Source organism: Dipodomys spectabilis, unplaced genomic scaffold, assembly GCF_019054845.1.
Source record: "Dipodomys spectabilis isolate Male_0828 unplaced genomic scaffold, ASM1905484v1 ptg000215l, whole genome shotgun sequence".
NCBI classification, from domain to species: Eukaryota; Metazoa; Chordata; class Mammalia; order Rodentia; family Heteromyidae; genus Dipodomys; species Dipodomys spectabilis.
This window is the reverse complement of record NW_024870892.1, coordinates 7604273-7748451: the sequence shown is the minus strand read 5'-3', so window position 1 is coordinate 7748451 and position 144179 is coordinate 7604273. Positions and strand designations below refer to the sequence as shown.

General features: G+C 47.6%; 1 protein-coding gene across 1 annotated transcript; it reads left to right on the top strand.

The window, feature by feature from the left end:
• The first annotated feature begins 45870 nt into the window (after positions 1-45870).
• On the top strand, positions 45871-115771 carry Tubgcp3 (tubulin gamma complex associated protein 3). The gene is made up of 22 exons (XM_042697190.1): positions 45871-46018; positions 55353-55460; positions 59581-59648; positions 64830-64907; positions 66894-67111; positions 69301-69473; positions 71605-71723; positions 72271-72396; positions 76839-76907; positions 77192-77324; positions 79547-79713; positions 85791-85901; positions 86209-86317; positions 89167-89356; positions 89677-89812; positions 90455-90523; positions 99891-100026; positions 105032-105120; positions 105221-105352; positions 108829-108969; positions 112772-112888; positions 114653-115771. Exons 1-22 carry the CDS (start codon positions 45943-45945, stop codon positions 114809-114811), a joined length of 2724 nt encoding a protein of 907 aa, XP_042553124.1. The 5' UTR covers positions 45871-45942; the 3' UTR covers positions 114812-115771.
• Positions 115772-144179: the final 28408 nt, after the last annotated feature.

The window sequence follows — 144179 nt, the reverse complement described above, 5'->3', positions numbered from 1 at the left end:
TTGGTCTGAGTGGTTTGGGCATGCTTTCAGGTGTATGGCCAAGGCCATTGTTGGTGTGCTGGGCCCCAGGGGATTCCTGCCAGGAATGAGGAAGACTTTGTTGCTTTGTGTGGGTTGAGGAAACAACACAAAAACCTGGAATGAGCCATCCTGAGTCCTTCCTGTTGGCAGAGTTCTCTAGAGAATTATTCCCACTAGTGTAGCTGTAGCTATTCAAATTGTAATTCAATTAGGCTAAGATTAAGTAAGACCCCAGCAAACAGAGCCTGCTCTGACATCCAGCTTTTCTGTGAGCTCAGGGTTGATTACGAATGGAGATAGCTGTGCGCACACCCCTCTTCCTCCAGTCCAGGAGTGCTCAGTTGGACAGGTGACAGGTCACTGCTCAGTGACAGTCTGGTTGGACAGTGACACAGGTAACTGCTGAGGGTGACACTGTGGTTGGACAGTGTCACAGGTCAGTGCTGAGGGTGACACTGTGGATGGACAGTGTCACTGGTCAGTGCTGAGGGTGACACTGTGGATGGACAGTGACACAGGACACTGCTGAGGGTGACACCATGGATGGACAGTGTCACAGGACACTGCTGAGGGTGACACTGTGGATGGACAGTGTCACAGGACACTGCTGAGGGTGACACTGTGGGTGGACAGTGACACAGGTCACTGCTGAAGGGTGACACTGTGGATGGACAGTGACACAGGACACTGCTGAGGGTGACACTGTGGATGGACAGTGACACAGGTCAGTGCTGAGGGTGACACTGTGGTTGGACAGTGACACAGGTCACTGCTGAGGGTGACACTGTGGATGGACAGTGACACAGGTCACTGCTGAGGGTGACACTGTGGATGGACAGTGACACAGGACACTGCTGAGGGTGACACTGTGGATGGACAATGACACAGGTCAGTGCTGAGGATGACACTGTGGATGGACAGTGTCACAGGACACTCCTGAGGGTAACACTGTGGATGGACAATGACACAGGTCAGTGCTGAGGATGACACTGTGGATGGACAGTGTCACAGGACACTCCTGAGGGTAACACTGTGGGTGGACAGTGACACAGGTCACTGCTGAGGGTGACACCATGGATGGACAGTGACACAGGTCACTGCTGAGGGTGACACTGTGGATGGACAGTGACACAGGTCAGTGCTGAGGGTGACACTGTGGATGGACAGTGACACAGGACACTGCTGAGGGTGACACCATGGATGGACAGTGACACAGGTCAGTGCTGAGGGTGACACTGTGGATGGACAGTGACACAGGTCAGTGCTGAGGGTGACACTGTGGATGGACAGTGACACAGGTCACTGCTGAGGGTGACACCATGGATGGACAGTGACACAGGACACTGCTGAGGGTGACACTGTGGATGGACAGTGACACAGGTAACTGCTGAGGGTGACACTGTGGATGGACAGTGTCACAGGACACTGCTGAGGGTGACACTGTGGATGGACAGTGACACAGGACACTGCTGAGGGTGACACTGTGGATGGACAATGACACAGGTCAGTGCTGAGGATGACACTGTGGATGGACAGTGACACAGGACACTGCTGAGGGTGACACTGTGGATGGACAGTGACACAGGTAACTGCTGAGGGTGACACTGTGGGTGGACAGTGACACAGGTCACTGCTGAAGGGTGACACTGTGGATGGACAGTGACACAGGTCAGTGCTGAGGGTGACACTGTGGATGGACAGTGTCACAGGACACTCCTGAGGGTAACACTGTGGATGGACAGTGACACAGGTAACTGCTGAGGGTGACACTGTGGGTGGACAGTGACACAGGTCACTGCTGAAGGGTGACACTGTGGATGGACAGTGACACAGGAGACTGCTGAGGGTGACACTGTGGATGGACAGTGACACAGGACACAGCTGAGGGTGACACTGTGGATGGACAGTGACACAGGACACTGCTGAGGGTGACACTGTGGATGGACAGTGACACAGGAGACTGCTGAGGATGACACTGTGGATGGACAGTGACACAGGACACTGCTGAGGGTGACACTGTGGTTGGACAGTGACACAGGTCAGTGCTGAGGGTGACACTGTGGATGGACAGTGACACAGGTCACTGCTGAGGGTGACACTGTGGTTGGACAGTGACACAGGACACTGCTGAGGGTGACACTGTGGATGGACAGTGACACAGGACACTGCTGAGGGTGACACTGTGGATGGACAGTGACACAGGACACTGCTGAGGGTGACACTGTGGATGGACAGTGACACAGGTCACTGCTGAGGGTGACACTGTGGATGGACAGTGACACAGGACACTGCTGAGGATGACACTGTGGATGGACAGTGACACAGGTCACTGCTGAGGGTGACACTGTGGATGGACAGTGACACAGGACACTGCTGAGGGTGACACTGTGGATGGACAGTGACACAGGTCACTGCTGAGGGTGACACTGTGGATGGACAGTGACACAGGACACTGCTGAGGGTGACACTGTGGATGGACAATGACACAGGTCAGTGCTGAGGATGACACTGTGGATGGACAGTGTCACAGGACACTCCTGAGGGTAACACTGTGGATGGACAGTGACACAGGTCACTGCTGAGGGTGACACTGTGGATGGACAGTGACACAGGTCAGTGCTGAGGGTGACACTGTGGATGGACAGTGACACAGGACACTGCTGAGGGTGACACTGTGGATGGACAGTGACACAGGACACTGCTGAGGGTGACACCATGGATGGACAGTGTCACAGGACACTGCTGAGGGTGACACTGTGGATGGACAGTGACACAGGACACTGCTGAGGGTGACACTGTGGGTGGACAGTGACACAGGACACTGCTGAGGGTGACACTGTGGATGGACAGTGACACAGGTCACTGCTGAGGGTGACACTGTGGATGGACAATGACACAGGTCAGTGCTGAGGATGACACTGTGGATGGACAGTGTCACAGGACACTCCTGAGGGTAACACTGTGGATGGACAGTGACACAGGTAACTGCTGAGGGTGACACTGTGGGTGGACAGTGACACAGGTCACTGCTGAAGGGTGACACTGTGGATGGACAGTGACATAGGAGACTGCTGAGGGTGACACTGTGGATGGACAGTGACACAGGACACTGCTGAGGGTGACACTGTGGATGGACAGTGACACAGGTCAGTGCTGAGGGTGACACTGTGGATGGACAGTGACACAGGTCAGTGCTGAGGGTGACACCATGGATGGACAGTGACACAGGGCACTGCTGAGGGTGACACCATGGATGGACAGTGACACAGGACACTGCTGAGGGTGACACCATGGATGGACAGTGACACAGGGCACTGCTGAGGGTGACACTGTGGATGGACAGTGACACAGGTCACTGCTGAGGGTGACACTGTGGATGGACAGTGTCACAGGACACTGCTGAGGGTGACACTGTGGATGGACAGTGACACAGGAGACTGCTGAGGGTGACACTGTGGATGGACAGTGACACAGGACACTGCTGAGGGTGACACTGTGGGTGGACAGTGACACAGGTCACTCCTGAGGGTGACACTGTGGGTGGACAGTGACACAGGTCAGTGCTGAGGGTGACACTGTGGATGGACAGTGACACAGGAGACTGCTGAGGGTGACACTGTGGATGGACAGTGACACAGGAGACTGCTGTGGGTGACACTGTGGATGGACAGTGACACAGGACACTGCTGAGGGTGACACTGTGGGTGGACAGTGACACAGGTCACTGCTGAGGATGACACTGTGGATGGACAGTGTCACAGGACACTCCTGAGGGTGACACTGTGGGTGGACAGTGACACAGGTCAGTGCTGAGGGTGACACTGTGGATGGACAGTGACACAGGTCACTCCTGAGGGTGACACTGTGGGTGGACAGTGACACAGGTCAGTGCTGAGGGTGACACTGTGGATGGACAGTGACACAGGAGACTGCTGAGGGTGACACTGTGGATGGACAGTGACACAGGAGACTGCTGAGGGTGACACTGTGGATGGACAGTGACACAGGTCAGTGCTGAGGGTGACACTGTGGATGGACAGTGACACAGGACACTGCTGAGGGTGACACTGTGGATGGACAGTGACATAGGTCAGTGCTGAGGGTGACACTGTGGATGGACAGTGTCACAGGACACTCCTGAGGGTAACACTGTGGATGGACAGTGTCACAGGACACTGCTGAGGGTGACACTGTGGATGGACAGTGAAACAGGACACTGCTGAGGGTGACACCATGGATGGACAGTGACACAGGTCACTGCTGAGGGTGACACTGTGGATGGACAGTGACACAGGTCACTGCTGAAGGGTGACACTGTGGATGGACAGTGACACAGGTCAGTGCTGAGGGTGACACTGTGGATGGACAGTGACACAGGAGACTGCTGAGGGTGACACTGTGGATGGACAGTGACACAGGACACTGCTGAGGGTGACACTGTGGATGGACAGTGACACAGGTCAGTGCTGAGGGTGACACCATGGATGGACAGTGACACAGGACACTGCTGAGGGTGACACTGTGGATGGACAGTGACACAGGACACTGCTGAGGGTGACACTGTGGTTGGACAGTGACACAGGACACTGCTGTGGGTGACACTGTGGATGGACAATGACACAGGTCAGTGCTGAGGATGACACTGTGGATGGACAGTGTCACAGGTCACTGCTGAGGGTGACACCATGGATGGACAGTGACACAGGAGACTGCAGAGGGTGACACTGTGGATGGACAGTGACACAGGACACTGCTGAGGGTGACACTGTGGATGGACAGTGACACAGGTCAGTGCTGAGGGTGACACCATGGATGGACAGTGACACAGGTCACTGCTGAGGGTGACACTGTGGATGGACAGTGACACAGGTCAGTGCTGAGGGTGACACTGTGGATGGACAGTGTCACAGGACACTGCTGAGGGTGACACTGTGGATGGACAGTGACACAGGTCACTGCTGAGGGTGACACTGTGGATGGACAGTGACACAGGTCACTGCTGAGGGTGACACTGTGGATGGACAGTGACACAGGACACTGCTGAGGGTGACACTGTGGGTGGACAGTGACACAGGTCACTGCTGAGGGTGACACTGTGGATGGACAGTGTCACAGGTCAGTGCTGAGGGTGACACTGTGGATGGACAGTGACACAGGTCAGTGCTGAGGGTGACACTGTGGATGGACAGTGACACAGGAGACTGCTGAGGGTGACACTGTGGGTGGACAGTGACACAGGTCACTGCTGAAGGGTGACACTGTGGATGGACAGTGACACAGGTCAGTGCTGAGGGTGACACTGTGGATGGACAGTGTCACAGGTCAGTGCTGAGGATGACACTGTGGATGGACAGTGTCACAGGTCAGTGCTGAGGGTGACACTGTGGATGGACAGTGACACAGGAGACTGCTGAGGGTGACACCATGGATGGACAGTGTCACAGGACACTGCTGAGGGTGACACTGTGGTTGGACAGTGACACAGGAGACTGCTGAGGGTGACACCATGGATGGACAGTGTCACAGGACACTGCTGAGGGTGACACTGTGGGTGGACAGTGACACAGGTCACTGCTGAAGGGTGACACTGTGGATGGACAGTGACACAGGTCAGTGCTGAGGGTGACACTGTGGATGGACAGTGTCACAGGTCAGTGCTGAGGATGACACTGTGGATGGACAGTGTCACAGGTCAGTGCTGAGGGTGACACTGTGGATGGACAGTGACACAGGAGACTGCTGAGGGTGACACCATGGATGGACAGTGACACAGGACACTGCTGAGGGTGACACTGTGGATGGACAGTGACACAGGACACTGCTGAGGGTAACACTGTGGGTGGACAGTGACACAGGTCAGTGCTGAGGGTGACACTGTGGATGGACAGTGACACAGGACACTGCTGACGGTGACACTGTGGATGGACAGTGACACAGGTCAGTGCTGAGGGTGACACTGTGGATGGACAGTGTCACAGGACACTCCTGAGGGTGACACTGTGGATGGACAGTGACACAGGTCACTGCTGAGGGTGACACTGTGGATGGACAGTGACACAGGACACTGCTGAGGGTGACACCATGGATGGACAGTGACACAGGTCACTGCTGAGGGTGACACTGTGGATGGACAGTGACACAGGTCACTGCTGAAGGGTGACACTGTGGATGGACAGTGACACAGGAGACTGCTGAGGGTGACACTGTGGATGGACAGTGACACAGGAGACTGCTGAGGGTGACACTGTGGATGGACAGTGACACAGGACACTGCTGAGGGTGACACCATGGATGGACAGTGACACAGGACACTGCTGAGGGTGACACTGTGGATGGACAGTGACACAGGACACTGCTGAGGGTGACACTGTGGTTGGACAGTGACACAGGACACTGCTGAGGGTGACACTGTGGATGGACAATGACACAGGTCAGTGCTGAGGATGACACTGTGGATGGACAGTGTCACAGGTCACTGCTGAGGGTGACACCATGGATGGACAGTGACACAGGAGACTGCTGAGGGTGACACTGTGGATGGACAGTGACACAGGACACTGCTGAGGGTGACACTGTGGATGGACAGTGACACAGGTCAGTGCTGAGGGTGACACCATGGATGGACAGTGACACAGGTCACTGCTGAGGGTGACACTGTGGATGGACAGTGACACAGGTCAGTGCTGAGGGTGACACTGTGGATGGACAGTGTCACAGGTCAGTGCTGAGGGTGACACTGTGGATGGACAGTGACACAGGTCACTGCTGAGGGTGACACTGTGGATGGACAGTGACACAGGTCACTGCTGAGGGTGACACTGTGGATGGACAGTGACACAGGTCAGTGCTGAGGGTGACACAGTGGATGGACAGTGTCACAGGACACTCCTGAGGGTAACACTGTGGATGGACAGTGACACAGGTAACTGCTGAGGGTGACACTGTGGGTGGACAGTGACACAGGTCACTGCTGAAGGGTGACACTGTGGATGGACAGTGACACAGGAGACTGCTGAGGGTGACACTGTGGATGGACAGTGACACAGGACACTGCTGAGGGTGACACTGTGGATGGACAGTGACACAGGACACTGCTGAGGGTGACACTGTGGATGGACAGTGACACAGGAGACTGCTGAGGATGACACTGTGGATGGACAGTGACACAGGACACTGCTGAGGGTGACACTGTGGTTGGACAGTGACACAGGTCAGTGCTGAGGGTGACACTGTGGATGGACAGTGACACAGGTCACTGCTGAGGGTGACACTGTGGTTGGACAGTGACACAGGACACTGCTGAGGGTGACACTGTGGATGGACAGTGACACAGGACACTGCTGAGGGTGACACTGTGGATGGACAGTGACACAGGACACTGCTGAGGGTGACACTGTGGATGGACAGTGACACAGGTCACTGCTGAGGGTGACACTGTGGATGGACAGTGACACAGGACACTGCTGAGGATGACACTGTGGATGGACAGTGACACAGGTCACTGCTGAGGGTGACACTGTGGATGGACAGTGACACAGGACACTGCTGAGGGTGACACTGTGGATGGACAGTGACACAGGTCACTGCTGAGGGTGACACTGTGGATGGACAGTGACACAGGACACTGCTGAGGATGACACTGTGGATGGACAATGACACAGGTCAGTGCTGAGGATGACACTGTGGATGGACAGTGTCACAGGACACTCCTGAGGGTAACACTGTGGATGGACAGTGACACAGGTCACTGCTGAGGGTGACACTGTGGATGGACAGTGACACAGGTCAGTGCTGAGGGTGACACTGTGGATGGACAGTGACACAGGACACTGCTGAGGGTGACACTGTGGATGGACAGTGACACAGGACACTGCTGAGGGTGACACCATGGATGGACAGTGTCACAGGACACTGCTGAGGGTGACACCGTGGATGGACAGTGACACAGGACACTGCTGAGGGTGACACTGTGGGTGGACAGTGACACAGGACACTGCTGAGGGTGACACTGTGGATGGACAGTGACACAGGTCACTGCTGAGGGTGACACTGTGGATGGACAATGACACAGGTCAGTGCTGAGGATGACACTGTGGATGGACAGTGTCACAGGACACTCCTGAGGGTAACACTGTGGATGGACAGTGACACAGGTAACTGCTGAGGGTGACACTGTGGGTGGACAGTGACACAGGTCACTGCTGAAGGGTGACACTGTGGATGGACAGTGACACAGGAGACTGCTGAGGGTGACACTGTGGATGGACAGTGACACAGGACACTGCTGAGGGTGACACTGTGGATGGACAGTGACACAGGTCAGTGCTGAGGGTGACACTGTGGATGGACAGTGACACAGGTCAGTGCTGAGGGTGACACCATGGATGGACAGTGACACAGGGCACTGCTGAGGGTGACACCATGGATGGACAGTGACACAGGACACTGCTGAGGGTGACACCATGGATGGACAGTGACACAGGACACTGCTGAGGGTGACACCATGGATGGACAGTGACACAGGGCACTGCTGAGGGTGACACTGTGGATGGACAGTGACACAGGTCACTGCTGAGGGTGACACTGTGGATGGACAGTGTCACAGGACACTGCTGAGGGTGACACTGTGGATGGACAGTGACACAGGAGACTGCTGAGGGTGACACTGTGGATGGACAGTGACACAGGACACTGCTGAGGGTGACACTGTGGGTGGACAGTGACACAGGTCACTCCTGAGGGTGACACTGTGGGTGGACAGTGACACAGGTCAGTGCTGAGGGTGACACTGTGGATGGACAGTGACACAGGAGACTGCTGAGGGTGACACTGTGGATGGACAGTGACACAGGAGACTGCTGTGGGTGACACTGTGGATGGACAGTGACACAGGACACTGCTGAGGGTGACACTGTGGGTGGACAGTGACACAGGTCACTGCTGAGGATGACACTGTGGATGGACAGTGTCACAGGACACTCCTGAGGGTGACACTGTGGGTGGACAGTGACACAGGTCAGTGCTGAGGGTGACACTGTGGATGGACAGTGACACAGGTCACTCCTGAGGGTGACACTGTGGGTGGACAGTGACACAGGTCAGTGGTGAGGGTGACACTGTGGATGGACAGTGACACAGGAGACTGCTGAGGGTGACACTGTGGATGGACAGTGACACAGGAGACTGCTGAGGGTGACACTGTGGATGGACAGTGACACAGGTCAGTGCTGAGGGTGACACTGTGGATGGACAGTGACACAGGACACTGCTGAGGGTGACACTGTGGATGGACAGTGACACAGGTCAGTGCTGAGGGTGACACTGTGGATGGACAGTGTCACAGGACACTCCTGAGGGTAACACTGTGGATGGACAGTGTCACAGGACACTGCTGAGGGTGACACTGTGGATGGACAGTGACACAGGACACTGCTGAGGGTGACACCATGGATGGACAGTGACACAGGTCACTGCTGAGGGTGACACTGTGGATGGACAGTGACACAGGTCACTGCTGAAGGGTGACACTGTGGATGGACAGTGACACAGGTCAGTGCTGAGGGTGACACTGTGGATGGACAGTGACACAGGAGACTGCTGAGGGTGACACTGTGGATGGACAGTGACACAGGACACTGCTGAGGGTGACACTGTGGATGGACAGTGACACAGGTCAGTGCTGAGGGAGACATCATGGATGGACAGTGACACAGGACACTGCTGAGGGTGACACTGTGGATGGACAGTGACACAGGACACTGCTGAGGGTGACACTGTGGATGGACAGTGACACAGGTCAGTGCTGAGGGTGACACCATGAATGGACAGTGACACAGGAGACTGCTGAGGGTGACACTGTGGATGGACAGTGACACAGGACACTGCTGAGGGTGACACTGTGGATGGACAGTGACACAGGTCAGTGCTGAGGGTGACACCATGGATGGACAGTGACACAGGACACTGCTGAGGGTGACACTGTGGATGGACAGTGACACAGGACACTGCTGAGGGTGACACTGTGGTTGGACAGTGACACAGGACACTGCTGAGGGTGACACTGTGGATGGACAATGACACAGGTCAGTGCTGAGGATGACACTGTGGATGGACAGTGTCACAGGTCACTGCTGAGGGTGACACCATGGATGGACAGTGACACAGGAGACTGCTGAGGGTGACACTGTGGATGGACAGTGACACAGGACACTGCTGAGGGTGACACTGTGGATGGACAGTGACACAGGTCAGTGCTGAGGGTGACACCATGGATGGACAGTGACACAGGTCACTGCTGAGGGTGACACTGTGGATGGACAGTGACACAGGTCAGTGCTGAGGGTGACACTGTGGATGGACAGTGTCACAGGACACTGCTGAGGGTGACACTGTGGATGGACAGTGACACAGGTCACTGCTGAGGGTGACACTGTGGATGGACAGTGACACAGGTCACTGCTGAGGGTGACACTGTGGATGGACAGTGACACAGGACACTGCTGAGGGTGACACTGTGGGTGGACAGTGACACAGGTCACTGCTGAGGGTGACACTGTGGATGGACAGTGTCACAGGTCAGTGCTGAGGGTGACACTGTGGATGGACAGTGACACAGGTCAGTGCTGAGGGTGACACTGTGGATGGACAGTGACACAGGAGACTGCTGAGGGTGACACTGTGGGTGGACAGTGACACAGGTCACTGCTGAAGGGTGACACTGTGGATGGACAGTGACACAGGTCAGTGCTGAGGGTGACACTGTGGATGGACAGTGTCACAGGTCAGTGCTGAGGATGACACTGTGGATGGACAGTGTCACAGGTCAGTGCTGAGGGTGACACTGTGGATGGACAGTGACACAGGAGACTGCTGAGGGTGACACCATGGATGGACAGTGTCACAGGACACTGCTGAGGGTGACACTGTGGTTGGACAGTGACACAGGAGACTGCTGAGGGTGACACCATGGATGGACAGTGTCACAGGACACTGCTGAGGGTGACACTGTGGGTGGACAGTGACACAGGTCACTGCTGAAGGGTGACACTGTGGATGGACAGTGACACAGGTCAGTGCTGAGGGTGACACTGTGGATGGACAGTGTCACAGGTCAGTGCTGAGGATGACACTGTGGATGGACAGTGTCACAGGTCAGTGCTGAGGGTGACACTGTGGATGGACAGTGACACAGGAGACTGCTGAGGGTGACACCATGGATGGACAGTGACACAGGACACTGCTGAGGGTGACACTGTGGATGGACAGTGACACAGGACACTGCTGAGGGTAACACTGTGGGTGGACAGTGACACAGGTCAGTGCTGAGGGTGACACTGTGGATGGACAGTGACACAGGACACTGCTGACGGTGACACTGTGGATGGACAGTGACACAGGTCAGTGCTGAGGGTGACACTGTGGATGGACAGTGTCACAGGACACTCCTGAGGGTGACACTGTGGATGGACAGTGACACAGGTCACTGCTGAGGGTGACACTGTGGATGGACAGTGACACAGGACACTGCTGAGGGTGACACCATGGATGGACAGTGACACAGGTCACTGCTGAGGGTGACACTGTGGATGGACAGTGACACAGGTCACTGCTGAAGGGTGACACTGTGGATGGACAGTGACACAGGAGACTGCTGAGGGTGACACTGTGGATGGACAGTGACACAGGAGACTGCTGAGGGTGACACTGTGGATGGACAGTGACACAGGACACTGCTGAGGGTGACACCGTGGATGGACAGTGACACAGGACACTGCTGAGGGTGACACTGTGGATGGACAGTGACACAGGACACTGCTGAGGGTGACACTGTGGTTGGACAGTGACACAGGACACTGCTGAGGGTGACACTGTGGATGGACAATGACACAGGTCAGTGCTGAGGATGACACTGTGGATGGACAGTGTCACAGCTCACTGCTGAGGGTGACACCATGGATGGACAGTGACACAGGAGACTGCTGAGGGTGACACTGTGGATGGACAGTGACACAGGACACTGCTGAGGGTGACACTGTGGATGGACAGTGACACAGGTCAGTGCTGAGGGTGACACCATGGATGGACAGTGACACAGGTCACTGCTGAGGGTGACACTGTGGATGGACAGTGACACAGGTCAGTGCTGAGGGTGACACTGTGGATGGACAGTGTCACAGGACACTGCTGAGGGTGACACTGTGGATGGACAGTGACACAGGTCACTGCTGAGGGTGACACTGTGGATGGACAGTGACACAGGTCACTGCTGAGGGTGACACTGTGGATGGACAGTGACACAGGACACTGCTGAGGGTGACACCGTGGGTGGACAGTGACACAGGTCACTGCTGAGGGTAACACTGTGGGTGGACAGTGACACAGGACACTGCTGAGGGTGACACTGTGGATGGACAGTGACACAGGAGACTGCTGAGGGTGACACTCTGGATGGACAGTGACACAGGTCAGTGCTGAGGGTGACACTGTGGATGGACAGTGACACAGGACACTGCTGAGGGTGACACTGTGGATGGACAATGACACAGGACACTGCTGAGGGTGACACTGTCGGTGGACAGTGACACAGGTCACTGCTGAGGGTGACACTGTGGATGGACAGTGACACAGGAGACTGCTGAGGGTGACACTGTGGATGGACAGTGACACAGGAGACTGCTGAGGGTGACACTGTGGATGGACAGTGACACAGGAGACTGCTGAGGGTGACACTGTGGATGGACAGTGACACAGGAGACTGCTGAGGGTGACACTGTGGATGGACAGTGACACAGGAGACTGCTGAGGGTGACACTGTGGATGGACAGTGTCACAGGAGACTGCTGAGGGTGACACTGTGGATGGACAGTGACACAGGTCAGTGCTGAGGGTGACACTGTGGATGGACAGTGACACAGGTCACTGCTGAGGGTAACACTGTGGGTGGACAGTGACACAGGTCACTGCTGAGGGTGACACTGTGGATGGACAGTGACACAGGACACTGCTGAGGGTGACACTGTGGATGGACAGTGACACAGGAGACTGCTGAGGGTGACACTGTGGATGGACAGTGACACAGGACACTGCTGAGCGTGACACTGTGGATGGACAGTGACACAGGACACTGCTGAGGGTGACACTGTGGTTGGACAGTGACACAGGTCAGTGCTGAGGGTGACACTGTGGATGGACAGTGACACAGGACACTGCTGAGGGTAACACTGTGGGTGGACAGTGACACAGGACACTGCTGAGGGTGACACTGTGGATGGACAGTGACACAGGTCACTGCTGAGGGTGACACTGTGGATGGACAGTGTCACAGGACACTGCTGAGGGTGACACTGTGGATGGACAGTGACACAGGTCACTGCTGAGGGTGACACTGTGGATGGACAGTGACACAGGTCACTGCTGAGGGTGACACTGTGGATGGACGGTGACACAGGTCACTGCTGAGAGTGACATCATGGATGGACAGTGACACAGAACATTGCTGAGGGTGACACTGTGGATGGATGGATGACATAGGTCACTGCTGAGGGTGACACTGTGGATGGATGGATGACATAGGTCACTGCTGAGGGTGACACCATGGATGGACGGTGACACAGGTCACTGCTGAGGGTGACGCTGTGGATGGACAGTGACACAGGACACTGCTGAGGGTGACGCTGTAGCTGGATGTGACACAGGTCACTGCTGAGGGTGGCGCCGTGGCTGGACGGTGACACAGGTCACTGCTGAGGTGACGCCGTGGCTGGACGGTGACACAGATCACTGCTGAGGGTGACGCCGTGGCTGGATGTGACACAGGTCACTGCTGAGGGTGACGCCGTGGCTGGACAGTGACACAGGTCACTGCTGAGGGTGACACTGTGGATGGACAGTGTCACAGGACACTGCTGAGGGTGACACTGTGGATGGACAGTGACACAGGTCACTGCTGAGGGTGACACTGTGGATGGACGGTGACACAGGTCACTGCTGAGAGTGACATCATGGATGGACAGTGACACAGAACATTGCTGAGGGTGACACTGTGGATGGATGGATGACATAGGTCACTGCTGAGGGTGACACTGTGGATGGATGGATGACATAGGTCACTGCTGAGGGTGACACCATGGATGGACGGTGACACAGGTCACTGCTGAGGGTGACGCTGTGGATGGACAGTGACACAGGACACTGCTGAGGGTGACGCTGTAGCTGGATGTGACACAGGTCACTGCTGAGGGTGGCGCCGTGGCTGGACGGTGACACAGGTCACTGCTGAGGTGACGCCGTGGCTGGACGGTGACACAGATCACTGCTGAGGGTGACGCCGTGGCTGGATGTGACACAGGTCACTGCTGAGGGTGACGCCGTGGCTGGACAGTGACACAGGTCACTGCTGAGGGTGACGCTGTAGCTGGATATGACATAGGTCACTTCTGCGGAGATGCAGCATGGACCAGGACCAGCGTTCTGAGTTTCACCGGATGTCTGTGTGAGTCACCATCCCGCATGCAAGCCGGAAGATCAGCATCTGTGTGTCCAGGCTTGGTACTGGGCTCTCTTCTGGTTTTGCCAAGGCCCTGGGCAGTTGATCAGACACTTACTGACCCCCTCTGTCATGCGCTGCTTTGACTTGTCTGACAGGGGGCTCTCAGCCCTTCTCTGGGCCAGCCCCTTGCTTAAGAGCTGTGTCCTTGCTTGTGTGAAGAGCCAGGAAGGCCAGGGCACTCTGCTTCTTCCCAGACAAAGCCTGGCTAGGACCCAGCCTGCCACACCAGAGGACATGTGGGCTGCCAGCTGCCCCTCTTCACTCTTTCTGGTGCTGAGGAATGAGCAGGAACATTCAAACATAAGGCGGGCCAATCAATTAATTATTAATCAGTCTAGCACAATCGATACAATATTGCTGGCATGCTTCCTTTCAGATATTTCTGGAGTTTGCTTTCAATATTTAATGAAATTCTAACCGAGAGGTCATTAGGAAAGGTGCGTTCCAGGGGAGCCTAGCTGTGGCTTGCTTTGTAGTCACACCTCCTAGAATCACACCGCCATGTAGAACTGGGGTTTGGCAGACTATAATTTTAAAAGGCCTACTCTGATAGGAAAGGTTACAAAGGAAAAGACATTTCAACTGTCCTTTTCTTTCTTTCCTTCCCTTTAAGGAAAAAATAACATAGTTAACTTCATTTGAAAATTATTGTTATTATTATTATTATTATTTTTTGTTAGTCATGGGGCTTGAACTCTGGGCCTGGGTGCTAAGCCTCAGCTCTTTAGCTCAAGGCTAGCGCTCTACCACTTGAGCCACAGTGCCACTTCTGGTTTTCTGGTGGTTATTTGTTCAAAGCCTGGGCTGGCTTTGAACTACAATCCTCAGGTCTCAGCCTTCTGAGTAGCTAGGATTACAAGCGTGAGCCACCAGTGCCCCTGCTGAAAATTATTTTTCAAGTAACTATTGACTGGAGTGTGATCTTTAGGGGGACTCTGTTAACCCTGGTAAGAAATGGAGTGCCATGTGCTCTGTAAGCCAGGAGACCAAAAGAAGGGAGAAAAATATATCCTTTTAAAAGTTACAAAGCTGGGCATCAGTGACTTATGCCTGTAATCCTAGCTCCTCAGGAGGCTGAAATCTAAGGCTCCTAGTTTGAAGTCAGTCTGGGCAGGAAAATCTATGAGCCTCTTATCTCCAATGAACTACCAAAAGCCAGAAGTGGAGCTGTGGATCAAGTGGTAAGGCAGCAGCTTTGAGCAAAAAAGTTCAGGGAGCTGGGCACTGGTGGCTCATGCCTTTAATCCTAGCTACTCAGAAGGCTGAGATCTGAGGATCCAGGTTCAAAGCCAGCCCGGGCAGAAAAGTCTATGAAACTCCTATTTTCAATTAACCATCAGAAAACCAGAAGTGGAGCTGTGGCTCAAGTGGTAGAGTGCTTGCCTTGAGCTGAAGAGCTGAGAGACAGCACCCAAGCCCAGAGTTCAAGACCCACGACCACCACCACAAACAACAAAAAGCTCAGGGACAGCGCCCCAGCCCTGAAGCCCCAGTACTGACACACAGAAGTACAGTTATTGGAATACTTGCCATGTGGCCATCCTCATGGGATGGGGTCAGTAGTCAGGCCAGGATGTCTTGTGTGAATTACACTCAAACAAGAAGCCCATGATGTCACATTTCTGCATGGTCTCTCTGGCTCCGTCCTTCAACCTGGGCTGCTTCAAAGTGTGCAGACTCAGCCGGCCAGGTCAGCTTTCCTCTTCCGTTCCCAGGTGTGACTTCTCCCAGTGCCCTCCTTCCTCCCCGAGGCCCACCTTGTGGAAACAGGGCCCTGCCTCAAAACCTCTTCAGGACATCACTTGTGACTTCCTCCTTAGAGTGGCCCCAGGGAGCCACCCACACCAACACCTGCAGACTTCTACTTAATCACTGAAGCCCCAAACCTTGAGGTGTCAGGGGAGGTTCCTTTCTGGTCCCCCAGCCTCTGGGGACTGCAGACTGGCCTTGGTGTTTGAGATGTGGAACATTCCTGCAGCCTCTGCCTCTCACGGCGTGGCCAAGTTCCCCATGTGAATGCAGTGACACCGTCCCCGGACACTCCTGCGTGATCCCATCCTACACTGCTGATGTCTAATTACTGAAGAAGGTTAGGTACCTGTCCTGCAGGGCCTGCCTAGGGGGTGCCAGCTGACCTTGTCCTGCAGGGCCTAGCCCGGGGGTGCTGGCTGACCTGTGCACCGACCAATCTTTCCAGTCTGAAGCTAGAAGTCCTGACTGGGTCCCCAGGGCAGGAAGTAGGGTCAGGGATAGAAATGCTAGGCAGCCCCAGAACAGCAAGGGAAGTGGTTGGGAAGAGCAGAAAGGATGCAGACAACCAGGAAGGAACTGGAATTTTCTCATTAGGAAACAAAAATACTTTCAAATTAAAAATAAAAACAGAAGCATGCTTCCATACCCAGCCCTGGAAATGACAGGCAATAGATGATTACAAGCAATGGCTTACCAGAAATATAGGGTAAAGAGAGACACAACAGGAGGCAATCGTATGACTCCTGAACGCAGGCTCTGTCTCTCCAAGCAAAAACTCTGTGAAATTAGAGACAGGGGAAAGGTTGAGAGAAGGCGCTAGACTGGAATATAAAGCCAGAGAAATATACAAGCAAAATAATCACATATGCCTATGGCTAGATTTAGGCACTGGCCACGGAGGTGTCACCTGAATTTGGATAGGACAGAGGAGGCACAAAGGTGTGGGGCACGCTTCCATTGTGCGAGAATCTTATCTTCCAGAGGCGTGCCGAGACAAGTTGAGTGGCTTACCACGATGACTCCATGGAAAGATCTAGCACACACACATGCACACACATATACATACACACATGTGTGTGCACATATGCACACATATACACATTCACATATATAGGCATACATACATACACACATTCACATATATTGCATACACATATACACATACATAATATTCACATACACACACACCACATATACAAAGCAAATAGTTAAGGTTAGGCAATTGGTTGTTTTTTTTTGTTTGTTTGTTTTTTAGTGAGACTATTTACAATGAAATACTGAAAACCAATATCCTGACAAATAAAACTAGCTGCCTCTGAGCCTTGTCCTGTGCCACCCACATCTGTGGGGGGCCTGCGAACAGCCCCAGGGGCCCTCAAATCTGTGGCCTGCCACTGGAAACACAGCCCAAGCCACTGAGCAACAGCATGCAGGCCTGTGGGATAGCGTCCGGCTGTCCCATCCACTAGTCACGTTCCCCTGGCAATCAGGGGGGAAAATGAAGTCTGTTAAATTCTCTGTTTCCAAGGAGAAGTGGGTGGGAGACGGCGGCTTACAAGACCTGCATACCCCAGCATGACAGCACACGGACCACAGCAGCACTGACCTCCGGCCCCCGCCCCCCTCTCCAGAGCCTCAGTGCTCACTGCACCAACGCTGGCCCAATCCACCCCAGTTCAAGGTGGGCTGGCAGCACAGCACGCTCTGCCAGCAGAGGCCGAGGGGCAGGCGAAGAGCAGGAGCTCGCCCAGGACCACACTGTGCGTGGGGCAGAGCTGTGGCGTGGCCTGCTGGTGGCTGTGTTCATCCTGCCTGTGGCAGGACACCGTCACTCAGCCATCTATCAAAGCAGCGGAGCCCATGTTGGGCATCTGGCATCTCCTCTGTGAAGTGGGACCCGGAGGCTTCCGTGCCAACAGTTGGTGTCTTGCTGCCACACGATCGTCCCTGGTGCTTCACAGCTGACTTCAGGCCAGGCCTTCCGGCCGGCCTGCCCTTCTCCCTCAGCTATCCACAGCTTCCTCCGTGAGTTCACTGCCTATCGAGCCGCACAGGAAATGTTTACCCTTGAATTGGAGCATCTCCTGGTTTCGTGTCTATTTTTAATACAGTGTATTCATATAGCGCTGTCCCTCGGTGAGGTCACGCGCCCTGCCGGCATCGTGACCCGTCTCACAGGCTGGTGACGGCTATGTGGGCCAGAGGTGGTAGGTGAGGTCAGCCACCAGCAGGGGCTCAAGGGGCCTCTGTACCACTGCTGCCGGGCAAAGGCCACACCCCTGTGGCCAGGCCTCTGCCTGGTGAACCCGGTGAAGCCCAGGAAGTGGCGTCAGACCTTTCACCCAGGGATGGCAGCTCGCTCTTCCGAGGATGCTTTCCCACAAGCAGATAGGAGCAGTGAGGGAAGTCGGGCACAGGGGTTCGAGGCTGACTGGTGGCTGCTGAGATTCCCGAGCCATACCTGCAGGCCCATATGGCAAAGGTGGCCCCTAGGGTGGGGCTGCTAGGGGGTCCTGTGGACTTTGAGGGATGCCACCTAGGGGAGTCCTTGAGGAGTGAGAAGAAGTGGAAGAGAGTTCCTTTTCTTTTTTTGGTTGTGAGACTGAAACCTGAACTTGGTTCCTGACTCTTTGCTCATGGACTGGCGCTCTGCCATCTGAGCCAAGCCTCCAAACCCTTCAAGGGGTTTGAGTTCTGGTCCTTCCTCAGCCTCTCTTCCTCTTCCTCCTGGCCATGAGGAGAGCAGTTTGCGCACCCCACGCTCTTCCTCTCAAGGTGCTGCTTTGCCACAGCCCCAAAGCTATAGACTACTCCATGCTGGCTGCAACCCCAACGCTGAGCCACAATGAGGCTTTTGTCTTCATCTGTCTGTTATGTCAGGTGACTCACCATGGTTACAGAGAGCCGAGGTGACGCCATGAGAGTCCCCCACAGGGTCCTGGGTTGAGTGGCTCTTGAAAATTCCACTTTTCCATGTTTAATATTTTATTTCCTATTAGCTAATTTTAAACCACACACATAATTCCATCCACAGCATCCTCAGCTCAGGGCAAATCTGCCTTTCAAGGAAATTAACTCAGAAGATCAGCCTACCCTCAGGCCCAGGGAAAGCCTGAATTTGTTTTCCTCTTCAGGGTATCGCGTGCAGATGGACCTTGCCTTGGGGATGCAGCAGATGCTGCCCTGCGGGCCCAGCCTGGCCTCTCAGAGCCCAGGCCTTATTTACCTATTCATTTCTTTATTGGTAGTGCTGGGGTTTGAACTCTTGGCTTCATGTTTGCTCTACCCTTCCATGCTTTCAATTTGACATGGGTTTGCATTCCAACACATTCCTGATGAATGTGAGTCCAGCTGTGTTTGACTCAGTAAACAGTACTGAACTTGCTGTAGTACTTTTAGACTTTCTCACTCAGTGAATTGCTATGATTCAAAGTCTGGGTATGGTGTCACACACTTGGAATCCCAGCTACTTGAGGGATAGAGGAAGGAAGATCATGGTTCAAGGCCAACAGGGGCAAAATTAGAGCCAGACTCTATCTAAAAACAATTGAGGGCTGGGAAGGTGGCTCAGTGGTAGAGCACTTGCCTTGCATGCCCGAGGCCCTGGGCTCGATTCCTCAGCACCACATAAGCAAAAAGAAAAAAGCCGGAAGTGGTGCTGTGGTTCAAGTGGTAGGGCGCTAGCCTTGAGATGAAGAGCTGAGGGACCCAGGCCCAGAGTTCAGGCCCCATGACTGGACCCAAAAAAAACAACAACAAAAAACCAAAAACAATTGAAAGCAAAAAGTCAGGCTCAGAAAAATAAATGTGGCATGTTTTGGCTCCAGTGGGGAGTTTAGACCTGATGATGATGATGATAATTGCAAAAGGGAACTGCCTAGTCGGGTGCTGTGGCTCACGCCTGTAATCCCAGCTACTCAGGAGGCTGAGATCTGAGGATCAGGATTCAGAGCCAGCCCAAGCAGGAAAGTCCTTGAGATTCTTATCTCCAATAAACCACCAGAAAAATGGAAGTGGTACTGTGGCTCCAGTGGTAGAGCGCTAGCCTTGAGCTAAAGAGCTGAGGCTCAGCGCCCAGGCCCAGAGTTTAAGCCCCATGACTGACCCCCCCCCCTCCAAAACAAAGGGAACTGTCTGAAGGAACAAGGAGGAAGGGGAGGGGGAGAAGGTGAGCGAGTGGATATAATTATGAAAATAACATTCTGAAACTTACTAAAAACTGAGAGTGGAGAAGGAAGGAGAGTTAAGAAAAAGTAACCTAGACAGGGTGAATTTGAGGACCATACATGCATATATGTAATGGTAGCAATGATATTCCTTAGTACGATTAATTTATGCTAATATACATTTTTAATATTTTTATTATCTTAAAATAGTTGCCCAAAGGAGTGGTGGTTCCTCAACGCAGTTTAAGAATACAGTGCGTCTTGATCAACATCACCCCTTTCAACATTCTCATCTAGCCCTCCCAGCCCACCCCCTCCCTCACCTTTTTAGTTTTGAAGGCTATGCATTGAATTTTTTTTTTTTTACTGTATTTTTATAGTCAGGTGCCAGTGGCTCACGCCTATAACTAGCTATTCAAGTGGCTGAGATATGAGGATTGCAGTTTGGAGCCAGCCCAGGCAGGAAACTCGATGAGACTTTTATCTCCAATTAACCACCAAAAAGCTGGAAGTGGAGCTATGGTCAGGGACAGGACCCATACCCTGAATTTAAGCCCCAGAAGCAGCACAAACACACACACACACACACACACACACACACACACACACACACACACACACACACACACTGCTATAAAGCATATGGAGCAAAGAGGGGGAAAAATATCAGGAGGACTGAAGGCCTGGTCCAAGTGGCAGCATAGGAGGCCCTGAGTTCAATCCCCAGTAGACCCTGCTCTCCTCCACATACACACAATGCTGTTCATGATTTGGGGTATGGCATTATTCTGACAACTATATCCCAGCTAGCCAAATAAAGTGTAAGAGCTGTGATGTGACTAAGGCTTGAATCTATTTACAAGCTGCCATCAACCTGCCACCAGTCTCCAGTCAAGATGAAGGACTTTATCAGCATGACAGAGCAGCCACTGTGGTCCCAGCATTAACGCCTTCAATCCCACGGCCCCATGGACAAGCCAGGCTGAGTGTGCACGGCAGCCCTGGGCTCTGAGCTTAGGGGACTCGGGTCTCTGGGCCGTGGGTTTGTCCGGCCTTGGCTCCGGAGCAGACACTGCTTCTGCCTTTCAAAGCTGTTGGCTATGCAGACTTCCAGGAAAGACAAGAGGCTCATGAGATGTGGAAATGTGAGAAGCCTGGGGAGAATTGTCTCCAAACACCCCCCCACAGATCATTCGAGGTTCTGTGGCTAATGGAATAGAAAGCAGACATGGGAAGCTTTATCAGTCTGCTTGGAGCTTAATGCAAATTAATTGATCTATTTTTCCACCTCTAGAGTTAGTGGAGTTAAGCTCTGACCCAGGGAAGGAAAGAGCGAGGCTTTGGTTCTGAGTCATGGGAAATGCACAGGGTCAGTGGACAACTTTCTCCATGCCATACATCTGATGGCTGCTGCCACCTCTGTGACCAGAGCACTGGGTAGCAGCTAATCTGATAGCGAAGTGGGTTATGCCTGAAGAAGTGATGCCATATTGTCCCCCAAAGAAAAAGGTCCCTGGCCTCAGAACTGTTGTTTACTCAGCAGGTTCTGGAAAAAAAAATCTCCCCAAAGCATCCCAGCTGCCCAGTATTCCAGGAAGCAAGTCTAAACTTACTGATCAAGCTCAGTTTCACATCTGTATAAGCTTTGCAAAGCAAAGAAAAAAATGTCGTTTGTGTCTTTAACAGACTAACTGGGAGCTGTCTTGGAGCTGCCCAATTTGGGAAGCATGACCTCTGAGCAGCCGTGGCCTGTGCAGGACAACAAAGACTCCTATCATTTGGCTTATTAATTGCGGCGTCCTTTAGTTTCTTGCTGATTGGAAACAACAGTACAATTTTTATGCGGTGCTGACTCAGGCACAGCAAGGAGCAGCCAAAGGGACTGACCGGATCTGGGAGAGGAGCCCCCGGGTAGGGCGGCTTTGTGCTTCCAACTCTCCCTCACCCTCTCCCTGAACATTCTCCCTTCCCCGCACCTCGCACTTCCCAGGCTGTCCAGGCGCCTCTTGCCAGAAGAGGGCTGGGTGTGGAGTGCACAAACCTCGCATGCCTGGGTCGCAGAGCCAATGCTCCATAGATTGAACCACAGCCCATGTCCCGTGTTCCTGAACCCTGCACAAGGAATCAAGGAGGTGGCCACATCTCAGGACTGACTCTGGGAGGCCTGGGGTTCCTCCAGCTGACCTCAAGGTGCTGGAGGAAAGCTGCCTTGCCTCTTCCTTTGATCCCGCTCCTCCTCCGGGCACCTCGCCTTTCCCTGCAGCATCTCAGCCAGTCCACAACAGACCCATGAGAGAAGGAGGGGTCTCTGCACTTCCTCCATGGATCCCTCCATCTCCCCATCTCCACCATCCCTGCCCCTCTGTCACTCAACGCTCACTCAGCTGAGCTCTAGCTGAGCCCCGTGGGTTTGCCGGGGGGCTCTTGCCTGTGAGTCCTGCTCCACGTCAGCTGTACCCTGCAGACCCAGAGCAGCCTGGGCTCCTGAGTTCTCCTTGGCTTCCTGGTACCCCGCTAAAGGAAGCTGAGGATGCTCACGGGGCAGGTGGATGGCAGCCGTTAACTTACCCTGGGCCACTTGGGCCGCACGTAGCTCTTGTGTGAGCATTAGAACTTAACCACCTCTGCTCACACACACACACACACACCAGGGCTGCTGGCAGCCTGCACATGGCATTTGCTGTGTGACAGGCAGCAACCTGGCTCCTCTGAGCCCCCAGAATCCTCATGGGCAACACAAGATGGAGTCACCTACGCAAGTCAGGGCTGGCATAGAAACTCAGTTGTGCTACCTGTAGGGGGCTCTGTCCCGCGGCTGGGACAGGATCATGTGGTCCACAACCATGATTACCTCACACTGGCCTTGCTGCTGGCCACTGGACTTGCTGACCGGCAGCTGGCTTTGCCGTCGTAAAATATGAAGGAAAACGCAGTTCTTCTCCTTTGCTCTGGCAACTTGGTTAATTGGCAAAAGGGATTGAAAGTACCTGAGCATGGGCTGGGCAGAAACAGTAAGGAGTACGGCAGAAGAGAAAAGCTGCTGGGGGAAGAGTGGAAAAGAACAGAAAAGAACCAGGACAGTCGTGCGTGCTAAATTCAGGGAAGATGAGCTCTGTCCATGAAAGACGCCGCTGTTACTCCTCAGAGAAACATTTGGAATCTCCACGTGTGACTAAGCGGTGCCACCCGGGTCCCAGTCTGGGGACATTGTGGCCTTCTGTCATCCAGTTCAGGCTTCCTGTGTCCAGTTGTAGTACCGCACTCCCACCATGCATACAGGGGCTCCTTTGAAGGCTTAAAATCCTGAAATAGTTGGGGTTACCCTTAAGTTCGGATAGCCAGGAGTGAATATCACCTGAGCACATGTCCGGGTATCTTTACCTGCAGACAACGCACAGTTCTTCCTTAATCTTTCAGGAGAGCTGAACCCCAGCCTCCCTCCATGAGGTCCCAGGTTGTCACAGGGCACAGAGAACACAGAGCGCAGTCTTGGCCAAGGCCAGCCCATGTCTCTCTTGGAGACTCAGGTCGGGTCTCCAAGCTGACAGGTGTGACCTGGGCCTTGTGTGGGGAGGGTTGGGGTTCCTGGGCTTTCCCTTCTCTCCTGCCCTGCCCTGTCCATCAAGGGCCGAGAAGAGGCAAAGGAGGTGCTGGTGAAGGCCGGAGATGAGGCCTTGGCCCATGGGCTGTGCCTGGCTGTTTCCGTGACAGAAACATCATACAGAGGTTCTAGAAAGCCTCAGGGAAGAGACGCAGGTGAGGGCCTGGGGCTCAGGGCCACCCTCTGACGGCGTCCACCCCAACACCCCTGTAGCTTTGTCACTGCGGCCCATGTCTCATCGGACCACGGCTACAGAGTCACAAATGTGTCTGTTGGGGTCATCAGCGCAAGCACTCCGCCAATGTCACCAAAGACAGAAGAGCTGAGGGCTGAGAAACAAGGGACCTGACATGACGCCGGAGCCTAGAATAGACCCTGTTCCCAGGGGAAAATACAAGACAGCGCACGTGGGGTCGGGGATAAAAGTGGAATGTGGACGCAGATGGGATGGAAATATAGTGCTGGTGTCAGATTTGCTGAAATGGATAGCGGTACTGTGGTCAGGGTGAAGGTGTGTTGAAATGCTTACAGGGAGACTGGATGTTCAGTGGGAGAAGGCAGTGCAGGGGCACAGAGCGTAGCTCGTTCTCAGATAGCGTGGGGGAGGTACACAGGAGACATCTTGTGTTGTGGACCAAAAGAATAGGCCAATGTTCACCGCAGGCAAACCTGGGGCAAAAGGGACTTGGAAATTCTCAGTGCTTGCCTCAAAAACTCTGCTACAAGGCTCCAGATTTTCCAAATAGTTTAGCCTCTGACCACATTGAGACATGTCGGTTGAACAATCTTCCTTGGAGATGTACCACACGTGGCATTTTCCCTTCATGTCTACCTCCCTCCCCCCCACGGCTATTTTTCTAATTTGTGAAAAGCTAGTTTGAGAGGTGAGATGTGGAGGGAAAATGAGTATTTTTGGCTGGCTCCTAACAGAACTTGCAGCTCCAGGCTGTGTGGGGTCGGAGCTCCTGTGCTTGAGACCTGATAGCTACTCTCCCTCCTGCCCCTTGCCCCCAGTGACAGACCAGCCATGGCATCTCTCCGGGTTTTGTGAACCATCATAGCAAGTTACCAGGCTTGATGAGGGGTCGAGGAGCCCCAGTTTATAGCCAAGTTGGACGGATATGGGGGTCACCTGGGGGCTTGTGATTGTATCTGAAAGGGGGCGTCTTGGTACAGGCAGCGTGATCTGCATTGGCACCTGGTGGTTAGCATCGTTTGAATCCCAGAGACTGGTGGGCATGGAGCTGCAACCCACATGGTTTCTCAAGTATTCTGAGCTGGAGAGGCCGGGAGCTCTGCTCAGAGGGTCAAGCAGGTGGGTTTCCCTCAGGCTTTTCCGAGTGACGTGGCTGAGGAACAGGTAGGCACATGTCAGAATCCACCTGCACATGTCATCATGGCCAGAAGCACAGTCAGATCTGCATCCCAGGGACACCTTGCCCACCCCCACTTGAGCTCCCTGCTCTTTCCAGCCGGTCTGCCTACAGCCTTCAGTCGCTGCCCCATCTTTCTGGGCAGCACCTTAGGACTTAGTGGAGGTGCTTGCCCTCCTGGCACGAGCAGGGTATGGGTGGTGCCTCTCGCTGGGGTCCCCGTTCCCTTCACAAGAGCGCGGATCCTGGGACCTCGCACCAGCCCCAGGCTCTACCTACTAACCGCTTCCCTCTGAGGACAGTTTTGAACATAGGATTTGGGGGCCACAAGTGTTTAGCCAGTCCTGGGGTTCCTTCTCTGCAGCAGGCACCGGAGTTTATGAGCGTGAACACAGACTGTGGCTGCACACCTCCCACAGGCCAGCAGGGGAGGGAGCCGCTCTGCTTGCTCAGTCTGGGGGCACAGGGCATCTGACACTCAGGATGTAAGTCCTTGGGGCTCCTTCCTTGCTCTCAGGCCTGGCCCTGGATATGGCCATCACAGCTCATGCTGCTTCCTGTGGCTCTGCTCAATGCCGCTGCCCCTGGAACTGGTGTCCAGTGCAGTGGCCTCCCGCAGCGGGCTGTGAGGCCCTCTGTGAACTGTCAGCCCCTCCTGACTTTCGCTGTGACCTTGATGTGAGCAGAGATGGTCAACCTCAGTCTGTTGTTTCCTTTTCTAGGGCTTCTAAAAGCCAGCTAACCACTTTCCTCTTATGCCATTTCCTCTCTATCCAACACCACAGTGGCCACAGATGCTAATGCGCCCTCCCACCCCACCCCTGCATCCCGGGGGAGCTGCAGAGCCAAGCACAGGGCTCAGCATCCTGTCACTGGGACTCAGACCAGGGTGTGTTCAGAGAGACTATGACCCAGATCAGGGTGTGCTTGGCGAGGGTGTTCTGCCATTCTGGGTGTTTCTGGACATCTCCAAAGAGGATTCGCTGTGAGGGCCAGACCTCTCCTGAATGTGATATCCACATGCAGTTCAGTGGGGGCTTAGACGGGCCACAAGGGGAACAGGAAGAGGACTCCCGGGCACGCATTGTCCCTCTGCTTCCTGGCCACCATGAGGTGGGCAGGTTTGCTCTGCTGCACACTCTTCTGAATGATGTTCAGCTTCATCCCAGGATCCTGGCACTCAAGATTCCTGGGTGTGGCTGTGTTCTGTCCGGGATCCCAGCACGTGGCTGAGTTGGCCCTGACCTGCTGGCATCAGAGATGCTCTCCCAGGACGCAGTGCTTTGGGTTCTGGTCACTTCTCTCTCTGTGCCCAGAGCAGGAGGCCCTGGGATGACCTTCCCTGACTTTCCACACCATCCTGAGTGGACGAGGAGGGAATTAGTGCCTTCATGTCATGTGTCACGCAGGGTGTTTGGAAATGTGAATGCAAGTATAGCCATCACTGGGGTTGGGCCCGGTCCACACTTCCTGGAGGCTGTCCTACATGGTGGGTTGTCCTCCAGGCTTGGTTTTGATGGGTCCAGGGAAAAGTGTGAAAACCAAGGGGTGGAGATGACCAAAGCTTGCTTTTAACATTCTCTTGTGCAGGAAGGCTTTTGTGGGCGTGTGCAAGTATGCTCAGTGTTTACTTGCTTTCTTGTTTCATTGTGGTCATCTCCTCCCTCAGCGGGGTAGCCGCCTCTGGCGTCCTATGGTTCTGCTCTGTCTGTCGACGGACCAGATACGAATTTTGCAATGTCACTGTCATTGTGGAAGAAAGTTCCTAGTAACTTTGTGTGCTGGGTCAGATGTCTTCCCTTGGAAATGAACCACCTCTGACTTGATTCCAACACCCCTGGGCCTGGGAGCAGCACTAGGAGAAAATGGTGCTGGGCCGGTGGCGGGGGCTTCCAAACTCTCTGGGCTGAGCGAGCACCCCTGGAGAGGTGGAGTGTGAAGGTGGATGGGCATGGTGGAGGCTTTGCCTGGGGTCCTGGACCCGAGCATGGCAGGCGCTCCTGTGAGCCCTGGCTGCCTGAACTCAGTCCTGACCAGAGCCCTGAGCCCACCCAGCAGCCGCACCCTGAGGTTCCCATGTCTGTCCTTCAGCATCCACCTTCAGCTCCCACATGGGGAGCCTGGCTGCTGCCCCACTCACCGCCCTGTGTCTGGGGACCATGCTGCTTCCTTCTGTGTCCACCTGAAGGCCTGGCTGGCTACAGTGCCATAGTCTTAGTGTCTGCCCACTGCAGCATGCATGAATTTCCCTCCTGGGAAAGGCATCTGTGTCCTTCAGCGGGGAGGCCACTGAGTCTGGGGCGAGGGTCCCCAGGCCACTGACTGCTGTGCCAGGCATCCTGGAGACAGTGGGGGAGGGCAGAGGCCAGCGTGGATGAGCTGCGGAAAAACCTCCCTGCTCAGTGCAGACCCCCATGGCTGCAGGGTGCTTCGCCTGTGTACCACAGTGTAAGGCAATGGTCCTCTTCGTCCACAGCTGTGTGCTATTGTGACTACATTGTGAGGGTTGAGGAGCAGGCTAGGGCTTGCTCCTCTCTGGAGCCCAAGCTCTGGGCTACAGAAGGCATGGATAAATGACACCCTTGAAGAAGGAGGAGGCAGGGGAGAAGAAGGAGGAGGAGGGGGTGTCTGGCAATGAAGTGGAAAGGATAGAGGATGGAGAGAAGGGTAGGTATGGAAGGAAAGATGGATGAATTGGGTGACAAGAACTGGGTAGGGAGGGATCAAAGACCAATGCCAGCTCTCTTGACTGAGGAGAGAAAGGACGAAGACACAGGGACGGGAAGGCATGGGGCTTGATCCAGATGAGCCAGCTTGAGGTTAAGAGGGGCATTCAGGTGAAGCATTCCAGCTCAGGCAGAGAAATCGAAACGCCATGTACCGCTGTGGTCAACAAAATTGCCACAGAATATTGCTGAGTCTCATCAGGAAGGATGCTGGAAACAGACAGAAAACAGCATCTGACCAATTTCGGCACCCGGAAATCTATACATTCCTTTGATTGCCAAGCTTGAGGAATAAATAATAAAGCTAGGGAAAGTCCAAAAGGCTATTAGTACTTTCAAGCCCGTAGAGAAATCTTCATGAAAGACTAATGGAGGAGAAACATCGCCAGTCTGAAAACAGGCAAAAGAAAAGCAGCATCTTGCTGGGCGCCTGTGGCTCACGCCTGTAATCCTAGCTACTCAGGAGGCTGGGATCCGAGGATCATGGTTGAAAGCCAGCCCAGAGAGGAAAGTCCGTGAGACTCTTATCTCCAATAAATTACACAGAAAACCAGAAGTGGCTCTGTGGCTCAAGTGGTAGAGTGCATGCCTTGAGCTGAAGAGCTCAGGGACAGCACCCAGGCCCAGAGTTCAAGCCCTACAACCAACAAGGAAAAAACCATAAGTAAAAGGAGCATCTTAGTCAAATATTAATGTTAGCAGATTCACATTCTGGTTCATTTACTTCTTCATGGACATAGCAGAAAGCTTGACTGAAGTCTGAAGTGAGGTTCAGTGTGAACGAATGCAGGGAACGAATGCATGTGACTCCATGTGAGCCATGACCCCATGTAAGCCTTGACCCCATGTGAGCTGTGACCCCATGTGAGCCATGACCCTGTGTGAGCCATGACCCTGTGTGTACCACCACACAGCATAAACAAAGTGCTCACTGCTTCTGTGAGTGGTGTGTTCTGGTCTGTTTATCCTCCCTGAACTCTAGAGAGGCAAAATTCAATTGGTGGTAGGTAGAACTTTTAAAACAGAACAATTATTTAATACACAGCAATTTAAGGAATTGAAATTTGTTAATCCACAAAGATAGATTACAATCAATATTTCAGGCATATGGCTGAATATTTAAAACTGTCTCACTATGAAATGAATGGGTTCTTGTGTAAAGAAACAAGCCCCAAGGCGGGGCTGGTGGCTCAAGCCTGGAATCCCAACCACTCAAGAGGCTGAGAGTCAAGGATCAACGTTCCAGGCAAGCCTGGATGGAAACATCTGTGAGGCTATTGTCTCCAATTAATCAGCAGAAAGCCAGAAGTGGGGGTGTGGCCCAAGTGGTAGAGGACTAGTCTTAAGTGAAAAAGCTGAGCAGTAGCACTCAGCCCTGAGTTCAAACCATACACATTCACATGAGAGAGAAAGAAAGAAAAAGAAATGTACTCTTATCTTGCCCATGTAATTGTAACCCCTCTGTACAGTATTTTCACAATAAAAATTAAAATTAAAATTAAAAAAAAGAATGAAAGAAAGAAAAAGAGAGAGGGAGGGAGGAGGGAAGAAGGGAGAGAGAAGGAAAAAAGGAAGGAAGGAGGGAAGGAAGGAAGGAAGAAAGGAAGGAAGGAAGTGTGAACTCTTGATGTTTGTAATAGATCTGATTGGACAGCCTATAGAAACATAACATCCTAATGACCAAGCGCCCCTATCAGAGGGTTGTTCTGGTTTATCCGAAACACTGACAATTTGTCTGCTCTGTGCTTCACCAACTCAGCTGCTTTATTTGACTGTGAGCACAATCATGAACATATTTCTTTTGTTTTCAACAAATTTATTTTTACCACTTATTCATTATTTAGATGTGCTAATCAATGTAGTAATGTACCACTAAAGGACAATGTTAAAAAAATATATAATGGCTTCCAAGAATAGTAGTGTAAGCAAAACACCATGGACATAAAGTATCTACTTGCAAAGTGAGTGTGGTAGGGACTCGGGTGCAGTGTTTCTAAGCTTGCTGTTCCTGTCCCTCTGATCAGAGGACGTTGATCTGCCCGAGACTGCGGAGAAGGTCTTGTGTTGTGAGCGCGTACACAGAGGGCTTTGGAGCCTGTGTCATCTCACATTAGGCTTTTTTGCTCCTTCTTCCCATCCCTTCGCACTTCTGGTGGACATTATGCTACCTCAGGCCCGCCTTCCAGGTGTTGCATCAAGCTCTTAGATAAACGAGGACTGGAGCACGCGGTTTTGGTGAGAATGTCTTCCAGCTGCAAAGCCATGTTTGGACTGTGCACTTGGTGCCTGCCCTGGAATCCGGTAATCTTCCCTCACCTGAGCTCAGAGCATGCCTAGCTGGGGAGGAGCACCTCGCTCCTCCACAGAGTATGCTGGCACCTCTCGGTCCTGTCAGGCTGGCGCCTTTCTCAGTCCTCTCGTGCTGGGCCTTAGCCAAGCCCTAGTCTGGGCACCACAGGGCTGTGGAGCTAGCCATGCATGTGAATAGCCGAATAAGGCTTCTCAGATGAGTGTGGCAAAGAGGCATGGCATGGTATGGGAGGACTACAGGGGAGTGCGGAGAATCTCTGCTGTTTACTTTTCAGCAATAAGGAATATGGAAGGAATCATTCGTGTATTATTGAAGACTCATTAGAATACAGTCAGGTTCCGGGTGCCAGTGGCTTATGCCTGCAATCCTAGCTACTCAGGGGCTGAGATGTGAGGATTACAGTTCAAAGCCAGCCCAGGTAGGAAAGCCTGTGAAATTCTTATCTCCAATTAAACCACAAGAAAACCAGAAGTGGTGCTGTGGCTCAAATGGTAGAGCACTCGCCTTGAGCTGAAGAGGTGAGGGATGGTGCCCAGGCCAGAGTTCAAGCCTTACGACCAACAACAACAAAATACAGTCAGGCTAGCAGATTATAGTCATTTAATTTATTAATCCAACTAATCTTATTCATAAGGTAATGAGCCTAATAATCATAAACCTTGAAGGTTTAAGGAATCCAGGGCTGACAGCACACAGAAAGACAGAAAGACACCCCAGTGTTCAGTCCAAACTTTCCATGTCCACGGTGCTAATCAGCATGGAAAGAACTATTTTGCTTATAGGAGAAACCACTAAGCTGGGTGACAGTGGCTTATCCCTGTAATCCTAGCTAATTAGGAGGCTAAGTTCTGGAGAATTGTAATTTGAGGCTAGCTTGGGCAGAAAAGTCCACTAGATTCCATCTCCAAAATTACTAGCAAAAAGCAGAGTTGAAAGAATGGCTTAAGGAGTAGCATGCCAACCTAGCTAAGCACAAGGCCCTGAGTTTAAGCTCTAATACCATAAAGAGAGAAAAAAATAAGTTGTCACAACCCTGTGACATCAAACTTCATGTTGAGAACACAGAAGCTCTGGAAGGTTAAGGAGGTTGGCCGGGGTAGGGCTGTGGATTTCAACAACCAACCATGTGTCCTCCAGGCTCCTGCTGTGCTCACACCACACGGCCAGGGAGCCCCAAGGCCTTTGCTCTGCAGATAGTGTACCACCTGGGAGATCAAAGCCTGAACAAGGGCTTGACCTAGGGAAAGCCACAGCTCCTACTGTGCAGAGACTGTTTCCTGAGTCCGGGAAGGGCTGGGTGTCTGAGCATGTCAGTCATGGGAGGGAGCCTGGGACAGGGGCTGAGGCCCACACAAGTCCTCCTGGGGCTCTGAGTTATACTCATCACTCTGTCCGAGGGAGCTCATTAATTAATGATGGGGTGATGCTTAGCTGTGGGTTTACACCTCTGCAGACATGGTGGCTGCCTGGTCTACTCCTGTCCTACCTCTGTTTCAGGGCCTGTGGAAAGGTCATGGTACCCCAGGTCTCGCTTCTCTGCCTTCATCTGGAGGCCTGACAAAGAGCCCATACATGACATGGGGCAGGCATGCCCTGTTAGGCCCAGCTGTAAAGCCTGGGCCTTCCTGCTCCAAGACAGACAAGTGGTGAGAATCCCACACAAGGCGCTGAGTCTGGCTTCGGACTCAGTTCCCGATGGGAACTCACACACCAGAGGAGCGCATGAGAGCAAAACCCAGCAAGGGAGGGTGTCTGGCGGAGAAGATTCTTCCAGATAGACTGCACGTATTCGGGAAATGCAAACGTTTGGCTGGGTTTTGCCACGATGCCTTTGTTTGCACACGTCATGGGAGCTGATTCTGGAAACAGAAAATACTTTTAAAGGTTCATTTATGAGCACACCACAATGCTTCCAGTCATTTATAGCACACCAGGATGCTTCAGGTCACTAGGATAGGAGTTGAAGCGCCACCACACCAGCACTCCAGGCAGGAGGAGGCTGAAGATGAGGAGACAACACCCCTCCCCAAGAGTGGCTGCTTAGAGCCAGGGAGAACAAATCAGATCTCTTGGGCCAGAGCTGCAAGGCATTAGGACAGGGCTTAGGCAGGGCGAACACAGGCTGGTCGCTCCACTGAGTATCCCAGAATTCCTGGGGCCTTCCCTGACGTCCCGGGGAACAGGGTCACTGCTTTTCATGAAGTTGTATGTTTGTTACAGTAAACAAATTCATGGAACTCCTCATGCTATAATTAGTTACACCAATGACTGACATTAGTTGGTAATCAATGGACACAATACCAGAGAAGAGAGTGGGGGGTTTCCAGGGCCCTCTGGCAGCCTGAGGGCCTTTGTCTCCCTCCCTCATGTGTGCACACAGCCTCCCTCAGGCTGGCAGACCCGGGTCACTGCAGGAATAGCCTGAGACCCAGGAGCCATCTTCGTCCCCACCGAAGCAGAGTTTAAGCATACTGGAGTCCTTTTCAATTTTGAGAAACACCAGCCTGCAAGTTACTGGTTTTGTGCCAATAAATGGATATATTACAGTCACTTACGTTATAGTTACAAGGCCAAAATTAGGGAGTAAAAGCATCTTTTCTTAGCCTTGCAAAGTGCTTAAGTATGCTCCTGTTTGGCTCTTCCTCTAAATATTTATAATTCCCCCAAAGTCTTTCCCCTAAGTGCCTTTTGAATCACGTTTGCTAAGCCTTCATTTATTTATTCATAGGAAACACTTATTGAATGGCAATATATTGATATCAAGATATAGGAATTAATCAAGCGTGGCCTCTGCCCTCAAGATGGTCACAGTCACGGCATAGATGACACGGCTGCCAATGGCCCTCTGGGGTGTGGGTGCTGCCTTGTAGCCCCATTGCCCCCCCTGCCCCCCCCCCAGGCTGGGGTGTGCCCACACCGTCCCTGTGCCTTCTTGGGGGTCTCTGGCTACCCAGGCCACCCAGCTAGGATGGTTCATCACCCCAGTTTTCACACTCCATTCAGCCAGAAGGAACAGATGCACATGAAAGCTGACTGATGGCCCAGGACAGAACCTGGGAGCCTGGTTCCCAGGGATGATGGACTGAAGGCGCCATTGATCAGCTAGATTTGTAACCAGGAAAGCCCAGGCCAAGAAGAGGGGTGGCCACATTGCTCCGGGCCTGGCTGGGGATCTGGGGCCAGGCATGGAGCAGCTGAGAGGCCAAGAGAGCAAGTCAGGAGAGACCGGCATGCGGACGTCCTGTGAGAGGTGCACTGTCCTGGTACCAACCATGCAGCGGCCTGGCGTTCAGAACCCCATTTTGCCTCTACTGTATGTGTGTGTGTGTGTGTGTGTGTGTGTGTGTGTGTGTGTGTGCGTGTGTGCACTCACACGTGTGCGCGTGCACATGTGTATGAGTGGCAACCCTGCCAGGAGACAGGAAAGCCTTGCGGCTCCAGTCTCTGTGCTCCATCACAGAAGGGCATTGTATAGCTAGAGGGCCAGCTGTGGCCAGGCACCCATGGCCCACACCTGTAATCCTAGTTATCCAAGAGGCTGAGATCTGCCGGATCAAAGTTTGAGGGCAGCCCAAGCAGGAAAGTTCCTCAGACTCCATCTCCAAAATAACAACCACAAAGTAGGCTGGAGGTGTGGCTCAAGTGGTAAAGCACCAATTGAGCAAGTACAAGGCCTGAGTTCACACTCTATTTACTAGCTCCCCCAAAGATGACTAGCTGTAACTTTAATTGCATTTTTACTCTGAAGAAGAGTAGCTAGATACACATATCTGCATATGTATGTTAATCGTGGCTTGCCCTCGCTTTCTTGGGTGGATGTCAAAGACCGTCTAACATATTTCAGGGTCGAGTGATGAACTTGTGAATCACTGCAAAGTGGTGCAGGAGGGTGGGGTCCTGGGGGGGGCAGGAAAGGGCAGGGGTACAGGCCCAGGCTGACCGCCGGGGATGCTACCCAGCACACGTGTGAAGTGCAGCACTAGATTCTCCTTGGCAGGAACTGGAGCTCTCTGGGAGAGCTGGGAAATGCAGGCTCAGGCGAGCAAGCGTAGTGAAGAAAGAGGCAGAGGTGGAAGCTCTAGCTCAGGTTGGGGCCAGTGGCAGGAGATGGGGGAGATTTTGTGTTGTCTCAGATGGCAACCCCGAAGCCAGGCACCGGTGGGTGGCTCATGATTGTGATCCTAACTTTTCAGGAGGTTGAGCTCTGTGGCCTGTGGTTTGAAGTCAGCCTGGATAGGAAAGAGACTCTTATCTCCAATTAAACAGCAAAAACCAACCAAAAAATCCAAAAGTAGAAGAGGGCTCAAGTAGTAGAGCACCAGCACCAGCTTTGAGTGAAGAAAAATACAAAGGAATGGACCCCAGGCCCTGAGCTTAACCCCAGTACCAGCATGAGGTAAATGAGTAAATGAATGAGTGAATGAAAAAGACAGCCCTTGAGCACATAGTAAACTCCTTGAGGGAAGTTTTAAAAAATGATCCCAGGTGCAGCCCAGATGTAGCAGTGATACTATCAAGATGCAGGCAGCCACGGAAGGGTGGGAGTCTCTGTGCCGGAGGGGGCCGCCACTCTCGTGGGATTGCCTTGGGCAGTGTATGGCATGCCGGGCACTTAGTAGGTACACACGGTGGTCCTTCCCCACCTCCTTTGTGCTCTTCTAGTGGGCTAAACAGGACGAGGGCTGCCTGCTTGCCACGCCCCGGCTCGAGCCTGGCAGGACCTTGTCCTTGATGCTCACGCTGGTGTCCTATGAGATCATCGCAAAAGAAAATCATTTTTCTTAACCATCGTTTTATTTATTTTGCCAAAATTGCACTTTTGAGTCTTTCCTGGCAGGGGTGCTGCAGCATCGTCCCCATTATCGCACCATCAACACTGGCGTTGAGATCTGACAGGAGACCGCTGTCCACCCCTCGAATATTGATTTAGTGGCAGAAGATTCTTTTCTCCTTGTCCCAACCAGACGCTAAAAGGAACTTGGGGTGGACACCAAGGACGGCCCTGGGCTGTCCCTCACCTAACCTGGAAGTGCCAACTTTTCCTTCCTTGGTTTTATGAGCTAAAGTGAATCTGAAGGTCATCCTAGCCTGTTTGTTATAGTTCCTGCAATATGATTGTCTGGGCCAGGAGTCCACAGCCCAGAGCCTCAGATCTGACAGTTCATAGAACCCTGCCAGCACCGGTCAGGTCAGCACAAGATGCTCTGTAAAAATAATTCCAGCTAGCAATGTGTTAGTAATGTCTTGCATTCTAGTGCTTCCTCTCTACCTGAAGTTCTGTTGCTTTCATTTTGTTTGTTTCTTTTGCTAATACTCAGGCTTGAACTCAGGACTTCCTGCTGTAGCTCAGCTTTTTTTTTTTTTTTTGGCTCAATTGGTACTCTACCACTTGAACCACAGCTCCACTTCTGGCTTTTTGCTGGTTAATGGGAGATAAGAGTCTCACAGATTTGTCTATCAAGGCTGGCTTTGAATCCTGATCCTAAGATCTCAGCCTCTTTGGCAGCTGGGATTCCAGGTCCCATCTTCTTCCTAGAGTTTCCCAGGGCTGTGAGTCCTATGTTTATCCTGTTCCTAATTAAAAAGGGGATATTTGTGTAAGTATTCTATGTATACATTCCCCTCAGGAATATATTTATGCTGAGTGCCAGGGGCTCACGTCTATAATCTTAGATATTCAGGAGGCTGAGATCTGAGGATCAAGGTTTGAAGCCAGCCTGGACAGAAAAGCCTATGAAACTGTATCTGTAAGTAACCAGTAAAAAAGCCAGAACTGAAGCTATGATTTAAGTGATAGAACTCAATACCCTGTGTTCAAGCCCTGGCACAAGCACACCACACACACACACACACACACACACACACACACAAATACACACACAAACATACACACACATTTAATAATATATTTAGACATTTGCTTCAGAGTTAAGTGCACCTACTTTCTTTAAATGAAATTAGCAAGTGGTGATATGCACAGAATGCAGTGTCTTATTTAGTAGTTTAATGGATGCTTATTCCCAGGAAGTCAGCTCCAATCCAGACAGACATCCTATCTCCTAGCAAGGACCCTCATGTCTGTGTTTTTGTTGGTTTTGGTTTTTGCTGGTCTTGGGGCTTGAACTCAGGGCCTGGGTTCTGTCCCTGAGCCTCTCTTTGCTCAAGGCTAGTGCTCTACCACTTAAGCCACAGTGCCACTTCCAGCTTTTTCTTAGTAGTTTATTGGAAGTAAGAGTCTTACAGACTTTCCTACCCAGGCTGGCTCTGAACCACAATCCTCAGACCTCAGCCTCCAGAGTGGCTAGGATTACAAGCGTGAGCCATTAGTGCCCAGCTCACATGTGCTTTTAGTCAACCTTCCCTCCCCCAGCCTGGGTACCATCCCTCTCCCTCTCCTGGTATCTACAGTTCTGACCCTCCCCCCTCCATTGATTGAATTTGGGTCATTTTAAGTTGGAGCAGAGGCCACTCCCACCACTGTGTGTGGCTTCTTTGGCTCAATAGAGGGGTTTTGAGACTTATACATTGTGTGTGTGTCTTGATAGTTTTAAATTGGTGAATAATGTGCTGGGAAGGTGGCTTTGTGGTAGAGCACTTGCCTTGCATGCATGAGGCCCTGGGTTCCATTCCTCAGCACCACCTAAGCAAAAAGAAAAAAAGCCGGAAGTGGAGCTGTGGCTCAAGTGGTAGAGCGCTAGCCTTGAGCTGAAGAGCTGAGGGACAGCACCCAGGCCCAGAGTTCAGGCCCCATGACCAATAAATAAATAAATAAATAAAAATAAATTGTTGAATAAACTCCATTATTTGAACGTATCAGCGTTTATCTGTTGTATTGATGGGTATTTTCATTGTGTTTAGCTACTGCAAGTAAACTGCTCTACCCTTGCAGTCTTCCTGTGCCTGTCTGTGAAGCATGAGGGCAGGTGCAGGGTGCGCTCTGTGTGCACTTGTGACACATTTCCCAGTGATGCACCCTTTGACCATCCTCACACAAGACAGCATTCCCACACTTCTCCACACGGAGCCACTCATGGTGTCTTGTCTTTAAAGTGCTGGCTGGTCCACTGCAAAGCTGTATCACATGTCAGCTTTAATTTGCACTGCCTCAAGTGTTGATGAATTAATTCGTTCTCTGAGGCTGTGTTCCTGGCCCCGCCCGTTCACCACAGCTTCCTTCCCAAGGATTCAGGGGTGCAGGGTCCCACCAGCTTTCTGAAACTGTACATATTGTCCCACCCTAACTTCTTAGTAGTGCCAAACCCGGTGGGCAGCGGGAGACTCACCTGCAGAATGACCTGACTCCCTGGGCTTGTACTCTAAAGCTAGTGGGTGGGCTTCAGAGTCCACATCTAAGGGTAGCAGTTTAGCCACAGTGGCCAGCAGAGGGCAGCACAGGCTGGAGCACAGCCTCGGGGAAGTATGCCTGGGTCCTGTTGGCTAGGGCTGTCGGTCAGGTGTCCAAAGGCAAGGGCTTGTGTTCAGGTAGAAGAGGGCAGCCCTCGCTCTACTCCAGCTTCTGCTGGAGAAAAGAGAAAAGCTGGGAAATCGCTAAATGAAATTCAGGCTTTCTCAAGTCTTTATCAGTAGCTGGGAGCGGGCTGGTCTCTGCACCAGTGACTAGGGCAAGATCTCCGACGATTTCCTGGTGGGTAGAGAAGAAGTTTCAGGGAGTTTGAATTTCCTTGCAGGCCAGTGGGCACTCAAGGAAGAGGACGGGGCTGCTTCTTATAGAACACGGAAGAAAACTGAAATAGCAGACTCATGACATGACACACGGCACTTGGCAAGGGTTTAAAAAAAAATCACCTCTGTCAACTTTTATCTTCTAATTTAATATAGTGTTAAACAGGTAGCATGAATGAGCTCATAGCACAATAGCACATTCTGATTTAAAGGCAGGTTTAGAATCCAAATCTTGTTGGTAAATTTAACTTCTCCATTGTAAAGCTATTTTTTTCCTATTCCTTTCCCTATTGTGGTCTTCAGGAAAAACAATCAAACAAACTCACAGCTGGGCAGGGAGCTGCAGTGGCAGGGTTAGCTGGTCACAGCTGGGCAGGGAGCTGCTGTGACAGTGTTAGTCAGTCACAGCTGGGCAGGGAGCTGCAGTGGCAGCATTAGCGGGTCACAGCTGGGCAGGGAGCTGTTGTGGCAGCTTTAGCCCGGCCAGCAGGAGCCTGGCAGGGCAAGGCTGCTGACAGTGGTGTGAGCTCAGCCAAGCTCTTAGTGTTTCTGGCCCGGCACAGGGGTCCACGGTCTGCACCACAGGGTTGAGGATGGGCTGGCTAGCCTGTGGCCTTTCTTTAGGGAATCTGTGTTCCATTAGCTGATAGAATAGAGCTTCATCCTCAGAGGAACCGTCCAGAAAGAACAGGGGTGAGCAAGCATTTACTCCAGCCCCATGACTTCACAAACAGGCCTCAGCCCAGGGTTTGCACACAAGACTGTTTCTAAAACGGCTTTCATATTTTTTATCTGAAATACTGAAAATCTTGAAAACAAACTGGACACCGACGAATATGAAGAAGGAAATTAATCACAGAATTAGTTGTATAGCCATATAACAGAATGTGATGCAGCCAATAGTATCAGGGCCTCAATCTATTTTATGACAAGAAAAAAGAGCTAAATGATGGGTAGGGAGGGAAGGTTAAAGCATCAATGTAGTACTGTTCCATGTGCACATGTGTGCAAGGAAGGGCTGGTGTGTGTCAGACTGTGGTGGTGTATGGCTCCCTGGGGTCACCTGTCCCTGAGTTTATCACCTTGGGAGCAAAACATTTTTTGGTGTGTGCTATTCCTGAGGCTTGAACTCAGAGCCTTGTGCTGTTCCTAAACTTTTTTACTCAAGGCTATCGCTCTACCATTTGAGCCACAGCTCCACTTCTGGCTTTTTTGCTGGTTAACTGGAAATAAGAGTCTCATGGACTTTTCTGCCTGGGCTGGCTTCTAACCATGATCTAACATCTGAGCCTCCTGAGAGGCTTAGATTACAGGCCTGGCATAATAATGTCAAACAATTTAATGAAAGCCCTAAGGTCCCTGTTTCTCAGGTAAGCGAGCAGCCAGAGGATGTCAGTGCATGCTCATGTGAGCAGCAGAGCCTGCTCTTGGATCCTCTGAATTGAACTGGATGCTTTTAAACTGTCAAATTTGTACTGGAGATGTAAGAATGCAGGTCTCACCTGAGGATTGCTGGCATGTGGATTTGCATTATAGAGGAGGTGTTAACATTAGCCTGGAATCTCATAGAGAACCACTTGTGCAGATTAAGTGCTGCTCTGCCAGATGCTAGGCAGGGGCATCATTTTGGTTCTGTGCCCTTATTACCAACATGCCCGTCTGTTCCTGCTGCATCTGGAAACCTCCATCCAGTCCACACGACTATGGGGAGCAAACCGCAGTGGCTATGCACTGGCCCTCCCGCTGTCTTGTGGGGCACATCAAACATAAAAGCATTAACAGGGAGAATGTGTTCTTTGTCTACTGTGCAGAGGTGAGCTGAAGCCTGCCACTGGCAGGTGATGTATACTACATATTTGTAGAAGTACATGGCTGACTCATCAAATCAATCATGTGGGGGCAATGTGGGGGGAGCGCTGGGGACCAGCCTGACCACACTGACCGTGGTGGCCTGAGCTGAGGGCTCTGTGTGGAAAAAGGGTCCTGCCTTTCATTATGAATGCAACTGAAGCATTCGTTCGAATAAAAGTGGAAATCATTCAGAAAGCTAATAAATTTCCTTTCAAATCCTTTCAGATTTCTCCTGGGATGCCTCTCCCCATTCCTGAAGTCACTGGAGAGTGTTATAAAAATGTATTATGTGATCAGAAAAGTCCGCAAATGAGAGGCGCTGTAGGTCACACTCAGGCTCTGGGTGTGAGCCCTGGGTCTTCTGGTATTTCCCTCACGGTGAAGCTGGAATTGTCATTCGTAACTCCAGCCTCTGAGAGCAGGGAGCATCAGTCTGGCCCTACAATGCTGCTTGAAGATCTGAGGTATCACTGGGAAGTGCGGGACTGGGGGGCTGGGTGTGGCCGCTGTCACAGCTGTGCTAAGATCAGAAGGATGTCCCAGGCGTGTAAGGGAAGGGCACTCAGGCTCCAAGCTCATGGGGGGTGGGGGGAGGGAATGGGAAGGAAAGGGGCCTGGGCTGTGGCCTGGGACCGGGGCTGTCACGACGTTGGACGGCCCAGGCCTGGCTCCCAGAGGCTTCGCAGACTTAAGTGGCCACAGGAATATCTTACCACGTACCGAACACTGAGAGAACACCAACAGTTTGTAAATTAACTAGAGTCAGTTGCACACAAACACATGGTTGAATAAGGAAATACCAAGAAGAGTGAGAGAACATGAGGGTGTTACTTTGAGTTTTGTGTCTTAACAAAGATTTTTCATCACCATTGTGAAAAACCATGTGTGTCTGTTTTTAAGTAGTGTTTAAGATGAAAGTCCTCTTAGAATCAAAGAAGAAATGGTCTAATTGAACAACATCCCATAAAACTTGTCTGCCTCACAACAGACACCTGCAGGAGTTCCAACACAGGAAAACACAAGCTTCTCATAAACAAGAGGAGAGGTGACTTCAGCAGGCAGCGAACGGTTTCTGTCCTAGCAGCATGTGGAATAGTCTTGTCAAACGGCAGCCTTTGAAAATCAATGCCAAGAAAATCCCCTATAAATTTACAAATTAAGATAATAGAACGTGGGTTGAAAGACTTTTCAACTCTGAAATTAGTATCCATCTCTTCCAACTGCTTAATAGCCGCATCCTAAAAGATATGAGTTATCTAACATCTAATTGAGGTTTTATAACCTGTTGGTCTGATTTCACAACAATCATTATAATGTTCTGAAAGAAAAGTTAATATAAATGTGTAGATCAATTGTAATTTGAAATAGAATTCACTAGTTTTAGCCAACCATTGGTGGGGTGTGTCTTAAAACCTCATTAATCAGAAAGCTTCAAGTTTAGGCAGTGTGACTATTTTTCCCTTTCTTGTAGCTGCATTTGGATACAACCTCTTAGTATTTCTGATGAAGCGGTCCTTTTGTAGGTGCCAGGATGTGTACACAAATGCAGAGCCTCTTTCTGAGGCCCTGGGCAATGTAAGCTTCTACTTTAGTACTGCTGTATCCCCAGCACTTGTTACTTGTAACCAATACCCTACACTCACGCTAGCGGCTGCATGCCAGGAGTATGGCACAGGTGTCTGGATTCTGTGCTGTCTGCCCCATTTGTCTGTAAGTCTAAACTGGTATGAAAAATAGCACTAATTATTAGCTTTTGTGGTTCTGGGGGATTGGTCCCAAGGCCTTGTGTATACAGATGAACACCTATTTCTTTTTCTTTCCTATTTATTTATTCATTTATTTTGGTGCTGGGACTGGATGTTGTCACTGAGCTTCTTTTGCTCAAGGCCTGTACTGACATTTGAGCCAGAGCTCCACTTCTAGCTTGAACCACAAACCTCAGATCTCAGCCTCTTGAGTAATTAGGATTACAGGCATGAGCCACCAACACCCAGCTACAATTACTTATTTCTTAAGCTCACAATGGTAGGGGAAGGTGAGAAGAATACAGGAACAAACCAGAAGTGTGCAAATGGTCAGGTCAGGAGTACTGTGAACAATAAAGTCGGAAGTGGTGGACTATTACCTGGTGTATAAGGACCTGAGTACATGCTGATATAAATAAGTTATTGCAAAAACAGGCAAGGAAAAAACAGGGAGGAAATAAGAGAGAAATGTCTCATATAATTTCTGTAGATATTTAGAGGAATGGAGTATAACTTCCTAGGCCATCAAGCATGGGCTGGGCAGTGTTGTTGTTGTTGTTGTTTTTCCTGAAGAGCACAGTAGGGAAAGGAATAGGAAAAAATAGCTTTACAATGGAGAAAACCTGCAGCAGTTGCTCAACCAGGAGATCAAAGTCAACCTGATCAACCTTGATGGTTGAAGTAATTCTGTGGAATTAGTGTCCATTTATATTTGATGCAATTTTTGAGATATTTTGGTTTACTATGTAACCATAGTATTTTTCTCGTCTCTCCTATGTTAAATTTGCAGTATGTAGTCTAGACTGGCCTCAAACTTGTGATCCCAAGTGCTGGATTTACGGTGTGTACTACCATGCCTGACAGTGTCTCTCCACTCATGTACGTTTCTTCTAATTTCTCTCATACAGTTGTAGTATTTAGTGTGCAAATCTTGCATATTTTAAGTCAGATGAACCCCTACTTCATGTTTTTTTTGAAATGAAAGTAAATCTTAATTTTTCTATTATTCATCAATTCTTTGTGATATTGGGAATTGAACTCAGGGCTTTGTGCACGTTGGGCAAGCACTGTACCACTTGAGCTATACTTTTAGCCCTTCTGTTTTTGTGATAAAGTCTTGATACCTTTTTCAGGGTGGCCTTGGAAATCACAGTCCTTTTGACTGTACCTCCCACTATTAGTTTATAGAAATATAATTGATTTTTGTTGATCTTATGTCCTTCAGTTCAGCCCTGTTAACTCTTTTCTTATTACTTCAGGAAGCTTTTTGACAGATTCCACGGGATTTTCTGTATACACCTGGCCAAACAAAATAGGTTTTGTTTCCTATCTTCCTTTCCATATGTGTTTTCCTTGTCCCGATTTCCTATCTATTTCTTCAATAATGAATATTCTTGGAGAGAAAGCATTGACTCTCTCTATGGTACAAAGTATTTAGTGAATGTTTTTGTATTTTGGTAGGTATCTTCATATTTATGAAAAGTTCCCTCTATTTCTAACTTGGAGGGTTTTGTTTGCTTTTTGGTGGATCTGTGGTTGAAAACTCAGAGCCTCTCATGTTTGCTTGGTTGGCTTGATACCATGGATCCATGCCTCTAGCCTTTTCACTGGAAATTTTTGGGGGTAGGGTCTCACTTTCCTACCAGGGGTTGCACACGAGCTATGATCTACCTACTTTAGACTACCTGTCATTGAGTCCAGCTTCCCTTTGCAGAGGGAATCTCAGTGGAATGTCCTGTCTAGGTTCACATTAATCCAGGGCCCTTCAATCTTAGCTTCCCAAGCAGCTGCAGGTTTAGTCTTTCAAACTGTTCTTCTGGGTTGGCCTCAACCTCTCGTCCTCCATATCTGAAGGATCGAGGTGGGTTATAGGCATGAGTCAGTGCTCAGCTGGAGGGTTCTTTTTTCTTTAATAAATGAAGAATGGAGTCTGGATTTCTGTCAAAGGGTCTGCATTGACTGAGATGATCTGACAGTTTTTTTTACTTTAATAACATTGGCTTTTGAATTTTGAGCAGCCTTCCATTGCTGGTGTGTTTGTCAGTTGAACATCTATAATAAATACAATAAACAGGGGTGTAAATGACAGAAATGACTTTCCTCCCAGTCGTGGATGCTAGAAATCCAAGCCAGCAGGTCTGGTTCATTTATGATACTTTCTTGATCATGTATTGCCTTTTTTTTTTTTTTGCCCATTGTTGGATTTGGTAGATTAAAACATTGTTTAGAATGTTGACATCTAGGTAAAGAGGGAGTTGATGTAGTTTTCTTTTTCTATGTCTTCCTCATATTTTGATTACAGTAGTTCTACTCTCATGGAATGAGCTATGAAGATATTAGCTTTCCCTCACTATGACAAAACACCCAAAATAACCTAAAAGGGAAATGATAATTTTGGTTCATCCTACCCCTTCCTTTTTTTTTTTTTTAAAATTGAATCCTTTGGAATTCTGTTACTTGTTTGCTGCAAGAATATCCAAGCTGGTTGCTCCTGGAAATCAGGGCATCTCTGGGGATACAGGAAGGGCAGCTGTGTGCTATGTTTAAGGTTTAAACTTAACCCAAATGCCTCTGACAAGCCTCAGGATCCTGCTTCTCAGCTGATGCTTTAAACATGTATCAGGACAGCACACTCAGCCTGCCTCACACCTCCCTGCTTGGCCAGTGTGCCAAGTTCAAGTCTTGTCCTTAGTTCTGAAGAGCAAGGCTGAGAGATCTTTCAGGGTTGTAGTGAGTTCCCTGGTAGGATGACTGAACCTGGAGCCGGACATGTCAAGGCCCATGGCTTCTGAATGCGCTTCAGTATACAACTTGTCAGCCACCCACACACTCAGCTGGCGCAGCTGCTGGTTCCCGACCGGCACTTGGGTCTCAGCAGTCGTGTATAACACGACACGCCACTCTGGGGCTCTCACGTGTTGAGGGTTACCGTCATGTGACGTGACGTGTCATCCGCGTGCAAGAGACCAGACAGTAAAGCAGAAGCAGCCAGGACCGAACACAGAACTGGTGACCTGAGTGATGGCAGTGGGACAGGCGGTCCCGAGGCCGAGCAGTGCACAGGTGGCTATCATCCAGGGACGGCAGAGAACCAGACCGAGTGGGCGGGAGTCACTGCGGGACCTTCTGACAGAGAGCCACCCACTGAGCCTGTACCGAGCAGGCTGGGCCACCAAGGCCGATCTCGGGCTCTGGGAGGAGGCTGGGTTTGCCCTGAAGTCCGGGCCGAACACAGGACGTCTCCGCTCCGCTTCGACCACTGGCTCCGCTGACCAGGCAGCAGCATGCTCTCCACAGAACCGGCCAGGGGAGGCCAGGAGCAGGCGATCCGGTCAGGGGCGGCCAGGGACGGGCGATCCGGTCAGGGGCGGCCAGGGGCGGGCGATCCGGTCAGGGGCGGCCAGGGGCGGGCGATCCGGTCAGGGGCGGCCAGGGGCGGGCGATCCGGTCAGGGGCGGCCAGGGGCGGGCGATCCGGTCAGGGGCGGCCAGGGGCGGGCGATCCGGTCAGGGGCGGCCAGGGGCGGGCGATCCGGTCAGGGGCGGCCAGGGGCGGGCGATCCGGTCAGGGGCAGGTGGCCCATCCGACAGCAACGGGCTCACGAGGGCACGCCCTCCGGGGCGGGACCCCGACCCCACGGCCCAGGCGCCTCACACTAGCCGCAGGCTCGCCCAGCCGCCCCTCGGGCCGTACCCGCGCCGAGGCACCGCGGGCCCCTACCCCGCAGGCCGCGGGTCCTGAGGGGCAGGGCGCGGCGGGGCCGGGCCGCCACGTTTCGCTCGCCACCTGCGCCGCCGCGGGGAAACCCGCATCACTGTCACGAGCCTTAAAGCGCCAGCACCACGTGGACTCGCCACTGCGTGGGACTCGAACCCGTGAGGCTGACAGACAGGGGGCCCGCCCTCCGGGGCCGCTGCAGAGCCAGGCTCGCAGCCTCTCACTTTCTTGGCGCGCCGGCGGAAGCCGGGGACCTGCGGCGGGACCGGGGAGACCGGATGCGGAGGGACCGGAGGCCGCGCTTGCGCACTGCGCCGGGCCGCGGCGGGGCGTGGGGCATTGTGGGAAGCGCGCGCTTCTGCCGCTTCCGCGAACATGGCGGCTCCGTAGCCGGGGCCGGGGAGCCGGGGGGCGCGGAGGAAGCCGTCGCGCGCAGCCCGGGGCGACGATGGCGACCCCCGACCAGAAGTCGCCCAACGTTCTTCTGCAGAATCTGTGCTGCCGCATCCTGGGCCGGAGCGAAGGTACGCACGTCCGGCGCCCGCTCCCGCGGCGCGCGGCTCTGAGGCGTCCGGGGCCCGTGCCTGGCCGGGGGCCGGGCGGGGGTCGGGCGCTCGGGGTCGGGCGGGGGCCAGGCGGGGATCGGGCGCTCGGGGCCGCGGGGTCGGAATCCCCCCCCGCCCTGCTGGCCACCTCCGGCCCCGCGCGGGGGCCGGGCGGCGCGGAGGGCGGGAAGCCGCGGCCCGGCGCCTGGCCTGGATAGCGGCGCGTGGCTGCAGGGCGCGGGCCCCGGCTCTCCAGAGGTCTTACACGGGGTTCTCCAGCCAAGGCTGCTGTTAGGCAGCACCGGCAGGCGGTGGTGTGCGCGGAGTCTCGGTTCTCCAGCCGCGATACTCGTTACTTAGCCCGGTGACGCCGGACGCTGGTTCTGACAGCGGGGACGCGCCGTGCGGGAGACCTCTGGTGTAATCGCATCGACTGGGCCACTTGCTGCCTAAGCGCCAAAACGTGGAAAAGCAAATCAGGCGATTTTGAAGGGAGCCTAAAAGCCAAATTTCATTTAAAGTGAAGAACGCATTTACGATACGTCTCTGATCTTCGCCGTGTGTGGCAGTTAATGCTTGTAACCTCTGGGTCTGTGTGATGACCGTAGGGCTAGAAGACCAGTGTTTGGTGCTGCTGCTGCTCCTGCTTGGATCTACACACAGCTCTGGCTACAGCCTTCGCTTTTTCTCTGTCAAGAAATCTTTGGCCAGGTGCTGGCAGTGCAGACATTCCGACCTTACAGGGGTCGGAATCAACAGGGGGCAGGGGTGGGATCAACAGGATCAAAGCAGGGCAAAAAGAGATGGAAGGAAGAGGCGGGGGGGACAGAAAGCGACTGAAGTGTTTAAGCATCTGACCTGAAGCCAGGGCTGTCCACCCCGCAGGAGACAATGCAGTGGCCCCGAGGTGGGTGTCAGCCAGATCTGCTTTCTTCCCTTGAAGCTCGCACACTGAATTACCTTTCTGGTCTCCTGTTCTCAAGTATGGGAGAACTCAGAGAACTAAGGTTGTTAGGATATTTTTATGTTGTTTATGATGTTTTTAACATTAGCTTTCCCTTCATACCAATTTTCGGTTCCAATTTTCTTCCTGCAGAGAAACCATTCGTTCATTCCCATGGTCATATTTAGAAAGTAGTTATTCATCATGAGCCAGAATATTTCTAAATTAAAAAAAATTTTCATCACCACTTCAAGCAAGTTGAAATTCTTGACTAAAATTCTGTCTCTTCCTTTCTCCCCATCTAGAATTGTGTCTGTGTTAAGTCTGTGGAGCTGTCAGCAGGGGGGATCCTCTGTGAGAAAAATACCTCAGAATGTTCATGAAAGATGATGTTCTCTTTGGTATATCTGATAACTACGATTGCCAAATAAAATTTATAATTTCAAAATATGATATTTACTGAAGAATTTGTATTTAGCCAGTCCTAGACTTGAACTGAGGGCCTGGGCACTGTCCCTGAGCCTCTCTCAAGGCTAGCACTCTACCATTTGAGCCACAGTATCACTTCTGGCTTTTTTTGAGTAGTTTATTGGAGATAAAAGTCTCACTGACTTTCCTGCCTGGGTTGGCTTTAAACTGCAATCCTTAGAGCTCAGCCTCTTGAGTAGCTAGGATTACAGGTGTGAACCACTGGCGCCCAGCTATCTTTACAATATTTTGGCATTTATAAAATTTCATAAAATATCCAAATTTCATTAGGTATTTTATCTGATAACTCCATAGACCCTTTGATCAATGACCTCACATCCTAATGACATTGTCAATAATTGGTTTGATTTATTGGTAGTATTGAGGTTTGAACTTGGCCTTGCATTTGCATTTGCTTTGCTGGTGCTCTCACACTTGAGCCATGCGACTAGCCCAACTTTTTGCTGCTTTATTTTAGAAATTGAGTTTCATGGACTTTTCTGCCTGGATTTGAACTGTGATTTTTTTTTTTTAATGGGTCAGTCGTGGGGCCTGAACTCTGGGCCTGGGCGCTGTCCCTCAGCTCCTCAGCTCAAGGCTAGAGCTCTACCACTTGAGCCACAGCACTACTTCTGGCTTTTTCTGCTTATGTGGTGCTGAGGAATCGAACCCAGCCCTCATGCATGCAAGGCAAGCACTCTACCACTGAGCCACCTTCCCAGCCCTGAACTGATCTTCTAGGTTTTATTCTCCAGAGTAGCTAGGATTAGAACCTTGAGTCATGAGTACTTGGCAGCCTTATTATCTTTTAATAATATGAAATTAAGACATAATAGTTTCTTGTTACTTTCAAATGAATTTCATCACAGAATCCAATTTTCACACACACACACACACACACACACACACACACACATTTTAAGTGCTGTGATCTAGACATACCACAACTGGGCATCAACCCAGATTGTTACAGGCCAGGATACGGTAAAGACACTTGCACATTCATGTTCATTGCTGCACTGTTTGCAAGCAATGGAAACAGCTCAGGTGCCCTACAATAGAGTAGATTTAAAAAATGTATACATATACACAATGGAATTTTACTCATCCATTAGAAAGATTAATAATAGGTCATTTGCAGGGAGATGGATGGACCTAAAACAAATCATGTTAAGTGAGGTAAGCCAAGCTCAGAGAGAGAAACAGCACATATTTCTCATATGAGGAAGCTAGATCTACAATGGGACATGAAAACCTGTACAGGACTCAAGGCAATCACACACAAATCATCGGACTCCTCTGAACAATAACTACTTGTCAAACAATTTCTGGAAATGGAAAAAATGTTTGTTTTGTTATTATAGTTTGGTTTTGCTTTTGGATTTTTTTCATTTTGCGGTGGGGGGGGGTGAAGAAAGGGAGGGAAGAAGGGTGAACAGATGCAGTCCTGGTATCCAGTATACACTGTGGAAAATGAACTGTGCAATGTGTGGGCAGGGACAGGAGGGGGAACCTGAGGGAAAGCTAAGGAAGGGGTGACATTGTCCAAAGAAATGTACTCATCACCTGACCTATGAAATGGTGGCCCCTCTGGGAGCACCTTAATAGTACAATAAAATTGTATTAAAAAAATGTACCTGGCTTCAGATGACCTTGAAAAGCAAAGTACTTACATACATAGAGGTACTTAACAATTTTATAAAGATAGTGTAATTTTACTTTCCACCTGTAACAGAGGTGCAAAGGGCTAGAGACAGGTAAGGGAAAGAGAGCTACTCCACTAGCTGACTTCAGCTTCACTTATTGTATGTAACAAATAGTTGAGACACCCAGTTTATAAAGAGAAGCTTTATTTTGGCTCCTAGCTCTGGAGGTCCCAGGCCATGATTGGTTAGGTCTGTTGCTTCAGGACTGAGAGAACACTACATGGTGGGGTGCATGGTGGAACAGAACTGTTCATCCTGTGGCCAGTAAGCAAGAGAAAGATCTAGATTACACTGTCTCCTTTAAGGGCCTTCCTTGAGTCACCTAAAGACTTCCCCCAGGTGCTGTCTCCTAAAAGTTCCACCTCCCTCCCACTACCCCTGCCCTGGGGCCAATCCTGTAACACATATCCTACTGAGTAATTCAAGACTCAAACTTTCCTACCACATTTTTCTCTGTGTAACACCTTTGAGTTTGCATGAAACACATCCTGCCTGCAAGTGATAAGAAATTATATCTCCATGTTTCTGCTCATCCAGGAACACATTTTGATTATATCTTTGGACACAGTCATTATTGCTGTCGTTGGGCACAACATGCTTGTTTTTGGCTTTTCTACTCTGTGAGAGGCAACATTTTTCTAACAGATAAGAAGTAAAGGGAATATTTGGCATTTCCACATAAGTGTTCAACATGTATTTTCAGGTATGACTAACATATACAGTGTACTGAGTTAGGTGGGGGTGATTCTAGACACAAGCAAGCCACTGGTACCACCTTCGTGGTTCTTTTAGTATTACAAATTATGCTGCTGTTGTTTTGGTGGTGACTTGATGAAGTTCTAGATCATAAGTGATCTTCCCTATTGGGAAGATAGAGTATACAGAACATTTACATGTACATTAAAATATATATTACACATATAGGCAGCCCTCTGAGATCCATGGATTATAGGTTTGCAGATTCACCCAGCCAAGGATTCCGTAATATGAAGATATTAAGTGATTTTTTTTTTTTTTTTTGGGTCACGTCGTGGGACCTGAACTCTGGGCCTGGGTGTTGTCCCTCAGCTCTTCAGCTCAAGGCTAGCACTCTACCACTTGAGCCACAGCTCCACTTCCGGCTTTTTTTCTTTTTGCTTATGTGGTGCTGAGAAATTGAACCCAGGGCCTCATGCATGCAAGGCAAGTGCTCCTCTACTACTGAGCTACCTTCCCAGCCCTCAGTGATTGTTTTTTTGACTAAGACTTTTTTCTTGTCATTATTCCCTAAACAATACATTAATTATAACAACTCTTTATAGGACATTTACAGTATATCAGAGATGATTTAAATTATGTAAGTTTACCCTATTCATTGCATTTTAAAGTAAAACAGTATTTTTTTTTTTTTTTTGGGTCAGTCGTGGGGCTTGAACTCTGGGCCTGGGTGCTGTCCCTCAGCTCTTCAGCTCAAGGCGAACGCTCTACCACTTGAGCTACAGCGCCACTTCTGGTTTTCTGGTGGTTTATTAGAGATAGGAGCCTCACAGTCTCTCCTGCTCAGGCTGGCTTTGAACTACGATCCTCAGATCTCAGCCTCCTGAGTAGCTAGGATTACAGCGTGAGCCACCAGCACCCGGCTTAAAACAGTATTTTTAAATGGTCATTTAGATACCTAAGATGGTAGCTATGGGTAGTTACAGAATACATGAACTCTTTGGTGTCCTCAGGTTTGCGGACCTGGGACCAAAGAGTTTGGGACCTACAATTCTGGAGTAAATGGTTCTACTTTGTGCTAGAGCATTGCATTTCAGCTTGTTCTGTGTATTTGGGATCTCCTGTGGGTCCACAAACAAGAACCTTGTAGCCCTGGTGGGCGGGGAAAGGAGCCTGGTGGCCCGCAGTGAGGAGGGTGGGTAGAAGAAATTTTGCTGAAGTAAATGTTAACACTTTCTCATTTGGAACTCTATAAATGTGGTATTTACTCAGAAAAACTACTGTGAGCCTCATCTTTAGAGGTTTCTTGTCCATATTTCCTGATGTTTCTGCCTTGGCTGGCTTTGAACTGTAGTGCTCAGATCTCAGCCTCCTGAGTAACTAGGATTACAGGCATGAGCCTCTGATAGGCGTAGCGTGTGTGTGTGCGTGCGTGCGTGTGTGTGTGTGTGTGTGTGTGTGTGTGTGTGTGTTTTAGGTTTTAGTATGATTTTAAGTTTAGAGAAAAACTGCAAGTGCACAGTTCCCATAATACCATTTCTCTTATTAGCATTGTACATTATTGTGGTACAGTATCAGAGTAACGACTCATTAATGATAGGTTGTTACTAATTACATGCCATGCTTTGTCTAGACTCCTTTGTCACTTACTGCCTATTTACTGTTCCAGGGTTCTGTCTTGAGTGATACATTACTTTTATTCCTTAAATCTCTTCTGGACTTCTTTTTTATGACTTTGAAAGTTTATTATATAGAACTTTGCATATTTGTGGGATATTTTTTCTCATGGTTAGATGTGTTTTGGGTGGAAAACCATGGAGGTGAACTGTCATGCCTGTCACACGGTACAGTACTACTGCATGGAGGTGAACTGTCATTTCTGTAACATCATACAGTACTGCTGCACTGAGGTGAACTGTCCTTCCTGTCACAACTTGCAGTACTGCTGCATGGAGGTGAACTGTCATTCCTGTCACACTGTACAGCACTGCTGCATGGAGGTGAACTGTCATATCTGTCACACTGTACAGTACTACTGTCACTGTTGATGTTGGCCTTGGCTGCTAACTCACCTGTGCTGGCAGGCTTCTCTGGTTGGCTAGTGGAGTTAGTCATTTCCCTTCAGTGGCCCCTCTTACTGAGGCAGTCCCATGGATGTCTGCGAGTCTACTTGAGGATGTGTTTGTTTCCTTATTCTACCAGTGCTTCTTATGTCTTGCAAATGTACTAAAGAACGTCCACATTGAAATTGTTGTCTTCTTAGCCGCTTATTTTTTAAAATCATTGAGTGATATCTTTCTTTATCCATGATAAGTTTTCTGAGTCTACACTTTCCTTTGGTATGAATAGAAACAGTTCACATTCATTTGAATAGTGTTTGCATCTTATTTACCATTTTTTAGGTGCTTTAAAGGGTCTGCTTTTCTCTCCCTTTTCTGCCTCCTCCCCCTCTGTTGAAGCTGGGATACTGATGGGTGTGTGGTTTTTAAATAGAGTGTCCTACTGGGGACGTGTGTAGGAGCAGGAGGGACAGGGCTCCCCAGAAAGTGCTAGGGGTGGAGAGTGAGGGTCACAGAATGGCTGGCTTTGGGACTAGGTCACCTGACTCTGGAATCTCTCTCCCTGTTTGCTATTGCCTGTCTGGAGAAAGGGCCTTTCCTTGGGTTTTTTCTTTGCCTATGTGTGGTTTGGATTTGGAGGGTTGTGCCACCCTGGTTGGAGTATATGGGAGGCAAAAAGCAAGCACACTATATAAAAACAAAAATAAAAACCCAAACCAGAAAAACCTTCCAGTTCCTGGATTCCTGAGTTGCACACTGTGTGTGGTTTTCTGTCTGATGGTCAGTCTCTTTTTAGCAATTTTAGTTTTCGTGTCTTCCCTATTCACCTGTGACAGTTTCTGTTGATTCTTCTTTAAAGTCAAGTCCATCTTTCCATCTTTCAAGGTTTTTTTAAATTTCTGTTTCACCAAGAGTTCTCCTTTTCTGTCCAGTCTTCTGGCTTTGGTTGTATCTTCCTTAATTATTTTCTGGCCTTTCTAGGAGTTTTGAGTTGTGTATAATGTGGGAAGACAGTATACTGAATTCAGCCTGCCCTCCTAGTTCACATTTCCATTTACGAATGAAGACTTGTTGGTAGCTGCTGCCGGATGTCTTCTCATGGCCCATCCGCTCCTTTGAATGGCAGGTGGAATAGGGCTTGTTCACAGTGGGTGGGCTCAGGCTGCCCCTGGAGGCTTCAGTTCAAGTTCACAGAAGGGCCTGGCAGGCCTGCTGACCACCCATGGTTGTCCCCAGCTGATTTCGTGCAGGGGAGAGAGCTGGATATGCTTTAATTCAGACTCCCTTCTGAGGTGGGACCTTCCATCTGAGTAAAGCGGGTGCTATAAACCAGGTAACTAGTTGGCCAGATTTTGTTTTTTAAGGAGCAATACTGAGGTTTGAACTCGGGGCCTCCTACTTCCTAGGCAGGTGTTCTACCACTTGAGCTATACCCTCAGATAACTAGTAAGAGAATTTGCCTGCCCTCTCTTCCTTTCCCTTTGCCAAGGTTTCTTTCACTCTAGAGACCTTTGTCCCCTCCCTACTCCTTTGTTGTTGTGAGGCTTGAACTCTGGGCTAGGGCACTGTCCCTGGGCTCTTCAGCTCAAGGCTACTGCTCTGCCACTCAAGCCACAGTGCCACTTCGGTTTTCTGGTGGTTTCTTGGAGATTAGAGTCTCACGGGCTTTCCTGCCAGGGTTGGCTTTGAACCGCAATCCTCAGATTTAGCCTCCTAAGTAGCTAGTATTACAGGTATGAGCCATTGCCCCCCTCCCCCCCCCCCCTTTTTTTTTTTAGCTGTTTTCCTAGATTCCTCTTGGAAATTATACCACTTCAGTTTTCTTCTTCCACCTTCTGCCTGGCCCTACCTTGCAACTTAACTGGACTGGCTCCATTTCCATCTTTTTACCTTTTGTTGTAGTACTTAAAGGGACTCTTTAAAAATTATTAGCCCATATTAATTGTACATGTTAATAAGATTTGCAGTGATATTTCCATACAATCATGCAAAATGCATTTATCATATTTATACCTTTGCATTCACTCTTACACCTTCGCACCTGCCCTTCATCCTTTCTAATTCTTCAACTTTAAATACAAGTTTTCTGCTCTTGAACACATTCTGCTATCATATTTTCACAATTCAGGAACTTCTTTGGATGTGTCTGTAGCATCCAGGTTTTATTCTGTTTATACATTATATTTCACCTCTACTAATTTTTGTTTTAAAAGTTCTTCTCTCATTTTTAGTTTCTTTCTTCTTGTTTTTGTTTCTCTTGCTGTGCTCAAATGTCTGGTGATATTTGTGCTTTGAAAGCTCTGTGCCAGGGCAGCCTTTCACAGATACTGTGCTTCCTTGTAGAGGAACTTATGCTGGCCATTGGCTTGGCTTGGCTGGACTTAGCTGATCTCCTATAGAGGGCTGGTGCTCCCTGAGGTCAGTATTTTACTTACTGTCTGATGAAGGGGTCAGTAATGGTCATCAAGCTGCACTCAGGTAGGGGCCTGTGGTTAGTTTTTCAGACTTGCATCCAGGCCTCTTCTGCCATGGCAGTATACCCTGGGAAGAGAGCACTTCTTTCCTCCTTCTCTGGGTGTCTGCAGAGAGCACTGTTTATTCCTGGCCTTTGATCCCCAACTACTCCTTTTCCTTCCTGTCCCTGTAGACTTGGAGCTTTCAGGTTTCACTATCCATCGGAGCAAGTTGCCACACATCTGTCTGCTTTCCAACCTCTAACTCTTTTGTGGAAGTCTTGCTGGCTTTACTTCTGCCTTTGGAGATGTTTGTCTTATTTGAAAAAATTGCTTTATTCTGCAATTTAATGCGCCCTCCCGCTCTGGAGCTTGAACTCAGGGCCTGGGCACTGTCTTTGAATCTCTCTGTGCCCAAGGCTGGCGCTCTACCATTTGAGCCACAGCGCCACTTCTGGCCTTTTCTGTGTATGTGGTACTGAGGAATCGAACTCAGGGCTTCTTGCATGCTAGGCAAGCACTCCACCACTAAGCCACATTCCCAACCCAGTTTAATGGTGTTTTTGAGGAGAGTAAAAGCAAACATGTGCATAAGTCATCATCTTTACCTAGCGATGAAGATGTAGACTCTCAGTTGTCCAAAGTCTCTGGTGTTTTGTTTTAACCTGGGAGCTCCTCAAAGGCTGTCTTGACTAGGCTTGCTTCTTATACCCTGTGCCTACTCTGACTTTTCCTGCTCCTTCTTCATTGATTATCAATCCAGTTTGTTTTCTGTCTTCTAGAATTTTTCCAGCTGGCTGGCCTGTTGCTGTCTGTCTCGTGTTTATTCATTTAGCCATTAGTTTGATCTCATAAGAGCTTTTCCATGCTGTTAGTTAAGACAGAATGGGGGGAAGTGGAAGGTAAACTCATGCGTCCAGTTGCTTAAGCTGTGAGTCCTGAAATGTGATCTGATTGGCTGTAATTTGCCCTTTGTTTGTCTTTCAGCTGATGTAGCGCAGCAGTTCCAGTTTGCTGTGCGTGTTATTGGCAGCAACTTTGCCCCAACTGTTGAAAGAGACGAGTTTCTAGTAGCTGAAAAAATCAAGAAAGAGCGTATGTATTTTTCTTCTGAAACTTGACACAACACGTATGAATATGCTTGTGCATGTATCAGTGTCTGTAGTTCTAAGACATTTTAATGTATGTATTATTAAAATGTACATACTTTAAGGTAAGTATTATTAAAAAATAAGGAGAACTCACTTCTGTTTTGGAATTAAAACTTTTTGGACACACTGGAGGATTTGATTTTAAATACTGTTACAACAATACAATTTGGTTTTAGTGTATGGGAGGAGGCAACATGGCTTGATGTAACTTTCTACTTCCCTGTGATTTGCAGGGTTTATTATTTTGTGCCTTTTGACCAGGTGACCTGAAACACCATCTGAGCAATGGACAACTCTGAATGAATCCATTTTTGCTTCTGTTCATTGTCACCCTCAGACTTGTGGTACTGTAGAACTGCAAGCATTCTGATTCTTAGGTGACTCTCCTAAGTGGTGGAGAGGAAGGCTGTCTACTTGTAGTGCTCATTTCGTCAGTGGTTGGCTGGATGGGATCTGTCTACTTATTAGCGCTCATTTTGTCAGTTTTTCAATGGATGGGATCTGTCCTTGCTGCTCACCTGCTGGCCGCAGTGTGAAAGCTCAGTTCTGAGTAGCAGGCAGCCTGCAGAAGAGGCTGTGCTTCTGGTTGGATGTTGGTTTATACTAGAGGCTGGTTCTCCACTCTTGACCGTTTCCTGGGCTGTGGGAACAGCTTGACTAGAAAGAGGCCTGGCCTGAAAATCAGCCTTTTTCCTTCAGAGGCCTAGCTATTAAACTGCCCAAGGAAGTAGATTTGGCCATGATTCCAGTGCTTTAGCAAATTGACAATCATACTTACATGTAGGAAGTTGTTTGCTTGACACAATCTCCCACCAGTTGTTTATTATAAACTACCTAGGGCCCGTGGTCTTTATTGATGGTATGTTTTGGAGCTGTGTCATGAACAGATGGCATGGCTGTTGATTGTGGAGGTTGTGCCCTAAACACAGTGGGGTCAGGCTGTACAGTCTTTGCCCATCTAGGGCTTGAGCAGGGACCCATCTGCTGCCTCAGAGTCTTTGTGTCACTCAGCAGGCATGGACCATGGCTCTTCCTGTCAGCTGTGTCCTTTTCTTGGTTTCTATTACTCATGTTTAGCCATGTTCTGAAAATACCGAAGAAAAAAATCCCAAAGGAAACAAATCATAAATTTTAAATTATGTGCCTGAGTACTGCCCTACTCTGTTGCACCAAGAACCTGAACCATCCCTCATCTGTGTGTCCAGTGCCTGCCTGCCCTTCCTGCTTGTCAGAGAACCAACCCCCATCTGCATATCCAGTGCCTGCCTGCCCTTCCTGCTTGTCAGAGAACCAACCCCCATCTGCATGTCCAGTGCCTGCCTGCCCTTCCTGTTTGTCAGATCAGCTATTTAGTAGGGCAGCACTTGTGTTCACATAGCCTTGTTTTCCTTATGATCACCTATCCAGGCTACCTTCAAATTTCATGATACTCCTCCTTCCAGCTCCCAGGTAGCTGAGATTACAGGTGTGCACTACCATGCCCAGCCACTTTATTTTTTCTAATAATAACCTGAAAGCATAAGAGTACTGATACTGGCAGTTCAGCTATGCCAAAGAGAAGCTGTAAAGTGCGTCCTTTAAATGAAAAGATACAGGATTTGATACCATCCTGTGCTTTTAAACATCTCTCCTGCCTAGAGATCTTGAACCTGTCCCCCATTAAAAATGGGACAGATAATATATTATAGAATACAGAGGAATATAAAGATGGAGTATTTAATAACTTTCTTTTAACCTATAAAGCTTACTTTTGTTCTGTGTCTGTCTGATTGGACTTAAGAGCGTGGTTCTTTTACTCTTGAACTCTAAAGTGATTTACATTTTAGGTTAATACCTAGAAACCCAACTGTTAATGTATTGTACAAGCAGAACATTCCCTTTGAGAACTTGCTTTTCATAGCCTGTGATGATTCTGCAAATACATGTAATAGTCAATAATAAAGTTTGTGTGAGCTTGGAGTTAAAGAATAGGAAGCTTCATTGTTGACATAGAGAAGGAAGTCATTTTAATACCACCTGTGGCTCCTGTGTTTATATTGTTGCTGTAGGGCACGTATTCTGTAGCTCTTTTAGTTGCCTCTAGCAATCACCCCTCACTCATTCCTGAGGTCTCCTTCTGTGGTGGTCATGTTGACCTGTCATATGTCATGAGATTTTAGGCATTTGAAGTTTGATTACAGTTGTTGGCATCTTGCACTAGTTGTGTTCCAACAGTTCACTCTGGAATAATACAAAAAAGCTAATTTTCCATTTTATATGGCTGCCTTCAAATATAAAATGACAATATCCTTTTATACCAAAACAAACAGCAAAAGCAAACATGGATTGGCAGTATTTCACATCTACTTGTTCCTTATTTTTTTCTCACTGGTGTGTGGGATGCACTATAACTCAAGGTTTTCCTTTCTGCTTAGCAGTTCAAGTCTGCAATCATCACTTACAAATAATCAGTGTTGCTTTTTTTTTTTTTAAACTTAACGACTGTAATATATTGGGGAAAATATTTATTCTGAAGGAAGAACACCACTGACTATCCAATGGTTTATTTATGTAGCACACCTTTCTGTTGTTTTAAATGTATACATGGCATTTCATTTTAACTGAATGCACTTCATTGGATGCACTTTGTATAACACATTTTTGAAGACAGCTTTTCCTTTCTATGAAAGAACAGTTCAGAGTAGAATTGCAAATCTGTGTGTAATTCATTTCAGCAGTGTTAGCTGGCAGGATCCATTCCTGCAAACCCTGTGTAGTCCAGGCTGGCCTGGAACTAGAACTTGGGACCCTCTTCCTTCAGGTTCCCTCCCAAGCGCTGAGATTACAGGCATACACCACCAGGCCTGTTCTGGGTTAACTAAACACAGCACCTTTCCTGGCAGCTACAGCTGTTTTCTCCATAGTGCTGGTCACTCCTGAACCCACGTCTGGTGTAGCTTCTCCTTTGTCATGGAGCAGAACATAGCATGAACTCATTTGCTTCCACTGCTTTCATGTAATTCGGAGTGTAACTAGATCTTCCGAAGACTCCTGTTAGTAAAATGAAAATCAGCTAATAAGCTGAAGCATTACTGTAGATTTTCATGAAAACATTAACTATCATAAATGTTAACACTACTTTTTGAACCTTGGAATCCAAAGGTTTTCTTATTTCCCATTTCTCTCCTAGGTTTAGCTATTATTAGTTAAATTGGTGATAGCCTTAAACTTGATTAGTAGCTGCCATTTCTATTATATAATCAGTTTTTACAAAATGCTTTGATTCCAGCCTGGTACTTTCCATATGTTACAAATATCAAAGAGCATAGAGGGGCTATCCAACCTCAGAGCTCCTTGACACATCTGGTCAGGTTCTTGGGACTCTGAAGTTTGGGATTCTGAGCCATATGATATTGTAGGTAAAACAGTATCATAAAAATGACTTTCAGGCCAGATGCTAGTGGCTCATGCCTATAATCTTATCTACTAAGGAGGCTGAGATCTGAGGATCATGGTTCAAAGCCAGCCTGGGAAGGAAAGTTTGTGAGACTCTTATCTCCAAAAAGCACCAGAAAACCAGAAGTGGTGCTGTGGCTCAAGTGGTAGAGTGCTAGCTTTGAGCTGAAGAGCTCAGGGACAGTGTTCAGGCCCAAAATTTAAGCCCCACGATTAAAAAAAAAAAGTTCAGTTTATAAGATTATGTCTTTGTTGCTTTGTATGTCCCATGGTATAACCCCTGCTTTCACTGTATTTGATGTTGGTACATGTGGAGGGGAAGGGAAAAAAAAATCGTTAAAACAGGGATACAGGAAGACGCATTGCAACAATAAGGTGTACAAGTCGTTATGTTGAAAAATGAACTTTACAACTTTGGTGGGGGGGATGGGGAAAGAGGGGGAGGATGTGAAGGGATGGGAAGGGGAAACAAAGGAGGAGGCTACAATGCTTGATAAGAAATGTACTCATTATCTTGCCCATGTAATTGTAACCCCCCTGTACGGTATTTTCACAATAAAATATGTTTATAAAAAAATGTTCAGTATATGTGATTAACACATTTGATTTTTATTTTCTAATTTTTTCAGTTATCCGACAAAGGAGAGAGGCAGATGCTGCATTATTTTCAGAGCTGCACAGAAAGCTTCATTCGCAGGTATGGGCAGGTATTCTGAAGTCAGTGCATGAGTGAAGAAGGTGTTCATAGTATGTGAGTGGAAAGGATATTCATGATGGTTTGCAAATACTTGAACCTATGTTGGTGCTATCACATTACATTATTTTCTTATCACTAATGGCTTTTGTAGGTAGTATTTCCTTTCAAACAGAATTAAGTTTTAGCAGGGGAAGAATTAGGGGCAGAGGATGAGAAGATATGTATGCATAGTTCACACTATGGCTTGGTTCATCATCACTTGAGTCTCTCTGGAGGAATTCAGAGATGTTGTTACCACTTTACCACTGGAACAGAATGGGGCTAAGTAATCTGGTGAGTGGTCTCCTGCATTTTGGCTGTTCTCTGTCAGATGATGAAATGACTGTACTTGTTTGAAGGGAAGGTTGCCTTCTGTGACAAGATGCTGATTGGTGAATCTTGTTTTTCCTGGAGTCGGAGGTAGTTGTAAAGTGACTGCAGCAGAGAACACCTCACATGAAAGAGCAGAGATACAAAGTGAGGGGCTGAACAGTTTTTAGTTAATTTATAGTCTCACCACAAGCATCTTTTTAAGGTGTTTCTTACACATCCAGTAATTTTGTTTTTGGAAAAGGTATTTATATATTTTAGCCTTTATAGCCCAAAGGTAAGAATGTGCACACAGAATCTGCTGCCTGGTGAAGTGAGGTAGCACATGCTGATTGATGGTGGGATAGATGGCTGGAGTCTGTGACATCTGGGGTGACTGTATGTGGAGGCCTGGGAGGGAGAGGGCGGGAAGGGAGGAGGGCCCCTACCCTGAAGCTCAGTGCTTCAAATTCCTTTTTATATTCTTCGGTTTTGTGTTCCAGTGGGATATTAATGAAGGAGGAAGAGGTACATATTTTATGATGATGTTTCTCTCCTTACTGTGTTTGGGAAATTGTAAAAATATTTTTAGATGTAACAGTGTTATTAAAAATTGGGTAATCTGGGTGCTGGTGGCTCACGCCTGTAATCCTAGCTACTCAGGAGGCTGAGATCTGAGAATCACGGTTTAAAGCCCGCCAGGCAAGGAAAGTCTGTGAGACTCTTATCTCCAATAAACCACTAGAAAACTGGAAGTGGCACTGTGGCTCAAGTGGTAGAGCGCTCGCCGTGAGCTGAAGAGCTGGGGGATAGCGCCCAAGCCCAGAGTTCAAGCCCCACAACTGACCAAAAAATTAAAAAAAAAAAAATTGGATAATGTTGAGGGAAGGGGGGGACATTGTCCAAAAAAGATATTCATTACCTGACTTATATAAATGTATAAATGTAACTTCTTTATGTGGCAAGAATGTATTCAGGGGAGATAATACTGTTATTGAAAAAAATAGAATGATATCAATATCAATAAACTTTTTTTAAAAAAATGGGTAATGTGAAATATTTGTTATTGGAGACTTTGGAGCATCTTTCTAGGGAGGTGCAGGGGTGATTACGGAGCATCATCTCTGTAAGCCTTTTTTTTTTTTTTTTTTTGGGTCCGGTCGTGGGGCCTGTGTCGCATCCACCTTGACCAGCAAGGAAGACACGACCCGGGATTCTTCTCAAAGCAGTTTATTCAGGAACCTTGATTATTAGCTTCTCCCTCGCCCCGCACCCGCACTCCCGTTATAAGCTTCCTGGATGGCCAATCCCGAGGTGCCACGTGGCATATACCAATAGGGTTGCAAACACGGAAGCAAACTAGGAGCCAAGCCATAGCCATATAAGGAGTTGTTTTTCACAGAGAGCACTCGCCATCAGGAAGGCGGAAGGCGGAAGCCAGCGCCATCTTTGGCTTGACCGTGCCAGGCGGCCGCGCCATCTTTGGCCAGCTCCCGCAGCTCTCCACAGCTCCCCCTTTTTGTTTTATTAAGCGACAGGTAAGAGTAGAGGTTGGGCCTCTGTCTAAAACATTAATGAGAGGACCTTGCACTGGTCTTCGCCTGAGGGGCGCCTTCCCCAGTGACGACCAGGCCCGTCCGATGCCTTTTTTGCAGAGGTGGGATCTTGGGCATCAACCCACTTGCAACCCAACATGCTCTTCTTGGGCTTACGCCAGGAAGTGATTCCCATGTGCAGTGCGTTTGCCCAAGTGCAGTGCGTTTGCCTTACACCCTGTGCTATTCCGTTAACGTGGCAAGCCACGCGTGGGGGGACTGTCCGGCCTCAATGGCAGTGAAGGCCTGGACCACCATAGCCATACTCCTGCGCTGCGAGCTCCTAATCCAGCATATGCACCACAGGCACAGCAAGATCACCAATGCCAGGATACCGATAAGGAAGCCTAATCCCGCCCACTCCTTCAAATGATCCACAGCTGTCAAAATCCAGGAGGAAACATCTTGTAACAGGGCATCATCCATCCAGGTGGAGTTTACCGCGACAATGGCCGATCGTAGCTGCAACATCAATTGGTCGAATTCTCCTGTCCAGTTGCCTAAAAGATAACTTGACAGTTGTTTAGACAAATTTGCTGCCTGAGTATAGTTATAGTACTGAATAGCAGTAATACAAAGCCCTTCATATTTTTGAATACATCCCAGCTGAGCCAACTGCCACATGATATCAACCTGTTCCTGCACAAGGTCAATCCTTTGATTTAACAGCATCCGTCCTCCTTTTAATTGTGCAAAGGCCACTTGTTGTAAATCCAGAGCTCTGGCTGTAGTAGCCGACAAATTATTTAAAGTCTGAGCCGTCTGCACAGTATGTGACATGGCGACAGCGGCAGCCGTCGCACCTGCAGCAGCTACAGCTATAGCAGTTACAATGGCCACAGTGATGCCAAAATCTCTCTTATGCCTAAACAAGGTTACAGCTTGAGAAGCATCTACTGGCACAGGCACCCAACGCGGAATGCGTGTAACTATAGCTAACGGATACTGAGAACTCCAGCAGGTAGCATAATAGCAGGTTTCATTAGTGCAAGCACACACATCATCTGAGCATATAGAGATGTTGTTAATTACCAAAAACACAAAAGGGGAAACCACGCACATTAGCAAAGCGACCTTGTCCTAAGAGCATATCTCTGTCCCAAGCCTGGTGTCCGTTCGCTTGATTGATGGTTGCCTGTTTATTACAAAATTCCAGCATAAATGCCCTCCAATCCAAGTACTGGCCTGGACTCAAACATGCCCGTGCTAGGCTCGCCCAATCAGAGGGGGTCATGCAGTATCTCTTTATAGCCTCCACTTGAGCTACGGTAAAAGAGGCTGTAATCCCATACGTCCAAACAGATTCAGCCAGGGACTTAATTACTTTAAATTCTAGAGGCTCATGAAATCTCTGTTGATTACCGTCTTGAAAAACTGGGAAGGCGAGTTCTGCTCGGGCAGTCCGCCAAGTATCCGGGCAAAACGTATGCCCATTGGCTTCATGTTGATATGGAGGAGGACCTAAGGGGACTTGACCGGAAGTTCCTTTTACGTCATCTAAAGGGGCCTGACCAAAAGTTCTTTCCACATCCTCATTAAGCACAGGTTGGCTTAGCTTATGTTTTCCCTTTTTTATACGACTCCTTTTCATCTGTTGAATAAGTGCTCTCACTTCTTCCTCCTCTAACTCACTGGAACTTTCTCTTTCCGATTTCAGCTCAGACAGATCTGGGTATAGTTGCCCCCTTTTGCCCTGTCTACTGTCTCCCTTTTCACTGATCGCCTTCTCTGACCTCTCCTCCTGTAACTGCTCCAGTGCTGACTGTCCATTTTCTATAACCTCACAGCAGCGCTGGTCCTCCAGGCAGCCCCTTATCAGTTTCCAAATGGTGCGGACTCCTGCCTTTAATGTGCCCTGTTCATAGGCAAAGTCCAAATCCCTCCCTAATTTTTCCCACGAGGCTACTGTAAGGCTCCCTGACACTATGAACCAAGGAGCTACAATGTTGCATTCTTCAAGGAAACTCTGTAAAACACCCTTCTTAAACTTTAGTCCTTTTGAGCGTAGGAGCTCATTCAGGGCCAGAAAAATTGGATGAGACATCGCGGCACCCATCTTAGTTATAAAAATTTTATCTTTTTTTACTCCCTTTTTTTTTTTTTTACTCCCTTTTTTATTTTTTATATTTATATTCTTACTTTTACTTTAGGCCTTTATTTTTTCCCGGGTTTCCGCTCTCTCTTTATCTACAGAGAAGAGCCCCGTATTATGCCCGCTTTAATCGCGGATTCCCACTTACCTGGGAACTTACCGGTGCACCACCCTGACTGCCAAGAGTTCTGGATCCCTTCCCCGTACGAGCCACCACTTGTCGCATCCACCTCGACCAGCAAGGAAGACACGACCCGGGATTCTTCTCAAAGCAGTTTATTCAGGAACCTTGATTATTAGCTTCTTTCTCGCCCCGCACCCGCACTCCGGTTATAAGCCTCCTGGATGGCCAATCCCGAGGTGCCACGTGGCATATACCAATAGGGTTGCAAACACGGAAGCAAACTAGGAGCCAAGCCATAGCCATATAAGGAGTTGTTTTTCACAGAGAGCACTCGCCATCGGGAAGGCGGAAGGCGGAAGCCAGCGCCATCTTTGGCTTGACCGTGCCATGCGGCCGCGCCATCTTTGGCCAGCTCCCGCAGCTCTCCACAGGCCTGAACTCTGGGCCTGGGCGCTGTCCCTCAGCTCTTCAGCTCAAGGCTAGCGCTCTACCACTTGAGCCACAGAGCCACTTCCGGCTTTTTTCTTTTTGCTTATGTGGTGCTGAGGAATCGAACCCAGGGCCTCATGCATGCAAGGCAAGAGCTCTACCACTGAGCCACCTTCCCAGCCCTTCTGTAAGCCTTTTGTTGGGTAGTGCTAATTATGTGTTTAATGAGCACAGATTTAATGATACCAGGTGAATTTTAAAATTCATTTCAGAGGGGGAACTGGTGGTTTAGGCCTGTAATTGAGTGTGAGATCTGAAGGTCGAAGTTCAAGGTCCACCCAGGCAGGAAAGTCATGGAGACTCTTATCTCCAGTTAATCACCAAAAAGCCAGAAATGGAGCCATAGCTCAAGTTGTAGAGTGCTGGCCTTGAGCAAAACAGTTCAGAGACAGCACTGAGTTCAAATCCCAGGACTGGTACACGCACATGTAAAAAAAAATTCATTTCTACTTTGGGAATGAGTATAATTTAGGAGAGAAGAAAATGAAATTTTGTATGAAGTAGTACTTACAATGTTTTTTTTTTCTAAACAGGGAGTTTTGAAAAATACTTGGTCAGTACTCTACCTCTTGTTGAACCTTAGTGAGGATCCTCGCAAGCAAGCGAGCAAGGTAAGTTACTCTACGGCACATCATGGTTCTGTTGGAATGTTCATACTGAATTTCAGTAGCAGTCACCCTGTAGGTAAGAATGTAATGGAAGAAAAGCAAAAACCTTGTCATGGAATGTCTATTTATTTTTTGCTTGTGGGGCTTTAAACTTAGGGCCTGCATGCTGTCCCTGAGCTCTCTGCTCAAGGTTTGTTTGTGCTCTACCTGTTTGAGCCACAGCACCACTTCTATTTTTCTTGCAGTTAGTTAATTGGAGATAAGAGTCTCACAAGAGTCTCATGGACTTTCCTGCCTGAGTTGGTTTCGAGCTACAATCCTAAGATCTCAGCCTCCTGAGCTAGGATTACAGTTGTAAACTACAGCTTTTTGGGGGGACATTTTTAGTGTACACTTTCTTGAAGGAGTGTTTCTTATGCTAAATTCTGATAAAATTGTCTGTTTAAGAACTTGTGCTTTTAAAGGACTAACTGGGAGTCCTCTGGGATTTTTTTTGTGCTTTCAGATGAGGAAAACTCATTAATGAGTGGTGATTGCCATAGTGGTGATATGTGGCTTACAGGGGACATTAATAAAGATAGTGATCCATGATAATTTCTCTAATCATAGTGTTTGGGAAGTTCTAAGAATGTTTTCAAGGGAGATAGTACTATTATTGAAAAAAATAGAATGATGTAAAAGATTTGATCTTTTTAAAATTTTTATTAGTGTACAACAGTTGAATAGGAAGGTTTCATTGTGAATTCATACCCATACTGAGTAGCCCCTCCATCATTCTTCCCTACCCCACTCTCATTTTGTAGAGTAATTCTTGTAGTTTCACTGTTCTGTTTTCATATGTTCAAATAAACTACACTGGCCAGTTCATCCTCATTCATTCCCTTCCCTTGGTGCCCACCTCTACATCTCAACCTGTCTTACTCTGTATCCTTTTTAAGAAATTTACATATGGATACTGGAGCTTGAACCCAGGGCCTGAGTGCTGTCCCTTAGCTTTTTTTTGCTTAAGGCTGATGCTTCATCCCCTGAGCCACAGCTCTACTCTGTTTATTGAGTGGTTACTTGGTGATAAGAGTCTCACCAACTTTCTAGCTCTGGCTGGACCACAGCCTCAGATTGCAGCCTTTGAAAACTACAACCCTCAGACCTTAGCTTTCTGTGTAACTGGGATTACAGGTGTGAGCCACCAGCTTACAACTCATCCTTTATTTTAAGAATGTATTAATTGCGAAGGTATTACTGTGGTATTTCAGATGTACATACTATGCTTTGCTCAGAATAACTCTGTTACTTTCTCTTTTATGCTTCTCCAGCTCCCTGTTAGTTCACTGCTTTCATTGACATTTCCTAAGCCCTCTTCATACATAGTTACACTGTATTTTGAAATGATTTACCCTCCATCTTTCTTTTTCCCTCTAAAATATTTATTCTTATTAGAGACTTTGGGGTGTGCCATTCCTAGGGTTGCAAAGGTCTGTTTTGTTCAGTGAAGTATTGGGGATCACAGCCTGCCCCATGCCCCTGCCCTGGATCTCGTGCATAAAGTATTCTGTTGCAGGTATTTGATTGCAAAAAAGCCAATAAGTGGAAGAGTTAATTGTATTTCTCTCGGAAGCCTTGATCTGAACATTGAACTTCTCTGATTTATTTAATAGTGCTCCTTTTATAAGTTTCATATAACCTAACTTCTGGGGGTGAAACCTTTTGTACAACTACTTAATAAAAATAAGTATTAAAAATACTATATGAGTTTTTTGGGATACAAAATAAATAAAATGTTCAGCTGTCAGAACTAGTAGTTATTGCAGTTCAAAAAACTCATAAACTTTTGTCAATTCTGACATTTCAAAAGTCTCTCCACTAAGTTATTGTGTAGTCAGTTTGAAATCTGAATTTAATTCCAGTAGTAGCAGGAGAAGAGGAATATAAGTTCTTGTAAACTTCTCTTGTAATCTCTTATCTCTGTGTCTTAATGCCCTTTCATTTCAGGTGTCTAGCTATGCTTCGTTGTTTGCTCAACCATTACCAAGAGATGCCCATTCAACTCCCTACTACTACGCTAGGCCTCAGACCCTCCCCCTGAATTACCAGGACCGAAGCACCCAGGCAGCGCAGAGTGCTGGCAGCTTGGGCAGCAGTGGCATCAGCAGCATCAGCATGTGTGGCCCCAGTGGTCCTACACCCGCACCCCAGCCTTTTCTCCCAGGGTAATGCCAACTGACACAAGTACTCTTGCCATGGTAGAACTAGAGACAACCAGCTGTGTCATGTTAAACTAGCTAGGCTGTGGAGGACGACATGGGCCACGTGTGTCTAGGCCATGTCTTACCTGATTATGCTGTTCATCTTGAATACGTAATGGGGTTGATAATTTTGCTTTATTCATATACATGAATGAAGATTACAGGACCTAGGAAGACACAGCAGAGATTTGACAGTCCTTGTGGCTTAACATGCTGTCTAGTCTAATTATGTTTGGAGGAAGTACAGACTTTATGGTTGAGAATACAGCGGATGCCATTGTCATTGGACCTTAGAACCTCAAGTGATTGCTTTTTGCCATTGTTCAATACTGGAAATCACAGTACAGCAGATGATCACAAAGCACTTGGGGAATCAGGATCAGTATGTGGTATTTTCCATCTGAGCAGAGTAGAATGATAAATCAGTTTGTGAGTTTTAAAGTTATGTTCAGGGTATTAGAATAGGACTATGTATTATGTATAGATTGGGTGGGTTTGTGTTCTGTAAAGAGCATTTAATGCATACAAAGTAGCATTTGACATAATTTAAAACTCTTTAACAGCTGAATGAGCAAGCTGACATTGTCTTCTGTATCTTGGAATTGGGAGTGGTTATTATAGTACAACAAATTTGTATAGAACTTTGAACTGAATCAGCTTCTTCTTTTTGGTTGGTCATGGGTCTTGAACCTAAGGGCCTTGGTGCTGGCCCCAAGCTCTTTTGCTCAAAGCTAGTGCTCTTTCATTTTGAGCCACAGCTCCACGTCAGGTTTCTGATGGTTAGTTGGAGACAGAAGAGTCTCACGGACTTTCCTGCCCAAGTTGGTTTTGAACTGTGATGCTAGGATTATAGACATGAGCCACTGGTGCCCAGCCAGCCTTTTAAATTTACAACTGTTTTCAAGTGAACAGTTTTAGTGACTGATGTTACTGGCTTTGTCTCAGTGAGGTTCAAAGAGAACACAACTGTGTCAGCTTCCTCCCCTCCTGCTTCAAGAGTGGGTTGTGTATGGACTACCACCTATATACTGGTTCTGAATAGGAACTTTGGTGCCTGAGGCGGGTGTAGTCCACAGTTTCATTTTTGTGTTTTGCTGTCCCAGTAGTGATATTTTTGTTACACTTGTCCAAACATACATTATTGAAAATCAGCTTCAGAATATTTTCATTTTTATTTAGCTGATGTACAGAGGGGTTACAGTTATACAAACTAGGCAATGTGTACATTTCTTTTTGACACTGTCATCCCTTCCCTAGGTTTCTCCCAGTTTTCCCTCCCATCTCCACCCACAAGTTATATAATTCATTTTCAACATAGTATCTAGTGAGTACCCCTACTGCATTTGTTCACCCTTTGTCCCTCCAGTTTCATGCCCTTCGTTATTTTTCCAAAGACATAAATAAACAAAAAGAAAACAAAGACAATGTAGAAAAAAAACCTGTTTCCATTTCAGCTTCAGAATCAGATTTCAAATGCAGTTGTAACAGATTCTCAAAATTTCTAAAAACTGTCTGAACATGTGATGTATATTTGCCTTCCATTTTATGTGTTTATGCATTTTTCAGAGTAACTGAAATTCCAGATCTTGAAATCACAGTGAGCCAGCCTGAGGACAGGAGGGGAATGGGGGTAGGCAGATGGATCAGTGCTAGACATTTAAACTCCTCTGCTCAGAAAGTATTGGCTGAATGAGAGGTAGTGACTTTTAAGTTAAAATTAGTAGAGATTCTCAAGGTGTTATATATGGGCAATGTATGCCATTATTTGTAAAGTCAAATAGGGAAGGTGGGTGGGTAGGACTGTAGAATGGGGGTGCCTCATGGTGTGGGTTTGCATTCTGGGCCACTATTCTTTTTTTTTTTTTGTCAGTCATGGGGTTTGAACTCTGGGCTTGGGCGTTATCCCTCAGCTCTTCAGCTCCAGGCGAGGGCTGTACCAGTTGAGCCTTAGCGCCACTTCCTGGGCCACGGTTGTTACTAGTCTAGACAGTGTAATGAACCTGGGGCTGATTGTTCTGGCTATCCACCTGGGTAAAGTTCTGGTATAAATTATAGAAATTTAGTGTAAGACCATGAATAAAATTTCCAGGGATAGTTTTGTGTCTTTGAGAAACAGTCTAGTTATTTGAAGACATAAATGTTTCTTTCTCTAGACAGTCTCATCAAGCTCCAGGAGTTGGGGATTGCCTTCGGCAGCAATTGGGGTCACGTCTTGCATGGACTATAAATACAAATCAGCCTTCTTCACAAACCCCTACCTCAAAGGGTATCCCAAACTCTCTTTCTCGAAACACACCAAGGTCAAGGAGAGATGGGGACATGAGTGGTAAGTAAGTTGTTTTTGAGCAGTCAGGATTCATTTTGCCCTTACTAAAAATTTCTGGTCTATTTCCTCATTCCAGGGTCTCCTTATGGCCAAATGTCTTGGAGGGGTGGAGAATCACTCTGTCCATCTGGCTTGTTCATTCTGGCGCTCTCCACTTTTGCCTGGCTGGGCATGTTGTCTGCTCTGCATAGTTCTCTCCCTTCTGCCACAGTTCTCTCTGGTCTTACTTCCCAGAGGAAGTTGAGTGTCTTTCTTGAACATCTAGAAACATGAGTGTTTAAATGTGTGTTGTGGACTCAGAGAGCAGCCTTTACTGATGGCCAGGTTCACTTCGTGCTAACACTGAGGCAGGTCTGAGGCAGGTCTTGTCTAGCCTTGGTTGAATGCAGGAGTCCTGCATTTTGGAACTGTGAGGACACCCTGGAGCCCTCAGCAGTGCAGCAGGTCCTGTGTGCACCCAGCTCTGCTGTTCCCTGAGCTGCATACATGCAACACTCCTGTGATTCCACACTGTCTTAGGGAGGCCAGGCACTCTGGACATAGCACACCTGTGTCTTCAACAAATCAGAGAGCTGTCCTTTCCTTCTGAGCCCCAGCTACTGTCTTAGAGCATGTGTCCTCTACCAAGCTATACCTTAATTAATCCAGAAGAAGCAGAAAAAGATAAGGATGAAAGAGCAGTGGGATAGATGGGAAGCACAGCAATAAGCTGCTTTATCTGAGATGGATTAGTAATTCCACTAGATGGTATAAACATTTAATTTCAGGATTCTATTCTGATGTTATATGTTGCTTACAAGAAGCAATAAATTTTTTAAACTATTAAGTTATACAGAGGTTACAATTCTAAGTTAGGTTGTGAGTACACTGCTACTTGGACAATATCACCCCTTTATTTTCTCCATTTCCCCTCTCCCCTTCCTTCCCACAAATTATATAGTTCATTAATAAAATTTATTCTCCCTCCCTCCCTCCACTCCTGTGCATTCCCCTGTTGTTCCCCCTTTGAGATAAACATGCTTCCATTTCCCGATATTCCTTTTGACAACCAGTACTTTAGTTGTTGAGAGGAGTTATGCCTTTGTATTCCTCCTGTAAGTATACCCTCCTTTAGCCAGTTTGTATGTAAATGCATAGAGGCCTGTATACGTTATCATGCCCAGTTGTACTTTCAATCTAGCTTCCTCATATGAGAGAAAACATGAGCCGTTTGTCTCTCTGAGCCTGTCTTATTTCACTTAACATGATTTCACAGGAAACATTTTAACTATAAGGACACAAGTAGGTTAAAAGTAAGCAGTTAGGCAAACATAATGGTGGTAACACTATCATGAGACATCTGGGTGTACTGTCACTGTTGAAGTAGACTTCAGGATGTCCCTGGACGGGACATTAAGATGGTCCAGTTTTCTCCACCTGCTGGCAGAGATGTCACGTGTACAGAGCAATCAGACAGAAGAACACTCAGCTTATAGCTGTGTAGTTCAGCTTCTCTCTGTAGTTGTCAGAATCACAGGTAGAAACAGGCAAGGGTTATGGTGAGATTGGAATGGTAGTGTTTGTATTGTGTCTGCCCATGACTGTGAAATGCACACCTGCGTTTGGCTCTGTGCAGCGCTCTGGAATTACAGACTCCCTCTGTCACCTTCGGGTCCTCTTTCTTCCATGGATGTCTCAGATTTCCAGGCGTTGCCTCTCGTTTTGTTGGCCTTGTTTTGGGCCAGCACTCAAATTCTGACTTAGCTTTTGTTCAGAGGCATTGTGGACATGTTGGCCATGTGTTCTGTGCTGTGAGGACCCTTCTTGGTGGGCCTTTCAGTGTACTTGCTGTGCAGTACCCTAGTCTGTGGACATGACTGTTATGTAATCATTCCTGAAGTGATGTGTGGTGGGGTTCTGAGGTGCATAGGTGGGGTCACCTATAAAGAGGTCTCTAGTGGAGACATTGTATAATAAAGCCCCACCACCTTTCAGAAAGTCCCTATTTCTTTCTAGCCTCACACCTCTTTTTCCTCTTAAGCTTGCAGATGTCTTGGTGAGAAATGTATAAACCTCAGCTAATTATGTCATAAACTTACTTTATCTTTAAGTGTGTTATTTAGTGATTGCTGACTTAAAAATAATTTTATAGGTATTACAGAAATTACTGAAGCAGCCCTTGTGAGGGACCTTCTATACGTCTTCCAGGGGATAGATGGCAAACATATTAAAATGAGCAGCTCTGAAGATTGCTACAAAGTGGAAGGAAAGGTACAGTGATTGAAAATCTCATTTAAAATGTTCAAGAAGACTAAAACTGAAGAAGTTCATACAGTGGGCTATTAGCTTACTAGGTGTTCCTGGGACTTTACAAATTTGGGTATACCAGGGATGTTGCACAGTCAAATCTGGCTTTTTTTCCCTGTCTTCCATGGCTGGTGTTAAGTGCTGCAGAGATGTGGAATTAGAAGTTTCCTGCTTAAGTTTTCCTCTAGAACCTGTCTTTGCACAGTTCTGCTTTGTGGGTAGTTTACAATGTTCCTTGGCCCTTTCTCAGTGGACTGATGTCAGACTGTGCCACTGAGGATTGTTCCAGGTCAGAGGCAGGGACTCCACGGGAGATGTGGCTTAGCTCAGTGTGCCCTCACCATGTGCCCTCTCCTGCTGCCTGTGTGTGTCCCTTTGCTTTCATGATGGTGCTTTTAATTTTCTCTGTCAGATTCTAAGAATTACAATATTAAAAGAACAAGTGTATGAGAAAAATAAATATTTTAGTATTCATGTTTTAACTTTTGACTTTTGATGACTTACTTTCTAGGCAAACCTAAATAAGTCTATAAGGGACACAGCAATCAGACTTTCTGAGCTGGGTTGGTTGCATAATAAAATCAGAAAATACACTGACCAGAGGAGTCTGGATCGTTCATTTGGACTTGTAGGTCAGGTATGTTCGTTACTCTTGGCTTAGGAAATACTTATCTTATTTTAAGATCTTACTGTGAAAATTCCTTTCGGGGAAGCTTTTTTTGTTTTGGTCGGTTGTGGGGTCTGAAATCTGGGCCTAGCCATGTCCCTCAGCTCATCAGCTCAAGGCTAGGGTTCTACCACTTGAGCCACAGCACCACTTCTGGCTGTTTCTGCTTATGTGGTGCTGAGGAATCCAACCTGGAGCCTCATGCATGCAAGGCAAGCAATCTACCACTGAGCTACCTTCCCAGCCCTCAGGGAAGCTTTTAAAGAAACTTTTTTTTTTTTTTTTTTTTTGGTATTATAAAGATGATGTACAGAGGAGTCAGAGTACAGAGGTAATGAGGGCATTTCTTTTTGGACAGTGTCACTCCTTTCCTCTCTCTTTTTTTCCCATCTACCCCACCCACAATTGTATAGTTTATTTTCAACATAGTGTCTAGTACCACTAGGGCATCTGTTTTTAAAGAAAGCTGTGCTATGAATTGCTATAGGTGTGGGGGAGGGTCTGCTTGGGAAGATAGACACTACAGGTGGATAAGAGTTATTGGAGGCTCGGAGGCTCTTGGAACTAAAGGAACAGGATTCTGGAGAGGTTGGAACTGGTTCATGGAGATCTTCCCTGCCCCTGTCACCACACCACTTGGGACACACATGGGGATTCACCTTTTTCAGTCTTTGCAGCAGTGACTAGGATACCTTTTTTTTTTTTTTTTTGGTCCATCATGGGAGTTGATCTCGGGTCTGGGCACTGTCCCAGCTCTTTTGCTCAAGGATAGATCTCTACCACTTTGAACCACAGATCCACTTCTGGTTTTTTTTTTTTTTTTTTTTTTTGTCGGTCGTGGGGCTTGAACTCTGGGCCTGGGCGCTGTCCCTCAGCTCTTCAGCTCAAGGCGAGCGCTCTACCACTTGAGCTACAGCGCCACTTCCGGTTTTCTGGTGGTTTATTGGAGATAGGAGTCTCACGGTCTTTCCTGCCCGGGCTGGCTTTGAACCGCGATCCTCAGATCTCAGCCTCCTGAGTAGCTAGGATTACAGGCGTGAGCCACCAGCGCCCGGCCCACTTCTGGTTTTTATGTGGTTAATTGGAAATAAGAGTCTCATGGCCTTTCCTGCCTAGGTTGACTTGGGAACCGTGATCCTCAGATCTCAGCTTCCTGAGTAGTTAGGATTACGGGTGTGAGCCACTGGCGCCTGGTGGATACTACTTTTTAAAATGTGTATTTGCAGATAATGTGCAGCTTTTTTCCATTTTACTATTGCAGAGCCCTGCTCCCTCCCAGTTCTTTAGCCTTTAGTAATTACTGTTTTATTCTCAACGTCTATGAGAGCTGCTTTTTATATTCCATATATGAGTGAGATAATACAGTATTGTGTGGCTTATGGTGTATTTTTATCTGCAACCTCCATTTGCATCCACCTTGTCCCACATGACTTGACCATATTTCATTTCTTCTGTAGTTGAGTATACCATGGTGTGTATGCACCACATCTTTTTAAATTTTTTTAAATTTTTTGCCGGTTGTGGGACTTGAACTCTGGGCCTGGGTGCTGTCCCTCAGCTCTTCAGCTCAATGCGAGTACTCTACCAGTTGAGCCACAGTGCCACTTCCGGTTCTCTAGTGGTTTATTGAAGATGAGAATCTCATGGACTTACCTGCCAGAGCCGGCTTTGAACCGCAGTCCTCAGATCTCAGCCTCCTGAATAGCTAGGATTACAGGCGTGAGCAGCTGCACCACATCTTTATTCATTGTTTCCATTTCTTGGCTAAACACAGGAGCACAGATGCCTGTTTACATACTGATTTCTTTTGGACATATACATAAAAGTGGGATTGCTAGATCATGTGACAGATCTACTTTCAATTGTTTGAGGACCCTCCATACTACTTTTCATAATGGCCAATCTTATTTACATTCCCACCAACAGTGTGCAAGGATTCCTCTTTTTCTATATCTTCAACAGCACTTGCTTTAGTCTTCTATGATAATAGCTGTTCTGACTGGAGTGAGGCAATATTTCATTCTGCCTTTTATTTGTATTTCCCTGATGATGTTGAGTATTTTCCACAAACCTGTTGGCAATTGGTACTTCTTTTATGAAATCTGTAATTAAATCTGTTGTCCTCTTTAAATCAAATTATTTGTGTGGGTGCTCCTTATATGCTCTGGATGTTTGCCAGCTGTCTAATTATATAGATATGTCCCTGCTAATTAATAATCACTGTAGTATTATTGTACAGAATTTTATAGTACTGGATTTTAAAGCATCTTTCCTCATCTTGAGAATTGTTATAATAGCCCTCAAAAATTAACAGGATATATATCAATTACCACCACTTTGCAAATGAAAAAAAGTGAACATCAAAGTTTTGGATCCATTTGCCCAGACTATTGGGCAGCAGGTAAGGGACTGGAGGCCTGGGACTCCTGTTGTGGAGCTCTCTCCCTTTCATTCTTGTTTCCTGCTAGTCAGGTCATTGCTGTCCACCAGCAAGCCTGGGAAATGTGCCTGAGCTTTTTTGCTCCAGGCTAGTGCACTACTACTCACAGCTCTATGTCTGGCTTTCTGGTGGTTAATTGGAGATAAGAGTTTCACAGACTTCCCTGTCTGGACTGGCTTTGAACCCAAATCCTCAGAACCCAGCCTTCAGAGTAGGTAGAATTTCATGCGTAAGCCACTGGTGCCCAGTGACTCAGCTGATTTGAATTGTTGAGTGTTCTCGTTGGATGATCATATGCCCCAGCTGCAGGAGGTAAGGAGGTTAGTTTATGCCTCTTGTTCTGGAATAGTTACTACCTGAAACCCCTTTACAGCTTTAGCAGTGTACTGGTTGTAGACATGCCAAAGAAAGATTCTGTCTCTTAAGGGTGGATCTTAGTAGTGCTTCTGTAATCTGAGTTGGAACTGCTCTGCTGTAATAGTGTAGATAATCCTGAAATGCTCTTACAGAAACTGCTGTTCGTGTGTGAATAGTTAGTGTGTGTATTTCTGTGCATCTTTGAGAATCAGCAGCTGATTACTTGACATAATGAGCATTTTTTTCCTGTGCTGACACAGGTTTGAGTTCTGAGCCTTGAGCTCTGGCTTGGATTTTCTACTCAAGACCACACCTCCACTTTCATAATTTTTCTGTAATTTTTTTGCTTTAGATTTGTATGTGTTTGTGGGTGTTTGCCAGCCATCAAGGCTTTTTTAAAAAGGGATGACACATCTGATCAAATTTGACACTGCCTCTCTGAGAACATTACTTCAAGAAACTGACCTACTGTTTAATAAGCACCTTGGTGCCACCCTGGGCCAAGTATATCCCTTACATAAAATCCAGTCTGTTCTCTCAAAGGAACAAAACCACAAGGTTCAAGATGGCAATGGTAGCCAGATGCTGGCAGCTCATGCCTGTAATCCTGGCTACTCAGGAGGCTGAGATCTGAGGATTGTAGTTCAAAGCAAGCCCAGGCAGGGAAGTCTGGAGACTCATCTCTAATAAACCACTCAGAAAACTGGAAGTGGCACTGTGGCTCAAGTGGTAGAACACTTGCCTTGAGCTGAAGAGCTGAGGGACAGCGCCCAGGCCCAGAGTTCAAGCCCCAACGGGCTGACCAAAACAAACAAACAAAACAAACAAAAATGATGGCAGGGGTTGGCCCTCACCGAGACCCTAATATCTCACCCTAAGGTCTGTCAGATTCTCAACTGGAACATTTCATCCTGAAAGTCTTACTTTTGAAATATTGCTTTATGTTGAGAAAGTTGATACTTTTCGAGTGAAAAGAATGGAAATGTTCATATAGTCCTAATCCACAAAACATAAATACAGTAAAATAAACTTGTATTTTATATATGGTTGTACATTCAAGTATGTGGTCTTTATTCTTTGCAAGCTGTGTCTGCAAAACAGACCTTCCACTGTGTGTGCTCTATTTATAGCCTTGAGCCCATGCCACAAAGATCTCCCTTATCACAGAAGTCTGTGTAGAATTCTTGGCCTTATATTTGGGTCCCTTGACATTATTCCAGACAGAAATTTAAAATTCTGTGGCTGGGAAAACATAGTACAAACTGGTATTTAGTTGCCAATTTTTTAAATTTTGTCAATTAAGGACATTACAAAAAGTTTTAACTATAAAAATTTAAAAGGCCATAACCTTAAAGGATTATTCGCCAACGTGGTGCACATTTAGCTTCATGAGAACTATACTATAATTTCTTTGTTTTCCTTCTGCAAAGTTCATTCTTTTTGTACTAAGCAATAAGACTTACCTAATGTTTACAAAATGTAAATTTACAGTGTTAAAACAGAAGCAGAATTATGCTGAACTCTACCCAAACTTTATTTGAAACCATGTTTTCATAGAATTAGCCAATTTTCATGAATGGGTTGTGATTTACTGTTCTATATTTTTTCCATGTAGAGCTTTTGTGCTGCCCTCCATCAAGAGCTCACAGAATACTATCGACTACTGTCTGTTCTGCATTCCCAGGTAAATGCTTTGTTTTTAATTGACGAGTTAGATAATTGTTACTATATAGAATCTTTTAAGAAGCTTCATGTACTACTTACAAAAACTAGGAATCATTTTCATAATACTGTTTGTGAGGTCCCAATAATAATAGGTTTAAATATAAACCTATTACCTATTACTATCTATCTTAGCCATTTGAAGCTTGAAAGCACTGTTGTTTCCTACTGTTTACTCTGTATGGTTTAAGATGTGAGCTCATGTGCTTGGGTATTTGTACTTGAACCTTCCATGTTGTTTTCCAGCTACAGCTTGAGGATGATCAGGGTGTGAATTTGGGACTTGAGAGTAGCCTCACGCTGCGACGCCTCTTGGTTTGGACGTATGATCCGAAAATAAGACTGAAGACTCTTGCAGCCCTGGTGGATTACTGCCAAGGTCTTTTTGTGTCTCCCTTGTGTGTGCTTCTCAGTGTACTCTGGTTCAAAGCTCATCTGTAGAGCACGCCATCCAGTTCTGCTTTTTACCTGCTCTGGTATCTTAAGTAGCCATAAGTGTGTTCATTGATAGAATACAGAATAATATAGGGAAAGCATCCCATTGCCAGTATGGCGTGGCACTGGTCTGTTTGTCCTTGTAGAATGTCTGGTGTTGCTGAGATGAAAGCAGGAAGACAGCGGCCCTTCCTGGTTGGGATGCCAGTCCCCTGTCTGTGCTCCTGGTTCACTTGCCTCCCGGGCTTCCCTGGTACCTCACCCTGTTTTCATTACTTCTCAGTTGGGGGTCATGTTCATGCTCTCCATCTGTTTATTTCTTTTTTTTTATTTTTTGTTGGCCGTGGGGCTTGAACTCTGGGCTTGGGTGCTGTCCCTGCGTTCTTCAGCTTGAGGTGAGTGCTCTACCGCTGGAGCCACAGCGCCACTTCTGCTCACCGTCTGTCTATTAAAAATTTCCCATATTTATATGGTCTCTTGGGCCTCTCTTTGAGCTCCAGCATCTGTATTTCTATGACTTTTCCAAGGCCCTCACCCTCTTTTTTTCTCATTTATGACAGTATTTGTTGTTTCTTGTTTTTTGTTTTGCCAGTCCTGGGGCTTGAACTCAGGTCCAGGGCACTGTCCCTAAGCTGCTTTTGCTCAGGGCTAGCATTCTACCCACTTGAGCCACAGCGCCACTTCCGGCTTTTACTGTGTATGAGGTGCTGAGGAATCGAACCCAGGGCTTCATGCATGCTAGGCAAGCACTCTACCACTGAGCCACCTTCCTAGCCCAACGGTGGGGTTTTAATAGTTGTTATTTCTTAGGACTATTAGCACTACATAGGATATGGTGTTAGGTTTTTAAAGAAGAGGTGGCCAAGTAAGAACAGCACCATGCACATGGTATTCAGGTAAGGAGTAGGTTTATTCATCGTTCTGGCTGGCACCAGCTCATGTTGGCACTCCATGTGGCTGGGAAAGATCCGTGAAAGACAGCATCTGGCCCTGGGCTAGGTCTTATTAAGGGTAAGGGCGGGGAAAGGTATGCTCACATCCAGATGTGACCTCAGCGGATGCAGATGTGACCTCGTCCAGGTGTGCTAGTTGCCTAGGTAAGCAGGTACTGAGTGAAGACTTGGGGACAAGGAGGGTAGAGTCTGCTCACTATACAGAGCCAGACATCTTTCCCACTGAGAGAGGTTGGCTCACTGCCATTCTCCACATCTGATCACATTCTCCACATTTGATCACATCTGAGTCCAACTTCAACATCATGCTGTCAACACTCTGCCTCCCTTCCTTGCACTTAAAGAACAGAAGAGCACAAGAGGAGAACCCTGCATTTCTCCTCTGTATCTGGCTTCTGTTCCCCTGTTCCTTCACTTGTCAGTAGCTACTTGGCTGCAGATATCCTGCTGCAGTTCTCTGGAAGTCTTCAGTCCTGTTTGATGTTTGCTGGGTGTGCTACACTAAGAACTTCTCCCAGATCCCTGGGTCTCTGCTCACTGTCCCCTCTGTGCACACCTGTCAACATAGCCTGCTTAAATTAGTGCCGGATAGAACTCCCAAGTTTGTGGTATAGTGCAAGGGATTTCTGTGCACGTTTCTTAAATTGGTTTCTGCCGCTTCCTTCTTCTAGACAAATCTCTTCTGTATTTACTGAACAGCACCTCACCCTGCAAAGCTGCTAGTTAATGAGTCACTAATTAGTGAACTCTAAAGCCAGTGAATTGAGACTAGCATTTATACCCCAAACAATGTCAGTGTTGATTCTTAGATGTTTTGTTCTTATGCATATATGGTATGTGCTGAATTGTTTGGCTCTTAATGTATCTCAGTCAAAAAAGATGTGAAGAGTTATGTGAGTTGTAGATTGTGTAGCTGCTTTTTGCTGCTGAAAACCTTTTTGCAGATGAAAAAATACCTTCCATCCATGAGAGAAATAACTCACTCTGATTTAAATTTGTGTAAGTTATAAATAGAATTTGGATACGCATGCTTATCACATGCTGCTGCTTCTAGATCCAAAAATATTTTATTTGAAGGAAGAGAAATGTTTGCTCTCATTTACTTGGCCATCTTTGGTTAGTTGCCTTGTGCCAAAATGTTAATTTAGGTGTTTTTCCTTTTATGTGCCCCTCCCTTCTCTTGCTTCCCCCCCCCCCCCCCCCCATTCCCCAGGAAGGAAAGGAGGTGAGCTGGCTTCATCTGTTCATGCCTACACAAAGACGGGAGACCCATATATGCGGTCCCTGGTTCAGCACATTCTGAGCTTAGTGTCTCATCCGGTTCTGAGCTTCCTCTACCGCTGGATCTACGACGGGGAACTTGAGGACACTTACCATGAAGTAGGTGCTAACAGAGTTAAGAGGCATGGGTCTCCCCTGTTCCCTTACTATTTTCTCTTAATAGGAATTTGCCCCTGTTGAATGGCAAGCACATTTTGTACAGTAATCTGAAAGCTAGTTATCTATTGTAGCTAGTTATCTATTGTAGAGCTCTATTTGATTAGTGGGGAATTATTCTCCCACTAGTAGTAAACTCAGCAAGATCAAACCACTTGTCCAGGTTTACTAGCCAGCAGATGTCAGAGTAAGGTCCTAGCCCCCGAGGCTGAGTTGTGTAGCTCCTTCAAGTGTTACTTGCCTTTGTGCTTGTCTGAGTGATCATGTGGTCTTCAGTTTGAATAAAGCAAGTGTGCTCATATGAGTATAATACCTTTTGAAATGCACACAGTTATGTAAAGCAATGTCTTGCTGTTAAAAATCACTGGTGTGGAAATCAAACAGTAAAGCCATAGGGTGGCTTTTGTGCAGAAAATAGGGCAGAAGCTTTACACTTACAAATGTTGTTAGTAATTTAATAAAAAGTTGCACCATTTATAATTGAGCACATAGAATGGTTCAGGAATACAAAAATACTGCAATAAATATGGCATTTACTTGAAGGAAGCCCTAAAATTGGCTTGGAAATGGGTGTGGGACTGCAGTGTTTGTGTTTTGTGAGGTGTTGGTGAGAGGAGGCATCTGAACACAGAACAGCACCTATAAAGGCACAAGGTTGAGGGGCAGGCAGGACCCTGTATGTGTATGGTTTTTTGAGTTTGGGTGTCTCTGGATTCTTCTGTTCCCGCCTTTTTTTTTTTTTTTTTTCAGTTAACTGTTTCTCACTGTGGAAAATGCACATAAGCAAACAGAATTTTGTGTCGTGCCCAAATCTTTTGCTAATTTATCTTTTGTGCTAGTCAAACAAAGCAGAACAGATGATACTGCTTTTAGTGTGCTTTGGACCTGGCTGGAATGTGTACATGCATATATATTGTGCAAGTCTTTCACTGTGTTGTCTAGCTCTCCTGATGACTGTAGTTTTCTTTATTACTGCATGCTATTTTACTATATGAACAAGTAGGTTTTTAGCAACCTCCTGTTTGTAAAGATTATGTTCTTTTTGTTTTTAATTTGATGACGATGATAATTTGTTTGTTGGTACTGAGACTTGAACTCAGGGCTTCGTGATTGCTTGACTTGTTGCCTAAATGGTGCTCTACCACTTGGAACCATACCTCCAGCCCTGCTTTTTGCTGGTTATTTTGTTGATGTTATCTTGAGGATGTTTTATGTGGACTTTGAATGGTGATCCTTCTGATCTCAGCCTTCTGAATAGCTAGCTGCCAATACGGTGCTTAATCTTAGTAATATTACTACAGTGGATATCCTTTTGTGTGCCTGCCAATGTGTGCTTACTAACTTTCCAAAGAAGATACTGGAGGTAGAAGTGTTGGTTTGTGAAGTAGACATTAAATTTTGGAGGTGGAAGTGCTGGTTTGGGGGGTGGACATTAAATTTTGGAGGTAGAAGTGCTTCTTTGGGGGGTAGATATTAAATTTTGATTTAGGCATACCATTTTACTCTACCACATTAGTATTCAATATCAATAATTGGAACATCCAGAATCTCAGATACTCTGAAATCTGTAACTTCTTGAGCACTGACTTGGTACCACAAAAAGAAGAGGTCACACCTGACCTGATGTGGCACTAGACGCTTGTCACGAAGTTACCTTCTAGCTATGTATATAAAATTCATATGAAACAAATTAATTTCAAGTTTATACTTGATCCAATTCCAAGAAAGCTTGTGTCTATGTAATATTCCAAAACCCAAACCCAGTAAAAATCCACATTGTAGTTTCGGCAATACAGGTGAGCCATACACAACCCCTTCAGTGTATCCTGCATGCCTCCAGTCCATCTTGTCAATTATTTTGGAGATGGGTTTCTAGGATTGGAAGAAAGACCTAGCTAATAACTGTAGTCTGGATCTCAGCCTCCAGAAGCTAGGATTACAGGTGTGAGTCACTGGGGCCAACTTGTACGCCTCACCCATTACAATTGTTCTATAGTGGCTGAAGGGGGTGTGGGAAGATCAAGGCTCTTAGTCATATTTGTTTTTCCTGGCAGTTTCTTTACTCAGGTACCACATTATACTCTGGGTGATCTTGTTAGTGTCATTAGTTTTACTCAGAGGATTCTTTTTTTTTTTGGTCGATGGTGGGGTCTGAACTCTGGGCCTCAGCTCTTTAGCTCAAGGCGAGTGCTCTACCACTTGAGAGGCAGCCCCACTTCCGGCTTTTTCTGCTTATGTGCTAAGGAATTGAACCCAGGGCCTCATGTATGCAAGACAAGCACTCTACCACTGAGCTACCTTCCCAGCCCCTACTCAGAGAACTCTTGAACTTGCCTGTGGTTTGTGCTGTGTACCCCATGCCACACACAGCACTGTGATACCGAGACAGTTGTTGAAGTCACAACTTGCATACTGGTTCTCACAGTGCATTCAGGTTTGGGGTGATTCTTGGCTTCTGTTCCTGCTGGCTATTCCTTCCTCAGCCTTCCTTCCATCTTCCAGAAGTGTGTAATGGCTGTGCTTGACCTGGAGACTGTGTGAGGGTTAAGTCAGACCAACCTCAGTCTGAGGAGAGTATGATGACACTAGAGTGACCTTTGCCCCTGAGGCGTCTGTAATCTTACATGAATGCTGCTTCAACAAAGTTATTTTCTCCCTTGTTTATTGTTATTTTTGGGAGATTCTCTCTCTCCCTTTCTCCCTCTCTATCCCTCCCTCTCTCCCTTTCTTTCTCCCTCTCTTTCCCCTCCCCTTCTTTTTCTCTCTGTCTGTCTCTGTCCCATCTTTACTATTTTTTTCTGAATTTCAAAAGGTTATACAGGAGCCAGGTGCTAGTGGCTCAAGCCTGTAATGCTAGCTACTCAGAAGGCTAAGATCTGAGGATCTTGGTTCAAAGCTGGCCTGGGTAGGAAAGTCTGTGAGACTCTTATCTCCAATTAATCACCAGAAAACCGGAAGTGGTGCTGTGGCTCAAGTGATAGAGCACTAGCTTTAAGCTGAAGAGCTGAGTGACAATGCCCAGGCTGAGTTCAAGCCCCATGACCAAAAAAAAGTTGTATAAGGAGGTTATAATTAAATGTCCATTTAACTATCCTTGCTTTTTGATCAGTCATCCTGTCTATAATTTCTAGCCATGAAAATTCTCTTTAGTTTACCATGAATTACATATTTACCATACACATTTGATAGTTTTGAGAATCACGCGTTTGATCATCATATAATTAAAGGATATTGTCCATTCATCTTCTATGTAAGTTAAATTTTCCTCAGTCTGGTTATTATAAATTGGTTATAAAACTGAACTTCTAGTGTTGAGTCTGAATAGCTATTCATGAGCTATATAATCATCACAGTAGTTTATGAAATAGCTGCATAAGACAATATCATTTGATAATTCTATGTCTGCAAAATTCTTCAAAAAATGTCAAAGAAATTCACAACTAAAAGCTGAGCGAATTCTTAGAAATATGTAAACTACCAAAACTGTTTGGAAAGAAATGGAAAATATGCACATACTGTAAGAGGCAAAGAGATTCTGTAACTGAGACATTTCAACAAAGAAAAGCCCAAGTCTACCAGATTGTGTAGCTGGTGAAGTCTAACCAAGTGTTCAACAAGTTAGCACCAGCCCTCCTCAAACTCTTCAAATAATATAAGGAAGATGCCTAAGTCCATTTTTGACAACACAGACCTCATTTGCATATCTCAAGACTTATAAGAAACCTCCAGAGGAATTCAAAGTGTATGAAAGGATTGTATGCAATAACCAAGTGGGATTTATCCAGGAACTCGGGGACCATCGCTGAGTCAGCCAGTGTGATCACCACGCTAGGATGGTGAAGGATGGAGACACAAGTCGTACAGCTGATGCTGCTGGAAAAGGATCTGGCATTATTCAACACAAACAAAGCTCATCTCTGAGCCATGTGGCTGGAGAAAGGTTGCCTGCTCTCTCCCTGGTGAAGAACAAGGTGAGGTGTCCACTATCAGCTGCTCAACACACTGTGAGTTCTGTGCAAGAAAACCGTGCAGCACAGGAAGAAACAAAGGTGCCAAGCAAGAAAATACTCAGGAATAAATTTCGCCAGAGAAGCACAGTTCTCACACCTTTTGAAATGCTGTAAATTGCAAGGTTGTCTTTCCATGATCATTGTTGTACTCAGAACTTTACCAAGTCTTCCCCTGCAACCTTGCTACCTCCTCGCCCACTCCCATGCAGATTCCATGGTGTTTTCTCTGGGTGAGCCTGTCCTTAGCTGGACTCATACAATGGCCTACAGGGTTGGGTGAGTTAGAGGAGGGTCACCTGTGGTCTCTGTTAACAGGCCTGATTCATCCATCCGTTCCTATAGGAACTAAAGTGCTTGCTAAGAAAATCATCCTCTTCATTTCTGTTTTTAGTTGGAGGCCTTGGTGCTTGTCCAGCAGTTAATGAGAAATCGTGGTACAATTAGGTTTTATTTTTTTTTCTTGATTCTTTCTATGTTTGACATAATGGTGGAAATGAAAAGACCTTGAGTGGAAAATGCCTCAGTAAAATAAAGGCTTATAGTGGTTTTATTCTGACCTTGGTTTTTTCCTTCTACTGCCATAATTTTTTCACAGAATTAATTCTGTTCTAAAGAGTACCAATGCTTTTTGTGTTCACTACTGTATGTTTGCTAGTAGAGTGATTGCATGCCCCTTTGCCCCTAGATGAAGCGGTGGATTCATGACTTCTAAAGATGACTGAATTGTCTTGAGGTTTTATGGTTTAAATTAAATTTTCTTATTGTTTGTACTGATAAAAATCCAGCTGCACTTCAACTATCAGGATAAATTGGTGTGTTGTCTATTGGAAATAGCTCTTCTGTTTAAGTGAATAACAGAGAAATACAATTTATATGCAATTTATCTAATCTGTTGAAAGGCAAGCCATAGAGCAATTCTAACACAGTGATTGGATAACCATGCATATTATGCATATTATTCATGGTGGGGTCATAATAATTTTTTATTTCTGTCCGGGATAATGTCAATATATGTTAAAGTGATGATAACCTCATTAGACTAGATCTGTTTATCTCTCAAAGCAGCCAATACTCATGTGTTAGATGTGGAAGGTAATATAAATGATAAAAGTCTAAAACATATCAATGAATACTTCATTCATTTGAATTGGTACTAAATATAAGAAGTTTTAGTTTAAAATAACTGTAGCAGTCCCTTCTCTCAGGTCTTAAGATGTTATCATTTATTCATATGCTTGCTTATGAAGGACAAGTTTCTGTACATCATTGATAACATCAAATACAAGACTTTGACATCATTAAAATTTTGTTCTTTTCAATATTTATCCTTGATAGTCACTAAAGTGAAAAAACAAGGCTTTTTTAGTTAATTTCCTTAAGAAGAAAACGATGTTACTTTAAAAATTCTAATAACCTGTGTTCATTATCTGGCTGGAATTAATTATTAAGCAGTTTTTTCTTGATCAAATATTTGCACCATTTAAAAATTTTTGGTTGTGGAAATATATAGGAGGAAATTAAAAATTCACCAGTAATCTAATCACATACATAATAGTTAAGTGATTTTTTTTTTGTCTGTGATAGTTTGAAGCCAGCCAGGTAAGAAAGTCCATAAGACTCTTATCCACCAGAAAATGTGATGTGGAACATATGGCTCAAAGTGGTAGAACACTAGCCTGAGCAAAACAGCTCAGGGACAGTGCCTGAGTTCAAGGCCCATGACTGACAAAAAAAAAAAGCTAATATGGGAATGTGCTCAACTTCACTTGTCAATAAAATAACCATTCAAGATAACTGATTCTACTTACCTGAGGTGTAGGTACAGAGCATAGGGCAGCTGCTGATGGGAGTCCATCCACTAAGTCAATGGCAAGAGAAACCTTTCATTATCCTTATGAACTGAAAGTTGCTTGTTCATCCAGCAGTTCTAGAATAAGTTACTTGTTGCTGTTCTAGGGTATTTTGCATAATTACTGTTTTTTTTAATGTTCTGTCTACCTTTGCTTTCAGTTTTTTGTAGCATCAGATCCAACAGTTAAAACAGATCGACTGTGGCATGACAAGTATACTTTGAGGAAATCAATGATTCCTTCATTTATTACGATGGACCAATCTAGGAAGGTAGGGTTAGAAGTTTTTGTGATTTTTATTTGTTTGCTATATATACAGTAACAAAACAAATTTTCACTTAAATAGATTTTCTTACATTTTGAGATTAATAATGCTCTTGAGGCAAAGTATATGTTACTTGAATGCATCAATACATTCATGTTTGTTAATGTGTCTTTTGCTACAAATCATTTGATTGTAGACTGAATGCTCTTGTTAAGTAGTTTTTAATCAGTAGCCAATTTATAATGTAAATATTTGTAGTATTTTGCTCATTTAAATTTCTATAAAGATAATCATAAGACATTTTTATTTTTAGGTGCTTTTGATAGGAAAATCAATAAATTTTTTGCACCAAGTTTGTCATGATCAGACGCCCACCACAAAGATGATAGCCATGACTAAGTCTTCAGAGTCATCTCGGGATGGTACGGTTAGGCCGTTGCTGCTGCTGCTGCTGCTGCTGCTGGTGATGGTGGTGACATGATAAAGGGTAGTGGTGGGCTCATGGTGATAGGGTATTGATAATAGAGGAGATGATGGGGGTAATGCTGGTAGTGGTGGTGATGAGGGGCATGCTATATAGTGCTTACAATATTCTGCTTAATTTCTTCCTCAGCTTTTGACTCTAAAGGCGTTTCTGAGAAGTTCTTGTCCCTTCCATTTGAGGCCACTTGCCTGTCAGGGGGTCTTTGAGCTTTTGGCTCTTCTCTTACCGTGGAGCACTTTTGCCTTTTGTTGTAAGATAAGGAGATGGCATTGATTGTCTGAGGGCACAGTCTGCCTTCTGTCAGAGGTGCCCGTCAGTGGGTCTTGTCTTTCCTAGAGGCTACTGCAGAGTGACTGAGGAGAGAATGGCTTAGACAGATCAGAGGACATAGATGCAAAGTGGGGGGTGGGTGCCCAGCTTTTAGTTACTTCACTGCCCAACAAAAGGTGGCTTTTCAGTGGTACTACTTCTCCTCTGTTCTTTGCTAAAGCTAGTGTCTAGAAAACTGTGCTTTTGTACTATGTTTATGTTATGATTGTACTTTTTTTTTTTGGTCGGTCATGGGGCCTGAACTCTGGGCCTGGGCGCTGTCCTTCAGCTCTTCAGCTCAAGGCTAGGACTCTACCACTTAAGCCACAGTGCCACTTCCGGCTTTTTCTGCTTATGTGGTGCTGAGGAATGGAACCCAGGGCCTCATGCATGCAAGGCAAGCACTCTACCACTGAGCCACCTTCCCAGCCCTACTTGTACTTGTATATGAAGGTACAGCTGTCCCTCCCAATATTGTGGTTCACTTACTGCATTTTCACTGTATCACAGTGAAAGTTCCAGAGATGGAAGTCCACAAAGTAGCTATAAGTGAACCACAGTACAGCGAGGGACAACTATATAATGCTACCACTCATGATTTTCACCCATTACAGGGGTCTCTGCAAGGTAACTCCCATGAGACCTCACAGTCACTGTATAAAGCTCAGCACACTATTAGTAATAAACTATGGAAAATGTTATGTTCCTATTTACCTGTGAAGAAACTGGTCCTTCTTCTATCCCTCTCTCCCTTCCTCCTTCCTCCTCCCATCCCTCTTTTCTTCCTCCTTCCTCCTTTCTTCCCTCTTCTTCCTCCAACCTCTTCCTCTTTCTCCTACTTTTCCTTTTTTGTAGTAGGGTTCGCATACTCTGAGCCATACCTACAAGCTTACTTGAGGATTTTAAAAGTGCCAATAAACAATAAGGGGGATTTTAGGGTTGGATCACAACACATGCCTAAACTATGGGGAATAAGAGTGTATGTAGGGGGCTAGGAAGGTGGCTTAGTGGTAGAGCGCTTCCCTAGCATGCCAGAAGCCTTGGGCTCGATTCCTCAGTACCACATACACAGAAAAAGCCACAAATGGTGCGGTGGCTCAAGTGGTAGAGTGCTTGTCTTGATTAAAAGAAGCTCAAGGACAGGTGTCCAGGCCTTGAGTTCAAGCCCCAAGACTGGCGAATAAACCCAAAAAAACAAGAATATATGTAGGCTCTGTATTTGATGTCTTCTGTTAGGTTATTCTAGATTATAATGGGCTAACATTCCATCAGAACAAAAAATTTTAGTGACTTAAGGCCAGGATAAAAAATACCTGGAGAAAATAACTTAAAATGACATAGATGGACAGATATACCCTGATGCCACGAAAGCAACATTGTGGTGGCCAGGATGGTGGTGACCTTATGAATTGGGTCCTGATGCTGTTGTGTTCACAGACCTTGCTGTTGTGTTCCTCAGATGGCCAGGCCTTTTGTACAGGACCCTTGTTTCTGCACCAGTGTGTACCTGCAGTAAAGCAGTCCCACTGGCTTAACCCAGTTCTGTACTGAAGGACAAGCAGAACCCATGGGCCTTTTGATACTTTGAAGTTGGTTGATTCAGATACTGGGAAGACAAACTTTCAACCAAAGGCATCACGTTCCTCATTCCCCCTTAACCTTGAACAAAGCATTATGTCTCTCATTCCCCCTTATCCTCGAACGAGGCACTTACCTTTTCTCAATCTTAAGATTGGTTCCTTTTCAACTTTGGAATTACTCTCTTGGTTTTCAGGTGAAATCAAATGTTTATCACATGCTTATAAACAGATCGAACTAAACAGATGTAAATTAGCATTGTGCAAACTTCTGTTATATCTCTAGTCTCCACATTCCATTTTTTTTTTCAGTATAAAGTAATGGGAACACTTTTTTTTTTTTTTAACTTAGGTTACTGCTTAGAGTTAGGCTTCAGTGTTGGTACATCTGGTTCTGTCCCCTAACAAATCTTCAGTGACTTCCCTGGAGTTCAGGGATGCTATGAACTGTGTGACGGCAGTGCCTTGCTCTCCCTCAGAGCTGTGCAGCTCACATGCTCATTCACACATGCCATTTTGGTGTCAGGATTCATTTGTAAAGGTGTCCCATGGGAGGTGTGGTGCTGGGCTCTGGGCCCCATCCTCATAGTTCCTTATGGGACTTCCCAGTAGTGGCTGGAGCACGGTGGTTCTTGAACTTGTGAGCAGTACTGTGGCTGGCCCCTCCTGTAAGTCCAAACATTGGTGACTGCTCTTATTCCAGCGAGATGTTGGTGGGTTCAGTTTTGTTTCTTGGGACTTGGTTTCCTTTTGTTGAGTGTGCAGCTCTGGTGGCTGGGCTGGGTCTTCTGTTGGTGCTGCTGATGGGATGGTTTGACTTCTGTCCTTGTGTGCCTTCATTATTCCTTTGTTAAAATACATCTTACATATGTATGTGTGCTTTCCCTTTTGTTCTTTACAGCTGCAGATTTATTCACAGATTTAGAAAATGCCTTTCAAGGGAAAATTGATGCTGCTTATTTTGAGACCAGCAAGTATCTGTTGGATGTTCTCAATAAAAAGTACAGCCTGCTGGACCACATGCAGGCTATGAGGCGGTACCTGCTGCTTGGCCAGGGAGACTTTATAAGGCACTTAATGGATTTGCTGAAGTAAGAAATGGGGGCTGGACGAGTTTTACAGATCTACAATACTTTAAGATGATAAAGGGCCCAGCATTTTTTGTGAAAGCAGTAAATGTCATTAGAGGGGTTTGAATACTGCTAACATGTTAGCACAGCTAAGCTGAATCAGAAAGAATAGTTTTGAGATTCCAAGACGCTGATGCCACAGAGCTGTTTGTTCTACATTGTATTGATCCCTTTTGTCTTTTTAGTGTTTATAATTTGAACTCTTTTTAATGTATAACTTTGCAAAAGTTCAGTAAAAATTCAAGTAATGTTTTCTGTAATTAAAATTTTTTTTTATCAAGACCAGAACTTGTCCGTCCAGCAACAACTTTATATCAGCATAACTTGACTGGCATTCTCGAAACTGCTGTTAGAGCGACCAATGCACAGTTTGACAGCCCTGAGATCCTCCGGAGGCTGGATGTGAGGCTGCTAGAGGTACGTAGGGCCAGCCCAGAGAGGGTGTCCAGCAGGCATTTATTTTTTAAGGCACAGATGCTCTGGTCAGTCTTGGAGACTGGACTGCTTGCATGTGCCCCTGATCTATGCGTGTTTTACTAGTGACTATGGGTGAGTCCCTCTCCTCTGGGCCAAATCGTGTCACAGAAGAGTAATGTCTCAGGGCTGCTGGGCTCAAGGTGGATCATCCACTCCCAGGGTGTGGGAGCGTGTCATAGATGATTGGTAACATGAACCACTTACACCCATAATAAGTTGGGTGGGAGACACCAGTATGATGTATGGTGATATAGTGTCTGTCCACCCAAAGATTGTATCGTCAGTGTCATTGTGGCAGACGCACAGCTATTGAGAGGTTTTTGGTAGAAACCATTTCTTAAAATACAGACTTGAAGAGATTTGGAAGTCATTGTAAGACAGTAGACTTGTCTGCAGTGTCTGTTGAAAAGATGTACTCTTCTTTCCTGTTTGTAGAGCACCCAGGACATGCCTTGTCCAGTTGCTGGGGAGACAAAGCTGACCAAAACACACAGATTCCTCTTCTTAGGAAGCTAAATACTTGAGTGGTTTAAAAAAAATATGCCTTCCTTATTTTACTGCTTTTTTTTTTTTTTGCATTAGGTGTCTCCAGGTGACACGGGATGGGATGTCTTCAGCCTGGATTATCATGTTGATGGACCCATCGCAACTGTAAGATCATCCTGTGTACTAACATAATGTTTAATGTTCATAGTTGCTTATGTGCTGAATATTTTCTTGTTTAGAGCTCATTTCTCTAAGAACTTCTGATTGCTGACGTCTAGCATGTACCCAATGAACAAGTACTAAGTCAAGATGGAGTGTGTTTTAAATAATTGTTAATGAGTACTGAAATGCTATTATTTTAAGAATTCTGAAAAATACCATTTGTTCTATCATAGGTTTCAGCAAGTACTTAATAAATGGATTGTTCATTTTGTTCCATTATTCTTAGACTGTAGCAACTAATTTAGGATAATTTGAAAGAAACTATAAAGTATATTTTAGGGGAATCATATTTGTACTACTTAGATGAAATTTGATATTTAATATTCATTTCAATTGATGAGAAAATAGCTGTACTATTGTTCATAGTGCTTTTACTAACATGAAGAAAAGTACCATCTCTCCTAACAGTCAATTATAAAAGGTTGGGCAGGAGAGTACTCTTTATGTGTTTGCAATTAAAATGCTCTTTCCATTGCTCATTTTTTTTTTTTTATTGATGGCTGAATAAGTTCTCCTTGACCACTGTATCTCTTTAAACTGATTCTAGTCTCTGTTATGTAACTGAACTACTGAGAAAGGAAATTATATTCTTTTTATATATTATATAATAATATATTATTATATTCTTTTAATTATTTAATTAATTATTATATTCTTTTAATTATTTTGTGAAGAAGTAATCTGTTTTGGCCCAAGATTTATTTATGTTCAGGTACAGTGTTTTCACTGCTTTTTCCTTCCCCCTGTTGGGATGGAACCCACTAAGCTATGCTCACAGATTTGTTACCAGCAGATGTGTAAGACATACATGTCTACTAGGCGGATAGCTACTAGGGCAGGTTCCTTCATTCCAATGTTTGACCATAAGATCAAACCTACATCATTTAAATGCATAGCTTCTCTTATCTTGAATCTTGTTATATTCAAATTACTTCTTTCTCCTTTGACTTATTTCCTAAGCAGTTTTAAGTAGTTAAAATGGACAACAAAGTATTTTAGCCAATTATTTAAATTGGGATTTAATATTTTCTGCCCTATTAGTTTGTGTGTATTACATATTCATGCATCAAAGCGACTACGCTAGGTCTGGCTGGTGGTATGGCATTAGTGGGAGAGTGCTTGCCTAGCATGGATGAGATCCTGGTCAGCCCCCCCAAAGACACATCACTATAGTAATGATAACTACATTGATTAACCACTTGACAAATAGGTAAAGTGAATATAGTCTGGATGCACAATTTCCCAGTTATTTCCTAATATTGCACATGTTGTTTCATACAGCATGCAGAAACACTCATGCAAGCAATATTCTTCAAATTTTAGATGTTTAAAAGCTCCAATGAAAGGACTAAAGAAAAGAAGTTCATAGCATAGATTTGTTTCTCAAAACACAACTAGGCCCGCCTGTTAGGTTGGTGGTGACAGTTTGGGCTGCCAGAAGAGAAAGGAGAGAGAATGAATAGTCCTATTGTTGGTTGATAGTTCAGCCAGTGACAAAATGTGGGGAATGTTCTCTTGCATGTCTGGTATCCTTTTCTGGGGTTAGCTTCTCTCTTGTAATTAGTATTTTTAGCTAGCTGAGTTGCACAGTTATGAATATAGACATTGAAACTAGAATGATCTTTATCAGATTAAATCACATGTAATTGTATATTAAAGTTACTAAAAATACAAAAGGAGGAATATGACATTAAAAATATATTGAGAGCAGGACGCCAGTGGCTCAGGCCTGTAATCCTAGCTACTCAGGAGGCTGAGATCTGAGGATCACAGTTCAAAGCCAGCCTGGGTAGGAAAGTTTGTGAGACTCTTATCTCCAGTAAACCACTAGAAAACTGGAAGTGTCACTGTGGCTCAAGTGGTAGAGCGCTCACCTTGAGCTGAAGAGGGCAGGGACAGCGCCCAAGCCCAGAGTTCAAGCCCCACAACTGACCCCCCCCCCCCAATATATATATGGAGAGAGAGAGAGAGAGAGAGAATATCAAGGTTTGAAAGAAAATATTTTCTACCTGTTTTCTACCTGTTTCCTCTGAAATTTTCAAATCGAATTCAGGAAATTATGAAACACTTAAAGTATTGGTAGTTTACCTTATTGTTAATGAGTCTTAAGTGTATTGGGCAAAATAAGTAGTTATATTTCACCCAGAATTTAGTGTGATGAGATCTTCTGGTGTTAAGTCCTCAGTGGAAGGTGCTTGTGTTTGGAGCTGTGAGACTATGACGTGCCAGGAGAGGTCTAAGAACAGACAGGATTGACACCTGTTTGTGTTTGCCTTTAATATCCAAGAGTCAGTTTCAGATAGCTTGTCGGAGCTATGGATGACATTTCCTTTCATGTAAATGTAGTAAAAGATGTATTAATATCCTAAAGAGCTGTGACTAAACTGAATTTTTTAAAAATATAACTTTATATGTGCTATGGGTGCTTGGTATTTATAGAACCCTACCCTATAACAGACCATGTATGTTGTAAAGAAACATTACCTATAATGGTCACTTTTTTCTTTTTTTTTTTTTGTCGGTTGTGGGGCTTGAACTCTGGGCCTAGGTGCTGTCCCTGCGCTCTTCAGCTCTTGAGCCACAGCACCACTTCCGGTTTTCCAGTGGTTTATTGGAGATCAGAGTCTCACTTTTCTGCCCAGGCTGGCTTTGAACCATGATCCTCAGATCTCAGCCTCCTGAGTAGCTAGGATTATAGGTGTGAGCCACCAGCGCCCAGCTATGGTCACTTTTTAAAAAAGATATTTTTGCTAGACCTGGGTTTTGAACTCAGGGCCGGGGCACTTCCCCTGAGCTTCTTTTGCTCAAGGCTAGCACTCTACTACTGGAGCTACAGTGCCACTTCGACTTTTTCTGTTTATATAGTACTGAGGAATCGAACCCAGGGCTTCCAGCATGTTAGGCAAACACTCTACCACTAAGCCACATTCCCAGCCCCTAGAATGGTCACTTAATTTCTGTAATTGCAAGACTGCTAATAGTGTAGATAGCATAGCCAAACAAATATCTCCCAAACACTCAAAGTAGTTTCTAACCACTCATTCATTGTGATTGAGAACTTATCAGATAATAGTACAAGTGGCATACAGAAGGAAAAATACTCATAAGAAAGCAAGATAAACCAGTAGACAATTGCATGTTCATATTGTCTGGAAGGAACAGTGTTCTAAAGTCTGAGGAAGTGGTGGCTTTGGCAGGATGTATACCTTGGTCCTGGAGGATGGAAGGTTTGCACAGGTGAAGGAAATCCCCTTGGAGCACAGTTCAACTGGTACAAGGACTGGAACTGCCAAACAGTCCTTGTTCAGGTTGCTGTGGTATATGTGCTACACTCAAATTTGTATCAGAAGTGTGTCTAACTGAAGTTTGCTGAAAACTCCATGTGTGCATGGAGTGTGCTTAAACTAAAAAGTTATATTGGCTTTATCTCGATCAGATTTAACTGGGCATTCTATATTTTTGTTGTAAAATCTAGCTTCTGGGGGAGATATGGCAAGAGAGAGGGAAGGCCTGGTACCATCCTTAAGCTGGCACTTAAGGAGCTGTCTGTGAGCATGAAAGAGTTCAAAAGCAACAAGGAAACCCGTGAAGGTGGCCTGAGGGACCCCTAGTGGAGACGGTTAGGACTGCTGCCTGCCCCTGTGCTCAGGAAGTGAGGAGGTCACAGGAGAGAGTCCACCCAGGTGCTCCTGCTGCCCGTGTGCTCAGGAAGGGAGGAGGTCACAGGAGAGAGAGTCCACTCAGGTGTTCCTGCTGCCCATGTGCTCAGGAAGGGAGGAGGTCACAGGAGAAAGAGTCTACTCAGGTACTCCTGCTGCCCATGTGCTCAGGAAGTGTGGAGGTCACAGGAGAGAGAGTCTGTTATTTCAAGGTCGCAGGACCCCCTGTAAGAAGACCACCGAGAGTCAGACTCTACAGCTGTTTTATTTAAATGGACTGCAGCTTGGGCCTGGTCCTATACTTTGACACAGCGGAGCCCAGGAGGAGAGCCCTGAGCTAAGGATTTGAAGGTCTTATAAAGGCACACAATCAGGTGGTTTAGCACCATGTGTTGCTCTGTTCTGAAACAAGCAACAAATGGTCACTGCCTCAAATACTCTAACCTTTCATTCCCCCCCTTGACTTATGGTCCTGAGCCACAATCTTGTGGCTCTGGCCCAAAGCTAAAACTCCAACAGCTCTTGATCTTGAACGGGTATACCAATAACAATCAGTCCATTTTTCTTTTCTTGAGGCGTATATGGAGTGGTTGGGTAAGATGCTTGGAGACGTCCCATGTTTCCCCATGGTCGTCCAGGGCAAAGGGGTCAGCCGGTCTGGCGTGGGAGCAGTGAATCCAAGCAGCAATGCCATCCACCTTAAGGGCAGTAGGTATAGCCAGTAGCACCATGTAAGGTCCCTTTCACCATGGTTCCAGAGATCTCAAGTTGTGCCTTCGAACAAACACCGAGTCCCCTGGTTTAAACAAATGGGGGAAGGAATAGAAGCAGAATCATATAATGCTGTAAGCTGGGGTCACATACTCTTTATGCACCAGCTGTAAATAGTCAAGCTTACACAGAAATTCAGAATCATCCAAATCAGCAAGCAATTAAAGCCAAGCCGATAGGGTGAATTTCTTATTCTAAACAAGGCAAAAGGAAGGAGTGATACCCAGTCTGCGCCAGTCTCCAAGGTCAATTTAGTTAAGGTCTCTTTTAGAGTCCATTCTTTCTACCTGCCCTGAACTCTGGGGTTTATAAGCACAGTACAATTTCCAATCTGTCCCCAGTGCTGCGGCTATTCCCTGACTTACTTTTGAGACAAAGGCCGGTCCATTGTCTGACCCGATGGTGGATGGGAAGCCATACCTGGGTAGGATTTCTTCCAGAATCTTCTTAGCCATGACGTTCGTGGTCTCATGCTTTGTTGGGTAGGCTTCAACCCATCCTGAAAAGGTGCCTGCAAAACCTAGCAAATATTTATATCCAAATTTTCCAGTTTTAATTTCTATGAAGTCTACTTCCCAATACACAGCTGGCCTATCTCCACGGAGGTGAGCTCCTTTTGTAACGGGTTGATTGGGGGCATTGGTGAGCTGACAGGCTTTACAATTTTTTTTTTTTTTTTTTTTTGGGTCCAGTCGTGGGGCCTGAACTCTGGGCCTGAGCGCTGTCCCTCAGCTCTTCAGCTCAAGGCTAGCGCTCTACCACTTGAGCCACAGCGCCACTTCCGGCTTTTTTCTTTTTGCTTATGTGGTGCTGAGGAATCAAACCCAGGGCCTCAGGCATGCAAGGCAGGTGCTCTACCACTGAGCCACCTTCCCAGCCCCATGGGTTTTACAATTTTTAACAATGTCCTCAATGAGTTGATTTCCTTGCCTAATTTTTGCTTCTGAGTGTCGGAGCAAGTTCTGCATTCTTCGGGTTCCCATGTGAGAGACCTGATGGATTCTCTTAAGAATCCCCTTGCCCAATCTTTGTGGCAAGATAAGTTTCCCCTCACCAGTTTTCCACCAGTCTTTGTTTCCTTCTCTGTCCAGGGGTTTATAGGCCATGGGAATTTTCTTTATCCACTCCAAGTCTTCTTGGGAGTACTGAGGTTCAGGAGGCAAAGCTCGTGGCCCTGGGTCTACTAGTCAGTCCTTCCGCCCTGGGCTGGAGAGCCTCCTCCTTAGCTGCCTGATCTGCCAAGTTATTTCCTTTGGTTATAGAATCAGTTCCCTTTTGATGGCCAAGGCAGTGCATAATGGCAATATTTGCTGGTTCCCATATGGCCCGGATGAGGCTTAAAATTTCTTGTTTGTTTTTAATAGTCTTCCTCAGCTGTCAGCAGCCCCCTCTCTTGGTAAATGGCTCCATGGACATGCACGGTGGCAAAAGCATACCGACTATCCGTGTAAATGTTTAGTCTCTTCCCTTTTCCTATTTGTAGGGCTTTTGTTAGTGCTACTAGCTCTGCTGTTTGTGCAGACGTTCCCTGGGGGAGTGCTTCTGCCCACACTATTTCAGTGTCCATGGTGACTGCTGCGCCCGCGTACCTTTTTCCCTCTCAAATGAAACTGCTGCCGTGCCCGCGTACCTTTTTCCCTCTCAAATGAAACTGCTGCCGTCTGTGAACCAGGTATGCTCGGCATGCGATAGTGGCAAGTCCAACAAGTCTGGCTTCTTTTCCTTGGCCCAGTCTCTCTTTTCACGCTCAATTTCACGTTCTCTGTCCTTCCTTTCCTGTCTTTGCTCCTGTCTCTCTCTTATTGTAAACCTTTTCCGCCATGGCTAATAGATCCCTAATAGACTTCTCACCAAGTCTGTCTAGAGCCTGCAACTTTCGCTTTATGTCTGGTGCGGCTTGATTTATATAGGCAAACATAATCATCTGAGCCAACTCCTGGGTCTCAAGATCAAATATTGACTAAAAGCTTCCATGAGCCGCTCAAGATATGCTGCCGGACTTTCACTTAGACCTGTCAACAGAGCCTGGCGGTAGACGAGGAGTCGCTCCCTACCTTCAACCGTATTGTAGTCTCATGTTGGTTGGATCTCAGGAAAATAGGCCGCGATCAGGGCAGGATCCATGATGGGCACTCCTGTGGGGCCAGGGATATGTTTCTGGGCCGCCTGTCGGATATGTCTCTCTCTTCGGTGGTAAAAAGGACCTGTAAAAGCTGACTGCGATCATCCCAAGTGGGCTGATGAGTAAAAATAATTTCAAGCAAACGGATTAAATCCTGGGGTTTCTCAGAAAAGGGGGCATTTTGGGTGTGCCAGTTGTATAGTTGTGTGCCAATATTGGAGTTGGTGTTGACCATCTGCATCCACCGGACCTATGGCACGTAAGGGAAAAACAGCTGTATTAGAAGGGGGGTTGATCCCATGGCATCGTTGAGTGACTGGCCCCTCAGAAACTTTAAGGGTAAGTGCTGAGGGTTCAACTGCTGGTTCTATAGCTCCCGCCTCCTCTTGATCATTCTCAGGTTCTGCAAACCTGGGAAGGGGAGTATGGGGGAGGAAACATTTCTTCTTCCAAGTTATCTCCCTGAAAAACTGGGGGGGGTACAATTTCTTTTCCTCTTTCTTAGTTTCTTTTTGTAAGTCTAGGGGGCTAGATGGAGTGTTGCCTATGGTTTCCAGTCCCGTCAGTCGTACAGTCCAAAAAAAAATAAACAGTACAAACAAAACACACGCAGGCCTGACAGTTACGAAAAAAAGCTTCACACGGCGGGGTTCCAAGGACCCCCGCTGCACATGGCAGGGTTACCCCCACCCCACAAGAGGATCTGGGACGTCTCCCAGTTCCTCCAGGGTTGTTGTACAAGTGTGTGCGCTTTGACAACCCTTTACGAATCGGAGCGGCCCTCCTCACAAGGGAAAACGAAAGTAAAACAGACAAAGGACAGGACAAGACAAATAAACAGACAGCGCTGTTTTACCTTTGGAGTCTGAGGTCTAGGGGGGTCTTTGGAGGGAGGAGGGGGGGAGGATCCTGGATGAGCCCCCACTAATATGTTATGCCGAGGTCGCAGGACCCCCTGCAAGAAGACCACCTAGAGTCAGACTCTACAGCTGTTTTATTTAAACGGGCTGCAGCTCGGGTCTCGTCCTACACTCCGACACAGCGGAGCCCAGGAGGAGAGCCCCGAGCTAAGGACTTGCAGGTCTTATAAAGGCACACAATCAGGTGGTTTAGCACCATGTGTTGCTCTGCTCTGAAACAAGCAACAAATGGTCACTGCCTCAAATACTCTAACCTTTCAAGTCCATGCAGGTGTTCCTGCTGCCCGTGTGCTAAGGAAGGGAGGAGGTCAGAGGAAAGAGAGTCCATGCAGGTGCTCCTGCTGCCCGTGTGCTCAGGAACGGAAGAGGTAACAGGAGAGAGAGTCCATGCAGGTGCTCCTGCTGCCCGTGTGCTCAGGAAGGGAGGAGGTCACAGGAGAGAGAGTCCACGCAGGTGTTCCTGTTGCCCGTGTGCTCAGGAAGTGAGGAGGTCACAGGAGAGAGAGTCCACACAAGTGTTCCTGCTGCCCGTGTGCTCAGGAAGGGAGGAGGTCATAGGAGAGAGAGTCCACTCAGGTGCTCCTGCTGCCCGTGTGCTCAGGAAGTGAGGAGGTCACAGGAGAGAGTCTAAACAGGTGTTCCTGCTGCCCGTGTGCTCAGGAAGGGAGGAGGTCACAGGAGCGAGAGTCTACTCAGGTGCTCCTGCTGCCCGTGTGCTCAGGAAGGGAGGAGGCTACAGGAGAGAGAGTCCACTCAGGTGCTCCTGCTGCCCGTGTGCTCACGAAGTGAGGAGGTCACAGGAAAGACCATGTTTGAGCTGGTGGGTTTTTTTTTTTTTTTTTTTTTGGTGGGATGGGGATCAGTTGTGAGGCTTGAACTCTGGGCCTGGACACCGTCCCTGAGTTCTTCAGCTCAAGATAGCACTGCATTCTACCCCTTGAGTTACAGTACCACTTCCTGTTTTCTGGTGGTTAATTGAAGATAAGAGTCTCACAGGGCCTTTCCTGCCCAGGCGGCTTTGAACCATAATCCTCAAATCTCAGCCTCCCGAGTAGCTAGGATTACAGCCCTGAGCCTCCAGTGCCTGGACTGGGCTAGTTTAAGTCCTACCTCATGAGTTACCTACTACCCCTACTAGCTCTATTTCCATAGCCATAGGTTTGATATAAAAATACCTGCCTTAAGCCGGGCACCATTGGCTCATGCCTGTAATCCTAGCTACTCAGGAGGCTGAGATCTGAGGATCGCAGTTCAAAGCCAACCTGGGCAAGAAAGTCCGTGAGACTCTTTTATCTCTAATAAGCCACTAGAAAACCGCAAGTGGTGCTGTGGCTCAACTGGTAGAGCCTCGCCTTGAGCTGAAGAGCACAGGGACAGCACCCAAGCCCAGAGTTCAAGCCCCACGACTGACCCAAAAAAAAAAAAAAAGCCTTACTGGGTGCTGGTAAATCTTACGTTTGTAATCCTAACTATTCATGAGACTTAAGATCTTGAGGATTGTAGTTCAAAGCTGGCCTGGACAACGAATTCCCTGAGACTTCAGACACTGGCACTGTGGCTCAAAGTGTTAGAGCACTAGTGTTGAACAAAAGAGCCCAGGGACAATGGTGTCTAGGCTCTTGAGTTCAAGCCCAAAGGCCAATAAAAATAAATAGCTGCTTTGTGCTGTGTGAGTCTACCAGGTATGTAAATATGGTTGCTGTTATGGAATATAACACTCTGTAAGGTGCTGTCGTATTTTCATACCACTTAGGATACACTGGAGTTGTATGTTGGCTGATGTCTGAAGGTCAAAGTCTGGGCTGGCCCAGTGACCTGATTTCTGTTTTGCACTCTAGGTGTTCACTCGAGAGTGCATGAGCCACTATCTGAGAGTGTTCAACTTCCTCTGGAGGGCCAAGCGCATGGAGTACATCCTCACCGACATCCGCAAGGGGCACATGTGCAACGCCAAACTCCTGAGGAGCATGCCAGGTAACCACCCCTGCACCCATGGGTGCCACATGCCAGGTAACCACCCCTGCACACGTGTGCCACTGTTGCTGGTTTCTGGGAACTCTGCTGAGGTTGAAGCTTACTTAAAGTAATTGAACTCAAAGAGACTCACTATTTGCTTTTAAAGTTTGTTTTTGCCAAAAGGCTTATTTGTAACATTACTTTTCTTCAGTGGAGACAGAAAGAAAATTGAGAATTGCTAGATTTTTTTCAGACCATAAAATTTTTCTTTTTCTTTTTTGGCAGTACTGGAGTTTGAACTTCAGGATCTAATGCTTCAGAGGCAGATGTTCATCTCTTGAGCAGTACTCCTACCCCGCTTTTCAAATTGAAAACTTGGTTGCTACATATTGTCAGATTATGTTACTTACAGGCAGGAAGCAAGCACTAGTTTAGTTTATATGTCAATAAACACAGCTCTCCTCACTTGAAAGTTGCGTATTTTTCCCCCAACATGGCTATTGAATTTAAATTAATAAGTTTAATAAGGGAAAGTGGAGGTTCATTTTGGTGTGCTTTATGCTCTTAAAATTACTATTTATATTTCTTTTTTCAGAAAACTGGGAGTTTGTTTTGTTTTGCTTCTTTTGGGGTGTTAGTTTTTTTGTTTGTTTGTTTTTTTGGTTGGTCATGGGGCTTGAATTCTGGGCCTGGGCACTGTCCCTCAGCTCTTCAGCTCAAGGCGAGCGCTCTACCGCTTGAGCCACAGCACCACTTGCTTGAGCCACAGCACCACTTTCGGTTTTCTAGTGGCTTATTGGAGATAAGAGTCTCATGGACTTTCCTGCCCGGGCTGGCTTTGAACCGTGATCCTCAGATGTCAGCCTCCTGAGAGTAGCTAGGATTACAGGCGTGAGCCACTGGCTCCCAGCTTTGGGATGTTAGTGTTCTTAGATATAAATTATAAAGAAGTAAAGTTGTTCATGACCAAGCAACTTACTGAGCAGAAATTTAGCAGTTAGTTATTCTTGTTAATGTAGCATATTTAGAAATGCCCCATCCAAAAATCAGAGGCAAAATACAGAGAGGTCTTATAAAATGCTCCTGTGGAGTTCTCACACACAATGTGAAGGACAGCTCAGTCATGCTTAAGGCAACTACAACCATCACTCCAGAGAAGGTTTTGCTAATTTTCATCAAAAAAAACCAGCTGGTTCCATGCAGAGTGTAGAATTTGAGGCAAAGCAGTCTCTTGGGACAAGAGTGTCTGATGATAGTTTGCCAGAAGGCCCATACCCATTTCTCATGTGAGATCTTTTCTTTTTGTCAGCCCTGGATAGGAGCAGAGTTTTCAATATGTTTGCTATCTAGCTAGATAGCTAGTAAACACTAAATTGGTTTGTTAGGTTCAGTTAATCTGAATGTTACTAGTAGTTGTAGCTATGTTCATATTTCAGATTATGTCACAAGTTGAAATGGAAAGGGTAGAGAAAGGAGCTTGTCTTTTCTCCTAGCCATTGGGTGGTAGTAAAGGAGCAGATTAGCTTTCCTTCCCCCATAAAGTGATTGCCTGGGCCTTACTAGAAATAAAGTGAGCTTCCTATGTTCCCAAGAAAAAAATCAAAATGCACTCATCTTCACAAATAACTGAGGCACATTTTTGTACAGTAAGATCCTCAGCTAAGTCTGACCCAGGAATTATACTTACTTTTGTTTTCCTTTTGCTGTTATTTTTTGGGGAGTGGGGTGGGCTGGTCTTGGAGCTCGAACTCTGGACCTGGCACTGTCTCTGAACTTATTTTGCGCAAGGCTAGCTTTCTACCAATTAAGCTACAGCTCCACTTCTGGTTTTTTGTTTTTTTTTTTCTCCCCTGTGGAGATAAGAGTATTACAGACTTTCCTGCCCAGGCTGGCTTTGGACCACATTTCTTAAATCTCAGCCCCCGATTAGCTAGGATTACAGCGCCACTGGCACTTCCTTTTTATTTTTTTTTTAAGACATTTATTGAGACAAAAAATAATGTTTAGACACTGAGTGTTAAAGAAAATTGTGATAAAACGTTAATTCTCTGAAATGGTTGGCGATAGAGAACATTAAATTGTAGTTCACTGTTTAATTTTGAAGATAATAGAGTTCTATAGGTTTAAAAGAAAGTAAATAATTATTTTTCAGTGAGTATTTTTCATCAGATTACTGCATGATGAAAAGGTCTATCAAAAGTCCCAACTGCCTTCTAGTTGGGAAGTGGCCATGCCACCTGCTGAGTGCTCCTCTGCCCAGGAGACCCTCTGAGGCCGGCAGGGAGGAGGCTCCCCCACCAGCAGAGGGCTCCCTGGACACCTCAGTCACACCTCCCTAGTGTGGAGAGTATTTCTAGCTCTAGCGTGGGAAATGACTGGCCCAGGGCCCCTAACTGTGTATCCATACTTACTTTGTCTTGCAAGTTTGTTTGAAAATAAAAATGGAAGCTTGTAACAATATAAGCCCAAGAATGAGCTAACATGAATGGAAGAAGAACAGAAGTGCTCCTGGGGTTGACCTGCATGCTAGGAATCATGTGCTTCCTGGGTTGTCAGGATGATCCAAGGACTGGCCTTGGCCTGGGATTCTTCAGGTGGATCTAGAACCTTGGAGTGTGCCTGGGCCTTCAAGGGCCAGTGTCCTGTTGCCTGAGCTGCAGGCCTCACCCTCTGGACCAGCAGATCCAGAGCTGCTCTGGGCCTGCCCAGGATGTATGTGGGGTTCCAGGCGAGTGCCTCCTCTCCCTGGGCATAGCAGTGTGGCAGTGATCTTCTTTTGTGGTGATAGACTTAATAATGATGTGTCTTACAAAGACAATGATTCAGACTTGGGATGAATTGAAGCTTTCTGTTTATCTTGTTTTGTGTGAATAGGTGAGTTCTCTGTATTTATGCAAAAAAATGGAAAGTTCTCTGTGCCTGACTTAGGCTGTTACCAGCATGGGCACTTGTGCTGCGTGTACAAGCTAGGACTGGGTCACCACCATCCTGGCTGTGTGACCTCAGCCCTCTTCCTAATCTTCACTCTGTGGAGGTGGTGATAGCACTGCCTACCTAGTTCTGTCGGGAGTAAGTTTGCTTGGGAGCCTCTGAGCAGTCCCAAGCTGGAGGAGAGCATTGGGAGTTGACAGCCATCTTCACCAAGTGACGTCTGCCCTGATGCAGGCAGCACACACAGAGTGGTACTAGGAAGGGAACCACAAGGGTCATTAGATCCTGGAAAGACGTGGAAAAATCCTGGTCTTTAAAACATTGAATCCTTTCAGAGCCTTGAGAAAATAAATTTAATGGATATTTTGATCAAATTCTTCTTAAATAGAATAGCACCAGATATAAACACTAACTAAGCAAGATTTTGAAGCTGTGTGTGATTCACAATATTCATTACAGATGAACTTGATGCTTCAGAGCTACCCTCAGAGGACTCACACTGGAGTTCTTCTAGCAGCCATTAGAGGGCAGTAAAGATATACAAATGAGTCTTAACTCTATGCTAAAGAAATTAATGGTCCTTGAGTTTGTGTTGCATTTGTGTTAACATACCAAAGTATGCTTGATGCATTTAGTGGAACTCTTTGCCAGTGTTGATTTTGAGAGTCTAAGAACTATGAAGTTACTTGAGGGAGAACATTTTCAGCATGCTTCCAGAGTATCAGGTAAAGAGAATCCAGACTCCTTCTAGGATACCCCATGCTATAGCACATGTGATGGGGACCCTGTGATCAGAATCATTTCTGGTAGGCAATTTCCTACCTCAGGTATCATCTTAGATCATGTTCTCTGTGCCACTGGTAGACACATTATAACGTGGCAGTTTTCATAGAAAAGAAAATGTAGAAAAGGAAGATCACATACACTAATATGGTCACTAAAGTTGGCTTGGTCATATATTTATTGTTTGCTGAAGAATTTAAACTTTCATGAAACTTGGGTCAGCTCCTCCATTTTCTCCTTGCATCAGGACAGTGGACCTGCAGTGTACCCACCTTAGTGTCTTTCCTAAATGTATTGGTCTGTCGGGGAAGCCCAGAGCTGGTCACCGGGGTGTTCTTTTCCCAGCACTGTTGCAAGAAAAGACCATAAACCATGCCACTTAAGGCAACAGAATTCATTTGGGTCACAAGTCTGGAGCCAGACTTCCAAAGGAAGGTGTGACTGTACCAGGCTCCCTATAAATCTGGTGGAGAGGGGTTGTCTTGATTCTTCAGCTGCTTCTGTGGGCTGGAATTCCTTCTGCCCCTTATGGGCATGTCACCCTCTGTGTTCTTATCTTATGAAAACAGATGATGGATTAGGCTTACTCTCATGACCTCATCTTAACATGGTAGAAGTATTTTTAAAAGTCTGTGGACTGTTTTCTTACACTCCTTCTTGCCTCACCAGTCTCTGTCTGTCTGAGTTGTGAATGGAGGACGTGCAGAGCGGTCTTGCAGAAGTGTGTCCAGTCTGACCTGTGTAACGATCATCTTACAGTCGTTCCACCAGCAGGCCTGCCTCTAGTCTGAATGTCTTGTACCTCAGTGTGAGAAGATCCTGATGTGGTCTTGAGTAGCATGTTAACAGGAGGGCAAAAGGCAGGCCTGTGGCTGTGAGGTGGAGCTGTTGAGGACACAGCAGCGTGGTCCCGCCTTGATGTGCTGGCTCACCTTCCTTGAGGGTCCTTGAGATGGCTTTTGTCTCCACATTGCTAGGAAACTTAAGTATTTTACACACGAGAGTCATTGTAAAGCCATAACATAGAGCATACGTTTTTTTATGAGGATGCGTTTTTAGAAATAAACATTTCTGCTTAAGTTTTAAATCGGATTGTATTTTGTGTCATGTCTTATATATTTGGCAATCTCCTACTTACCATTTGTTAGCTATGTCCTTGTTCAGTAGTTGTGGTGGAGACATTTCCTGCTGAGGGGCAGGGATGGAAAGCTCCTGTTACTTTTGAAAGCTGCCTTGCAGGTAGAGAAGTGAGAGCGGCATTGTCACCGAGCACTTTCCTTCCGCTGACCTCACGTTGCCTTTCTTGCAGAGTTCTCTGGGGTTCTACATCAGTGTCACATTCTGGCCTCAGAGATGGTACACTTCATTCACCAAATGCAGTATTACATCACGTTTGAGGTAGGCGGAGCTTCCTGTTGAGTTTAATGTAACTCAGTAGTATGAAAGATTCTGCTCCATGAAGAACTTGCCCCTCTAGAGTGTCCATCCTTGTTTCCAGGTGCTTGAGTGCTCTTGGGATGAGCTCTGGAGCAGAGTGAAGCAGGCGCAGGACCTGGACCACATCATCGCAGCACATGAGGCTTTTCTGGATACCATCACCTCCCGCTGCCTTCTGGACAGCAGCTCCAGGGTAAGGCTCAGAACCCACCCATTCCTGGACAGTAGCTCCAGGCTAAGGCGTGGAGACACACAAGTTCCTGGGTTTCTCTCTTGGAAGAGTCCTAAAAACTGCCTGGTAATAGAAACTGATCTAGTTTCCTAGAAACTGGCCACACTGGTAATAATTAAGACAGTTTTTTTTAACGTCTGATGGTTCAGATTCACTGTTTCTGAACAGAATTCGAGCATGGTGATCAAAACAAGAACAGGTTCTGATGTACATGGAAATATGGGAGAGTAATACTACTCTATTGTGAATACTACTCCTATTTGAAGGAGCTGATGCTGGTTTCTCCCTGGCAAGGTTGTGAAAATCACATATGGGTTATGTAGAGTGTTTACCATGGCGATTGGCCTGCCAGTGCTAGCTGCTACACACTGAAAGCAATTAGGAGATGAACCTGTGTGACAGAGGCAAGGGATCCTAAGGAGCTCACTGTACGGCGTGGGCTGGCAAGCATAGAGCAGGTCCCAGGGACACGCTGCTGAGGAAGTGGAAATGTCCCACTTGGAGACAGAGCAGTTCTGTGTGAAGCAAGTTAAGCTGTCACAGGGACAAAATCTGGGGGAAATGGTCCATTTCTGCATAGTGTTCTCATGGAGATGGTGGTGGGGAGCTGGAGGGTGGAGGCTAGCCCAGATCAGCCTCATTGGAGGTTTTTTGCCTCTGCTGAGGTCTAAGGATTTGATTTGTGAATTTTTATTTTTGCTGCTTCTTCTTCTTTTTTTTTTTTTATTTGAGGTAGGTTTTACTGCTTCAGCTTCCCAGTGCTGGGATTGTAAGTATGCACCACTACTGTGGTCTCCAGAGTATTTATCACGCAAATAATTAAAGTATATTTTCATGGTAGTACTTTTTACAAAACCAAAGTGATTCTAGGGCACGTGGTGTGATTTGAGTTGGAGGCACTACAGGAAGGGGCAGAAAAGTGTTGTTTTTGTGTTCTTAAGGGTTAAAACTAGAGTCTCCAGTGTGTGATCTGAGCTGACTGACAGAAGCCCCAGCCTATCCTTACTCTGAAGTGAGTGTCAGTTAGCTGGAGGGTAATTCATCGTTTGAAGTATGATCACTTGCTTCTCGCATGGCTACAATAGACACAAATAGAGAAAAGAAGTAAATCCTTGCTACACATAAAAAGAAGATGGTGTGCGGTGCACTCCTGGGATCCTCAGTACGTGGTGGTGGAGGTAGGAAGGAAGGTCAGGAGTTAGAGGCTAGCCTGGGCAAAAGGAGTGAGACTCTTGTCTCAAAGAAACAGCAACAGAAATGACAACCACCTCCATCTTTTGTTTTTACTTTGATATCATAAAGTAAGACTCCTCCAGAGGGGCAGAACAGCTGTTGTGAACATGCTTAAGTGCTTGCTTGACATTGAGAACAATACCACTTCATCAGACTCTTTTCACGGCCTCTAAATTAAGTCCACATTATTTTGAAGGCCCTATTTCATGCAACTACATTGTACCAAATAGGAGAGAACATGAGTTTGGTTTTTTAATGTTGGACATCTCTTGAGTTAGCCTGTTCCAGAAGTTGCTTACCAAATACTCATTTCAGGTCTGTTTTCACTTGAGTTCTGACATTAGCTTTCTCTTAGTGGTACTGCTCTGAGTAAACAGATTCTGAACCTGAATAAGCTGTCTACTCACAAAAGGACAACATCTCCATGTATCAGGTAGCCGTTGCAAAGTGAATTGATGCAAGATCAGCTCTTCCCTACACAGGCTGGAGTGTGTCTTCCAAACAGTGGACAAAGAGCCTGCTCAGACATTGAATTTTTTTCTGTACCTCAATACAGCTATAGCATCTTTCTCTCTTAAATTTCTTACAAATCTTGTTAAAATGCTATTGATGGTTTTACTTTGAATTGTTTTTTTTTAAGGTCTGAGACTGGGACTCAAACTCGATACCCGAGGCTTTCACTGGCTAGTGCTCTACAACTTAGCCGTACCTCCAGTCCTCTGTTTTTGTTTTTTGAGACAGGGCCTCACATTATAACCCAAGCAGTCCTCAAACTCAAGATTCTCCTGCCTCTGTCTCCCAAGTGCTGCTGTTAACAGATATGTCATGTCTATTTTTTACTGTGAACTTTTATCTGTTTTTTATTCATATATTTTCTTAGAACATATGTGCTGGTCTCTCTCCTGTTGCCTTTCCTTGGCCTGTCCCCCAGGACCATGGTAAACACAAAGCAATCATGCCTTATTCCCACAGGAAAGGTGCTTTGCCTCTTCGTCAAATAGAATTTGTTGCATTTTATTGCCTTCCCTACTTCAGGTCTGGTTCTTTACCCTGCCACTTGTACTGTTTTTGTGTTGTTTGTGCCATTCTTTCATTCCTCATTCCACATTTTTTTCAAATCTTTTTACTAAGATTTTCCTTTGTCATAATCTCCCTATCTAGTTTTGATATATCTCAAAAACAAACAAGACTTTCCTATTCTCTGTGAATCCTCAGCATAGTTTCCCTCTTAACTCAGCTACTTCCTATCTGGCTTTGAAATTCAGGGCAGACTTTCTTTTTTGTGTTGCTGTTGTGGAACTGGGGATAATTTGTAGAGAAGCTTACATACATATCCTCAGCCTCACCATATAGCTCTTGCTGCTACTGCAGTCTTCATCCCTTTTGCTAGGACAATTATAATAATATCTGAGTAATCACAGAGAAAAGACTTTCTCTTGTCTTTTAACCCACAAGGGTTCAGCTTTTGGAGGGAGTCACGTGCTGCTTTTGCTCAGGGCAGAAACTATAAGGACAATAAGGCCCAGGACAGAGTGACATGGTAGCTGGCTCATTCCTGCAACAGTGAGACCAGTTTCATGGGAAAGACTTAATTCCTCTTTAACCGAATCACTTCCTAGTGGTCTCAGCAGCTCAAGGACAAGGTCTCCAAGCCAAGGTCAAGCATTTGGGGGGACAAACTATCTAAACACGAGTGGCATTAGTGTTTTGCCTGTTGTAAAATGTGGCTTGGAGTAGATATTGCACAATAAATACTTTGAGAAGTTGATGTGATGTGTTCTTTATAGTACTGTCTCTGTGTTCTGCTCCTGTAACAATACCTGAGACTAAGCAGTTTATAAAGAATGGAGGTTTGTTTTGGTGCATGGTTCTGGAGGCTGGATCTGGTTTCTGGTAAGGGCTCTTTCTGTCCCATGACACAGAAGCCAAGAAGGCAGTAGGTGGGCATGTGTGATGGAACATGAGGGGTCTCCCTCTTGGGAGAGTGAGAGTTCTCTCCTGTAAGATCCACTAGTTCCTGGAGAGCAGCTCTTCATGAGTGCAGAGACTGAGACCCAGACACCTCCTCAAGTCCCTCTGCCTTCACTGTCGTCATATTGGGGACCCGCCCAAACTTTAAGAGATTATTTCTCCAATTAGAAGTATTTTAAAATTTAATAAGCATGTTGAGGTTCTATTCATTGAATACAGTCATCTCTTTTCAGGTACTTTTAAACCAACTCAGAGCTGTGTTTGATCAGATTATTGAACTTCAGAATACTCAAGACGCAATATATAGAGCTGCTCTGGAAGAATTACAGAGACGATTACAATTTGAAGAGAAAAAGAAGCAGCGTGAAATTGAGGTATGTTTTTCATATGGGTGGCTTGATCGGTTCCAGTAATGAATTGCTTTTCGCCACAGTGATCACAAGTGCAGCAGAATAGCATTCCTGCAGAAGTCTTCTACTAGTAGAGGCTGTGTTTATCTCCACTGAGGTGAATGAAGTAAGTCCTTGAAGATGTAGTGGTCACCTCATCTTCATCCTGTTCTAGAACGAGTCAGGCAGTGTTCCGTGGATAAGTGCTCCCAGCGTGGATGGGGTGGCCTTGTGCTGATGTCTCCAGGGCAGCCAGATTCCACAGCATAAATGTACTTTGAGATAATTACTCTAAAGGGCATGCTAAATATACACTTTGATTAGTTGGTTTCATTTTTTATTTTAATTTTTAGTAGGAATTTCTTTTATTTACTGGCTTCTAAAGTCAAATTTGTAAAACCATCAAGTCAGAACCAATTTTTCTACTCTCTAAATAGTAGTTTCTCTCATGAATATGTGTATAAAAATTCCAAAAAGTGTTAGAAAACCGTGACTTAAGACAAAGAAGATGTTATGACATGTCCAAGATTATCCCAAGAACAGAAAGCTCTTTGTATCGTTCTAATAAAACTTGAATTTGCATTTATGCACTCAAGAAAAAACAAACCAAGTGGCTAATACTATGAGAGAGTTGCCTGGGAGCTGTACAGCACCTCTGTTCACTGATGAAGTGGAGCATTTCCATGTCAGACTGAGGCGAGTACTGCAGCCACGCTGCATGCTGACGGTCCTGCAGCCACCCTGCATGCTGGCAGTCCTGCAGCCACACTGTGTGCTGGCGGTTCTGACATTGTGTGGACCAGGAACAAAACAGAAGGGGTGAATATGCTGCCACCTTTCCACAAAGGTGGTGGGCACAGGAAAGCCCAAATAAGTAAATTGCCAAAGTGAATAGAAACAAGAGTAGTATGTAGCAATGAAATGGACTTTTTTCTATTGGCAACAAACAGGATGAAGTTTAAAAAGAAATAGCATTAAAAGAATGGTAAAATTTAACAAGAGAAATACAAGTCCTATTTATATAGAAACTTCAAAACAACTTGGCAGCTAGGAGGTACAGACTGGAACTAACTTTGTGTGCCCTGCCAGTGTGACACTGCTCCTGGATACATAGCCCAGCGTAGTGCTGCTCCTGGGCCCACAGCTCAGCATTGAATGCCCAGCGCATGGCTCTGGGAGCCTGGGATCATTTCCCATCCTTGCACTCTGTGCCCTGAGTGCTGTGAAGCTTGCTTGTCCTACTGCCTCTGTGTGGCTCTGTGTTTTAATCCATTATAACACAATTAAATATCATCTTTAAGACTTGTTGAGAGTTTAAGGGTATAGATTATGAAGCAGGTAAGAAGTCTTGGGTTTGATTCCAGACACTGCGAAAACAAAAAAAGAAGAAGGGGAGGCAGAGAGGCAATTGTTTTAAGTAAATAAAAGAGGAAAGTTGCAGGGGATGCTGAGGTGGGAAGAACTATAAATATCTAACCTGTCTTTCATAGTGAAGCATTACATGGTACTATTTACAGAGCTCATAAATAAATAGGTGTAAGTATGTCAAGAGCTGTTAAACATATCAATGTGAAAATAATGTATTTTAAAATTGGGTGACCAGAGAAGTGTAGTAGTCATTATTACCTTAGTCAAAGTGTTACTGCTACCCAAACAGATGATGAAATTGAGGGAAAGTTACAGAGATAACTTCCAGGACAAAATACAGACTCCCAAGTTATCAGGGGAAATACAGACCATGCACTGAAGGGTTCCATCCTCCAGCACTATAAAGCAGATCACCAAGATGAAGACAGGACCAGGAGCAGACATGCCTGCCACACCAGCAAGGTGTCCTAGAAAAGTGTAGCACATTTGAGGACTCCGTACCTCGAGGACAGTTTTTGTGAGGTGTACCGCACGGTAATTACCTAGAAGGGCCTCTGGCCTCTGCAAAGGAGACTCAAGGCAGTGATGCAGAAGTATGGGAGGGACAGGATGTGCAGACTGACACAGTAACCACTCTTGGGGGAGGTGGCACATTGAGGTAGAAGCACAGGGAAAGGGAACCTTGTGATGATGAGATGGGCAGGAGGGTGTCACGTGATAAGAGAGTGAGGTAGGTTCCCAGTCATGTCAGAAAGCTGCTAGGAAATACAAGGGGAAATTAATACTAGAAATTGATGAATAACTAACCAATTCCTATTAAATAAGTCATATTTACTGGAACAATTTGTTTATCTCAGACTGTGAAAGACATAAATATGAAAATCCATGACCCTCTGCTTATATTCATCAACTGGAGGAATGGAAGTAAATCTAAATATCCTCTCAAGAGTTGGAGAACAGCAATAAAGTAACTATACAGAAAGCCAAAGGGCAAAATTGGTGAAGATGAGAGCAAGAAATAATGGTTCCAAAGACAGAAAAACTATACGTGGGATGCAGACGGGGGATGGTGGGAAGTAAAATAAGCAGTATTGCCGGGCGCCAGCGGCTTGCGCCTGTAATCCTAGCTACTCAGGAGGCTGAGATCTGAGGATCATGGTTCAAAGCCAGCCTGGTCAGGAAAGTCCTTGAGACTCTTATCTCCAGTAAACCACTAGAAAACCAGAAGTACCATTGTGGCTCAAGCGGTAGAATGCTTGCCTTGAGTTGAAGAGCGCAGGGATAGCACCCAGGCCCAGAGTTCCGACATGACCGACAAATCCCATGACCGACAAATAATAAAAAATAACAACAACAAAAAAACAGTGTTTAGTGGGGGCGGGGAGGAAGTGAACAAATATAAATAACTGAGAACAAAATTATTTTTGCTCCGGTCTGTGGAAGTAAATCTGCGTATGTGAAGGAACCTAATGACCTTCCACAGATTTTCTAAACTGACCCCAGAAGTGACATCAGGATGAGCTGAGTGATGCTCTGAAAGAGAATTAAGTTACTGAAGAGCCCCGCCACCCACCAGGTCAGCTGGAGTGCTGAGAGTCTCCTGTACCCGGTCTCGGCACTTGGCTTGGCGTGCTGTTAGCATCCCAGTCATAGAGAAAGGAGCTTGTAAGTGCTTTCCAGAAAACATCCTGAGGCTGATACCAAATTTGAAAGAACAGACCTATGTTAGAAATATTGATGAAAAAATCTTAGATAGAATGTAAGTGCAAAAGTATAACAGCAGTTAAAGGAATAACCTACTGAGAAGTTTATTGCAGGATGTGGAGGTTTAGGAAATCAGGTTTTGATTGATTAAAAACAATTCAGTAATTCCAGCATTATGCTCTCCAAAAAGCCACCCAGTCAAATTTGTGATTAGAAATAATCTTTTAAAATGGAAATAGGGGCTGGGAAGGTGGCTCAGTGGTAGAGTGCTTGTCTTGCATGAGGCCCTGGGTTCAATTCCTCAGCACCACATACACAGAAAAAGCCAGAAGTGGCTCAAGTGGTAGAGTGCTCACCTTGAGCTGAAGAGCTGAAGAACAGTACCCAGGCCCAGAGTTCAAGCCCAGGACTGGCAAAATAAGTAAATAAATAAATAAAATATAAATATATATTTATATAAATATAAATACAATGGAAATAGGCAGTATATCTGTAAAGTGATGAGGTGGAGATAAGGGCTTTGAACCCACTAGTTCTACTTCTCATGTGTGTTTTCTGACTAAAAAAGTGTGCAGAATAACAGAGATAAAGGGCTATTCATTACCGATTGTTGGTAATGGAAAAATACTGGTTGGAATGAATCACAATATTTTCATCCTCTAGCCTTATGCTGTAGTTATTGAAAGTTGAATTTGGTATACTTCTGGTTCTTCAGGGCCAGTGGGGAGTGACAGCTGCAGAGGAAGAGGAGGAGAACAGAAGGATCCGAGAATTTCAGGAATCTATACCAAAAATGTGTTCACAGTTGCGGATATTAACACACTTTTATCAGGTGCGTTATTAGAATTCGAACTGCTGTGGCCCTTTGTGTAGCTGACAGTTGCTTTCAGAATGGTCATAGGTGAGCCAGTCCCCTTGGTTTGGCTCTGGCCTGTGTTGATGTTAGCAGTGAGTGCCCTGGGGAGCAGGTGGTCCTCCCTGGAGGCTTTCCATCTCGGCTTCCCTTGAGCGGTGGGTGTGAGGACCTGCAGCATCATGCCTATCAAGTGGCTTTCCTGTGAACACACAGAAGGATGACTGTTCCTGCTACCAGCCTTGCGGACGGGGTACCAGCCAAGGGCTTGTACACAAGACCGCAGGTGGCCCAGCGAGGCTGCCCTGGGAGTCGCGTTGCCCCTTCTTGCATTCATTTGCTGATGGCTAGTTAGACAGACAGCTGACCTGAAGCCTTTTAAGATTGCCTCTGTGTATGTGTGTGTTCTTGTGGTGCAGACTGAAGCAGCCCCATCACCAGCCCAATTCCGTAGTCACTGAGAGGGCAGCAGTCTTTCTCAACATTGACATATTTCAGGAGTGGTGGTGACTGATTTGTGCTCAGTGCAGAAACCTGGTGCTGTGTGTATTGTGTGCATTCCTGGGCACTACTGGGTAGTTCCCCTGCTAAGAACTAAAGTCAAGTGCAAAGTAGCTATGGGTAATTAAAAACTTCCCATGAAGTCTGCAGCTTTTGGCTGATAGTCACCTATTTCTCTGACAGGGCTCATACATTTCTAAGAGAATTATGTAATGTAATTCTGGTTTTACTCGGATTGCACTGTACATCTGGATTGTTAGCCAGAGCCATCCAGCTCTGCGCAGAGCTGACCCTCTCTTACCAAGCCAGCTTCTAGCGCAAGCTACGGAGCCACTGGCACTGCCCATGAGGGAGCCCCCACTGTTCCTCCAGGTAGAGACCAAACCCTCTGTTCTCCTGGGACTCTCCTAGCGTACTACAGATGCTATATTTGTGCTAGTGTAATTACTTTGGGGCCCTCTTTCCCTATCACTAAGAAACACATCCATGTGTGTGTGTGAGTGTGCCTGCACATCATGCACTCCTGGGCTCACACATCCATTGTGTGTGTTGCAGTGTGCCGCACACCGTGCACTCCTGGGCCCCCACCAGGAGTGGGAGCAGTGGCTGGTGAGGACTGCAGGGTGCCTGGCTCCCTCCTCTAAGGAGGGCTTCTCCATGGCAGCTGGAGCAGAGATGTGAGCAGCTTCATCCTGTCTGCCAGCCGGGAAGTGCTGTGGGCAGGGTGTGAGCAGCAGGGCCTTAAACACTGGTGACCACCGTGGCCCTCTCTAATCTTTTGTGGCGGCAGGAGACTGCAGTTGCAGCTCCATGCAAAAATGCTGTTTGTTCTCCCATCGGGACATGACAATTAAATACACTTTTGCAAGTCAAATGAAAGATGAAAAGTGTGGCTGATTTTTGTTTTCAATTTAAAATTACGGTGCCTTATGTATCACCAGCTACTTTGTTTATTCCTGTTAAGAGGGAAAGTTTATTCAGAGTTAAGAGGGAAAGTCAGTTGGTCAGTTGGTTTTAGATAAAATATATGCATTGCTCATTTATATTTGTAAACACAGTCACTCCTGATGTGGGTGGTACTGGTGGAGCCATTGCCAGGGTTCCAGGCTCTGTCTCCTGGGGACCTGCCCAGAAGGTGTCTGTTAAAGCTTGATGTAAAAGCAAACCCACAGGGGACTGGGAAGAAGCCGTGCATGGTTGGTTCCTTTTTGAGTTCATGTATTGTTTTGTTTTTCTCTTTAGGGCATTGTGCAACAGTTTTTGGTGTCTCTGACAACCAGCCCTGATGAAAGTCTGCAGTTTCTCAGCTTCAGGTTGGACTTCAATGAACATTATAAAGCCAGGGAGCCCAGGCTCCGAGTGTCTCTTGGCTCTCGAGGGCGGCGCAGTTCCCACACATGAGCAGCAGACGCTGTGACCAGCGTTACTAGACGTCAGTGCACATGTTGACCCTCAGGGCAGCTGGCACAGTGCAGGCAGCCACCCGTCCGCCATGAGGGCTGCAGTACTGCGGTGACATGGTGTCTGGTGGATTGAGTCATGTCTCATGCACTAGAGATGAATATGTTTGTGACATCCCTGAGCTGCACAGGTCAGCTTGTGCCATTCAGATTCATTCTGAAGTCTTCATAGTGGTCCAGAGGCACCACGGTGTGCTGGGCCTTAAGTTCTCCACGGATGCCATTTATATTTGTCACTGAAAAAAAAATATATCTATATATATAAACTTCACTTGGTTTAACAAGAACTAGGACAGTGGTATATTCATAAATTAAGATGGTAATGTAATGCTATTTTTAACATTCTCTTTAGAGGCAGTTTTTGGTACCGTGATCATATTAAATTGAAAGGAGAGATGTCCCTGCTAAGAAAATCCAGCACATTTTATTTTGGTATTAGTGTTGTAATAATAACCTGTGTGAGAACATCTGTCTTGATGCATTGCCTTCACATGATTGTTCTTACTTTTTCTTCCAAAGTTTACATTTTTATATTTAGTTTACTACTCCAGGTAACTTGTAAAACAGTAGCAGCACACAAAGCCATGTAGAACAGGAGCATCTGTGCACAGTTGCGGCCTGGGTGTGTCAGAGCTGCCGGCCAAGGCACTATGAAGATGAAGGACTTGAGAGGAACCAAGGGTTCATGTTCAAAATTCTGATAAGCATTGCAAAGAAATCGACTTGGATAATGAAGATTTTTCTTTTTCCTTGCCTATTTTTTCATTGTAAATATTTATATACTACTGACCAGATGTTGGAGGAAATGTTTTTTGTAAAACTGTCACATTGGGTCATATAAGTTTGCCTTTTTTATGTTGCATAAGTGAGAACTTAGAAAATTAAAAATGATTATCTTTCAGATGTTCTTTTTTCTTGCCTACTCTGAAGGGATGGTCTCCTTTCCAGTTTGGAGGTAGGAGTGAATGCGTTTGATGTGCTGCAGTGTATAGCTTCCCCTGTTTGGCGGTAGGGGTGAATGGGTTTGATGTGCTGCAGTGTACGGACTTCCCTGTTTGGAGGTAGGGGTGAGAGGGTTTAATGTGCTGCAGCATATGGACTTCTTACCTTGTTTGGTTGGAATTCTGACCCTCATCCTCACCTGCCCCTGTAGGTAGTCAGCACCCCTCAGGCAGAGTTTGCTGCACGGTAATGAGACTAGGCAGCTCAAATGGGCCTTGGCTGGAGCCCTGAGACCCACACATGCAGTCTGACTCAGTATGTGGCTGTCATTATGCTGCCTTCTGTTGTCCCCTGGGTGGGGGTCCCAGGACATAGGCTGTCTGAGCTGCCAAGCAGCAGATGGACCAATAGTTTTGTGGGAACCATGTGGAGGAGGAAGGGATGGGGCATTCATTGCTTGGAGAAGCCCATTCCCAGTGCTCTGCAACCTGACATAAGCTCCTCTTGAACTGAGGCCTATGGAGGTGCAGTGTCCATACTTGAGATTGCTGGCCTCCAGTCCAGCAGCAGTGACTGCTCTCAGCCAGCTACTTGGCTGCCATGGAGGAGACTGAACGCCACTAGTGCGTCTTGTAGATCAAATCTGAGAAGGCTCTACCCAGACCCAGTGGCTAATGCAGGGCCAGGCTGGACTTGTACTGTCTTCTCCTCCTGGCTGGAGGCCTTAGCTCCCATGAGTGTCCACTAGCTCCTGCTTCCCTGAGGGCTCGTATGCACCACCCTCTTTCCAGAAGCTAAGTTAGAAAAAATGTAGACCAGGCTGCCCAGGCTCCTGGGGGTGAGGGAAGTAAGAATCCCACAAAGGCCTCTGTGTTCCGGAAATGTACCTCTGCTTGTGCAAGACTGAGATAGTACTCCTCTGTGCAAGACTGAGAATAATACACCTCAACTTGTGCAGAACTGAGAATAATACACCTCTACTTGTGCAGAATCAAGAACAATACACCTCTACTTATACAAGACTGAGAATATTAAACCTCTACTTGTGCAAGACAGAATAATACACCCTACTTGTACAGAACTAAGAATAACACCTCTACTTGTGCAAGACAGAAAAATACATCTCTATTTGGACAAGACAGAAAAATGCACCTGTACTCACCTTTACTTGTACAGGACAGGATAATACATCTCTACTTGTGCAGGACTGAGAATAATACAGCTCTACTTGTACAAGACCAAGGAAAATGCACCTGTACTTAGACAGGACTGAGGAAAATACACCTCTACTCGTACAAGACAGGAAAATGATAAGGAAATGTGCTGCTGATGGGCATCACTCTGTGGACGTGTTGCCAGGTGTCTAAAGAGCCTTTGCACTGGGTCTGTGGTTGTGATAAAAATGCAGAGGGAAAAAGGACATTGAGCTTGGAGTGAGATTAATAGTGCCCCTCCTGCTGGGACCCTAGTGTGTGAGCATGGAGGGCCTGACCTGTTCCCCACCCCACGAGCCACCCCCCACCCCCAGTGCTGTGCAGGGAGAGGTTGGCTCCTGTTGTCCCGGAGTTGTGTGCCTAGAGCTGGCAGGGTTCTTCCGTCCTCATGGATGCTCTGTCCAGCTTCTGTCCCTGCTGAGAGTGGATCACTGGGCCTGAGTCTATGCAGGATTGCCATCTCCCATGTGCTTGTGCTGTGGATGGGGAGGCTTTGCCCTGTGCTGCCTGTGAGGGGGAGGGGCCCCAAGGGAATCCAGCCATATGCCACCACTTCTGCCCCTGCCACCGAGCACCGAGGCTGAGATGAATGAGACACCCTGACCCCTCAGCTGAGCACCGGATGCAGAGCAGTGCCCTTCAGGACAGACCCTGCAGGGGCTGTGGTGGCCCTGTGTGTGATGACAGGGTCTTGAAAGCCACTGAGCCTCCCAGCACGGGACCAGCCCTGAGCATGGCACATGTGTTTCATGTGCACATAGAGAATGGAGCTTGTATTTTTGTCGATTAGAAAGTAAACCTGGAAGTGGTACTTAGTACTTACAATGCAGATGGGCCTTCTGCTGCCACATGCCCCGTGGGACATAGCCATATATTGTTGAATCCTTAGAAAGGGCTCTGAGGTTCTTGAAGCAAGCAGAAGAAACTAACCTGCTTTCCACCTTCCGTACTCCAGGGTGTGGGGCTGTCTTCTGACCTTGGAGGAGTGTGTGTGAGAGCACATGTGTGCTCAAGCCCCTTGTACAATTTAAGCTTGTTAGAAATGAGCCTCAAAAATTGCAGATATTAAACATGCAGTTCCACCAGCTTTGGCACGTGCAGGAAGACACACACCTGCCTTCAGTTATGATGTTTTCATCAACCCTGGAAGTTTTCCTTTCGGCCTTGAGCAACCACTCAGCTACATCTACGGGCACAAGTTCACTTGGCCTAGGCCAGGGCTTGGGCACAGGGAGTCCTGCTTGCACACCCATTAGTTCCAGGCCCACCTGGGCATCCATCCTGAGACTGCCCCGCACCATGCCCAGCAGTATCCTGCAGTACCCTGTGGCTTCCGTTGCTGTATAGCCACTGGTGCACTGTGTGAGCACACAAATTCGTCCATTTCCTTCTCTCTGGGTGCTTAAGCTGTGTCTAGCCCTTCACCTACAGGTATGTGATGAGTATTTGTGTGTGAGCCTGTGAGTGTTATGCTTTTGTGTCTTGGAGAAATCCTTCAAGTAAGATTTCTAGGATGTGTGCTCAGTGTGTGTTTGGTATTAAAAGTGACTGCAAAAGGGACCCTTTTCCATCCTTGCCAGTAGCACGTGTGGCTTTTTATCCTACCCCACACTCAGGGTGTCTGGTCCTTCTCTTTTTGCCGTTATAATGGGTTACAAAGTGGCATTTCAGGGTGGTGGGAATGAATCTGAGCACCTTCCCATGAACTGGACTTGCTCTTCTTTCTTCCACAGGCAAATATTTCTCAAGTCCTCTGCCCAGTTTTGGGTCGTTTTCCCTCTTATTCAGTTGTAGGAGGATATGTATTACAAATATGTTCTCATTTGTGGCCGATTTTATTTTAAAAGGCTTCTCATACTGGAACAAACAGAAGAGCTACAAGTATTGTAAATAGAAGTTTTGGGTCGTTTCATAGAAAGTTACCAACCTGTCACCACTGCATGCCTCAATTTTTTAGTCCCAGTTTTGTACGAATATGCCCAGCTCCCCACAATGTGCCCCAAGTCGGTATTTCATGCATTCCATGGCACCCATTCAGCTTCAGATCCCATTGACTCCCACAGCTGTCCTGTGTGTTGTGTTCTGGCCCACATCACACACCTTCCCAGTCACCTGGTTCCCTTGGGTCTGGGCATCTGTCCTTCTCAGGCTTTCCTGGCCTTGCACAGTGAGCAGTGCAGGCCACTCCCTTGGTCCCCTTCCCCTGTCCCAGGTGTCCTCATGATTCTAACTCTGCACCTTGCCTGGACACCTGCAGGTGCCACACAAGCCCTGTGTTCAGGTGTGGGCCCCTTGTATTTGCTTGTTTCTCAGTTTGGTGTCTGCAAACTATGTACCAGGGAAATGGCCTGGCATGGGGTGAGGTGCTTTGGGTGTCTGTAGCATTCCCTGCTCACATTCGTCCTGTGTTTCTGTGTGGGTGGCTTTAGTGAGGTGTTACCTGTCACTCCTTCGTTCCTTCAAAACTCAATGTCTTCCCAGATCCAGCTAGTCTGAGCCACCCCTGCCCTGCCTCCGGGCTCATCAGTCACTGAGCCCTGTTGTGCCTCCCAAATGCAGAGTGCCAGGCCCTTTGCCCTTCCCTGGTGCGGCCCTGGGATCAGCTCTCTCTCCCAGGACCTGGCAAGCCCATCTTCTGACAACCTTGGCTTCTGTGTTTGGAAGCTTTGCAGAGTGCTGGGCTCCCTGAGGGACTGGCCCTTTATCGTTAGGAAACGCCCTTGTTTCCTCAGGGTACTCACGGAAAGGCTTTCAACTTCGGTAATGATTGAGTTACTCTAGCTTTATTGTGCCTAATGCGCTCATGGTGTGTCCTTGCCCCATTTCACTCCCAGTTTCCTTGTGCCTTATGCTTACCTTGTTGGACAATGTTGGACAATGAGGCTACCCTCTAAACAGACTGGTTGTAAATGGCTGAAAGTGCACAGGCAGAACCTCACAGCTCACCCCGCCCACCCATTTAGCTACATGTAGTTGGGCAGAACCACCTCAAACAAGGCGTCATAGTTATAGGCAAGTGCTGCCTCCTGCAATTTCTTGAATACTGAGCTGGAAGTGAGAAGCTGATGGTTATGCAGCACATTGTATCTCATCACAGAAGAAATGAGGATCATTGGAAGTCAGGGAGCATCTCAACTTTTGTTTTCATTAGTTTTATTTATTGAATTTTTATTTTTATTATAAAGATGATGTACAGAGGGGTTCATTACAGTTACCTAAGTCAGGTAGAAAGTACATTTCTTTCTGGACGATGTCACCCCTTCCCTCACTCTCCCGTTTCCTTTCCATCCCCACCCACAAGTTGTTCAGTTCATTTTCAACATAGTGTCAGGTGATTACCATGACTGCATTTGTTCACGTTGGTCCCTCCATTTCTATGCCTTCTCCCATATTCCCAAAGACAGAAATGAACAGACAGAACAACAAAGAAAGAAGACAAAAACAGCAAAAGAAAAAAAAATCTCATTTTCATTTTCTGGAGTTAATTTTGATAAATATTTTCATTAGTTTTATATATGCCTTTGCATTTGAATATTTAGTCCATTTGCACACAATGCAATTACTAGTATATTTGGAGCTAAATTGGCTTCATTTCCAGTTCCTGAGTATTTTCACCATGGAATTGTCTCTTCTGTTTTTTTTTTGTTTTCTTTGTCTTTGCATTTTTGGGGGGTAAATTATGTAAATGTTTTGTCAGTTTTATATTTTTTTATTAACTTTTTTTTCATGTCCTGTTTTTAGTGATGGCTCCAGAGATTGAAATGTGCATCTATAATGACTCACTGCCTATGAAAATGACATCCTCATGTGTAAGAAATATTCCATTAGTATAAGTTTAATCATGGCCCTCTCCCATCTGTACTTTTGTCTATATTTTATTTCTACATTCCTTGGAAACATACAACATTATTTTTCCTTACCCTTTTCAACACACACACACGCATTTTGGTAAAATATGGTGTTGAAATATATGTGTATTTAAAGGTGTCTTGAATTTCTCAGTATTCAGACATCAGTGTGGCCCTCATTTCTTTTTTTAAATAAGTTTTTTATTGTGAAAATACTGTACAGAGGGGTTACAGTTACATGAGCAAGGTAAAAAATGAGAACATTTTTTATCAAGCATTGTTGCCTCCTCCTTTGTTTTTCCCCTACCATCTCTTCTCTCCCACCTCCTCAACTACACTCCCCTCCCTCCCCTGCCCCGTGGCCCTCATTTCTGTCTGCACTTGACTCAGACTGATACTTGTCAGCCTCTGTCTGAAAATGTCTCCTCTCTCTACTCTCAGGGACATTTTTCTAGATGTGGAGAGCAGGTTGGTGCACCCATTGCATTGTGACTGTTTCTTCCCCTTCTGGCCTCCCCTACTTCACATGAGAAGCAGCAGTAATTTTTTTTGGGAGGGCGGGGGTCCAGTTGTGGGCCTGAACTCTGGGCCTGGGTGCTGTTCCCTCAGCTCTTCAGCTCAAGGCTAGCACTCTACCACTTGAGCCACAGTGCCACTTCCGGCTTTTTTTCTTTTTGCTTATGTGGTGTTGAGGAATTGAACCCAGGGCCTCATGCATGCAAGGGAAGCGCTTTACCACTGAGCCACCTTCCCAGCCCAGCAGCAGTAATTTTTATCTGAATTCCCTAACCATCTTTCTTTCCCTCTCTGCTTCCGAGATACACAGCTATCTGTGGCTTGACTCTGGCGTGCCTTGGGTGGTTTCCGGCGGTTGCCCATTGGTGTGGTTTGGACGTTCGTCCCTCTGAAACTTGTGTTGGGAGTTTCCCACTGTGAGTGCATTAAGAGCTGAGGGAGTTCCAAGATGTCTGGATCTCATGATTACTGCTCTGGGGAGGGCCTGCCCCTCTGTTGGCGACCGTGGGATGACACCACTGGAAAGCTCTCGGCAGGGACTGACACCTCAGTCTTTCTGCAGCCCTCAGACTGTGAGACATAACCTGTTCCTGCCGGCCAGGAAGGACCTGCCTCAGATGCACTGTCCCCGCACTGCGTGGACGCGGACAGCCAGCTTCCACTGGTTCTGTGCTGCCGTCACAAGGTGATTTTCCATCCCAGGTGTTCTCTCCACTGTCTTGCACTCTACTTCCTTCAGCGTGGGCCTGCTGCCTTCCGGATTAACTTCTGTCTGAAGTCCAAGTATTGGAATTCTTTCCAGGCTGGACTATTTCTTTTCATGTGTAGGCAGATTTGTTCTCCCTCCCAAGTAAAGAAATAAAGGGCGGGAAGGTGTTTAATGTAAACGGAGTTTATTCCAAAGTGAAAGCCAAATTAGTAGGAACCAGACTGGAGAAAGTGATTCATGCGTGGTCCCCACCGGGCGGGGCTTGGCCTCGGCCTGCTTCCATCCCCGCCTGCCGACTGCTGGAGGAGCACCTGCTCCCACATGGGCCCCTAAAGGTTACAATTGATGGTGGAGGCCGTGCGTGTACTGTGTGTAAGGAGTGATGTGGATGTAGACATTGTATGTGTAAGGACTGGACGTGGATGTTGTGCATGTAAGGAGTGGACGTGGAGGCTGTATGTGTGTGTGTGTGTATGTAAGTGGATGTGGACATTGTGTAAGGAGTGCACGTGGAGGTTGTGTGTGTAAGGAGTGGATGTGGAGGTCATGGTGTGTGTAAGGAATGGACATGGATGTCATGATGTATATAGCTAGCTGTCAGGACAGAAGCAGGTGGCTCCTGCTTCTGGTAAGGTCAGCCTGTGCCATGGCTGAGCAGGCATGGACTCCTTGTCAGTGGAAGGACGAGTCACAGTGGGCCTCGCCATTGCAGTGCAGGGTCAGATGTGCCCTCCCTTGAGCCGTGAGTTGGTCACAGCCCAGTCTCGCAGCCTCTCCCCTTCGCCGGACTCTCCCATGGTGGCAGCACACCGCTTCTACTCCCCGAGCATGGAGGGTCTTGGGGTCCTTAGTCTTTGTTGCCCTCTGACTTGAGAGGCCCCGGCACTCATGGCTCTCCTGCCCTTGCAGTGGGGCCCCGGAGCCCTGTCCTGGTTCTCAGCTGCACCCAGGCTCCACAGGCTGCCTCCTTTTCTCTCCAGTGTACAAGGCAGATGGCGTGCCCACTCTAGTGGGCCACTCAGTCCTGCTAGAGCTGTGCACCCATGGAGCGTGCCCGGCCAGCTTTCTCCACCTCCCCCACAGCTCGCCTGGGCACGCGCCGGAGATGCCGGTCCGTGCGCCTCAGCCCAGTTTCTTCCCTGGCCTGGCTCCAAAGGACCGAAGTCTGCATTTCTAGATGGTCTTGGTCTCCTCCCTTTGAACGTGGAATAGTCTTCCTTCTTTGTGACCTGCAGGATCCTAGTCCTTCCATCAGCAGTATGCCTTTGTTAGTGTGTGTGTTGGTGTGTCAGTACTAGGGCTTGGACTCAGTGCTTGAGCACTGTCCCTTAGTTTTTTTCACTCCAGGCTGGTGCTCTACACTTGAGCCACAACTCCCCTTCTGGCTTTCTGCTAGAGATGATAATCTCATGGAGTTCGGCTTAGGCTGGTGTCATACTACAATCCTCAGATCTCAGCTTCCTGAGTAGCTAGGATTACAGGTGTGAGCCACCAGCACCCAGCTAGTTAGGGGGATCTTTACTGCACCATGTGTGAGATGAGGTGAGCTTGTCCTGACTTGCATGGGGTTAGAGATGGACAGATGTTGCAGAGAGAGATAGAACCTGAGACTGTGCCACTGTCAGACACTTCCACTTAAAAAGAAAGTGTAAAATGGAAGGGGAAAGAAGAAAGCAAAAGGACTAAGCAAGAAGTAAGTGCTTCAGATCTGCCATTCTTCTCTGAGACAACAAATGGTGCAGAGAGTAACTACTGAGCAAATAGTGTTTCTTGTGTTTTAGAAGCTACCAGCCTCTAGGCAAGTCCTCACTAATGATGTTTTGACAGCAAACAAGGAAGAAGCTGCTTTTTAGAGAAATGCATCTGTGGAGAAAGCATTTTGTAAATGAATGTTCAGAAATATATTATATGATTTTGTTGATAAAGTGGTGTGACTTATTTTTTTTTAACTTTGTCTTACACACAAACTTGGAAACATGGTTTAAAAACTTCAAAAATAGTTAAGGCAAACTGTTTCCGCTGGATGTAGCTACTTGTCAAAATTAAAATCCAACATATTCTCCCTAGAGCTTAGAAATGTATTTCCAGATTTCTCCTGTGGCTCATTCTGTGGTCCATTCTGGTAGCTGGGCATGTATGCTTTTCCACAGTTCTGTGTGGATGGATCTGTATGCTTTCCTGTGGTTCACTGGCAGGTGGATCTGCATGCTTCCCCGTGGTTCAGTCTGGTGGGTGGATAGGCCAGCATTTCAATGTTTAGCCACGTTCTCTCACAACTGCTGTCGTCAGCCATCCCAAAATGCTTTGCAGAAAGCGAACACTAGCCCAGTCTGCAGAGCCTTTAGCTCCACGAGAGAGTGCATGTCTTCTCCTTGGCACCTTGGATGGCTCTGGTACTTGGTTGGACGACGTCAACAGATGTATGAGTCTTGCTGCTCCAAATGGTGGACCTTCCCAGTTCCTGCCTCCTCCACCCAAGGGTGGACCAGGTGTCTGGGCAGTCAGGTCTCTCACTGTAGAACTTTGGATAACAGCAGTGTGGACACATAGGGTCTGGAGAGACTACATCCAGTTACCCTCTCCTCTTCCCCTCTACCCACCTTCCCCTGACCTCAGGAGTGAGGGCTTTATGCAGTGGAGCCCTGTTATCTCCAGTTGAATTCTAAATCAGAAGCCACACAGATAGTTATTAAATAAAATCTAGTAGATAAACAAGTCATTTTCTCTAGTATTGGCTTTAGACTTACTTTTCATGTTTCCCTTCACTACAGATTTTTCTTGTCATCTATTCAGCTCAACAGACAGAGCAATCTGACCTATTAATTCTGTAATTGAGGTATGGGCAAGGATATTGCCACAGCCATGTTTCAGTGTTCGCTTTTTCAGCTGAACACACAGTGTATTTTCAGTTGAATGAGATACAACTGAAAGGCATAAATCAAGGGTTTAAAAATAGAATTCCTGTGAAAGCCCAGTGTCAGTGCATGAATCAAGTACTGGGTGGTTGCAGCACAGACGGTGTGCAGATCAGGTACTCAGTGATAATGATTAAACCTGTATGTCAGTGTGACCTCAGGCAGAAATCTGGGGACGTCAGTGTGAACTGGATCAGAGGCATGAGGAAGTCCGTGTGAACTGGAGCAGAGGCAGGAGGGTGTCAGTGTGAACTCGAGCAGAGGTATGAGAAAGTGTGAACTCAAGCAGAGGCCTGGGGAAGTTCATGTGAACTGGAGCAGAGGCAGGAGGGTGTCAGTGTGAACTGGAGCAGAGGTGGGTGTCAGTGAACTGGACCAGGGTAGGACGTCATCAGTGTGAACTGGAGCAGAGGTGGAAGTTGGTGTGAACAGGACCAAAGGTGGGAGGGAGTCAATGTGAACTTGAGTTCCTGTTTGTTGTCTGGACCAGGGCTGGAAGTGTGAATGTGCAGATGAGATTGAATTTTATGTAGTTTACTGAAATCCTTTTGCCATGGTCTTGTGTTCCAGGTCCCATTGAGGTCCATTTTCTTCTGGTTGCAGCTGTCAGCTGTGTCCAGTGGAGGTGGTGTCGGGAGGGGCGGCCTGATGACCTCTCCACATGGTTGAGCGCCTTCCTGCATCTGGGGTCTGTGGGCCTCAGCCACCTGCTGCCATGACAGCATCTTTCTGGGTGGGCGGATGAGGAGGGTCTGCTGTGTTCAAAGGCAATGCCAGGACACAAACGTGAGTCGTGATGCTCCGGATCTGTGGTCTATGTCTGCAGGGTCCTCTGCCAGGCAGGTGTGTGCAGGTGGCCCCTTTGAAGCAAGACATCGGCACTAGCAGCCATTTCCCTTCCCAACCATCGGGGCCTTATGTCAGGATCCTCCACACTCCTCCAGAGTGTCCTGTGGTCAGCTCGGCCCTCTCCTCCATCTCCTCCAGAGTGTCCTGTGGTCAGCTCGGCCCTCTACTCCATCTCCTCCAGACTGTCCTGTGGTCAGCTCAGCCCTCTATTCCATCTCCTCCAGACTGTCCTGTGCTCAGCTCGGCCCTCTACTCCCCAGTCCTCCAGAGTGTCCTGTGATCAGCTCGGCCCTCTCCTCCATCTCCTCCAGACTGTCCTGTGGTCAGCTCGGCCCTCTACTCCATCTCCTCCAGAGTGTCCTGTGATCAGCTCGGCCCTCTCCTCCATCTCCTCCAGACTGTCCTGTGGTCAGCTCGGCCCTCTACTCCATCTCCTCCTAGTGTCCTATGCTTAGCTCGGCCCTCTCCTCCATCTCCTCCAGACTGTCCTGTGGTCAGCTCGGCCCTCTCCTCCATCTCCTCCAGACTGTCCTGTGGTCAGCTTGGCCCTCTACTCCATCTCCTCCAGACTGTCCTGTGCTCAGCTCGGCCCTCTACTCCATCTCCTCCTAGTGTCCTGTGCTTAGCTCGGCCCTCTCCTCCATCTCCTCCAGAGTGTCCTGTGCTCGGCTCAGCCCTCTCCTCCATCTCCTCCAGACTGTCCTGTGCTCGGCTCAGCCCTCTCCTCCATCTCCTCCAGACTGTCCTGTGCTCGGCTCGGCCCTCTCCTCCATGTCCTCCAGGGTATCCTGTGGTCAGCTTGGCCCTCTACTCCATCTCCTCCTAGTGTCCTGTGCTTAGCTCGGCCCTCTCCTCCATCTCCTCCAGACTGTCCTGTGCTCGGCTCGGCCCTCTCCTCCATCTCCTGCAGAGTATCTTGTGCTTGGCTCGGCCCTCTCCTCCATCTCCTCCAGAGTGTCCTGTGCTCAGCTCAGCCCTCTTCTCCCCAGTCCTCCAGAGTGTCCTGTGCTCAGCTCGGCCCTCTACTCCATCTCCTCCAGACTGTCCTGTGGTCAGCTCGGCCCTCTACTCCATCTCCTCCAGAGTGTCCTGTGATCAGCTCGGCCCTCTCCTCCATCTCCTCCAGACTGTCCTGTGGTCAGCTCGGCCCTCTACTCCATCTCCTCCTAGTGTCCTATGCTTAGCTCGGCCCTCTCCTCCATCTCCTCCAGACTGTCCTGTGGTCAGCTCGGCCCTCTCCTCCATCTCCTCCAGACTGTCCTGTGGTCAGCTTGGCCCTCTACTCCATCTCCTCCAGACTGTCCTGTGCTCAGCTCGGCCCTCTACTCCATCTCCTCCTAGTGTCCTATGCTTAGCTCGGCCCTCTCCTCCATCTCCTCCAGACTGTCCTGTGCTCAGCTCGGCCCTCTACTCCATCTCCTCCTAGTGTCCTGTGCTCAGCTCGGCCCTCTCCTCCATCTCCTCCAGAGTGTCCTGTGCTCAGCTCAGCCCTCTCCTCCATCTCCTCCAGAGTGTCCTGTGCTCGGCTCAGCCCTCTCCTCCATCTCCTCCAGACTGTCCTGTGCTCGGCTCAGCCCTCTCCTCCATCTCCTCCAGACTGTCCTGTGCTCGGCTCGGCCCTCTCCTCCATGTCCTCCAGGGTATCCTGTGGTCAGCTTGGCCCTCTACTCCATCTCCTCCTAGTGTCCTGTGCTTAGCTCGGCCCTCTCCTCCATCTCCTCCAGACTGTCCTGTGCTCGGCTCGGCCCTCTCCTCCATCTCCTGCAGAGTATCTTGTGCTTGGCTCGGCCCTCTCCTCCATCTCCTCCAGAGTGTCCTGTGCTCAGCTCAGCCCTCTTCTCCCCAGTCCTCCAGAGTGTCCTGTGCTTAGCTCGGCCCTCTACTCCATCTCCTCCAGACTGTCCTGTGCTCGGCTTGGCCCTCTCCTCCATCTCCTCCAGAGTGTCCTGTGCTCAGCTTGGCCCTCTCCTCCATCTCCTCCAGAGTGTCCTGTGCTCAGCTTGGCCCTCTGCTCATGGCCTCAGGTGCATGATGCTGGGGTCTGAGGGAGCCCTGGGATTGTGTGTGATCCTCACATCTTTTGACGGTCTTTTCTGTGGGGTGGGTCACTGGGCTCCTGTGGGGTGTATCAGAGTTGGATGCCCTGTGGTGGGGACAGAGGGCTGGGTCAGGCTGTGGGTCATCTAGCATTTACAGACAATGCCCTCTTGTGGCTGGTGTCAGATGAGCGCTTCCTGCGGGGTGTCTGTAACTCTCCAGCTGGCCATGGGGAGGCGGTGCAGGACAGTGGTTGAGGACCTGGTACTGGGGCAGCCCCGGGGCTCAAACTGGGCAGGCTGCTTTCCATGTTCTGAGTGGAAGCAGGAAGTTTTGGTTCACTTTGTGTGACCAGGTCCCAGCATCTGGCTGGACTTGGGGTGGAAGTGGGGTGCAGGGGAAGGGGGTACCCCGAGATGAGGTCTAGTGGACTGAGAAAAGCAGGAAATCCCTCCCCCCCCCCCCCATGCTCTCAACGTAACCACACAGATAAAACACGGGGCCTTTATGGGTGGTTAACAAGGCACGTGTACACACGTGCTCTTCCTAGGGGTGGGCTGGAGCCTCCGGCCCTTCCTTCCAGCCCAACTCCCTGCCTGCACAAGGCTCTTCTTCGAGCCCAGTCTTCTTCCCTTCACTGAAAGCTGCTTCCTGTTGGGAGAGAGTGGGTTTTTCTGAGGACTGCCAGCGCTCTCCTGCCTTTCCTGCTCTGCAGCAGGCCCCAGGTGCGCCCACAGCCTGCAGGAAAGCTAAAGGCCCCTGGTCTCTGGGCAGCGGGAGGAATGGGCCCTCGGGGCTGGGCCTCCATTACCAGCCTCTCCCCGGGAAGGCATGAGGCACTAGGGGTGCACAGCAGGCATACGCTGTCCTCCGCGCCCACTGCCCCTCACCCCTACATGGGGAGCCTGACTGGTGGATTTGGGGGCCTGCAGCACTGGGCTGTGATGTGTTCACAGCTGGAAGAAGGGTGGGGGAGGGGTGGTGCAGGGGTGAGGGAGGAAAGATTTCTGGTTGGTGACAGTGCAGCTCCTGGCTGGTCACCCCAACCTCCTGAGCTCCCCCATGACCCTGTCATTCATTAAAAATAAGCAATTAATTTTAACTACTTGGGAGGCAGAGAGCAGAGGATCATGGTTTGAGGCCATAAAAATTGGAGTGACTCCATTTCACCCAGCGGCGGGGTGCCTGCCTGCCACCCCAGTGACACAGGGCCACACGGGTGGAGGGTGGCAGCCCAGGCTGACCAGCACCTCAAAAATAAGTAATGTGGCAAAGGTGCTGGTGGCCAGCTCAAGCAGTAGCGCACCGGCATAGCAAGCAGCAATCTGCGTGACTCTTGAGTGCAGGCCCCAGTGCTTACAAAAAGCAAAAACCCAAACCCTCCAAACCCCGGCTGAAATGAGAAGCGAGCCGGCGCCGCCATCCTGTGGAGCTCTGATTCCAAGACCCAAAGAGCCCCAGGGATTTGGTACTGGGAAAGGGCAGCCATATGGGAGGCTGGCCTTGGTGGTTACCCTGTGGGGTATGCGCTTGTGGACAGGGTCCTTAGACACCCGTGACCCACCCACTCCGTTGTCCTGGCTTCACCAGGTGTGGCCCTCCCACCTCCTGTGTCTCTGACTCTGCTCACACCCTGCAAACATCACCTTCTGTCTCCTCGGCACCCAGAATCAGGGCTAAGATGTCCTCTGAGGACCAAGGCTGGGCTGAAGCCCAGGACCTGTGTGTGGTCACTTGGCAAGGTCACTGCCAGGTCCTTGTACAGGCCAACGTGGGATTTGAACTCAGGTCCTACCTACTCCAAAGCCTGTGCTCTTATTCTCAGCCCCACTTCTGCGGCTGAGTTGGCCTCTCTGTGTCCACACGGGACTGAGGAGCCCAGTGAGAGAGATTGTTGGGTTCAGTTTCCTAGGAGAACGCTGTGTGGCTGGGGGAGAGAGCAGGAAGTGGGGGGCAGGCTCGGGGAGAGTACTGCCTGGTCTGCGGTACTGGTGCTGCCTCCTGTAATGTTCAGGCTCCTTCAGTGCAGGGAACCCGGGCAGGAGGCTAGCCTGGGGCACGAGAGGGGCGTCGGGGTTTGCAGGAGACTGAAAACGAGGGAGGCTGTGTCGTGTGGGACACCTGGGGTGATGTGGCTGGGACAGGGAGATAGGAGGGGACAGGAGACAGGAATGAGAGACCAAGGGGACAGGGAGACAGGAGGGGGTGGAGGGACAAGAGGGGATGGGAGACAGTAGGGGACAGGAGACAGGAATGAGAGACAGAGAGGACAGGAGATGGAGGGGACGGGATACCAGGGAGAGACAGGAGGGGATGGGAGATAGGAGGGGTTGGGAGACAAGAAGGGATGGGAGACAGGGATGGGAGACAGAGGGAACAGGAGACAGGGATGGGGGATGGAGGGGACAGGAGACAGGGATGGGAGACAGGAAGGGACGGGAGACAGGGATGGGAGACGGAGGAGAGACGGCAGAGACAGCAGGGAGAAGTCGAGGAGAGGTGGGTGACTGGCCAGCCGTTCCCTTGCAGGTCTTTCTGGGTGACCCCTCCTCCCTCAGACTTGGGGGGCTACATGGGTCCGGGTGGAGCCAGGAGGTGAGAGGCTGCAGGTCCCTGTAGGAAGGCTGGAGGGTCGGGGAGGCGCAGCCATGGGCATCTCCAGGAGCGCCACGTTGAAGAGGCACAGGCAGCTGCGTGCCAGGGTTGGGATGTCCCACCTGCTCCCTTCCATGCTGCAGAGGGAGCGCCCCTGGTTGACCCTGTGCCTCCTCAGCCTGAGTGTGCTAGGGAAGCTGCTGTGGACCCAGCAGCCTGTAGCCAACGGCCTGGAGCCCAGCCATCTGATGCCCAGAGGCCTGGAGCCCAGCTGGCCCGCCAGCATGCAGGCACCTGCGCCTCCTCCCCTCAGGCCTCCCAGGCTGAGCCGCTGCCTGTCAGCCCTGGGTTACCTGAAGATCTCCCTATGTTCTGAAGGATTTTGTCCAGGATTGATAATCTGCCGTATCGATCATTTTTTGGATCCTTCTTTTCTGTGGAGGAAAAATAGGCACCATGATGTAGTTTTGACATGATTTCCTTTCCTGTTAACTTTAGTGCCCATGAGGGAGAAAACTAACCCAGACCCACAATGCACCCTCCAGGGGTCCCAAGTTATGTCCCCCACAATGCACCCACAGGGGACCACCAGCCGTGTCCCCCACAATACACCCATCGAGGAGGTCATCTAAAACATGCTTATTCACAGGTTTGAGCAGTGTTTGCTGTGTCAGATGCTCCTGGTATCTGACTGCTGTCCCTGGGCCCAGGATGCCTTCCTTCTCAGCAGGACCTTCCTGTCCAGCCCTTCCTTCCTGCAGGTTCCTGATGCCAGGTGCAGGCAGGTCCTGGGGCCAGGGTGTCTGGGATGTGGCCCAGGGACACAGTTCTGAGCCTTCCAGGGCCTCCTTTCCTTTCCCCTCCAGTCACAGAGCACATCAGCACGTCCACCTCTAGTTTCCCCAGCTTCACACGTGGGGAGGCTTGCTACAGTCATGCTTTCAGACATGTGGGTAATAACTGTGTTGGCTGGCACACCTCACTGGGTCTCCTATTTCTTGGGGAGCAGGGGCCCTCTAATTCTCCGGCATGTATTGGTGCCCCATCGATCCTGAGTGAATGAATCTTCTGTTAAGTTTAATATTATTAGGAAACTAATCATTGTGGCATAAATGTCATTATGTTCTGTGGAAATGAAAATGTCCTTCACAGTCCTGGGCTTTGAACTCAGGTCTGTGGGCTGCTAGACAGGTGATCCACCTCTGGGCCATGCCACCAGCCAGAGCCTGGTCTGACTCACCAAGGCACAGTCACTAGGTGAGAGCACAGTTGCTGGGCAAGCACATCGCTGGGTGACAGCACAGTCGCCGGGTGACAGCACAGTGGCTGAGTGAGCACAGTTGCCAGGTGAGCACAGATGCCGGACAAGAGCCATGTTGAGGACCTCCAGGCCTGTCAGGCGCCCTGGGTCACCAACGAGGAGTTGTGTAACAAGGAATAAGGAAGGAGGGAATGTGGCTACAGATTTATCATCCTTCAGCCTACTTCAATTTTATTTTTTAATTGTTTTTATTCTTGGTAGTCCTGGCTTTGAATTCGTGGTCCCACGCTTGCTAGGCAATGTTCTACCGCTCGAGCTGTGCTCTCAGTCTTGTGTTTTAGTATGTATTTCAGAGAGGGTCTGGTGCTAGCATTCACTGAGCTAGCCTCTGACCACAGTTCCTCCTAGCTCCGCATGGCAGCGGGACCAGCGGTGCAAGCTGCCGTGCTCAGTGTGATTTTGAGTCAATGCCTCGCTACTTTTGCTCAGGCTAGCCTTGAACTGGGGTTTTCCAGTCTTGTACCCTAAGCAGCTGACAGTACAAACATATACCACATGCTGGGCATGCTGCCACCCTTGTGTGCTCTGGTGCTCAGCACATGCTTAGTATTCATAGAAGAACTTTCCTAGCAAGTTTGGCAGGTAATTCAGATTAATTGATAGGCAGAATCATTTACAGTTCCTCAATATAAAAAAAAAATCAATTCATATAGAAGCAATGTTCTAGTTTTCCATTATAGCAGAGGGCAGAGGCGGCAAACCCACTGAGCTGAGCTAGGACAGAGCTCGCAGCACGAGACTTCATGGAATCATGTTGCATGAAACATGAACTAAAAGAGCTAAGGAAAGCATCAGTTTTGCTTGAGCTTCAGTGTAGTGGAAATTTTTCTAGCTGTGGCTAAAATGTAAAAGGCAACAGAAGGGTGGTAATTTTGTCTACAAAAATTATTAAGTTTGTCCATGAAAAAAAAATAATGAGCTTTCACTGTATTTGATGTTGGCATAATTTGTGGAGGGGAAGTGAAAAAACAAATCATTTAACTAGGGATACAGGTGGACCCATTGCAACAATGAGATGTACAAGTCGTTATGTCGAAAAAACGAACTTTACAACTTTGGTGGGGGGTGAGAGGTGGGGGGGTGGAGAGAGGGTCGGGTGGGGAGGGGAAGGGATGGGAAGGGGAAACAATAAGGAGGCAACAATGCTTGATAAGAAATGTACTCGTTATCTTGTCTATGTAATTGTAACTCCTCTGTATGGTATTCTTACAATAAAAAAAATAATGAATATCATGAAGTCAGCTGATAAAAAATGCTTGCAACATGTGCTTGAGGCCTGTGTCTATATTACATTCCTAATATTCTTTTTTTGTTTGTTTTTTGTTTTTTGTTGGTTGTGGGGCCTGAACTCTGGGCCTGGGTGCTGTCCCTCTGCTCTTCAGCTCAAGGCTAGCATTCTACCACTTGAATCACAGCACCACTTCCGCCTTTTTCTGCTTATGCGGTGCCGAGGAATTGTACCTAGGTCTTCATGCATGTAAGGCAAGCACTCTACCACTGAGCCACCTTCCCAGCCCCACATTCCTAATATTCTTAAAAACAAGCCCTTGCCAGGCACCGGTGGCTCACACCTGATATCCTGGCTACTTAGGAGGCTGAGAGCTGAAGATTTTGGTTGAAGCCAGTCTGCAGAAAGTCTGATTTCAAATTAGCAACCAAAAAAACCAGACGTGAAGCTGTGGTTCAAGTGGCAGAGCATTAGCCTTGAGCAAAACTGCTCAGGTGCAGTACCCGAGCTCTGAGTTAAAGCCCCAGGACTGGCACCAAAATAAATAAATAACTTAGAAACTGAGAATAAAAGACCCAAACCCGATAGAATGTGAGAAATTTGCATGATCCCATTTATAAAGAGGATACAAAATGGTCCTTAAGGGTAGGGATGCAGCTCAGTGGCAAAGCACTTGCCTAACAAGTGCAGCATCTGGGTTTGATCCCAAGGGCCAAAGAAGAAAAAGACAAAAAAAAAAAAAATGGCCCTTAAATTTCAGAGGCTAAAACCCACCGATAACTAGAGAATTGCAAAGGAAATACCAGCCCTCAGCCTGAGGTCAGGCTAGCTGTGGGAGAATCGCAGGACTCTCTCTGCCCCATGTGGTCTGTCCCATGTGGTCTGTCCTGTGTGTGGTCTGCCTGCGTGGTCTACACCGCATGGTCTGTCCCATGTGGTCTGCCGCTCCCTGGCCCCTCCCCCGTGTCTGTCCCCTGTGGTCTGCCGCGTGTGATCTACACTGCGTGGTCTGCCCCGTGTGGTTTGTCCTGCGTGGTCTGTCCTACGTGGTCTGCCCCATGTGATCTACACTGCGTGGTCTGCCCCACGTGGCCAGTGAGGACCACACTGCAGTCCATCCTCACCTCCAGAAGAGAAGCGAGGCTCGTGGAAGTTCTCAGGACCTTGGCCGTGAAGATTCTCAGTGGTGATCCCTTCTTCAATGAACATTGAAGAAAGTGGGAGATGTTTTAGTGCATTTGCCAAGTTTCAATGCTATTGTCATTTTTAGGTCTTATCTGTAAACATACTTGGAAGGCTAACACGTGAACACATACAACCACTGTGCAACTCTTGAAACTACTCATTCCCTCGCTCACTCCTCTTTCAGCTGGGCCTCATGATCCAGGAATTTACCCATGTGCCAGGCCATGCACTGCAGACTGTCCTGTGATTACGAGGTCTGGGGGTGGGAAAGACGCAGCAGGGGGCGTGGCCACACACACTGGAGGAGAGCAAGCACAGATGGAAGATGGAACGGCAGCAGGGCCGGTGCTCATAGGTGCTTGGCCTGGCCCGGGCACCGGCATCTCCGGACCTTACCTCACACCCAAGTCTTGGTCTGTAGAGGCCAGGCCAGGGGCAGGGAGGTACCAGGGGAGCCTCCAGAGAACCAGGGGGGACTGAGAGCAGGGGTGTGGAGAGATGGGAAGCAGCCGCAGTGACCTGCGAGGCCATTCATGGGGAGTGTGGTCAGCACCTCAGTCAGGCACCGTGTACTGTGGTTGTCGACCGACCCCTGGTCTTTGCAGGTGCTGAACTCATTGAGTAAACAAAGAGGAAGGGCAAGAGAACAGCACTGTCCTTTTCTTCTCTTTTTAGAGATGCTGGAGTTTGAGCTGAGGACCTCACACTTGGTCGACAAGTGTTCTACCACTTGAACCCAGGCCCAGACCTTTTGCTTTTGTTTGTTTGGGATGTGGTCTTAACTCTTTCTTTTTTCCTGGGCCAGCCTCAGCCTACGATCGTCCTGCCTCCACCTCCCTGCTGGGTCTGCAGATGTGCCACCCGCTAGCCTGGCTTATGTTCTGAGATGGGATCCCATGAACTACGTGCCCAGGTGGCCTTGAATCACAATCCTCTTCTCTCCACCTTTTGGGTAACTGATATTACAGGTGTGAGCACCAGACCTGGCCTGGGGATGCTCTGACAGCACAATTCCAGTTGATAAACATGGGAATAACTGGCAGAAAAGGGAAATCGCTACCTGGCAAACACCATACTAGCTGTTCTTTGCTCAGTTCACAGAGGGGCACAAACTACATTGAAGTGGAATGGCTTTCTTGCTTGAGCCCTGCAATGAGCATCTCCATCCTTTGTGCACTGGCAGCATTCACTGGAGGAACCTTTGGAGAATGGATGGAAGTGCCACTCCCTTGGCCCCCAGAGCTGAGGGGGCTCAGAAATGTCAGTAAGATTCCCTCCCCGCCCCCCAACGTCAGCAGGCTTGGGAGCCAGGTCTTCCAGTCCTGCATGTGGCGGAGGTCACACATGTTTGCCTGTACACACCTAGTAGTCTGGTCCTGGATGTGGGTGTGCCACAGATATCATACTCTAAAGAACACTGGAGAGCTGGTCTGCATGGTGTGTCTCATGTCCTACACGCTGTCCTGTGTACTAGAGTCCTACATGTGGTGTGTCTCAGATGTCCTACACCATGTCCTGTGTTCCACAAGCACACTTCCTTGCAGTTAATCTTAGGGCATAGAAATCTGTCATCCCTGGAGTCCTGCTTCCTTTCTGAGCCTTTGCCCGTGGTTGTTCCCAGAGATCTCATCTGTGCAGGGAAGCTTTCTGATTCCTGGGGTCCCCTGGGGCTGCTCTGGCTCTCTTTGCCACCTCACCACAGGAAGGAGAGGTCACTCAGCTGGGCATCCAAGAGAAAGACAGTGATGTGGCAGTGCCTTACTTCTGCTCATGGCATCTGCCATGGATTCTCCTGTGCTGTGTTTTGCAAAGCCTAGTGTCAGGGCTGGGGAAATCTGCCTGACTTGGGTGGAACAGCCATAATCTCCGATCACATGTTCCTCCCTTCACTGTGGAGCAGTTCCCACCTGCATCTGCCTGACTGTCTCCCCAGTCACCTTATGAATCCAGCAGGGGCATTGGTGGGTCATATTTACCAGTATTATAGTTTCTTTCCTCATTGCCAGAAGAGAGTTCTGAACTTTCCAGTAGTTCATGATAATTCTCAGCACCATCACCTTGATAATTGTCATCGATGCCAGAATCTTTGATGAAGAACATGGAAAAGAATGGGGTAAAGTTGTCTTGGTTACACTCTTGTGAACATTTTTGATGCACATTTTATTTTAAGATGTTGGCTAGGAATCCTAGCAAAGTCTTCAAGACCTATTTGAAAATGCACATGTGTAAACAGCTGTCACCCAACCACCTTGAGCCCAGCTCTGTGGCCTGAGCAGATGTCAGGTGAACAAATCCCAGAAATGAATATTTTTTAATATCTGAACACAAACTCCAAGAAAATGCTGAACCTGCTGCTACAGAGTCCATTTTCATGGTGTGTGGGTATTTCTGATATGCACATCTCCTTAGCCATGGACTGTCCCTTTGTCCTCTCTGGCTTTCTATGTACTATTTCACTTCCTGTGCACAGTTTTGACAAGAGAAGGCTGTACTTTGGAAAGCCCATCTTTGTTTCTGTTCACTGCTTTGTGGCCTTGGGCAAGTCATGTGCTCAGCCTTGGTTTATCTCTCTTTTTTTTTCTTGCCAGTCCTGGGCTTTGAATTCTGGGCCTGGGCACTATCCTTAAACTCCTTTTGCTCAAGGTCAGTACTCTACCACTTGAACTACAGCACCACTTCTGGCTTTTTCTATGATTAATTGGAGATAAGAGTCTCACAGACTTCCCTGCTGGGTCTGGCTTTGAGCTGCAATCCTCAGATCTCAGCCTCCTGAGTAGCTAGGATTACAGATATGAACCACTAGCACCTGGCTGGTTTACCTCTTGCCCAATTAGGTAACAGACCTGCCTTGCCCTCTCAGAAACTGTAGGTGAAGGCAAACCCCAGTGCACATTCCACTATCACATGCTAGCCCATTCAAAGTTCTTCTTTCTATGAGCCTCATGTTCTGACTACAGCTCAACCCCATTTGCATCACAAGAACAAGAACATGCATGAATGTGTACTCAGAGATCATCCCAAATAAAGACACTCCACCCCTGCCATGAGGAGTGACCTCCTCAGTCTCAGGAGGACCTGCCCAAGGCCTTGGAGGATGGCTTCTTTCAGTGTCCACCTGCCTCTGCCCATGGCTGCTGCTGAAGAACTCTGGGCAGGAGCTGAGGGGACAGCTCGGTGCAGAGTAAGCTCTGGACTCAGTACTCCCAGAAAGCAAAAGAAGACATTATGGCGTGAACAAGAGGGTATAAAGAAGGATATACTTGCTTTCTTCCTTTAATTGTTTTGTTGACAATGTCGATGCTGTACTCTCTGTTTCAAATGCTGATTTGCTTGGGTCCAAAAGCTCTTGGATTAGAATTTCATCTGGAGAAAAGCACACAAGAACATGTTAGAGACAGGACTGACATGTGAGATTGATACCATGTGTGCAGTCTGAACCTGAGGCTGTGAACAGAGAGGATGGAAAGCTGGAACCCAAGGAACCAGGGAACAAGGCTCAGACTCTATAGAGAGCCTCATCTCAGTGGGCAGACCACTGGCTGCCTAAACAACAACAAAATGAGACCATCTGGGCAGTTCCTGACCATCACCTCCTGCCATAGCTTTGACCCTGATGGTCTTCAGACCTGGCAGCCTTTTCATCATTTCTGACCAAACTCTTGAAAGATGGAGAGGCGCCGCTTCCTCACTGCAGGGAGGGGCTGGAGCGCAGGCCTGCAGCTCACACAGGACAGACAGGAAGCAGAGACAGAAGAGAGGAGGGGCCGGGACCAGGTCCAGCCTGAGATGATGGGCTTTATTCAGCTGGGTGGGGCGTGAGTCCGTCAGTGGAGCAGTACATTAGACCAGAGGCCTCGAGATGCCGTCACCTCCCTCCCACACATCCCCACCCCTACGAGAGATGTGAGCCCTCATCTTGTGGGCATTTCTCAAGCTGATTAAATTGACAATCTCCAACCATCACAGGCCCACGCCTTGACAACTAGAGCCTTTTCACACGCAGCATTCTTCCCTTCCCCCTAAGGCGCAGTGCAACGTGTGTTCACAGTCCTGCCAAGCATCCCCATTGCACCAACCATTCCACCCGTGTCCAGATCCCAAGTTCAAAGTCTCCAAGACCTATGGCTACTCAGCTCTGAGCTCCCGACACACTTCCAAGGTACAGATGCAGTCAACAGTCCTGTCTGGCAGGAGGAACAGCGGAGCAGTCAGGAAGGATTAGATGAAAGCAAGTCTGAAATTCCACAAGGAAAATGTTCATTCTTGTTGCCCCTGTCTGGCATTCAGGGAATCTGCTATCAAGGTCTGAGCACTAATGAGTGTGAGGAGCCCTACACTTGAGCAGCCTCCAGTGCTCTGTCCTGGGTTGGACCTGTCTGCCCCCCGCAGCCCCCAGCTCCTGTCCTGGGCTGGCCCACTGTCTGCTGTGATTTCCTCAGCAGTGGTTCTGCCTTCCAGGCATCTCCAACCTCCTGGAGTGTCTGTTACAGCACGGGCCTCTTCTGTTCACCTCTCTCACTGCAGCGTCACGCACTGTCCTTTCAAGCTCCTGGGCTGGTATAGGACCCTTCCACACACAGCCTGGCCTCCTGGCCTCACTTTGAAATCTGGGTGGAAGCCTCCACGATCCTGAAACTCTTGCATTCCACGGGGCTGCAGAAACAGAACCGTGGGCAGTGCCACGGTCTGCGGCCAGCAGCAGCGGTGGCTGGACTGGCTCCTGCTCTGGGCTCGAGCCACGGGTAATGGAGCACTGTGAAAGGAATCTCGAGGAAACACCTCCCTAGGCAGAGCAGTTTCCCAGAGGCTCTTTTCTCTGGAGAAAGCCTTTAAAGTGAGCTTGTTCTTCCACAGATGGAGTCTGGCCAGTTCCCAACTTTATTTTCTAAGATAGCAAGTTTGGATTTTTTTTTTTTTGGCCTTTTTGCTCTGCTTTTTGCTTTGGATCTCACTGTGAACCCAAAGCAGCCAGCAATAGCTGCGCTGTAGGCTGAATGCTGGATGGCTTCAGCTCTTCTTGACACACTAGTCCATCATCATTAAACTCAACCTACCACAAAGTCTGAGGACACAGACAAAATGTGGGTGAGCTCTCTGCCAGGACGTGAAGTGAGGGATCTTTGTCCCTAATGGAGTCTGAAATCTCAAAGTAGAGTCTTTAATCTCCATCAGCATCCTGATAGAGTTCACACGAGAATCCCGCATTCATCTCTGCCCAAAGCATCTAGACTTTCTTTAGCCCTTATCGCCAGACTTTTCCCAGTGCCTCCTACAAACCAGTTCCAAAGGCGTTGAACACATTTAAAGTTAACTGCCTGGCCAGGTTAAGTCACAGCAATGCCTCTGTTGGTCAGAGCTTACATCGCTGTGACAAATCACCTGACATTGAGGACTGGAGACAAGAGACGAAACATCGCAGCGACAGGAGTATGTGGCAGGGTGGGACAGCCGCAGAAATGGGGAGACCCAGCCCCCAGGGACGTGCCTCCTCCAGTCTACACCCCGCCAGTTCTCAATAGTTTACAGATCTGAGTCCCGTGGACAAAACCCTTCACTGGTCAGAGCCTGCAGAGACATGTGAGCATTACTCATCTGGGCATTTTTCAGTCCAATCTAGTTGAGAGTGGGGCTGAATCATTACTGTGCATGAGGGCTGGTCCCTGAGCAGTCACGTTGGGAGGTGTGGGGCTTCCTAGAGACCTCTACCATGGGGATGTGCTCCAGAGGGGGGCTGCCAAGCCCTCATGCTTCCTCCCGTGTGACCCGAGATGAGGTGTCTTCTCTCTGTGCACCCTCCCATTGGGAGGGCCTGCCTTGCCACCAGCCTGGAGCAACTGGGCCAAGCAGTCGTGAGCTGGAACAGCTCAAAACGAAGTGAGCTGACTATCGCAGTGATGGAGACTGAGACCCGCAGAGCCGGCATGCTGCAAACCTGGGCCCCAGGCCTGGTCTCCATGCTCCCTCCTGGTCTCTGTCTGTCCTCCTGCCTGGTCTCCATCCTCCCTCTTGCCCTTCTGTCATTGTGTCCCATCTCTGGGAGTGAATGTACTCCGTGATTTTCATGCCGGTGCAGCTGTATTTCTTGTTGAGACCGCTGCTCTGAGGTTTCGCGCAGAGGGCTCTGGGGCTCTGCGGCCTCTGGACCTGGACCCTTATTGCTTTTTTTCCCCTCACTTGATGATAAGGTTGTGCAAATGTCTTCACATCACTGACCTTGGGTTGACCTTGTGTAAAATGGAGCTCATGTTTATTTAATGGCTTTTCTGAGGATCGGAAAAGCAAACCGGCGCCTGGCCTGGAGAGGTGACTGAGGCAGAAGCCAAGGTCAGAGCCTTGAAATTGCTGCCATCTCATGCACAGCTGGCTGCTTGGACATGGCCTGAGCCCCGGAGTTTGAAGACTTGGTGTGATGAGGATGAAAATGTCTCATTAATTGTATATTAATTATATGTTGAAAAATCACTCGATGAAGTATACTGTTAGACATACTTTTCCCCTCTTTCTTTTTTCTTTTGTGCTGGTCCTGGGCTTGAACTCAGAGTCTGGGCATTGTCCCTAAGCCTCTTTGTGCTCAAGGCTAGTGCTTTACCACTCGAGCCACAACGCCACTTTGGCTTCTTCTGAATAGTTTGTTGGAAATCAGGATCTCACCGACTTTTCTGTCCAGGCTGGCTTCGAACCGTGATCCTCAGATCTTAGTCTTTTAAGTAGCCAGGGTTACAGGCGTAACTAGTGCCCAACTCTTACTTCTTTCAAATAGAGCTACTGAAAGACCTGACATGGCGTCTCTGCTGGACAGCCTGAGTTAGTCCAGTGGGCCTTAGGCTGGCTGAGCCTGGGTCCTGAATGGAGAATTCCAGAAGCCTTGGGTGCCCAAGGGCAGGAGCAGGTGTCCCTGGGTGAGGGGAGGCCTGTGGTCCCTCCCCGCGGTATGGCAGGCACACTATGGAGCCATAGCCGCTCGGCGAGTGTGCTTTGGTGGACTGCGGTGGGAGAGTCATCGGGCAGTCTCCAGTGCACTCCCCAGTGATGCAGGACGGTGGTCCACAGACCTCCCCCCGAACCGCAGGTCTCCGCATGGTTTCAGTACTGACGGGGAGGGCTAGCCTGTCCTGGTTGGGAGCTTGACTCTCTGGCCTCAGCCAAACCAGCTCACTGCAGGCTCTGCAGCTGCACAGGGCCCCCAGCAGGCACTGCCCTCACCCAGGGACCGTGCTGGCAGCCGGACAGTGCACACCAAGCACTCCAGGCAAGTCTGCACTTGCTGCACTGGCCATTCCTTCAGTAGTTAAGACTGGAGGGAGAGCATAAAAATCCTATGGTTTAACTCTGATCCTGGGTCGTCACTCCACTCTGTGTGTGGAGAGTGCTGTGTAAGCCCCACCAGGTAACTGGCACCGGGGAGGATGTCACTGCTGCCTGTGAGTGTTGAGTACTGCCTGTGAGTACTGAGTGCTGAGCACTGCCTATGAGTGCTGAGTGCTGAGTACTGCTGACATAGACAGCTAAGTAGACATTTGCAGGAACAAGGAAATCTCCCAGGCTAGGCATAGTTTAAGAGGTGGAACTGTAACATCCAAGATGGCCCCATGCTTGGGAGCCATGCTGAGGTCACCACTGCCTTGACTCCTCTCCTCCCCCTCCCCCCCTGCCCCCATCAGTACAGCTTCACTAGCCATACAGGAAGTGCAAACGGGGTCAACACTGGGTGTCTACCTCAGTCACCTCAGTCAGAATGCCCATCAACAAGAGCATGAACATCAGCTGGTGAGTGGTGGGCTGGGTGTGGAAACCCTTGCATGTTCTCGGTGGCAACATAACAGCTACTAAGGACCCTCAGAACTTCACCACCAGAATCATCATCTGTCCTGCTATACTGCTCCGGCCTGTCTCCAGGGATGGAAGTCAACATATAATCTGACTCTTACCACACCCATGTGGTGTCAGCCAAGCTATAGCATCTGCCTGCTGATGAATGGAGAAAGAAAATGTGGTGTGTGCACAGCAGAGCCTTATCAGCCATAAAAAGAATGGTTATGTCACTTGTAAGAAAATAGAACTAGAGATTATCATGGTGAATGAGATAAGCCAAACTCAAAGGGCAAAAATAAGTGAATGTTTTCAGTCATGTGCAGAATCTAGACCTAAACTTACAACAGTGATGATTAGAACAACGGGAAATAGTTGTGAGGAAGGATTATCTGTCAGTGCGGAGCCAGCAAGGGGGAGGAGGGGAAAGGAGAGGGTGCTGGGGACTGAGTGTGGTACGTTGTCTATGTGTCCATGTGTACGTGTGTGGAGGTGGTACAGTGAAACCCAGTAAACACCATTTGCAAAGTGGGAGGAGGCGGGAAGAATGGTAAGAGACTATTAAGCCTCAAGTCTGTAGTCTCAGCTACTTGTGAGATAGACAACAAGGCTGGGTATAAAAGCTTTGAAATTCAACCAACGGCCCGGTTCAGTGGCACAAATGTATGTCTTATCCCAGTTACAGGGGAAGCATGCTGGCCAGGCACAGGGTGTGTGCCTGCCGTCTCCTGCAACATGAGTAAGTAAAAATGGGAGGATCACAGTCCAGGCTGGCTAGACACAAGGCAGACCTATCCACTTCAACAGTAATGACGGCAGAAAGGGACTGGAAGTGTGGCAGAATGCCTGCTTACCAAGCATGAGGCCCCAACTTCAATCTCTAGTGCTGCTGATTAGAAGGGGAGGGAGAGCGAGCAATGGACATACACTGCACGCATCTGTGGAAACAGCACAATGAAACCTCTTCGTACAACTAATATATGCTTTAAAAAGGCTCGTATTCTCTCTTGTGGAAGTCAGGGTCACACAGTTGTGAATGGGAAAGGTTAGGGGCCAGTTCTCAGGTACTGTGACTCCCACACGCAGGGCTCAGGTACCTGTGACTTCCACACCCAGCAGCCATTGTGCTAATCACTTGGGGATTTAGCCATCCCATTGGATTAAAAAAAATCCCTAGGCCGGGCGCTGGTGGCTCACGCCTGTAATCCTAGCTACTCAGGAGGCTGAGATCTGAGGATCGCGGTTCAAAGCCAGCCCGGGCAGGAGAGACCGTGAGACTCCTATCTCCAATAAACCACCAGAAAACCGGAAGTGGCGCTGTAGCTCAAGTGGTAGAGCGTTCGCCTTGAGCTGAAGAGCTGAGGGACAGCGCCCAGGCCCAGAGTTCAAGCCCCACAACTGACAAAAAAAAAAAAAAAAAAAAAAAAAATCCCTAGACGCTGACAACTTCAACTTAAGGGCAGATGGTCCTTCCCTCAGCCATCTACCTTAGGTCTCCAGGTATGTTTCTGCTTTGCTACTTAGCACTCTTGGCCCCTGTCTACTCTTGGTGGCTCTGCTGTTGTACCTGTGTCCTGATCTCAAGAACCAAGGAACATCTAGAACCCCTACTCACTGGAACATCTGAAACCCCCAGCCACCCACCCAGAACGCCTCTGGGATTGGGTTTCTCAGTGGGAAAGCTGCCACCCCCAGGGCAGGACTTGCCCTGATGTCCTGAGTGGAACCTGCCTCCTAGCATCTGCATCGCCCTCCAGATGGTAAGAAAACAACCCAGGTCCAAGGCCACTGGGCTCGATCAGCTGGTGGGTAGAGCGGAGGAAGAGGGGCACACATTTACTTTGGTAACAAGCTACTTTTGCCTCTTTTGAACTCGATGGGGGACCCTCGTCACACCCTTCTGGGGTCCCGCCTGAGCCACCCAAGTCCAGCCCACAGGAACAGGAAACGCGCTCAGCCTCTGCCCAAGGCTTTGTCAACCAGTCATGTTCACTTTGCTGTAAGAACCTCATCAATATTCCCCCCTAGTTCTCTGTTGGCTCGAACTGCTTATTGGCTAGCGCTGACTCTCACTGTGGTCTGTACTGGGGGACAGGAGAGCCCAGAGGCCAATCTCTTCCTTCTTCTGCTTCTTCCTTGAG

Excerpts from the sequence above, each read along its gene's own strand:
- Tubgcp3 (XM_042697190.1), top strand. The coding sequence starts at position 45,943 with ATGGCGACCCCCGACCAGAAGTCGCCCAACGTTCTTCTGCAGAATCTG. Across the intron at positions 46,019-55,352 it reads CATCCTGGGCCGGAGCGAAG|CTGATGTAGCGCAGCAGTTC; the intron begins GTACGCACGTCC and ends TTTGTCTTTCAG. Across the intron at positions 105,121-105,220 it reads AGTATTACATCACGTTTGAG|GTGCTTGAGTGCTCTTGGGA; the intron begins GTAGGCGGAGCT and ends CCTTGTTTCCAG.